Source organism: Vicugna pacos, chromosome 25, assembly GCF_048564905.1.
Source record: "Vicugna pacos chromosome 25, VicPac4, whole genome shotgun sequence".
In the NCBI taxonomy this organism is placed as follows: domain Eukaryota; kingdom Metazoa; phylum Chordata; class Mammalia; order Artiodactyla; family Camelidae; genus Vicugna; species Vicugna pacos.
This window is the reverse complement of record NC_133011.1, coordinates 38,850,143-38,968,020: the sequence shown is the minus strand read 5'-3', so window position 1 is coordinate 38,968,020 and position 117,878 is coordinate 38,850,143. Positions and strand designations below refer to the sequence as shown.

The following is a 117,878-nucleotide window of genomic DNA, read 5'->3' as shown; positions in this document are numbered from 1 at the left end:
CCCACTGTGCGTCTGCCCAGTTCCCCTGTTAGCAGAGGCTCCTCAGTGTTCAAGGCGCACCGCGGCTACGAATGAAGATGGTTTTGACTGTGCTTTCCCAGCGTTTCTGTTGCTTATTTAACTGCAGCTTCCGTTGTGTCAGCCAGGACTTGCAAAGCATCGTTGAATGGTGATAGCGATCCAGGGCCTCTGTGTCGGTGGAAGGTCTTTCCTGTCGCACCTGGAACTGATGTTTGCTCTTGGATTTGGAAATCAGTCTTTATTCAGCCTTGCTTCTTTGTTTATTCATATTTCAGTTAGATTTTTTTCACTAGGAATTGCTGATAAACTTAAGGGAGAGCCCCTTTCACGGCCTGTTGATGTAACCACGTGGTCCCTCATTTAATTAGCTAATACAGGGAGTTCTCTTGCTCCGTGTCTTGATGGTGTTTGGGACACAACCAGACTGCAGTGGATCAGGGGTGCTACGCTTTTAAACCCCGGCCAGATTCAAGTCTCCCAGATTTGGGTAGGACATTTATGTCATGCAACGGTTGCATCAGATTCCTGATTGAGGTTTGTCTCTAGCTTGCTTTTGGGTGTCTTTGTTGGAGGTGAGCTCAGATTTTGGCAGCTTCGCAGAACAGATGGGCGATTTCCCACCACCCACGCTCTGGAGCAGTCTGCTCCCGGGGTCCGTGGAGTTCACCTTCTCCAGTGCCCCCTCGGGGTGGGGCGGGGGCTGCAGGATGGGCCGCGCTCTGTGCCCTCTCCCTCCCTCCCTGCCCTGTGGGCGCTGTGCCTGCCCTTCTCAGAGCGTCTGTCTGTCTCGTCTCCGCTTGCACCTGGGAGTGGCTCAATTCTACATCCTGTTATGTCCACTTGACACCTAAGAAACAGACTTAGAGGAGGTAAGACACTGATATACCAGACTCTTCACTGGGTCTGCAGAAAATGCCCGCATTCAAGTGTCTCTTCTGCCACTTGCTTGCTGGGTGATTTTGGCTAAGTTCTGTTTCCCCTCTGAGCCAGATTTCTGTATCTGTGAGGTGGGGACACACCCAGCTTACAGGGCTGAGCTAGAATCCAGGCCTCTGACCCCTTCTGTCTGGCTGGCAGAATGACCGTGGTGGACGTGTGGGGGTCTGAGAAGATGAACGCCCCTCAGCTCCCTCCGCGGGGTGTGAGGCTTCCCTGACCCCTCCCCTGTTCCATCCAAGCCCCTTTCGCACTTCAGGGCTCTTAGGCTAGGCCCTCCTGGCCTGTGCTCCCAGCCCCCGGAGGACGCCTTTGCCCTGTCTGATCCGGGCTGGATCTCTCTCCCACCTCTCCAGACCTCCACCCTAAGGTGGGGTGCAGGAAGCCACCCTCCTCCCTGTGAGCTCCCAGGGCCGTCGTTCAGGGCACCAGTTCTCTAACCACCGCAGAATTCCTTCAGGTGAGGTTTCCGATGCAGAGGTCTGGGCCCTGTACCCAGAAATCCCAATTTAAAGTGCCTGGTGTTGCTCCAGGAATGTGCTCTGTCCACACCCCACAGTCAGCAGAGGAGGGAGGACGAGTTAAGGGTTTTATGTGTTACTTATTCATGGCACTACCTTTCGGGAGCCGAGGGCTAGGCTCTAGTCCCCGGGGGTAGAGAAGATAGAGCAGGAGGCGGGACAGGTGACGTGACCTGTCCTGTCCCCATGGAGGACGCTGGGGGTGACCAAATCCCCTTCTAAGGGGAGGGGGTGGTGAGGGGGCACCTGAGAGTGAGGCCCGGGGCTTCCTCAAAGCTAATGGAACAGGGGAGAAGTGCGCCCCCACCCCCAGCCCTCCTGGGCGTCCCTTCGAGGTGTTTTTATGCAGATACAGGGTCTTGTTCTCCCTTCATTTTCACACACAACGTTCACCTCTGATGTGTGGCCCTGAAGAGCTGTGCAGGTGTCCCCACGACCCCCGGGAGGGACCCAGCTCTCAGCTCTGGTCCTCCGCCTCTGCTCACGCACACATGGAGGCTGCCTCTCATGTGCTCCTGTCCCAGCGCTGTGATGTGTCACCAGCAAGCACGTCTGGGGAACAAATCCCTGGACCTGGCCTTCTTGGGCCTTTGTCACTGCCACCGTCTTACCTGCCCGACGGTGGGGCCAGGCCCACTCCCACCAGCAACGCGCCAGCCGCCGGAGGGTCTCTCCAACAGCTGGACCCCGCAATCGAGGGCAGTATTCATACTTCCGGAGAGCCTTCACTCATCCATCCTCCCTGCTGGTGGTTTACGCAAGTGTCCCTGAGACGTGCAAAGAGGAACAGTTACAATAAAGTGACCTGAGTGAGGAGAGGGAGGGGCCGTGCCTGGCAGAGCCGGACAGGAATCTTCCTCAATCCACCACTGGCCAAGACGCCTTTGAGAGCCCCCGCAGACTGGGCTGGGCCGAGCTGGCCACACCCTTCCCCACTGGCTCTTACAGAGTGACAACAAGCCTCTCGCCCTGGACTGGGGAGGGCTTGTTGAGCGGGCCTTCCTGCTGGCTTGCTAGGGGGCAGGATGGGCGATGAGTGACCAAGTTCAAGCCCGAGGAGGCTGGATTTCTGAGCCCCAGCCTGTGGGCAGTGGAGAGGTGACCGTGTATCCGTCTTGGGTCCTCAGAAGGGCCGCTGGTTGTGACGTGGAGGCGGCATGTGGACTGGAGGGTCAGGACCTGGGGCGTGCACCAGGCATGGTGGCACCGTCTAGGGCAGCGGGGTGTGGAGACACCGGGAGGGGACACTGGGCAGCTGGGCTGGAGGGAGTGGGGGCTGATCGAGGGCCTGGAGGTGCTCGGATGCCTGGGCCGGGCCTGGGGGACGGTCACACAGGAGGGGGACACGGGAGGAGCAGGGGCAGGCGGACCCGATGACAAGCTCGAGGGAGATGGAGGTTGGGGCTGAGAGCCGGCGAGTGGGGGCCGCATCATATTGCTTGCTCTTCCTCTCTGCCGGGGGCTCTGCTGGGTGAAGCTCCGAATCCCTAGAATAAAGCCAAGCCTCCTCAGCCCTGCCCCAGCTGTGCCCAAGTGCCCCTGATTTCACAGCAGCTCTTTCCCTTGGCACCAGTTGGGCTGACCAGGAGCCGCCAGAGGGCACTGCGTCTGGGGAGAGCGAGGGATTTGGGAACCCTCCCTTGAGCACCCAGCCAGGCGGCCCTGGCGATGGCGCGGGAGGGTTTGGAGCCCGAGCAGCGGGAGCGGGCTTGGGGCTTAGTCTCGACACCGCCCGTGCCAGGAAGCACTTAGCCTTTTGGTCTGGCTTGTGTGCACTGGAGGCCAGGCTGGTACCCCACCTACCTGCCCTCCACCCCGATCAGGTGGGCTGCACTCTGGGAGCAGGGACCCCAGCCTCTTCCTTGGACAGAGACTTCTGGAACTCAGGCCTCCCAAGCCAATGCCTGGACCAGCAGTCAGTAATTTTGCTGAATGAATGAATGAGTAAAATAGGAAATGAGTGATAGAGGGATGAAGAGTGACAGTTGGATAACTCAGGAATTGATGAGAAGAGGCCTTCCTGGAAGCGCTGGGGAGTGGCTGTGGGTGGTGGAGTGAGCCCCGCCCGAGGGCTGCAGCCTCAGGGTCAGCATCCCCCCTCCCCCCGCTTCTCCCGTCTCCCTGGGCTGAGGGGGAAACCTGGGGCTCCCGGCTCCACCCCTGCAGAGCATGGGGCCCTTGTCCTCTAACTTGGGACCCAGGGCAGCAGGTGGCCCCAGCCAGGCAATGAGATGGACAGACTTCAAGATGGACAGAAAGATGCCTTCCTGTGGTGACCTGGGGTCTTGATCCAGGGAGGCCTTGAAGGGGAGGGCTGTTCCCTCTGAGGGAGCACAGCTGGGAGGAAGGCTTAAAGATTAGCTAATCAACAATCAAGCGATTTTTTGGTAAATGTCCCCCAGTGTTAACTGCAGTGATCACCATGGTTACCGGGCTTCCAAATCCCCGGAGTCTCCAGGCAGAGCCCTCCCGCTCAAGCCAGCCATTCCATTTCTACCCTGTGGAGGTTTGATGAGGCCAAGGAAAGTCCTCAGTGACGGTCACAGACGTGCACAGGCCCCAGGGGCGAAGGCCCAGCGTCCGGGTCAGCGGGGACGTGCCGACCACGGGCACGGACGCAGGGCTGTGGCCCCTGGGCGCCCGGGCGGCGGTCTGACAAGCCGTGTGAGGAAGACTACGCGCACCCCAGGTTGGAGACGCTCGGGCACGGCCGCCTGGGAGAACAGCGTGGCTGGTCTCTGGGGCTGGATGTCTTGCTCCCTGTGATCAAGTGATCTCCTTCTGGCATTTCACCCAGTGCCATGTCTCCAGCGTGTCCACAAGGAGAATGCGTACGGTCACACTGTTCACAAGAGCAGACATCCTGAAGCAGGCCGAATGCCCACCAACGGGAGGACGTGTTGGTGAGGCGCGATGTGGCCACGATGGGTATTTATACAGCTGCAAGGAGTGAACGAGCATCGCAGATCAACATGGATGCATGTTGGCAACGCGAAGTTGAGGAGCTAAGTCCCAGCAGGTTACACAAAGCTGATACTCATACATGCATTACTTTATACTGTCGTTCACGTAAATGTGACAGAAAAAATCGCTTTATAGACAATAAAACTGTGTCAGCTATCAACTATCCTCATTACCATCCTCATCATCATCTACCTGCCTGCCTGCCTGTCTGTCTTCATCTTCATCTTCATCATCATCTATCAGTTGTGCATCTGGAGAAAGCAAGAACAGTCAACTCGAGAGTCCAGAACCTGCGGCTGCTGCCCCAGGACGGGGAGGTACGGCTTGCAGCGGGCCACGGGGGACTGAGAAGGGTCCCGCAGGGAGCAGCAGGTTGTCAGCAACACTAGTCTTCCTGTTGGTTGGTGAGTTCGCGGAGGGTTGTTATATTATTAAGAAGAAGAAAGAATCGAGGGACCAGTGATGAGTGGGTATCACAGACCAAAGGTTCTGAGTAAGATTTGATTTTATGCACCTGAAGTATCAGAAACGCTCTCACACGGGTATTTCTGACTCGTTTTACCTCTTCCGTTGTCACAGATTCTCAGGCTGTTTCAGTCCCCCTTTTTACATTTTCTGCACGAGACCTAGAATCAGCCATTTCTCTGAAAAGCTCTGGCTTCTTTCAGTTTGAAGTGGCATTTCGGGACCGCAGTCTGAGTTCCAGAGACGTAAAACCTTACGCTTTTATACGGGTTCCTCCAGCCCAGATTTGGGACCCTGGGGTTTTCTTTTCTTTTTTTCGTATTTCATCTTCCACACTGAGCATTCTGGAACACAGAGGAAAATAAAATTGTTAGAAATTTTTAGAATTAGCATATTTTGTAATTACTCATTCATTTTATCCCCTATCCCCACACAATAGTCTCAGAATAACAGTACTAAAACCATCACCAGTGATCTTTACTGAGAACATTTGAAATCGATTTTTGCGTCCCCTTCACGTTTTCTTCGGTCCTGCTGCAGGCGCGTAGTCACTACCTGCCACGCCGGCTGCCTCTGACGCTCACGTGGCTGTGGGTCTCCCTGTGCTTTGTCTTCAGTCAGCCACCCAGTCTTCACCTCACTGTGTCTGCGCTCCATCCGATTGTCCGGAGCTCTTCCTCTGGGAGATTCCTCAGGAATTGCTCATGAAAACAAAATTCCCTGTTTTTCGAGGTTGCTGGATTCAAGCCCTTGAACCACATTTCTTCCCCTGGAGTTTTCCAAGTACGTCCCTCCCCTTTCTTGTGGCTCAGGGCACCACCCTTCTAACAGTGTGCTGTTGTTAGCGGGGATGAGGTGGGTGGGTGTCTTGGACGGACTCCAAACCCCCTCACCGGCTGGCCCCCCACCATTCCAGAATCTTTCCATTGGCTTGAGAAAATGCTGCCTCACAAGCTGGTTGACCCCTCTGATCTGCTGACAGTTCCTATAAGCAACAACTTGAGAGAGCTGGGACATCAAAAGGATGGGAAAAGAGGGGCCAAATTGGGAGCCCCAAGGCGCTGATGAAGCAGGGAGCAGACATGGCTCCAAAGTGAGGGTGTGGGGAGCCCCTCTGAGCTCGCCAGATGCTGTATGTGGGTATGGGTGTGGGTGTGGGTGATGGGGCTGCTGTGGCCTCAGTGCACCCTGCACCCTATGCCCGAGCGTCCACAGCTGGGATCCGTCTGCTCTAGAACCAGCTTCTTCTCCCACCTTCTCTGAACCAGCCCTGGTCACAGCCTCACCCCTTGTCTGTCTGGAAAGTGTACTCCAGCCCCTACCCTTCAAACCGGGATCAGTCTTGAGAGTTGGGGGCCACTAGGTGCACTAGGAAGAGGGGGCTCGTCTCAGACCACCTGCATCAGATGCGGGACACGCCACGCCCTGGATGCAAGAGCGATAAACGCCACCCCCCCCCCGCACATACGACATCCCCATGTGAGCAGCAACGCCTGGGGGCTCAGCCCTCGACCGGCTGTGTCCTGTCCACCCTGCCCAGTGGACACACCTGGCTCCATGCACCTGGGACAGCCTCAGGGTCAGAACACCATCCTTCTCATGGGAGTGGGGGGCACAAGCACCTAGCCCTCCTGCCTCTCCCTCCCTGGACCCCTGTTTTCCTCCACTTCAGTCCCCTTTCCCACTCACCCATTAGGGGTTTTGACCCCCACCTCCAGCCCCATCCAACGGCCTCCCTCCTGGACCACCCCATTCAGGATCCGGCACTGAGGGTGCGGTGGAGGAGTAAGCACAGTGGAAAGGAGCCCCTGGGAGCCAGTGCAGGTGTCCAGGTGACAGCAGGTGCGGACTGGGGGTTGGTGGCAGGGGTGACCTGGGGGAGGGCGTGAGAAGTGCTTTGGAGCTGGACATGAAAATAAAGGGTTGGCATCTTGATTCAGAAGTCTCAGCTGGGGGCAGCTGGTGTGACTGAGTGCTCTGACTGGACCAGAAGGAAGAATTAGAGATTAAATGAGCAAAAATTAAGATTTATTCTTGGTACTTGTTCCTAATCTTTTCCTGGATTTGGCTGATAATTCCAGACATCAATTACCTTAGCTGCTTCGGCGCACGGTGGTTGGTTTTCTTGGCAAGCACTTCGGGTCCCAAGGGACCACCGTTTATGCCCGTTGAGATTTGTTCACAGTTGATTCTCACTTATTCAGATTCCGTATTTGTGAGTTTGCCTACTTTCTAAAATTTATTTGTAACCCCAAACCAACATCTGTGGCACGTTCATGGCTGTTCACGGACGTGTCCCGAGCAGCAAAGGTCAGAGCCATCAACGTGCGTTCCCAGCTGAGGCTGAACAGGGGAAACTTTATCTTCTTGTTTCCTGATCTGTTTGGTGCCGTGTCATTTTATTTTGCATTTTTGTGCTTTTTGTTGGTGATTATGCTGTTTAAAATGGCCCCTGGTGGTGGAGCTGAGGTGCTTGTCTAGTGTCCTGAGCAGAAGGAAGCGGGGCTGTGCCTTAGAGAGAAAACGCGCATGTCAGAAGGGCTTCGTTCAGATGTGGGTTCCAGTGCTGCTGGTCGTGAGTTCATCGTTAATGAATCAATGGCATATGTTAAATAAACACGCAAAACAAAGTTATGTTTTTCCCAGTTTAACTGAGCTACAACTGACATATGGCATTACTACGTTGAAGGTGCGTGGCATCGTGACTGGATGTGTGTATACATTGCGGGGATCTGATACATGTGCACCTCAGTGAATGTGCTTAGCATCCATAACCTCAGTTACAGGTTGTGTTTTTCTAAGGATGAGAAATTTTGAGATCTACTCTTATGGCAACTTTCAAGCATGCAGCACAGTGTTGCTAACTCTAGTCGCTGTGCTGGGCGCTACATCCCAGGACTTGTTTATCTGATAACTGGAACTTGGCACCTTTTGACCAGCTTCACCCGTGTCCTCCACCCTCCACCACTTGCCTGTGGCAACCACCAATCTGTTCTCTGTGTCTATGAGTGTTTATTTTTTTGTTTCACATGTAAATGAGATCATGCAGTCTTTGTCTTTCTCTGTCTAACTTACTTCACTTTGCATGAAGCCATCAAGCCCCATCCATGTTTCCCAAGTGTCAGGACGCCCTTCTTTCTTATGGCTGGGTGACTTTCCACTGTGTGCGTCTCACACCTTCATCTGTTCATCCATCCTCAGATGCTTATGTCGCTTCCTTGTCTTGAGTATTGTAAATAACGCTGCCGCAAACACCGGGGTGCAGGTGTCTCTTCAACATAGTGGTCTTGTTTCCTTCGGATAAACACCCAGAAGTCACATTGTCGGATCGTAAGGCAGCTCTATTTTTAAACTCTTGAGGAACCTCCACACTGTTTTCCACAGTGGCTGCACCAATCTACATTCCCACCAACAGTGTGTGAGGGGTCCCTTTCCTCCACAGCCTTGTCAACACTTGTCATTTGCTGTCTTTTTGACAACAGCCAGTCTGACGGTGTGCAGTGATGTCTCAGTGTGGTTTTGACTTGTCTTTCCCCGATGGTTACTGATGCTGAGCGTCTCCTTGCTAGCTATCTGCATGTCTCCTTGGGAGACAAATCTGTTCAGGCCTCTGCCCATTTTTAAGTAGGATTATTTGGTTTTTGTTTTTGAGTTGTATGCGTTCTCTCTACATTTTGGATATTAACCCTTACTCAGATGTGTGATTGGCAGACATTTATGTGTTGATCGGCTGTTGGAAAAGAGGCCACAGGTTCCCAGGAACCTAGCCCTGTGTTTCCCTGGGAGCAGTGACTCCGTACCCCGCAATTCTGTGTTCTTGCTGACTTCATAGAACAGAACCTCTATAAATAATGAAAATCGACTGTTTGCAGCCCAGGAGAGTCCTTTGAAAAATCTGTTACAGGACACTTAAAACGACAGCCTCATTTCCTTCCTTTGCAGCAGAAATGACCTTCCCGTATGATACCCATGGTCCCAGTAGCTGGGCGCCAATGGGAGGCTGTTCGGCATGTTCTGTGCTCCGCCTGGTTTGTAGACGTAACCGTTTCCCAGGTGGTAGCACAGATATTTGCAGATTCAGGCTCCAGGTGTCCTAGGCAATGCTGGACATTGACACCTGCCTTCCCTCGGATATAACTGCTCATCCCGGCTGGTTCAAGGACAGCAGAGTTGAATTTCCTTTATACGGCAGTTCTCAGGCCATCAGAGAACAAGGAGAGAGGCCACACTGACCAGTGATGTCCAGTAAGTGCCCCCTCAATACCACCTGGTCCCTGACCTTTAAAGGCACCAGATGCCACAGTGAGGAGAAAGCGCAGAGCCCTCCCAAGCGGGTGGAGGCCGGCCCTCCCCCAGGGTTGGTGGTGGTGTGACCTCCTGACTAGTGCATTGCCCTTTGTTGGTCTCCCAAGCTCACTTCCTGCCAAGGCCAGTCTCCTGGAAGGGACCTCCCTCTGGTGTCCCTACTTGGGACAGCAAGTCATTCTCATTGTGATCCTGGGTGGAGGAACCCAGGGTGGACTGTAGGCACCCAGGTTGAGGATGGGACTCCGCCTTCCAGTTTCCTTGGGAACCATGGATGCTCTGGCTCACGCAGTTCCCAGGAACGTGCGTTCGGGCGGGCTGCGTCTGCCAGTCTCCACATGTCACCTCAACTCCTCAACTCCAACAATGACAATTTGCCAGGAAATCCAAACATACTTGTGGCAGAACAATAACTGTGCATGGACTTCCTTCCGCCAGGATGTACCTGGTGCCTGGCTGCATGTCTGCCACTAGCGAGGAGCGGGTTTCTCCAGCCTCCGCAGGCAGACCCGCTGGCTGGCCTGCTGCACCCCGAGCCGTGCTGTGTGCGCCCCGGCTCTGGTCTAGAAGACTTCTGTTCTCTGGCTGCTGTTAGTAGGTAAAAGCTAGACCTTTAGAGGAGCTCGGATAATGAGAAAGAAGTCTTACTGGTTTTCGATCAACGAAAAGTCTTTTCTCTTGTGACTAATTAAACAGATGCCACACTCATGTGAAAAGTAACTCGGTTAAGAACACCGATTGTTCGGAAACCCATGCTGCGGTTGATGGCCGTGCCAGGTGACCATGGCACCCCACAGGCGCTCCGTGAACTGGCAGGACGCTTCGGGGAGAAGTAATAGCAGAAGTGTGACGGCTCCTACTGGCATGACTCATTTTTGGCGCTTAAACTAACAATGGGAGGGGGCAGGTACGTGGCTAATTCTAGACACCACTGACAGGAGGTGATCATTTGGGTTGACAATCAGTCCTGACGGGGCTACAAACTTTTCTGTGCAACATTTCCAGGTGGTTTAACAACTACGGTGCTGCACTGGGTGAAGGGCAGGGGTGGGGGTGGGATGACCCTGAGAGAATCAGCTGCCTCACCCCCTCACCCACCCGTGAAGACCCGCTTTCTGATGAGCAGGGAGAAAGCTATGTAGTGCCACTGAGGGGACAGAGAGGTGCTGTGATAAAGGGGGTTTCTCCGTCTCAGGAACTGACATAACATTACTCTCAGGGCCACTCTTTGGTGGCAATAATAACTGGGTCAAAGTGGTGATGGCTGTTGAGAAACAGGATGAAGAATGAGGGCACTGACCGCCACCAAGGGGACAGGCGCCAAGGCTAGCAGCCCAGGAGCCACTGCCCCTCAGATGCCCCCCGATCCACTCTGGAGGAATCAAATCTAGCCGTGAGGACTGGGGAGACGGTGCTGCGGCCCCAGAGCGTTGCCCCGAACGGGTGAGTTTACATGGGAATGGGGCACTTTGCCCTTCGCCTCCCTCTGCGGCCCGGACTCGGTTTTGGGGGGTGACGGTGCAGCTGTTGGACCCACCCCCGCGGCTGCAGGAGCGTTAACAGTGCGGCACCCACGAGGCAGCACGCGGCCACTCCGACCAGAGAGGGCCTGAGGCGGGTTTGTGCCCACTGCCGGCCACAGGCAGAGGAAATGGTCTGTAGGGGGCAGCACACTCGTGGGACCACTTCCCCATGGGTGTTGCCCCAGACGTCGCCCTTCAAGCTCCAGCAGTCACAGGGGAGATGCTGACCCTCTCGGGCCCTGCGCCCCACAGGGCCGGGCCGGCTCCTGACAACCCAGGCCGGCTGCGTCAGGACACCGCTTTGCCCACGAGCCAGCGCCCCAGGAGCGCTGAGCAGCAGGTTCGCAGCGGGATTTGCCCAGTGGTGCCCCTTTCCTTTCTTCTGACTCTTTTCCTTCTCGATGACATCGTCCCCAGGGGAGGAAAGAAGGCTTGCTACCAGTTGTTAACCCTTCCTTTTCTTGTATGTGTGAGTGTGTATATATGTGTGTTTCTGTGAGTGTGTATATGCGTGTATATGTGTGGTTGTGTGTGTATGTGTGTATACATGTGTATATGTGTGTATACGTATGGTCTGTCTGTGTGTGTATGTATGTGTATACGTGTGTATGTGTGTGGGTGTGTATCTGTGTGTATATACATCATGTGTGTATGTGTGTGTATATGTGTGTGTGGGGTGTGTGTACATGTATACGTGTGTATACATCATGTGTGTGTATTAAAGTGCCGTGTGTGTATGAATGTGCTGTGTGTGTGTATGAGTGTGCATGTGTACACTCACATGCTGCGTTTCTTGTTACGGGTTATGGTCAGAAAAATTCAGTGGCCACTGGCTTAAAGGACTGAGCTCAGCCTTTTTCCTGAGTCACCTATAGTCTGAACCAGACCCCGAGGACACATGCCACCATGACCCACTGTTGCAAAGTGCCAGCCCACAGCGTAGCCATGCACAAAACCATTGGCTCTGCTTCCCTGAGTTGACTACAGTGTGGTGTCGAGTCCTGTCCTGTGTGGAGTCACAGGGGAGCCCCTGATTCCTATCACAGTCCCCTCTGAGGGGACACTGGGTTGGAATTTTGGCATCTAAGCCACTTGCTCTCTCAGTGTGTCATGGGGGTGAGGAAGCAGGAGGTGCCCAGGGCCTTCTGTGACCAAGAGGGAGGGAGGGGTGGAGGTCCGGTCGCAACCGGGTTGGGGAGGGAGGGTCTCGGCATTTTGGGGAGCTAGGATTGGGGGGCCACCCCCTTCCTCCACACTCCTCTGAACCCAAAGTTCACATAGGACCCAGGAGACTCCAGGGAGGACAACTTGGACCAGAGGCAGCCCTGGGGTCCAGGCAGACACCAGCACTCCCGGTAGACCCCGGGCCCCTGCGCCGGGGGGATGGGGCCTCCTGCTGTGAGGCAGCCCAGGCCTCCAGGGGCCTGGGAGCAGCTGTGGCATGAGGAGCTGTCGCTGTGCCCAGAACCCTCTGCTGGCCCAAGAGGTGAGCTTGAGAGTGACTGGAGGAAGTGGGGTGGGTGGCTCCACGGTCTTCAGCCTGAAAGGTTATGACCTGACCAAGAATCAGAAACACTGGACCTTACACATCACGCTGACATGTACATACACGAGTGGACAGCCTCCTCACAGAGCTGACGGGCCATTCACACCACAGCGCCACCCATCCAGTGCCTGGTGTCCTCTGACCTGTCCTATCCTGCTCTTGGACTGAACAAAAAACTGGTGACTCCAGGACCCGCCATAGGCCACCTGCAAACTCTGGTCCTATCCCACAGGCTCCTGGTGGGCCATGGGGACAGCCCGCGGGGGACAGCACCAGGACATCTGGCCGGTCACTCTGCACCAGGCTGGCACAGCAGTGAATGTGGGGCCCCCTTCACGATCTGGAAGAAAAGCTGGAGCATGTCACCCACGAGGAGCAATTCTGCTACATTTGTTAGCTGAACCAAACCATTATTTTCTGGCCATATTTGTCCACTTGGATCAGCTGTCTATGGGACTCGGCCCCCGTGAGGGGGTGGGTGCGTGCCTGCCTCCTGCCGTGTGGCTGGAGACCCGGGTTCCAGCAGTGCCTCGCGGTGGCCACATCGGCTCAAGTCTCTTCGTTGGGAGAGGACCCAGTTCCCGGGATCAGCCAGGACAGTGACCTGAATGTCCTTCTGAGATCAGGGAGACCTGGAGTGAGGAGTGGTTGGGGGCTGTGGGGAGGGAGGGAGGGGCTGGACACAGAGGGCTCCAGCTTAAATGAGAGACGCCCCCATTACTGTGGTCACATCCTCACCGAGGGGCATTCCCACAGCTTTGTCACTCACTCCCTGTTCCTTCGCCATCCAAGGCTCTCTCCTTGTTAACTTACGATCCTACCTGAGCCCATCTCTACCCGACACCCAGTGCTCGCTCGGCCTTGTTTGCTTTTCTTTATTGATCTGTGATCCCATTGCCTGTCAGGCACCCTTGCGAGGCTTCTCCAGGGGATGTGAACTTCAGGGTCCATGTGGGGGACAAGTGTCACCACCCATCTCATTGGCATAGAAGGGATGGAGTTGACACTTTGTTGGGCAAGACCCTCTTAAGGTGGACAGCACGAGTGAGCTGGACCAGAAGGAACCTGCCACCCCCTGAAACTGGGACTAGGAGGACGGAGGGGCCGGACCATGCTCATACATGCCAGGCAAGAGGGGCAGTGAGTCTGCCTCTCCCACCCAGGGGACCCTCATCTTGGAGGGTCGGCCCTGTCACCCAGTCCACAGAGAGGGAGGGGCTGGGGTGGGGGCAGGAAGGGAGGGTCCTCGCACCAGGGCCTGGTGGAAGCCAAGCCCCAGGCTGAGCAGGAGCCTGACTTGCAGGGCCGAGGAGCTACCCTTGACCTCTTGGTTATACCTGCCGGATGGGCAGCACAGGAACTTGGCGTGACTGATATTTTCCGCGGGGATCATGCTCAAGTCGGGGGGTTGCTGGTGAAGCAGGAAGACGTGCAGCCCTTGCTGATGAGCATCTTTTTTCTGAACCTGGGAGGGAGGACAGCAAGTGCTCCCAGCCAAGCCTCTGGGCGCTGGGCATCCCTAACCACACGTGGGTTCAGCTGTCAGCCAGGCAGCCCTCTGGAGCTGCAGGTCCCCCGGCGTGCACCTTCCAGGCAGCCCCTGCAGCTCCTGTTCCTGTGGGGAATTTAGGGGAATGGAGGATTTCCCAGCTTCTGCAGGTGTCTGGCCCCGGGCTGGGCCCAGTCCTCAATCATACAAGTCGGAGAAGTGTAGACACATCTCTGCCTGGGCCTGTCTGCAGGGGTCCCCTTAGACAAGCCACAAAGGGAAAGAAAAGCACCAAACAGCCCCTATGAAAGGGTCTCCTGGGTGGGGCAGGAGGGGCCCAGCCTCAGAAGGAGGTCCTCCTGATGGAGCACAACTTAGAACTCCTGCACGTGGGGCAGGAAGTCAGAGCCCCAAGGCATGCAGCTCCCCACTGCCTGTCCATTCGCCTGGGCTCACCCTCAGGGGTCTTTGCCGCCCCTAAACCTCCCCCCTGGGAGAGCTGAGATGGAGGGGCAGGAGGGAGATGAGGGGAGGACCAGGAACAAGGACCAGTCCTGCCAAATGCAGGTGGTACCCAGGGACACTTCCTCCAGAACCGGGCGGGAAGCCGTAGAGAGGAGGGAGAAGCTGGGGGGGGGGCCGCAGTGACGGCACCCCAAGCCCGGTAAGAAGGGAAAGGGCTCTGTGGGGCTCCAAAGGCCTTCTGGCCTGGCGCCCCCTCCAGAGCACTTCACTCCCTCTCCATCCTGGCATGTTCCTGTGAGCTTTGCAAGGAGGGGAGCAGAGAGACCAAACGTGGGGTCCATGGAGGGGGAGACCACCGCCCGGCTCTGTGTGGAGCCCCTGGGAGGGAAGCACCCAGGGTCCAGGCGGCCGGGCAGCCAAGCCTGGACCGCGGACTCACGGATTTGGAAGACCAGCTTGTAGGAGGAACAGAACAAGTGCTCCACAGGGGTGCAGGCGGCTGGTATGCAGAAGGAGGTGGAGTTGACCTGCAAGAAGTAGAGGCAATGCAGGCTGGGGTCTGCGGGCCAAGCAGGGGCAGGGCAGGGTCAGGCTCGGGGCACACCCAGGGGCTGCCCTGCCACCTCCTGGGGAAGACCTTGCTGGCCATGGGCTCCCAGAGCCCCAAGCAACCCCTGACTCTGAGCCCACGGGCTTCCGAGGACCTGGGTCTGACGTTTGCACCTGCAGGCGGATGTCAGATCGCCCACCTCCTACGGGGTGCCTATTGCACGCAGCACGCAGGCGCGGGCTGTCCTCAAGGAAGGGCGCCCGCACACACGTGAGCAAACACCCAAGGCCCCGCCCAGCCCTCACTCCACCAGGAAAAGACCCACTGGGCCTTCCCTTCCACCTCAGCCACTGTTTGCCTCAGCCCTGTCAGCACACACCAGGGCAGACCAAGGGACCAGGAAGACCCCTCTCATGGCTGGTCAGCCAGGCCTGAGTAGGGGGCAGGCAGAGAAAGAGCTGTATCCAGAGCCCCCCAGACCCCTGGCCTTGGGCGCCCCATCCCTTCTCTCCTCTGCCCCCTGCATGCCACAGCCTGGACACACCCTCGATTCTCATTTGCATGTGTTTCTCTAGCTTCCCTGGTCCTCTGTCCCCATGTGGGTCCTTGTCCCAGTGACCCTCACCTGACCCTCGTTCCGACACCTTTCCTCAGAACTGAGTTCAGCCCTGATGGAAGTCAGAGTTGACCCTGTCCTTGGGAAGGCTTCCTGGCTTCCTAAGTCAGCAGCCTCTCAGGCGCAGAGAGGAGGAGGGAGCTGAGTCACAGGGGGCGGGGGTGAAGTGGGCAGGGATCTGCTCTCCCCCTCTGTGGGTCCACCCACCTGGGCCAGCCTCAGACTCAGCCTCAGACTCTGGTGCATTCTTTTTTTTGGTGTAACAGACCTCATGGAGCAGGGACTGAGTTCCATACTGGGGAGGATCTGGGGGCAAGATCTGTGAGAGTCCACAGGTGGCTGAGGGAGAGACCCAGAAACCCCTGAGTGCATGAGAGGGAGAGGGCCAAGAGATGAGGTGAGAGAGGACAGTTCATCGCATTAAGTCCATGTTCCATGAGGCAGGTGGCCCCAGGGGCTCCCCCAGGCGCCCCCTCTGTGGCAGCAATGAAACATCCAGCCCCTGGCACTCAGGCGTTGGAACTGAAATTGAACAAGACCTTCCAGTGCTTTGGGTTTGTCCAAAGTGTACAGATCTTATCACTCGTCAAAAATCTTCATCTCGTGTCTCAGGACTATGTTCACTGATGCAATAACAAAAAAGATACACGTGAAAAAGTCCACACGTAGAAATGGAAAAGAAACACATTTCAAGTGGGCACTGTTTTCAAGAAGACCTCTTAGATTATTTTTTAGATACCCAGAATGGGTGAGCGAGGAGAACATCCCTCCCCAGAACGTTCGGGATGTAGTGAAGGGTGGCAGTTTGGGAAACATTTATATCCTTCTGTACTTATATGAAAGGAGAATAAAAATTAATATTTTGTTAAGAGGCTTACAGCTTAAAGGTTTCACTTGGAAACAATTTCCGATTTATAAAAAAAGTTGCAAACACATACATAATTTTTCTATATAACCCTTTCCACAGATTTCCCACACTTTAACATCGTGCATCACCACATGACAAGGATAAAACGACACGGGTGAGACTGGCACACAGTGTGCCTGGCCTTCAGGTCTTATTGGACGCTGCCAGGTGTGGCCGCCCCCCACCCCCCGCCGCCGACCGAACCTCGCGTCCCACCTGCCCGTCTTGCCTTCTTCAGTCCCTCTGATCTGCAGCAGGACTCAGTTCCTGATTCTTTCATGACCTCACCACTTCTGAAGAGTGATGACCACCTATTTCGTAGAAAGTCTGTACGCTGGGGCTTGTTATTTGTGATTAAATCCAGTTGAAGCATTTTGACAGAACCATCACAGAAGCATGGTTGTGTTCTTCTCACTGCATCGTATGAGGAGGGACGTGGTGCCCACTCCCTGGCAGCATCGGCTTTTGTCCCTCGGCTGAGGTGTTAGTCGCGAGGTGTTTGTAAAGTTACACGCACTCGCCCTGGCACAGTCACTCGGAATTCTTCTCACACACACACAGAGCCTCCTCTGATGCCCCGTCCCCCCAGGACCCCCGCAGTCATGCCCAGGCCTTTAGGGGAGGACTCCCAGCAGGCCCCACCTCAGGGCCGCGTGCCCCGTGGAGTCCTGCCCCCGCGGCAGGAGCTCAGCGCTCAGAGCTCAGGGGGGCGTCAGCAGCCGCAGCCCCACCCCCGGCCAGGCCTCCCGGCCGGACTCCCGCAGGCAGCTCCCCCGTTCCAGGCTGAGGACCCCTACAAACAACGCTGGCTGCGGATTTTTGCCGAATGGTGATCGTGTTTTTCCATCATCCTTTCCACATTGATTTAGTCAGAGTTCTCCTGCAATTTATGTTCCTTCTCCTCTCCACACTCTGGGACTACCTATTTACTACGAAGGCTCAGATTCCACTGAGAAGCGAGTGTTACCTTATAGTGTTTAAAAACCAAGATCTGGGCCAAGGTATGCTTACTCCTACCGGGATGTTTCACTCGCAGGATACGTGTTCGTGCTAACACCGCTCCAGCCACCACCGTATTTCCTGTTTCCTTCCTCCTCCATACGTTTTCATCTCGTTTCTCCCACAGTGAAACCTCTGACTTGTGTGACGTAAATGTCTTACGCAGTTCATTATGGTATGTCCGAGTATGTTTTTCTTTGGATTTTTCCTAGTTGGAATTCACTGGGCTTCTTGAATCTATAGTTTTATGTCTTTTTCCAGAACTAGAAAATTAGCAGTCATTATTTCTTCAAGTATTTTTCCTGTACTCCACTCTTCCTTCTCTCCTTCTAGGACACGAATTATACAGATACTGGATTTTTTGGTATTTTACCTAGGCTCTGTTGCTTTAAACCATCTTTATTTATGTTGTTCAGATTCTATGATCTATCCTCAAGCGGAGTCTTTATTTTCTCATCCCCATTCTGCTATTGAGCCCAGAGGAGACTAGTTTGTTTTGGTTATTGTATTTTTCAGTTCTACGATTTCCATTTTGTTATTCATTATATGTTTTATTTCCTTGCTGAGACTTATCTTTCCATTTATGTCAAGAGTGTTTGCCTTTCCACACAAAAACTACTAGAGCTGATCGAAGAATTCAGCAAGTTAGCAGGTTACAAGATTAACGTTCAAAAATCAGTTGCATTTCTTTACACTAATGATGAATCAACAGAAAAAGAAAGTAAAGAAACAACCCCTTTAAAATAGCACCCAAAGTAATAAAATACCTAGAAATAAATCTAACCAAGGAGGTGAAAGGATTATACATAGAAACTATAAACCACTGATGAAGGAAATTAAAGAAGACTTTAAAAAATGGAAAGAAAGCCCATGGCTCCTGGATTGGCAGAATCAATACTGTTAAAATGGTCACACTGCCCAAGGCAATCTACAGCTTTAATGCGATGCCTATCAAATTACCCAGGACATACTTCACAGAACTAGAACAAATCATAATAAAATTTATATGGAACCACAAAAGACCTAGAATTGCCAAAGCATTACTGAAGAAAAAGAAAGAGGCTGGAGGAATAACTCTCCCAGACTTCAGACAATACTACAGAGCTACAGTCATCAAGACAGCATGGTATTGGTACAAAAACAGACATATGGACCAATGGAACAGAACAGAGAGCCCAGAAATGAGCCCACAAACCTTTGGTCAACTAATCTTCGACAAAGGAGGCAAGAATATACAATGGAAAAAAGACAGTCTCCTCAGCAAACGGTGTTGGGAAAACTGGACAGCAGCATGTAAATCAGTGAAGCTGGAACACTCCCTTACACCATACACAAAAATAAACTCAAAGTGGATCAAAGACTTAAACATAAGACAAGATACAATAAGCCTCCTAGAAGAAAATATAGGCAAAACATTATCTCATATACATCTCAAAAATGTTCTCCTAGGGCAGTCTACCCAAGCAATAGAAATAAAAGCAAGAATAAACAAATGGGACCTAATTAAACTTAGAAGCTTCTGCACAGCAAAGGAAACCATAAGTAAAACAAAATGACAACCTGTAGAATGGGAAAAAATTTTTGCAAATGAAACCAACAAAGGCTTGATCTCCAGAATATATAAACAGCTCATATGACTATAAGAAAAAAAACAAATAACCCAATCCATAATTGGGCAGAAAACCTAAACAAGCAATTCTCCAAGGAAGAAATACAGATGATCAATAGGCACATGAAAAAATGCTCAATATCACTAATTATCAGAGAAATGGAAATCAAAACTACAATGAGGTATCACCTCACACCAGTCAGAATGGCCATCATTCAAAAGTCCACAAATGACAAATGCTGGAGAGGCTGTGGAGAAAAGGCAACCCTCTTACTCTGCTGGTGGGAATGCAGTTTGGTGCAGCCACTGTGGAAAACAGTATGGAGATTCCTCAAAAGACTAGGAATAGACTTACCATATGACCCAGGAATCCCACTCCTGGGTATATATCCAGAAGGAACCCTACTTCAAAAAGACAACTGCACCCCAATGTTCATAGCAGCACTATTTACAATAGCCAAGACGTGGAAACAGCCTAAATGTCCATCAACAGATGACTGGATAGAGAAGATGTGGTATATTTATACAATGGAATACTACTCAGCCACAAAAACCGACAACATAACGCCATTGCAGCAACATGGATGTTCCTGAGATTGTCATTCTATGTGAAGTAAGCCAGAAAGAGAAAGAAGACCATGAGATCGCTCATATGTGGAATCTAAAAAAAAGAAAAAAAACATAAATGCAAAACAGAAACAGACTCACAGACATAGAATACAAACTTGTGGTTGCCAAGGGGGTGGGGGGTGGGAAGGGACAGACTGGGATTTCAAAATGCAGAATAGATAAACCAGATTATACCGTATAGCACAGGGAAATATATACAAGATCTTGTGGTAGCTCAAAGCGAAAAAAAACGTGACAATGAATGTATGTATGTTCATGTATAACTGAAAAATTGTGCTCTACACTGGAATTTGACACAACATTGTAAAATGACTCTTACTCAATAAAAAAAGTTAAAAAAAAAGTGTTTGCCCTTAGTTCTTGTGTTGTGCTCCAATGTCAGGCCAGTTTTCGAAGCCGTTGCAGTGTTTGGGTAGCCAGTGGCCAGTCTGACAGCTTGGCGGAGGTCGGCCCCATAGATCCGCTTACACTGTTTGTGTTGTTTGGGGCCAGATCCGTGTCTGCACAGCTCAGGAGTGAGCTGGCTTTTCATAAACACCTTTATGGGATTTCTTTCAGGCTCCTCACTCCCTGCAGTCTCTCTGGCACTTTCTAGTTACCTGGGGTTCTTCCTTTCGGGCATCTAGTCAGAAAGCTGGAGCTTAGTTATTCCCCAGCTCTGTTTATGTCCCAGCCCTGTAACCACATCTGGGGGCGTGAGGTGGGAAGAGGTAGAGAGAAAAAGGTCAGTGGGCTTTACCCTGCGCTCTTGGGATCACAGTCCTCTGATTGGAGGCGCCGGTTCCTTCTCTCAGAAGCTCTGGTCCCCGCAGGCTCCGGGCGGGGCTGCTGTCGCTGCGGCCTCTCCCGCTCAGCAGGGGAGGTCTGGAGGGGCCCTCTGACCTCTCTTCCGTGCTCTGGCATTCACGTCGGGCTCTGGGGTGTCTTGAGGCAAACCCAGAGAATAAAGAGGAAATGAAAAGGGGGAGACTTACCACGCATTTGCGGCTCTTCAGATTCTCATCTTATTCCCCAAGCTTTCTGCTGCTGTTTTCTGTTCGGAATCCTGACAGCGCTCTTGCAGGTATTTCCTTCCAGTTTTACAGCTGCGTTCAGTGGGGGAGAGGGCGGGGCCGGGGGCCCGTGTCCGCAGTCCTGAGCCACCCCTGGCCCTGACCCGCCCTCTACTACCCTGCTCGTCGCCTTCTGCAGCAGCTGCTGCACCATCTTCCCTGTTGTTTTTTAATTTCTTATTTTTCTAAGTTTTTATTTTGGTGGGGGGAGGGGGTAATTGGGGTCATTTATTTATTTAGTTTTGGAGCAGGTACCGAGGACCCAGCACCCTGTGCATGCCAAGCTCGTGCCCCGCCACTTGGCCGCACCTCCCCCCCACCATCTTCCCTGCTTAATCTGAGTTTCTTTCACAAGTCAAGGCAAACACATTTTCTACTTAAGTGGTATTTTACAGCATTTTTGTTTTTTTTTTTCATATTTTGCTCGTATTTGTTTTAGGCCTCTTCTCCCCCACCCTCAGCTTTTAAGGAGTTATTTTCAGCCCCCAGGGTGTGTGTGCCTGTGCACATATGTGTCATGGAAAATATTCGTATTTGTATACGATCAAATTAGTCCATCTTTTCTTGGGTTTGGGTTTTGAATTATACATAGGAAGCTTTCTCCACACCCAGGTTATAAAGATATTCACGTATCATTTCTTTGGGTATTTGTATAGTTCTGCTTGTTTAATATTCAGTTTATTCTCATATATGACATAAGGACACGTGTGTATAGATCCGATTTTGACTCTTTCCAAACATTCATTTGTTCACATACCACTTACTTTTAAAGGCCATCTTCACTCCAGTGATTTGAGATTCCTCCTTTGCCATACACTAAATTTCCCTGTGTTGACAGGTGTATTTCTGCCTTTCTATTCTACTTCTCCAGATTGTCTGTTGACACGACGATAATGCGCTGTTGAAATTTCTGGGGTTTTTTTAGTTGTGTTTTAACCTCTGGTAGTACTAATCCCCCCGTAACTTAATTTTTTTGCTAACTGATCTTGAGTGTTTTTGTTTACATGTCTTTCAATTTGTCCAGTTCAAGGAAAAAAACCTGCTATTATTTTTATGGTACTCACATTAAAATTTTTATTAACTAGAGAGAATTGACATTTTAATGATATTTAGAGTCATCATAGCCAAGAACAAGGAGCATCTTTACAATTGCTCGAGGCAACTGTTGCCTCTTGCTGTGTCTATCAGGAGTTCACTGAAGTTTCCTCCTGTAGACTTTGCATATTTTTGGCCAGATTTATTTTAAAGGATTAGCTCTCTAGTCCCTACTAGTAAGTAAAAACTCTCCCATTAGATCTCCTGGTTGGCTATTGCTTGTGTATAGAAAGGCTATTGATTTTCATTAATTCATATTCTGCTACTTTATTGAATACTTCCTATTCTTTTGCCAGTTTTAGCACTGGTCTTTTAGGGCTTTTGAAACACACTATTAAGTTAGCTGCAAACAGAGCTTGTATCCCCCCAGCTCTCCTGCCTCTGCTTGGTTTCTCTCGTTTGCTTTCATCTCCCTGTGTCCCAAGTACGCAGTCGGAATGCACCGGTGACGGGGTCAGGCCTCCACGGGACTGCGCCCAGCGCCTCCTTACACAGCTGCGCTTCTGACTTCAGGGCTCACACACACACAGACACAGACACACACACTCAGTCATGTTATTGTATGATGTGCTGTTGAATTTGGTTTGTTAATATTTTATCTTATTTAGGATTGTTGCACTGATGCCCCCAAATGCTAAAATTTCCTTTTCAGTATCATCGTCAGGTTTAGCTACCAGTGTTATGCTTGCTTTGTAAAAGGAACTTGGAAATTTTGCTTCTTGGGTCAAATTTGGTAAACTATGTTCTCACTAGTAATACTCCATTGCACCTAAAGCTTCAGACCCACCCCACAGAGGTGTGCGGTGACTCTCTTGTGCTAGTTCAGGCAGCTCTTCTGAAGCACGCCTTACACATTTAATAAAAAGCACCTTCGTAAGTGGACAGTTTGATGAGTTCGGAAATGTATACACTTACGGGACCACAGGACACTCAGCACACAGAGCGCTTGCCTCAGCCCACGGACGGCCTGCTACGGCCCCGCATGGCCCCCAGGACTCTGCTTGCGCTGTTCACATGCCATTTTGCTAGAATTTTGTGTGAAAGGAGGATAAGCACCGCGTGGCCCCTTCACCCACTCTGGTGGTTTATTCGTATTTCCTCTTTATTCTGATTTTCAGTCTCACCAATGTCACATTTAGCCCGTTGGCTTTGTGGATCTTGTCTATTTTATTTTGGTTTCCTGTTTCACTGAATCACACTTTTGGTCTATTTTTGGTTTCTTTTTTTTTTTTAACATTTTTTATTGATTTATAATCATTTTACAATGTTGTGTCAAATTCCAGTGTTCAGCACAATTTTTCAGTCATTCATGGACATATACACACTCATTGTCACATTTTTTCTATGTGATTTATCATAACATTTGTGTATATTTCCCTGTGCTATACAGTGTAATCTTGTTTATCTATGCTACAATTTTGAAATCCCAGTCTATCCCTTCCCACCCTCTACCCCCCTGGTAACCACAAGTCTGTATTCTCTGTCCATGAGTCTTTAGATTCCACATATGAGCGATCTCATATGGTATTTTTCTTTCTCTTTCTGGCTTACTTCACTTAGAATGACATTCTCCAGGAGCATCCAAGTTGCTGCAAATGGCGTTATGTTGTCGGTTTTTGTGGCTGAGTAGTATTCCATTGTATAAATATACCACATCTTCTTTATCCAGTCACCTGTTATTTTTGGTTTCTTTTGGCTTAATTTGTTGTTCTTTCTCCAGGTTCTAGATTTAAACACATGGTTTATTGAGGCTTCAGCCCCTTTGCTTTGGTAATGTGAAGTTGTAATGCATCCATTTTCCTGACAGTGCCTTTTTTTTTTAAACAAAAGTTTGCCCTGATTTTTATCACTGTTCAGTTCAAGGAATTAAAAAAAAAAATCCCTACTATAATTCCTTCTTCAACAGATGAGCAAATCGAAGCATAACAATCGAATTTCCAAATATTTGGGATTTTAAAGTTTATCTTCTTTGTTATAAATGTGTAATTTAAGTGGGTATGGTCAGAGGACATGGCCCGTAGGGTAATTTATTTGTTAAATGATAAAAATCTGGACATTTGGAACAAAATGAGCCTACTAGATTGCTGCGTTCAAGGCTGAGCAGAATGCTGGGGGTGCGGGTCCTCCCAGCGGGTGGAAGAGGCTGGAGGAACAGAACCTGGGGGAAAACACAGGTTGTTTGGACTCTGCTGCATGTGAAGTTAACATGTGACCTGCCTCACGACTCTACTATGGACGTGGCCAACTTGGAACGTGGCGTGTTTGGGTATCTTTTTAGGGTGAGGGGAACGGACGCAGCATCGGGACACCCCAGCTGCCGGCCTCCCCCAGGCCCTCACAGTCCACACACACTGCCATCCGGCTGCTCTCCAAAGCCGCCTGAGAGCCCCGTCCTCATGCGGGCCCTCTCGGGAGACACAGACACCCAGGCTCCATCAGTGGAAACAGGACAAGAAGAGGACAGGGGGAACCCTGCACACAGGACTAGAACAGAGGCCAACAGACAGAGAATTGATGAATGTTGACTCACCAAATCCGTGTCATAGTTAAAGAGTTAAGGCAGTAGAAGTCTGCTGCGAGCTGGCCAGGGGGCTGTAGTCTGGGCTCAGCGGGTGGAGATAATGAAGAAGCAAGAAGGGGTGCAGTCAGACAATGACTTTATTGTCTCCGGAAGGAGTGAAGGTCACAGTCCCACCGCAAGACTCTGCCTGGGCCACGGACAGAGGTAGCCAGGACGGTGGTGCTGGAGGGGCCACGATCACAGAACTGGGCGAGCCAGAGTCAGGGCTGAGCTTCCTCTATCCTGGCTGGGCTCTTTTTACCCCTCACGGGGCCCTGGACAGAACATTCAGGGCAGTGGCTGTTACTCCAAACTGGGAAACACCCATTCTTCCCCACTTGGAGTGGGGCTCCGTTTCCAGGCTGTGTGAGCAAAGGGCCCTGGGGACAGGAGAGGCGGCCGGGTCCAGGGGGAGGTGATAGCCCCTGTGACTGCCTCAGAGCAGGGAGTGTCCCACCCAGGGTCTTGAGAGGGATGGCAGCAGGACAGAGGCTGGAGGTGGGAGGACAGGTGGGGCTGCAGGGCTGAGGGGCCAGGGCTCACAGCAGGGCCCGGAGGAGGCCAAGGCCCACTTGGAGCAGGAGCCCCCTCGGAAGGGCCCAGTGACTCTCCTGAGGGGTGGGTGCCCCGTTGCAGAGGGACCCCAAGCAGCACTGCCTGATGATTTGGCCCAATAGCCCGGGGCCTGACAACCATTCAAACTTCATGTTGGTGTTGGGACACCTGGGAGCACAGCGCTTGCTGAGCAAAATCTTCACCCTTAATCCTGCAGAAAAGAGGAGACAAGCGTCCATGAAGGAGAACGAGGCATGGGTCCAGGGTAGGGGTGGGGTGGTGGCTGGGGTGTGCTCTCCACGTGGGCAGGGAAGGCCAGAACCAAACCTGAGTCAGAGAACTTCTGGTCCTGGAAGGTCTACCAGATACCTTCTCCTGATCCTTCCCAGGCTAGGCCCTGCACAGCAGTGGGAGCACAGCTGCTCAAGGCCACCTTCAATGTCACAGCTAAGATGGGGTGACCAAGGTCGGGACTCTTCCCTGAAGCCACACATGGCCTGAACCCTTGGGCAGCCCAGGGGCCTGGGATGGGGTGAAGCAGAGCAGAGAGGACATGGCTGGTGAGCACAGGGGACCCGCTGCACCAGGCCTGGGCTCCCCGACTCCGTTTGTGTAGAGGTGTCCGGGGGGCCTCTCAAGGGACCATCGCCGCAGGAGAAGGGGCGGTCTTGGGGGGAGCCCAGCTTCCCCGTGCTGCGCTGCTTGTTTTTGTGTCGCTCTGTCTGTTGTCTGTAGCATATGTGGCGCTGCCAGGGACTCACTCAGGGTGAAGACCACCGCGTTGGAGACGCAGACCCGGTCCGTGGAGGCGCATGCGGTGGGTGTGCAAAACGCCCGGCTGGGGACTTTGAAGCACTGGTAGCAGCTCAGGTTCTCACCTATGGGGCAGCACCAGGCCACGCTGGAGCCGGCTGCGCGCAAAGGGCCCCCGCGGGAGATACGCCCCTGCCCCGGAGCCCAGCGGCCATCCTTACCTGGCCCTGTGGGGCTGCCAGCACACTCTGCAGACATCAGCAGAGCCCACAGGACTAGAACGAGTGCCCCCATAACGCTAGACGTCTCAGCCTGAGTGGGGAGAGGTGGAGCAGAGGAGGCTTTGCCCAGAGCACCCCGAGCTCCCCCATCCCCACCCTCTCCTCCTAGCCCGACCCCTCCTCCTGCACCCTCCCTCCCACGGCTGTGCAGCAGGGAGCCAAGGGAGGGCACCTATCAGCCCCTGCTCAGCAGCTCCTGCTCTGGGGAGGGTCTCCTGGGTTCCACACTGGAGCAGAAGTGGGGGAGGTTGGGAGGGCCTCTCCCCTGTGGGTTCTTCCCCCTGGGCCAGCTTCAGCCCCAGCACTGGCTCTGATGCCTCCTTCTCTTCCTGTGACAAATCCCAGAACAAGGCCTGGCTCACACCTTGGGGACCTCAGAGCACACTGGGTCCCGGTCTCACAGGCTGACGGAGGACTGAGACTTCCACTGGACGTGGCGGGAAGTGGTGCGGTGTTGAAGAGGGAGAGAGGAAGGCTTCCGGGGGAGGAGGGATCACTGGTGCTGAAGAACAGTGGCAGCTGAGCGATCAGTGATGCACCGCAGAGCTGTCCAGAGGGAAAGCGGCAGGAGCCAGGCACAGAGCAGGAACCGGGAAATTGTCAAGGGGTAAACAGGGGAGGGAGGGGAGAAGGAGGAAGGGGAGGAGGGGGTAGGGATAGGAGAAAGAAGGGGAGTAGGAGAAAGGAGAGGAAGAGGGATGGGGAGGCAGGAGAAGAGGGAGGGGAAGGAGGGGAGGAGGAGGGGAAGCCCGAGGGTACAAACACCCGCAGCTGGACCCCACAGCTCGGAAAGGTCTGGGGTCCCCATGCAGCAGACCCGAACGGAAAGCAGACTGTCTGCCCCTTCTCTCCAGTTTCTGACGATACTGCCAAGTGGCAGCGAGTGGACAGTGAGCTTAGGATCACACCGGTGGCAGAGGGGCCCCAGGTCCTGCAAGTTCCTCCCAGGACCCTTTGGACGTCGTCCACACCGGTGGGGAGGGTGGCTGGTGTGCCCAACAAAGCTGTTTACAGCGGGCCTCCCAGGAAGTCCCTCTGTTACCAAGGATGGGACAGGACCCTGGGTGGGCAGGCCAGGCACTGGGGAGTAGGAAGGCGGCGCTGGGAGCCCTGTTGTCTTGGCTGTCTGTTCTGTGGATGTTTTGACGTTCTGACAAACCCTGTGTTTCCAGCGGTACCTGGGTGCCCCGACCCGGACGCTGCTCCGGCCCTGGAGCGCTTCAGGTCAGCTTCGAGATGCCGGCCAGCTGTGCTGCACCTGAGTTGCTGCCAGTCGCCACGTCAAGACTCAGACGGAACTTGAGCAGGAAGCTTCGCAGTTCTCTGTGCTCTGGGGCCTCTCTTCCCGGCTTGGAAACGGCTGAAAATCCCTGCTACACCCACCCTCCAGTGCTGAGTGACGCTGACGGTGGCCTTGGTCCACCGCTGTCTCAGATCCCTTACCTGGTTCCTGCCCCAGCACCTCAGAGTCCCCTCAAACTTCCCCCCTCCCTCAGGTTCTGAAAAATCAAGGGGTGGAGTTGAGTTGTGGGCTCCTGGTTAAAGACTAGGCTCTCCGCCGACCTCCTGGGGAAAGGAAGTGCTTCCCACAGCCGCCAGGATTCACACCCTCTGACTGTGCTTTTAGCACACCTGCTGGCGTGGCCCAGGCGCCCTCTTGCCTCCTGACGAGCGGGAGGAGGAGCCGAGCGGAGGGCGGAGCGGGGGGAGGAGCCGGGTGGAGGGTGGGGAGGAGCCGAGCGGGGGGTGGGGAGGAGCCGAGCGGGGGGTGGGGAGGAGCCGAGGAGGGCGGAGCCCAGCGGGGGATGGGGAGGAGCCGAGCGGAGGGAGGAGCCGAGCGGGGGGGTGGAGCGGGGGGAGGAGCCGAGCGGGGGGTGGGGAGGAGCCGAGCGGAGGGCGGAGCGGGGGAGGAGCCGAGCGGAGGGCGGAGCGGGGGGAGGAGCCGAGCGGAGGGCGGAGCGGGGGGAGGAGCCGAGCGGGGGGTGGGGAGGAGCCGAGCGGGGGGTGGGGAGGAGCCGAGCGGAGGGCGGAGCGGGAGGAGGAGCCGAGCGGAGGGCGGAGCGGGGGAGGAGCCGAGCGGAGGGCGGAGCGGGGGAGGAGCCGAGCGGGGGGTGGGGAGGAGCCGAGCGGGGGGTGGGGAGGAGCCGAGCGGAGGGAGGAGCCGGGTGGAGGGTGGGGAGGAGCCGAGCGGGGGGTGGGGAGGAGCCGAGCGGGGGGTGGGGAGGAGCCGAGGAGGGCGGAGCCCAGCGGGGGATGGGGAGGAGCCGAGCGGAGGGAGGAGCCGAGCGGGGGGGTGGAGCGGGGGGAGGAGCCGAGCGGGGGGTGGGGAGGAGCCGAGCGGAGGGCGGAGCGGGGGAGGAGCCGAGCGGAGGGCGGAGCGGGGGGAGGAGCCGAGCGGAGGGCGGAGCGGGGGGAGGAGCCGAGCGGGGGGTGGGGAGGAGCCGAGCGGGGGGTGGGGAGGAGCCGAGCGGAGGGCGGAGCGGGAGGAGGAGCCGAGCGGAGGGCGGAGCGGGGGAGGAGCCGAGCGGAGGGCGGAGCGGGGGAGGAGCCGAGCGGGGGGTGGGGAGGAGCCGAGCGGGGGGTGGGGAGGAGCCGAGCGGAGGGAGGAGCCGGGTGGAGGGCGGAGCCGAGCGGGGGGGGGGTGGGGTGGAGCCGAGCGGGGGGTGGGGAGGAGCCGAGGAGGGCGGAGCCCAGCGGGGGATGGGGAGGAGCCGAGCGGAGGGAGGAGCCGAGCGGGGGGGTGGAGCGGGGGGAGGAGCCGAGCGGGGGGTGGGGAGGAGCCGAGCGGAGGGCGGAGCGGGGGAGGAGCCGAGCGGAGGGCGGAGCGGGGGGAGGAGCCGAGCGGAGGGCGGAGCGGGGGGAGGAGCCGAGCGGGGGGTGGGGAGGAGCCGAGCGGGGGGTGGGGAGGAGCCGAGCGGAGGGCGGAGCGGGAGGAGGAGCCGAGCGGAGGGCGGAGCGGGGGAGGAGCCGAGCGGAGGGCGGAGCGGGGGGAGGAGCCGAGCGGGGGGTGGGGAGGAGCCGAGCGGAGGGAGGAGCCGGGTGGAGGGCGGAGCCGAGCGGGGGGGGTGGGGTGGAGCCGAGCGGGAGGTGGGGAGGAGCCGAGCGGGGGGTGGGGAGGAGCCGAGCGGGAGGAGGAGCCGAGCGGAGGGCGGAGCGGGGGGAGGAGCCGAGCGGGGGGTGGGGAGGAGCCGAGCGGAGGGCGGGGCCCAGCGTGGGGTGGGGAGGAGCCGAGCGGGAGGAGGAGCCGAGCGGAGGGCGGAGCGGGGGGAGGAGCCGAGCGGGGGGTGGGGAGGAGCCGAGCGGGGGGAGGAGCCGAGCGGGGGTAGAAGCTGGGAAGACCCTTCCCCTGACTTCGCACTTTTCCACACCCGACTCCTGGGTCCGAAAAATGCAGGAGGAGCCTCATCAGTGAGCAGACCCCCACGACCCTCAGGCACACGGACCCACAGAGATGCAACAGGGGAGTGGGGGAAGTCGCGTCTCCTCCGGCTTTGGCTCCCGCTTCTGCTGCCACACTGGTGCCTCCACGTGGCTCTTGCTTTAATCCGCTCCTCGGACCCCACAGCTCAGCGTAGCGCTAACGCAGGTGTAGGGGTCGGATGGATGCGGCTTCACGCCTCTGCGCACAAAGGTCGGCTCCCATCCGGCATCCCACAGCTTTTGAAATGTCCTGGCATCCCCGTGCCTCAGTGTAGTGTCCGGAGTTAAAGCCGTGGGCACTTCCGAGGAAGTGCGAGGTCACCACCTGTAAGCTTGTGTTATAGCGAGGTCCTTTCTCCTCGGGCCCAGGGTTCCAGTCTGAAAACTGGCTGAGGTCCCAAAACTGGGCAAGGGATTGTGACTTTTTATTGGGGAGATGGCACTCAGCCTCCCATTTTCCATCCTGATGCAAACTGGATGGGTCTCTGGCTGCTGCCCATTGGTTTTGCCCTCAGGGACACCGGGCTCTACCTGGTCTCCACAGCCCTTCTGCAGGCTCCTGGAACTTGCTCCCTGGTACTGCAGGCTGACGTGATAATTACGATGTAATAGCCCAGGTTGTGGAGCCAAGCCATCTGGGAGCCAGTTCTGCACAGTGGGCTCCAAGTGAAGCAGTCACGGGAGGGGTGCTGGGGGCTCCACACTAGCCCGGGAGCATAGACCTCCCCTGCAAGGCTGACTGCTGGTGCTGAACATCCCACCAGCCTGGATCCACCCCTCCTGGGGCCAGCCAGCTACTTGGTGAGGCTGATAATTTTGTGCCATTTCCACCCTGCAGGGTGCAGCTGTCCCTCCTGCTGGGATGGTTACCTAGCCGAAGCACAAGTTTGCTCAAGTTTTTCCCCCAGTGCCTCAATCTGCACCACTACCTGAGAACCCAGAGAGCGGTTTCCTCCCCGAGACCTTGTATGACATCACCTCAGACAGAAGGGTGCTTTACACCAACAGAGGTTTACGGTTCCAAGGCTGCTGAAGTGACGTTCCCAAATGTAGATGATTTAAAACAGAGGAAATTTCTGGTCTCCCAGTTCTGGAGGCTGGCAGAGCTGTGCTCACTCCGAGGGCTTAGGGGAAGAGCCTCGCTTGTCTCTTCCAGCTCCAGGTGGTGGCCAGCAATCCTTGGCCTTCCTTGGTTTGTGGCCATGTAACCGCAGTCCCTGCCTTCCTCTTTGCTCTGTGTGTGTCTGTGTGGCCCAGTTCCCCTCTTCCTATAACGACACCAGTCACGGTGGGCGTGGGGCTCACCCGAATCCAGCACGACCTCATAATTACTTGATTAAATCAACAAGACCCTATTTCCACATAAAGTCCCATTCACAGGTTCTGGGGGTTAGGACTTGAGCATATCTTTTGGGGGGGGGCAGTTCCACCCAGTGCAAGAAGAATGGTTGGGGCCCAGGCTTTCCACTGTGTACCACATGGTTCAGAAGCTGTGGCTTGAGGAACACTAACATGGGCCCAGGAAGTATCGTGAGCCATTTGGTTTTAACCAAAGAATGGAAAATTGATTTAACTTTAGAAAACCAGTCAATGAAACTCACCAGATTCAAAGACAAAAAAGGGGAAAAGATGTATTCATCTCAATAGAGACAGAAGAGCTGTTGGAAAGAATTTGACTCAATGGCGAATTAGTATTAGAAAGGAAATCCCCCACCCTGATAAAGGTAAGCCATGAAAACCCCACAGCTAAGAGCACATTTAAAGGCGAAGGGCCACCGGCTCTCATTGTTTCTGTTCCCTTTACTGGGAGATTCGGCCAGGCAAATAGGCAAGAAAAGAGATCAAAGGCGTTCAGGCTGGAAAGCAAGAAGTAAAACCGTATTTGCAAAGGCATGACTGTCTACGCAGAAAACTGTAAGGAATATTCCTACAAGGGACGAAGACACACAGAAGACAAGATTAATACAAGAAAGCTGATTGTATGTCTGGTCCAGAAGCAAATAATTCAGAACCGAAATCTGAAGTTCAGTGAGACTTGCCACTGAGAGTGTGGTCTGCCAGAGGGAAAGGGAGCAAGTCGGGCTTCGTTAAAACGAGACCCTTTTGCTCTGAGAACACCCACGTGAAGGGGGTGAAAGATGCCCTACAGACTGGAAGGAAATGTTCGCAAACATTTGTTGCAAAAAAAATGTTCCAAACACATGCCTGACAAGGGCTTAGTACCAAGAATACGCAAGGAACTCTCAAAACGCGACAGTACAATCTCATTAAAAAACAGGAAAAGGGTGTTTTACTGAGACGATACACGACGGCAAATACACACGTGAGACACGTTCAGCACTGCCGCCAGGGGGATGTGACCCCAAACCACAACGAACTGTCACTACAACCTGTCAGAACAGCTAAAATCAAAATTAAGGAGAAGAGCAAATGCCAGTAAGGACGCGGGGACACTGGGCCACTTGAGGGGGCGTAAAATGGTACAGCCACCCTGGAAAATAATTTGGAAGTTTTCTTGTAAAACTAAACATGCAGCTGCCACCTGATCCAGCCATTGTACTGTTGGATGTTTATCCCAGAGCAGTTGATAATGTTCGTACAACACCTGTGCACGAATGCTTATAGCAGCTTTATTGGTACCACCCAAGAACTGGGACAGCCCAGACATCCTTCAACAGCTGAATGGTTAAGCAAACGGTAGCCCATCCACAGCATGGAACACTCCTCAGTGTCAAAAGGACCAAACTATTGATGCACACAACCTGGATGGGTGTCCAGTAGGGACTGAGCCTAGTAAAAGAAACCACCAAAAGGAAACAGACTGTATGGTTCTACTTTCATAACATTTTTGAAACGGCAACATTTTAGAAATAGAGAGCAGATTAGTGGTTGCCAGACGTTCGGGATGGAGTGGAGTGAGAGGAAGGGAGGTTATAAAACGTCAGCAGGAGGGACCCTGGGGATGAGGGAGGTGTTTAGCATGTGGACCACCTGGAGGATGCAGGAACCCACACGGCTGATGAAACCATGTAGGTCTGAACACTCTCAGAAGGGTATGCAGCGGGAGAATCTGAGTGTGACTGCTGAATCGTATCAACAGTATAATATATTGCTATTACACTATAGTTTTGTGATATTATACTATAGTTTTGCAAATGTTACCATTAGTAGACACTGGGTAAGGTGTACACAGATCTATTATTAAAGCTCCATGTGAAACCACCATTATCTCAATAAAATTTTTTAAAATTAAGTTACAAAAAATTTAATGGCATGTAGAGTATCTTCAAAAACATGGCATACTTAGAAATAAATTTGACAAAATATGTGCCAAAGGAGTTGAAAAAATTTACATATATTAAAATAGTACACACACTTTCACAAAAAGAAAACAAACAACCTCATAATAAATGGGCCAAAGGTTTGAGAAGACTCTTCACCAAAGAGAAACTCACATGGCAATGAGCACATGGAAGGATGTTCAGCATGTTTAGGAAGATGTAAATCAGAATCTTGCTGAGATACCGCTGCACACGGAGGAGAATGGCTGGAATCAGACAGTACTAGTGAGGGTGGGGGGCCCTGCAGTCTCCTCCATCGCCGGCACAGATGCAGCTACTTGGCAAAAGTGTTTGGCAGTTTCTAATTAAGTTAAACATACTCTTACCTCATGACCGGGCAAGCCCAGTCCTAGGTTTTTTTCCAAAGACATGAAGACGTTCAGACTGTGCACATTTTCAGAGCTCTTCATTTCCAAGTCTGAGTGTCCACGGAGAGCTCGTGCCTCAGCCGAGTGGAGGTTAGCCACAGGCACACAGGCGGCAGCACGGGGGAGCCCCAGAGGCATCAGCTGAATCGGGAGGGGTACAGAAAAAGGCACACGTGCTTGGCCCCACGGGGCCGGGCTGACGGCGGGAACTGGCTGCGGGAGGGTGCCAGGGACTTCTCTGGGGTGACGAACTGTTCCATATGCTGATTGTGGTGGTGGGTACAAGTGCATGACTGCCTGTAATTGTCAGAACTCATGAAACTATACTTAGAAATTGGTAAATTTTATTTTTACAAATCATACCTCAAACAGCTGACTTTAAAGAAACTTTCCACAAAGGAAAACTCCAGATTTAGATGCTCTCACTGCTTAACTCCTCCAAACACACAGGGGAAAGACAGTATCAGTCCTCCAGAAACTCCTTTAGAGGAAAGAAAGGGGTGACACTTCCTAGTTAATTTTGAGAGGCTAGCATAATTTTGATTTTTTTTAAATAAAAATGGATAAGGATTTAACAAAAAAAATGCTAGAGCAATAGCCCATGAAAATTGATGAAAACATATCCTAAATGTAATACATAAAATCATCAGTGGCCTATAAAAAAGAAAACATACTGTATAATCTAGTAGGTACAGAAAATCATTTGATAAATTCAACACGCTTTATGATAACTCAGCAAACGAGGAATAGAAGGTATCTTTCTGACCTGATAAAGGTCACTACAAACCCAGCTCTCACGTACATCGTATTTGTGGTGAACTACTGAGCACTTTCCTCCTGTCACCACCACCTCTCGTCACTCTGTCCTGGATAAAAGGAACAGGAACAGCAGCAACAAGGGGACTATCATTGACGATGAGGAAACGACTTTGCATCATTTGGACATCGCATGATTTTGAATTTAGAATGTAATGTACAGAGCAAATATTGGAATTAGTACAGGAGTTTAGAAGGGTCACTGGCTATAAGAGCTATACATAAACACCAACTGGATTTCTATTTAGAGTCTTAAAGTTTAAAAAACCCACTGAATTCTCGACTGCCCTAGGATAACTTCAGCTCCTGTATCCAACTCTCTTTACTGTTTCTAGAAGAAAAGGCATTCAGATCAAGAGAGAGAGGGAACAGAACCTCACCTTCCCCATGCCCTCAGCATGCACAGGAGATGGAGAGACCACAGGTGTCATTTACCTTCATGTAGAAAGACAAATGCAAACTTCTGGCAGAGGTATCTTTGGACCTAGGGCACCTGCTGGGCAGAGCTGGTGTCGCTGGAGGGAAACGGGAGGAAATGGGAGAAAGGAACCTAGGGCCCGAGTGCGGTGGGCTCGGACAAAAGCCACCCTCAGAAACAGAAGGTTCGGCTCCCCGTGCGGGGATGCTGGGGGCCAGACTGGGAGCTGCTGATCAGCCGCCTGGCTCTCGGCGACGTACCTGAGAGGACGTGGGGAGGCAGGGTTAGTGCGAGATGATTCCCTTCTCCGGTGGCCAACCAGGAGGAGGGCCGACACCCCGGGAGGCTTGGTGACAAATGAAAAGAAGGAAGGACGAAGGGGAAACTAAGTACTGTAGCAACGAAGGAGCCTCCTAATGTTGCAGGGTACCCACGCTTCCCACCGCCGCCGCCGGCACCGCCGGCGGACCTCGGCCGCCAGGAGCAGCCGCCCTTCACCGCGCAGCCGGAAGAGGGCGGCCGCGGCCCGGCGTCCGGGAGGCGGCGCTGCGGGCCCACCCGCGGGAAGACACCGCGGGAGAAGTAAAAGGGGAGGAAAACCTTTTTCCTGACAAATGTCCCGGAAAACCAGCCAGGAAGCAGAAGAATCCGTCATACCCGAATTAAAACGTTTGAAAATATGAGCGAACACCTTGCTCCAGAAATTCAGAACCTCAAAACAAAAATAGGCGATCAAAGTGAAGACATGAAATGAGAAATTTCCTCATGAGGGTGAGGACGGAGATGGAGGAAAACTTAAGGACCCGCTTGGAAGTAAAGACTGACTTACGAAGTTCCAAGGGAGCAGGCTGTGAAATTGCAGGTCGGAAACTGTGGCAGAGGCATGGGATGGGAAGGCAGGCAAGCAAGAGGACAAAATGACCCAAATCTGCACTAAAAGGACTCACCCATTCCTGGGAAAATGACCGAGAATGGTGACCTCTAAGACTACGCCTGTACAAATTCTGAAAGGTACAGAAACCACCCTTATTGCCTACAATCCACAAAGCCTGTGTCAGGAAAACAGCAGCAGACTGATGTCAGACTTCTCAAAGTGCCCTTTAAGCAAGACGCAGTAAAGCAGAAATGACTTTAAAGAGACGAACTCAAGAAAATAACGTTCCGTATAGTCAAGACTATAATCAAGCATCAGTGCTTTAGAAAACAATTTCAAACCCCTAACCTTTGGTTTCAGTAAAAAGGGGAAAAAAAGTGACAATATGATACTGGAAAAACATGGGCCATGTGGGGCGAGGAGACAGCCGTGTCCCAGGTCTTGGTTGAGCCCCTAACGTGTCCCGCTAAACGTGGGTCCCTGGCTTCACGCAGGAAAGAACTGAAGAGTGAGCCACAGCTGAGTACAGGTAGGTTTATTTAGAGAGACACATACTCCACAGACAGAGTGCAGGCTGTTTCAGAAGGGCAGAGAAAGGCCATGAGGTGAAGGGGTTGGGTGCTCAGTTTAAAGCAGAAGCAGAGGGGGGAGGGTATAGCTCAGTGGTAGAGCGCACGCCTAGCATGCACGTGGACCGAGTGCGGCCCTTCTCACTCAAGCCAGAGCGGCCAAGATGCGCGGTGTTGCTAGTTTTTATGCGCCTGGTAACTTCATATGCTAACAAGTAGGAGGGTTATTCTAGCTACTTTGGGGAAGGGACAGAGATTCTCAGGAATTGGACCATCACCCACCCTCTTTTATGGTCGGCCTTAAAACTGCCTTGGCACCCGTGGGAGGGCCATTCAGCAGCCATTGTATTTCAGTGAGCGTATATTGAAGCTCAAGGCCTCCTGGGAGTTGAATCTTCCCCCATCTTGGTGCTAATTGTTGTGTCATTCTTTTAATGGTCATGCCCTGCCCCCTTCCCTCCTGTCTCAAATACTTGAATCAAACCCCTAAACCAAAGAAACTGGAGGAAAAAACACAAAGTGAACAGAAGGAAGCTCAGGGAAGAAAATCAGAGAAAGCCCCGCCCTGCTCTGTCCCCAGATGTTAAATTAAAGGGAAGAGGGCAGACGGGGCGGCGGGCAGCCTCAGGGCTCCCATCAGCCTGGGGCTGCATGTGGGCGCCCAGGCAAGAGCACCTTGCTGGCTAACTCAGAGTCCCCAGGTCCTGTCCCAGCAGCCCTACCCCTAGAGCACCCCTTATCCCCTACTCTTCACCCAGACCTTAAATGCAGTCCCTCCCAGGACTCCATTGTGTCACTCAGATTTCTCCAGGGGGCTGTCCTCCCAGAATGCACCCTCTGAAGTTATGACCCCTCTGCCCAAGGAGTCCCAGAAAGCATCCTTGTGTAGGGCTCAGAGAGGGGAGGTCCAGCTGGGCTGTGGCTCTGCCACCAGCTCTGGGAATGGTCTCATACCCCCTCCCCCCCAAATCCAGGGGAGCCAGGCAGGGGAAGCAGAGGAAATCTGGAAGCTGAGGCAGGACAAACCCAGGCCAGGCCACGGCTACCTGGCATCCATGGTCATGGGATAGATAGCCTTTGAGTGAGGGGCGGAGGTCAGCAGGCCGGGGCCCTGCGAATCACAGGACGGCAGGAGCAGGGCAATGCAGGCAATGCTAAGGACTGGGGAGGAGGGGGTGGAGAGACCCCCCTGGGCTGGGCTGTGGGCACCACAGAAGTGCCCTGGGAGGAGCGTAGACACTGGGCAAGACCTTCTTCCTCCCGGAGCAGCCTGGGAGGGGCAGTCGAGGGGGCTGGGGCCAGACACTACAGAGCTGAATTTGGCTACAGAGAAGTGGCAGGCATCAGTCGGGTCCCTGTGCACTGAGACCAGTGCACAGGCTGGACAGCACCACTGCAGCCTGGCCAGATGCCAGAGGGAGGGAGAGCCTAGGGCAGGGCCCTAGAAATGCTTTCCTTTCCCCTCCTCCTCCCCTTCCTCCTCTTCTTTCTTGACCCCTCCCTCCCTACCTGCCCTCCTCCTGGTGGTAGGAAATGGAAACTCAGAGCCCTGGGCTCCTCCTCCAACCCCTCCCCCGCCCAGCCCAACCTAGCCTCCTCCCACCCCAGGGAGGGGCAACAGGAACTAAGAGGACCACCAGCCACCCCCAGGAGGTCTGGCTGCCTTGTAATCAGCCCTCCAGGGATTTTGTCCTCCTACCCGGGGCAGAGGAAACGCTGGGCCCCGAGGGCCACAGACCCAGTGGGCAAGTGGCGTCAACCCTCTAAGCTCTGGTTTCCACTTCTCAAAACTAGAGGTACTCACGCCCCCTCTCAGTGTAGTTGTTGGAAGAGTAATAACAGATTAATGTCTCCCTAAGCAGTAGGTGCCCAGAGATGGACTCCAAGGTTGGGATCAGCAGAAGAGATCACCCACACAGACGTCCCGCCACCACCTCCTGCCCTGTGGCTCCCAGCGTCCCCAGAGCCAGATGCTAACTCCTGACCACGATGGCCAAGTCTCCCGCTACATCTTCCTCTGCACACCTGGGTCCAGCTCTGCCCAGCCTGGCTGGTCTCAGTCCTTCTAGCAAAGTTGCTTCGATTTATTTTGAGTGAACACAGTGAATGCAGTCTATGTGGGAACTGTCGATAAAAAGCCAAATATGAAACCAAACCAACAAACAAACATTGCGCAATGGGAACTATGAGTTTGCTTTTTCCGGGGACCTTACTGGACCATAGCCTAGCAGACGGCCTCTCCGTAACGCTGAAGAACTGCTCCAAAGAGGTAGCGGAGGAGCCAGGATATATATGGCGTTTTTGGCTGGGAAACGCAGGTAGTCAGCATGTATCTTGGTAAAAGATGACTGCTAGTCACAAAAACCACATCTCATGATTTGAGTGCTTCCAGTTTATGGGAAGATGCAAGAATGGGGCAGTGTCAATGAAATTTTCCTTAGATGTGCTTCTTAAACTTCTAGAGGCCTACATCCAACACAGAGTGCTTCATCCAACTCTGCTCTGGACTTGCCTTCAGGGCGCACTGCAGGTGGGCGGCACCTTAATCCTTGTGGAGCTGAACTGTGAGAAACGTTCCTTTTACAGGACTCAGAACTCCATGGAGAACCAGCATTCCTGAAGGCTAGTCTGATCTCCCTCCCACTGAATTTTTTCTTGCTTGGGTTTTTAATGTTGGTCTGACTCAATGAACCATGACACTTTCACTACCCCACGAGTCTCCACCAGACTGCTCTGACGTGCTTCTGCATCCTTCCACAAGATGTTGGCTGGGCCTGATGCTCAGCCTCACCCCTCCCTCTGTAGGGTCCTGACTTCCTCCCAGAAGCAGGCTGACCTCTCTCCTGGTTCCCCTGTCCAGTCCTGTTCTGAGGATGAACTTCCCCAGTGACCCCACCCAGCCGAGGGCAGTTGGCTGTGGACTTTCCCCCACTGCCTTCAAGTGGGCCTCAATGTGGGCCCCTATCACAAGGACCCCAGACCCCTCTCCCCCCAGGCTCTGGGTCTCTGCTGCTGCCTTCCCCACATTAGGATCCTGCTGGGAGGGGCAGTCCCAGGCAGGTGGGCCACAGGCAGTCACACCCAAAGCAAGAAGGGGTGGGAAGATCTGTGTTTATTTGAGGCACCAAAGCAGCAGGGGGTTCCAGTGGGGTGGGAGCTGCAGCTGGATTTGGGGGTAGGAGCAGATTCCTGGGTCAGCAGCCTAGACGTGGGATCAGTGGAAGCCCTGTGCCCTCAAAGGCTGCCCTCGAAGTGATGAAATAAAGGGTGTAGAGATGCTAGGGGAAAGGGGCTTGGGGACCCCGATGCTTACTCCCACACCCCTCTCCCAAACCCAGGGCCCACAGGCCCCCCGCCATGCCTGGCAGGGTGCACTGACCACACACCCATCCACACAGCACATCTTCTGTACCTGGGGGTGGAACAGGGCCTGGACAGGGCAGGCCTGGGGCTTAGGTGCCCCTCCCAGTGTGTCCCCAGGACTTGGTTCTGACTCCGGAACCCCCAGGCTCCGTTCCCAGGTTCCCCCAGGAAGGCTGACCCGGAAGGGTGGGCAGCTGGCAGGTGTAGGTACAGGGGCAGGCCTGCCTGTGGGGACCCAGAGCCAGGGGGAGGGGGTGACAGGCAAGGTGACAAGTCAGAGGAGGCGGCTTCAAGATCCCCAGTGGTCCAGGAGGGGCTGCGCTTTCCTTCCTTCCTGAGCTTCGGGGGTCTGGGCTGGGCACAGGGTCCTGGCAATCAGGGGCCAAGCCGCAGCAGGGCGGACAGCAGGCTGAGCAGGAGCCCGAGGCCCAGCACGTGGGTGCTGGCCCGCAGCCCGCCGTCGGCTGCGCTGATGTTGCACAGGAAGCTCTGGCAGCAGTGGGTGCCCACGGACGCCACTCCAAGATTGACGCTCGGGCCGGGGCAGATCGGGGAGCAGCCCTTGTTCAGGGTGTAGCCAAAGTCCACCACGTTCCCTGCACAAGAAGACCAGGTTGTGAGTGGAGGGGCAGAGGGGACAGAGCCGGGGCCGGGGGGCCTGGCTGCCCATGCTCACCGATGCCAGCGGATGCAGATATGGTCACGCAGTAGTTGTCGGCGTCGGAGCAGACGGTGGGCTTCAGGCAGTACCAGTTGCTGTTCTTATTTGTGCAGGAGAAGCACACCAGGGAGCGGGCTGTGCGAGGAGGGCGCCCGTCTCACGCAGGGGAGTCTTCCCGCAGCCCTCCCAGCCCTGGCCCAGAGGCTTGTGGGCGCCCGGCCTTCGCAGGCGTTCACTGAGCAGCCGCGGTACACCAGGCCCGGGGGGGCCAGGAAGCACAGTGACTCCAGTGGGAGCGGGGGTGGGGTGGAGGGACCGCTGCTCTGGGGGAGAGCACAGGGCAGGTGACACAAGCACCCAACGGAAGGGCCCCTGGGCACTGCACGGAGGAGAAGAGGGACAGGGAGTCCAGGAGGAGGGCACAGCCCGCCCAGAGGCCGGGGGCCCCAGGGCATCTCACCTCGCTCCACACCCAGGAGGGCAGCCAGCAGCACCGGCAGGAAGACCTTCATTTTGGTGCGGGCAGGCGTCTGGGGCCTCACGAAGCCAAAGAAGTCAGCCCTGCTCTGAAAAGACCGCTGGTTGGTGGGTGAGGCTTGCCACCCTCCCTGTGCTGAGCCCTGGGGCTGGGGCAGCGCCTCACTCTTCCAAATGGGCCAGAGCCACTGGCCTTGGCGTTCCGTTGGTAGATGGGGCAGCAGCTGCGGGGCCAGAGTACAGAGGGTCTTTCTGCTCCGTTCTCCATTCCTAGCCTACTCCTCGCTCAGTGCAGACTCCTTCTGGCTGAGACCCTTCCCCAGGCTTGTGGCAAAAGTGGCTGGCGGAGGCGACACTAGGGGCCAGATGGGGGCACTCGTAACATTCTCGGAATCACACAGGAAGGGAGGCCAAGGGAGTGGCACCTGCCCGCAGTCCTGGCAGGGGTGGGATGGGGGCAGGTTATGAGACAGGCTGGGACCTGGGATCCTCTACCGCGGTGCTTGCAGCCGGACAAATGTCTCCTTGAGCAACAAGGAAGAAGGAAACAAGTTTTAAGTGACTAAAAGTAACTGCGCCTAGGCGTAGCTGGGACAATAGGGTGCAAAACGCCACAAACTGTATTTCTGAGGTACTGGGAGCAAAAGCAGGTGCTGTGCACGCACGACTCCTGCGCAGGGGGCTGGACGGACGAGCTAAGTGCCTGACCCACGGAGCCATCCCCACGGCACCCCATTTAAGGCCCCTCAGCTACTCCGGGAGCAGGCAAGGGCGCCTGTTTCTTGCTTTTGCTCCCTTGTGCTGCAGCGCGGGCCCTCGTGAAACCTTGCCTGGAAGTCTCGTGTGGCTTCTGATTAAAGAGTCCAAGGGCCTGGGCTGGTAACAGGCAGACGGCAACCAGTAATGACATTAGCTGACCTGCATCCAGAACTTTCCGTGGGCCAGCTCTGTGCCTGACGTGGGGACCGAGCGGGGCTGGGGACATGAGGCATGTCTAGCCGAGCACCCTCACGGGCAGCTTCTGTGCTGGGGGGTGGGGGTGACAGTTCTCCCACTCAGTGTTATTTTGCACTGAAGGCAATGACTCCATTCCTATCTGCTAGGCCCCCCGCTGTGTGGCTGGGGGGAGGCTCCAGGAGACCCAGCAGTGTGCTACCATCACACCAGAGGCAACAGGCACATGCTGGGCTGGGTGGGTGTGAGTCCGTGGGGGCTACCGCACACCAGGACCCTCCCTTGGGAAGAGGCCCTGGGCAGGGGGTGGAGAAAGCACTTTGAATGTGACCAGCTGAGGTTCTGGTTCTGTTTTGCAGGAGGCATGGTGTGGGAGGAGCATCTGGTGCTTTCTGCTGGGGATAGCCGTGGGCGAGGGAAGGGCATTTAGGGCCTGGGGATGCTGGTCCGGAAGGAGAAGCCAGGGAGAGGACAGATTTTGGGAGGGGCTGGCGGAGGTCCTGAGAATGGGCCCCTGGTCTCCTGCCCAGCCCTGGACCCGGGCTGATGTCTTGGGGTTGGGAGCAGGAGCTGAAGATGTTCAAGAACAGTGCCAAGCTGGGCCTGTTCCCCGGGAACAGGTGATTCAGGGAGGAAGGGAACTCGGTTTCCTCCTCCGTAAAGTGAGGTTTGGGTAGGAGGAGCTCTGAGCTGTCCTGAAGGAAGCTCTGGAATGTGCAGGCATGGTCACGGCCAGCATCCCCACAGGCTGCTGCCAGGTACCCCACCAAGTGGGCCCCACTGGGCTGAGTCCAGACACTGGCCCCAGTGGATCCACATCAGCAGGGTCAGGCAGAGGGGGCCCTGGGGGAGCCAGCGGGGGCATCTGGGATGCAAACGGAGCACTCCACCCCAGGCTCACAGGGCTGATTGCTGGGAAAGCCGGGCATTCAGTGACTGGGCCAGCAGGAGAGGGAGGAGCCTGTCCTGGATCCCCGGGATGGCAAGGGACCAGATGGCCCAGCACGGGGGCCTGGGCTCCTAGGCACCTCAAACTTGCATAATCTATGCTAAACAAGGCGCTCTCACCTGTTCCCGGGCGGCCTCCTGTCCCCATCGTAATCTACCAGGGCGCTTAATTCTTTCCTTCCTGCCGGCCCATCAAGATCCCAGCCCCCTCCTCAAGTCAGGAAGGCTGCCCCTTCCCAGTCCCGACGTGAGAGGTCAGGGAAACCTAGAGTTGGGCGATGGGCCCCCAGCAGCGGCGCAGCTCTGGGCTACCCAGCCAGGGAAGGCGCCTGGCTGCAGTCTCCGCCCGCTCCGGCCCCAGATCTTTGGAAATACTGGGGAGGGCTGGGAAGCTGGGGGACCGGGAGTGGAGGCCAGGCGCCCTGGGGCCGGGCCTGCTCGCAACTCTGACCCCTCCCCCAGCCTCCCGCAGGCCTCTCCTGCCTCCCTGGCGCCCCCTTGCTCGCTCCCCCTCCTGCCTGGGGCCTCGTCCCCGTGTCCGCGTCTGCCCGGCCCGCGCCCCAACTCACCGCCGGCGGACGCAGGTGTCCGGCCTGGCCGCGCTGCTCAGCCTGTACCCGAGCTCGATCCCGCGGAAGCCCGCATCCAGGCCGGCGAGGCGGCGCGCGAGAGCGGGGGGCGCGCGGGGGCGGGGCTTGAAGCCCAGGCCCCGCCCCCCGGCCCTGCATCCTCGCGCAGAGCCCACAGCTGCTGGCCCGCGGTCCGCCCCGGCAGCCGGTTCGTCCGGTCCCCCGCGGCGCAGACGTCGCGGGACAGCCCGTCGAGGCTGAGCAGGGGTGCGGGAAGCGCTCCTCGGGGCCCGGAGGCCCACAGGTGGCCAGACACGTTAGGGGCAGAGCATAGGGGCGAGGATGCGTCCGTGGGGGCCGAGGGGGCAGTACCAGGAACCCCATCAGCAGAGTGCGGTATGGCAGCGAGGAGGCGGAGAAGGTGCCCTGCCCCGGCCACGCCTAGGGTCGGGCTGCTAGCCTTCCCACGGGTGGGGGAGGGCTGGTGACGGGACGAGTGTCCGGAGGTTGGAGGAGGGGGCTTCTGGGCGGTGGAACACAGTACCGTCTTGCAGCAGATCTGGGCCGCAGGAGCGGCGGCCTTGGCAGGCTCGGGACCCTGCCTCCTCTGGGAGCAGGGAGGCCTTCAGTGTGGCTCCCCCGACCTGGGCCAAGATCCTCTGCCCAGGAGGACTCAAGAGCTTCCTGGGTGATCCCCGGCCCTCCAGCCCAGTCTGCAGGCAGCGAGGTGGTCTCACAAAACCAGCCTGGCCTGACCGTTCCAGTGCGGGACCTAGAGGCTTCTGTTAGAGTGAAGCTGGCCATCCTTATGCAGTGAGTTTCCTGTGCTCTGTCTCCAGGTGCCCATTAGTTGCCTTTCCTTCAGCCAGTGTTCACAGAGCACCCACTGTGCAGCCCTGGTCCTGCATCCCCCACCCAGGCTGTGAGCCAGACTCCAGCCGGTCAGGGTGGCCTGCAGCACCCGAGGCCCTGCTCCTGCTTCTGGCGTGGAGGATGGGAGACCCGCGCAGCCTGCGGGAGCTGGAGGTGCTAAGGCCTGCGGGGGGGCGCGGGCTGCCAGGCAGAGGGCTCTCCCTGTCCCTGTCACCGTCTGCTGGTTTCCTCCTCTTCCTGCAGAGCCTTCTCAGCCCCTGATTGCTCTCTGGAGAGTCACACTTTTTTTCACAAATACTTTCATGACACATTTCCTGTTGAAACTGTTTGTTGCACCTGATCTTTTCCTGAAGCCTTTCTGGGTGACATTTGCGGTGGCAGTGGGGGAGGGCCCCTGAAGTGGTTTCTTAACCATACACAGGGGGAGGGGCGGCGACAGGGAGGGGCTGAGGCAGGATGGCAGGGTGGGAAGAGGGACCCCTATAAGGGGGTAGGGGTACACTAGGCACCCTGTGAGTGTGGGTGATTGTGTGATTGTCTGGTGAGTGCGTGTGTGGGTTCAGAGCTCTAGGGTCAGGGTCAGCTTCTCATATGGTCCTCTGTGACATCTAGATGACAGGAGAGAGGAATTGATCAACTTGGGGAGGCTTCGCGGGCTTTTTCCTTGGAGGGTGAAGGTGGGGCTCTGTGTCATGAGATGTCCCAGCTCAGGTATGATGACATCCTCAGTGATTTCGTGGCTCTGGAGTGATGGCTGTCCCTCCACTGTCCCCAGGGACATGCAGTAGACTGTGGCCTTTCTGGGTGTCACCTCTAGGGGTCAGGGACTGCGGCTGGTAGGGCTGCCTCACCTCCACACCTCCCCCTAAAACATAATATGCAAACCATGCTGGGAGGCTGGCTGACTCCCTTGAGCTGGAAGCCTGCTCTCAACGTTCAGTCCAGCTGGACTTGTCTGAGAGGTGGGGCTTGTGGCCAGGTTAGCCTGCTGCACTCAGAAGGCCACACCCTTGAACCCACGGCAGTCCCGGGAGGTGTGACGTCAGGGTCTATATCCAGGCGCCCTATCCAGGGGCTTGGCATAGCTGGGGTTACCAGCCAGAGGCGTTCCTGGGGACCAAAGTGATGCCACGGGGCTTCCCTAATAGGCCCACCCACCCGTGGCAGGCCCACTCAGACTCCCTCCTTCAACTGCGGGCTCTGGGAACTGGCTTCTCGCCCACTGGACGCCCACTCAAATGGCTAGGTGTGTGTCTGTCTGCTCTCAGGCCTAGTCATTCTGCGGATACCTCTGCTCCAGGCAGTAGAAAGAGATTCCTGTAACTAAGCCTCCCTAAGCTGGAAAGGCAGATCTGAACTCACCAGGTGTCATCTCGGGCCACCTGGGGCTTGCACACAATCTTTCCAGGGCAAACATGACGTAGGAATGCCAATAGGGGAAATCCGGTTACCTGGATCTCCCTGGCTGGATGCCATGTGTGACAGTAGCCATTCTGAGTGTGCCTGGGGCAGGAGCCAGTCATCACCACCCAGAGTTCTGTGGCCACTGTGAGCTGTCTTCTCTGTGAGGCATCTCAGACACCAGACAGTGGGTATAGGGGTTTCTGGGTGAAGTTGGCTCAGAACTGGAACTTTCCATCTCCTCTGAGCACAGAACCGCCTACCTCACAGGATCTCAGGGGACTGGGAAGGCAATGACCTGGAGCACAGGTGCTCTGGCTTCATCCCAGGGGGGAACGGGAGGACCCACTGGATGCTCTGGCCAAGTTGGGCGTCCCAGCCAACCACCCTGCTCCCTGTTCTTTTACTGATCTTCCCTGCCTTGAGGTTGGGTTTGGTTTGGCATGGCCCCTCAGTGTCCAGTGCTTTTAGTCTTTTCTCATCGGGGCAGGTCCTGTCTTGAGCAAATGCCCTCTAAGGACTTCTTGTCCCCTAGAATGATCTTTCCCAGGCAGAATGCCATCTCCCTAGGCCATCCAGAAGGCGGCCAGCCCCTGGTGATCTGTCTGGACTTCTGGGTTCTGACATATCAGGGTTCTGATGAGGAGGAATTTTACATAAATCTGCTCGCATCCATGCACCTGGCTTTCTGGTGTGGTCACACCAGCACTGACCAGGCCCCTGCCCAAGCGCACCCCTGGCGGGGCTGGGCAGGTTGGGAAGGCCACAGGCTCCATCCCCACTGTCAGAGGGCCCAGCTGGAGTGAGGCCCCTGCGGCAGGGGCACGTGGAGGCTCATGGGGAGCCCCTCCAAGTTCTGGTGCCTCTCCCAGCATTTCCCTGGTCTTTGGGGGTCCGTCTGTGCACCCCCCCCATGTTGCCTTCCACCCTCTACATTAGCCGCTTGAAAAGCTCTAGGCCTCCCAAGTTTTTGGGGCTTTGCAAACTAACTGATTTCCAGGGCTGCTGCTTTCCCCTTGCCCCACCCTGTCCCTGCACAGAATGCTTTTTGCTTTTCAGCTCCAGTTGGCCTTGGGCAGCCCCTGTCCTGAGGATGGCCCAGTGGGTAGAGGTGGGTGCAGCGTGGCCCCTCACTGGTCTGCTTGCTCCCGGGTCCCCACGCTATCCTGGCTGGTCCAGGAAACCCTGGAATGGTCCCGCTGTGGCCCCTGAATCCCTGTCCTCCCTTTAGAAGTCAGGAGCCTCCCTCCTGCTTGCCCCTCCCCTCTCCTGGCTGCCCGGAAGGAGGTCAAGGCACCCACTGGGCCTGTAGCGCCCTCTGGTGCCAGATGCTGGTGCCCACAACCCTGCAAGGATGACTTAGTGAGCCGGGGAGTGAAGTGGTGGCCGAGGACAGAGGACAGAGACCCAGATCCTCCAGCATGGAGATCGAGTGGCGTCTGTGCTGGTGACCCAGCCCTCCCACCCTCAGTCACATACTTACTCCTCAAGGGTTTGTTCTGGCAGCCCCTCTCTGGACCCAGAATGATGGAAGACCTGTACAGGCATCAGGTGAAGGAAGTTTTTCATCTTCACAGGTGCCATGAGGGTGGGAAAGCCCGGTGGGAGAGTAGGGGGAGGGAAGCTCCCTGGGCAGAGGTGGAGGGTGGCAGGTCCCCTCGCCTCCCCCAGGGTGTGTGTAAATCTCTATCCCAGCTGAACCCCTACTCATGCTTCCTGGGGAACTTTCTCCTGGCAGAGACTTCTGAGGTTTGGGTGACGCGCACTTTGAATTCTGGCCATTCACGCTGGCTGCTGGATGGCCCCTGCTGCTGTCCCAGGTCTGGACAAGGAGCCGGCGTGGCCCGGCCCGGGCGAGGCGGCAGGGCTCGAGCTCGGAGGCTGGAGCCGCCGCCCTCTCATCTGCAGAGCGTCGGGGCTGAACGGCACCGAGTGGGAATGGCAGCTGGGGGTACAGATGGGGTGGGGGGGCACTCGCTCTCTGGCAGCCTGGTTTCAGCCTACGAGGGAGGGGCATCCATCCGCGCCGGGTGTCAGCGTTATCTGCCCGTGCACAGTGCTTAGGCTCGGCCGGCGATTGCGGCCCGGCCCGCGGCGGCGCCTCGGGAGGCGGAACGCGCCCCTGTCCCCGGTGCTCGCTGGGGCCGGGCTGGCACTTGGCCGAGCGCACAGGTCTGGGCGCCACCCACCGCCCCCGCCGCCTTCACCGGTCCGGCTCCTCCAGCTTCCGTCCCCGCCCCTCCGCCTCCTCGCTCGCCTTCCCGTGGCCGGAGTCTGGAGTGCATCCTGCGCTGGCTTGGAGGCCGCGGTGAGTCCACCCGCACTCCGTTCTCTTTTCTCCTGGACATTCGGTGGATCCACTCCCGTGGTCCCAGGGATAGGCCGGCTTCATCCTTTCCCTGCCACTGCTTTTATCGCAGAGGCCTCCAGGCCACCCCTGCCCTGCGCCCTGGTCAGGCCCCCTGTGGGTCCCCCCAGCTTGAGTCTTGCGGCTCCACTCTCACAAGCATATCTACTTTAAGCTCCATGAGGGGCCCTGGCAGCGGGAAGAGCCCCCCGCCCACCACGGGGAAGCACTGCTGTCCTGCTGAGGAGCGGCCCCAAATGTCCAGGGTGGGGCTGGCGCCAGGACCTGGGGGCTTTCCCTGCAACTCTGCTGGAGGCACCGTGGGCCGGGCTCTGAGCTCCTCCAGTAGAGCAGCCGACCTGGCCCTGTGCCACCCGAGGGGCAGCAGTCAGCCACCTGTGGCCACTGGAGGCTGGATGTGCTTCCCACACAGACGACTGCTTCACCAGCCTGGCTCCAGACCCATCAGCACAGTTCCCAAAAGTCTCAACCTGGCCAGTGGGTCGCTCATCAGAGGAGGCTCCCTTTGGGCTGAGGTGGCCCTGCTCAAGCCCCTGTCGGCGCCCTGTCGCTGTCCCAGCTGGCTCTTTAGGGGAGATCCAAACATGAGCCTCTGCGGCTGCCACACTGAGCCAGCGAGGGGGACGGGCAGCGGGATTCAGAGACTCTTCTCTTGTCTCTTGCTGCCATGCCGAGACCTTTTGCAGGCCAGCTTATTGTAAAACTTCTACTGGAAAATGCAGAAATGCCACCCCTCAGCATCCCGCCTGGGAAAGGAGAAAGTCTCCTCCTCACTCCAGCTGCCCCTCTGCAACAGTGGCCAGGGAGGCGGCGGAGGTTGGAGGGCTCTGCCCCAGATCCTCTTGTTCTGGGTGGGCAGGGGGTTCTCCTCCCCTACCAGTTCCCCGGCCCCCTGACCTGCTTCACTGGGGCCAAAGGAGCAACCATCTTGGTGTCCTCACCTTTCCTCTGCTGTCCTGGCTAGGCCAAGGCCAAGGTGGGGCTGCACTGTGGGGAGAGGGAAACCGGAGGGCCCCCCAACCGTGCTCTGGAGGGATGCCCAACCATGCAACTCCCCTGAGCACACAGCCTCACACGTGCCACCACCAGCACTGTGCACATGACAGCAATAGCAAACAGAACGCACGTGCACACACACCACCACGCCACATACACACAAGCGCATGCCCACAGGACATGCGCACACATCGCATCAGGTGCCCCGCACACACGCACGTGCACAGACAGGTGGGCAGAGCCAAGTGAGCGGCGCCTGCTGAGAACGGGGCTAGTTACGATGAACTGGGGTCTTAGAAGGAGGTGGAGTGAAAGCCTAGAAGGCATGTCATGAGTAGCCAGGGCCTCTGGAGGGGGGTGTGCCAGGGTGAGGAGACAAGGGGACAGGATGGAGGTGCAGTGTCGTCCGGTGCTGAACTGGGCTCTGGACTCAAGACAGGACCGTGTGTGGATCCCCGAGGGCCTGGCGCTGGGTCCGGGCTCCTAGTTTTGGCTGCAGGGCTACGGTTATGTAAGAAGTCAACACTTGGGGAAACTGAAGGACGGATCTCTAGAAAACTCTGGATTATTTTTGAAACTTCTTTGTAAGTGTGAACTGATTTCCAAATCAAAAGCTAAAAATGTTTTGAGAGCAGCAGGGAGTGGGCTTGGCTGGAGCTGTGTGACTTGGGGATTTTCCTTGGAGGCCCGGCGGGGGAGCCAAGGCCTGCCGGTCGGAGGAGGAAGGATGAAGGCTGTCGGGATGGGGCTGGGGCATCCCGGAGAGAACATTTCAGCGGGGTCAGAACTCAGGCCGAGAATGGAAAGCTTAGAGGTTTTAAGAAGACATGGAAGAATGTCTCTTCATGTGTTAACAGAAAACGTTTTTGAGTAATGTATTTAAGAAAATGAACGGTGAAAAAGATTTGCCTGATACCATGCTGCGACAGCCAAAAGGAAAAGACAGGCTGAAAGAAGATACTTTCAAATAATCAGTATCCACTCGTCCGTATGGATTACAGAGTGCAGACTCACAAGGTAAAGAAACTTCTTTTACAACTTATTATTAAGAGCAGACCAATGGTCCAAAAAAGTAATTTTCTCAACAGAGAGAAAACTAAACTCTAGTTTGGCATTAGTGTACTATTGCCACTAAAGTTCATTTTTAAGATGTTATAAATAAACTCATCCAGCCTTAGCTACTTTTGACCATGTAGCAGAAGATCCCTTTTGTTCTATACAGAAAATTTTGTCTAGTATTGTCTCATAACAGTCTGTTCAAATTCACTTCTAGTTAAAAGAAACCTTAAATCTCTTTCTGATTCCTTTCCTACAAACCTCCAGTGTCCGACCCTCACCCAGGTTTTGTCCCGCACTTCCCTCCTCAGTCTGCAGCCACCAGGCGTTTCACTGCAGGACGGGTCATTTGCCTTCTCTCACTTTCCTGTGCACTTTTCCTTAGCACAGTGCATCCTGCTGGCTGTGTGCATGTTGTACGCAGAATTGTTTCCTTTATCTTTATTGTTTCTGGTCATTTCATTTATATATACTGATCATAATTTTTAACCTAGTAATTTTTATTTTACAGAAAAAGCCAGGGAGTAGACAGCTGTGAGTGGTCTGTCTTCACTGCCATTCTGTAGCAGGCTCACACATTTTATGGATATACCATCTCACAGTTTTTATCAGTCTATGCTTCCTCATAGCACAATTTTTCAGTGAAGCAAAAAAATGCTTATTAACAGAATAAAATATATTTAGATCTCCTGTAATATTTAAAAATAAGGAGCCAAAGTATAGAAAGTAAACTTATGCTTAGTCATTAATGTTTGAGTAGTTTCTTACCTAGAAATGATCTGGATATTTAATGATTATCTATCACTTAATTTAGCATAAATCTTAAATTACAAAGTGCCAAAAAGATTTTGGAAACTTTTAAAGACGTTCTATCAAACATAATTGTTGAAAAGTCCGTTCATAAAACTTTTATTTCATTTACATCAACTTAATACAAATATGATTGGATTAGTCAAGAAAATTTCATAAGATGTTGAACTAAGCTAGCTGTCATCTCAAGTTATCTTTCTGTTAGCTGTTTTTATAGCATGTTAAGGCAAGTACAAAAAAATCACAAAAGCAGAAAAAATTTAATGTAAAATGCATGGATTTTTTGTTTGTTTTTCATGCAGTCCAATTTTAGTGCATTGTCACCTGTACATTTGTCCTTAGGCTAAATTTATATTTTTATAATCTTAAACATCTAGTAGCTATAACATTAGCTTATTTCACTAGTAAATCCAAATAGAATAAAAATGTATGCTCATGTTATACTTAATGCTGATAATTCAGAAAACAGAGCTGTTGTTATTAAACCAACAATATTAAACTGGTTGTTATTTACCAAAGATTTACCCATATCACATGAACTTGAACAGTTTTTGGGTTAGTTTCTGTATTTGTGAGAGATTTAGGAATATTTCATGTAAGTACTTATTTATGTCTAAGTCCATTAGAATAGAATGAGCTTTATGGGACTGATAAATTAGTTTGATAATATCTCCTCGAGGTGGGAAAATATCGAGTGTAGATCGCATAGTACATACACATACATAAGCGTGTAGGAAGACACAAGTGGAGAGCGAAAGAGCTTTCATTCTGAAGTCCTAGCCGTGAGTCAGGCATAAACAGCGATGCAGACTGCACTCGCTTATAAAAAGACTTGGTTCTTGACTTTGCCCCACTTTCTATTTTTATCTGAATTGTGCTTCTGGTGGGTGAGGCAATTTGAGGCCACCTGCTCCATGTGAAGGTTAGAGCTTCCCCTCATTGCCGGGGAAGGGACTTTCACGATTTCCTTTTGCTGTGATGTGCAGTTCCTGTGGGGGCTGTGGACTAAATTTTGATTGAGGTGCTGAGGGGATGCCATCTGTGTGTCCCCAAAGCGCATCTGAGGGAGAAAGCACTCAGTCTGTTTCCTTTTAGCCTCCTCAACCTCAAGGGACTGCTTTTAGGGTCCCTGGTCCCTGGAGAGCCCCCAGTGGAGGCAGGCAGCCTAAAATCTGAGTGAATATAGGGAGCTGAGGGCCAGAGTGGGAAGGAAAGGAGCCAACAGATGACCAGAGAGATGGAGGAAGTGGGGGCTTGAAGAGTCAAGGAGCCTGGAGGGAAGATTGGAAGTGGTAAAAAGGAAGGCAGAATGGAGGTGATGGCCAGAGCAAAGGCTTAGATCAGCCAGTTTGGGAGATCTCAAGTTTCCCAAAGAAGCCATTGAAGTTCCAAACTATCCTTAGTGAAATCAGAGATTAAAAAAAAAAAAAAAGAAAGAAAGAAAAAGAAAGAAAAGAAAAATGAGGGGAAGGGTGTAGCTCAATGGTAGAGCATGTGATTAGCAAGCATAAGGTTCTGGGTTTGATCCCCAGTACCTCCATTAAAAAAAAAAGAGAAAGAAGGAAGGAAGGAAGGAAGAGAGAGGGAGGGAGGGAGGGAGGAAGGAAGGAAGGAAGGAAGGGAGGGAGGAAAGAAAGAAAGAAAGAAAGAAAAAGAAAGAAAGAAAGGAAGAAAGAAAGAAAGAAAGAAAGAAAGAAAGAAAGAAAGAAAGAAAGAAAGAAAGAAAGAAAGAAAGAAAGAAAGAAAGAAAGAAAGAAAGAAAGAAAGAAAGAAATTAAGGGATTTTTATGAATGAAGGATTTGCCAACCAGGAGGGAAGTGGGCAGAACTGGCACCACAGTGGCTAAGCACATAGCCTGTGGAAGTCCTCAGAGGAAGCTGAGAATTTCCCATGAGAAGAGATGTGTGAAAGTCACAGCAGCAAGGAGGAGGGCACCCCGACAGGGGGTCTGCGGAAGAAGTGTGCCCTAAACAGCAAAAAGTTGAATCCCGCCCCAGTTAGACCCGGTGAGGGCTCCCCACGTTCTGGACCCGTGGTGCCTGCTATGGACTAAATTGTGTCCCTGATTCATATGTTGAAATTCTCACCTTCAATACCTCATACAGTGACTTTTTGGAGAGAGGATATTTAAAGATGTAACTAAGGTAAATGAGGCCACATGGATGGGTCCTAGTCTAATGGGACTGATGCTTTCCTAAGAAGAGGGAATTAGGACTGAAAGAGAGACTCTGGGGTGCTTGTGCCCAGAGGGAGGGCTGTGTGAAGGGGTAACAGGACTGTGGCCGACCAGTCAAGAAGAGGAGCCTCAGGGGAAAATGGCCCTGCCAACACTTTGATCCTGGACTTCCAGCCTCCAGGACTGTGGGAAAAATAAGTTTTTGTTATTTAAGCCACTCAGCCTGCGTGTGGTGTTTTGTCACAGTGACTCTAGAAAACTAATAGAGGACCTTTCCAAAAAACTTGGGGCTCTAAGCCCGCTTCGAGGGAAAACGCGGAGGCCCCAGAACGCGTCCCCACGTGCTTCCGCAGGGCGCCGTCCGGGGGCCGGCTGTCCGCACGTGTGGGCGCACTGCTGGGGCCGCCGCCAGCCACGCCAGGAGCGAGGTGCACGCGGGGGTCAGGCTCCAACGATGAGTCAGAGCCTTTCGCGTCACGGCGCCAGACCGGTAAAACAGCAGCATCTGACAGTTGTTTCGCTGGTAGGGAGGACTTCATTCAAGACTATGGCAACAGGGACCAAGACGACTGCCAGAGTGGGGAGAGACCGATCTCGGCTCCTGACACAGGGCAGACAGCAGGACGTTTATATCCAACAAGCAGAGCGAGGGCTTAGTGGGTGGACGATTACGGAGCAGAGACATCGAGGCTGGGGGTTTTTGGTGATGGCAGGCCAAAGGCTTGGGCATAGAGGGTTGGGGGAGGGGAACTCGATCAGCTACCAAGGGTGGGCAGTCTCACTAGACTGCCATGCCAGGGTTCTCTGCTAAAATGAGGTGATGCAAGCCAACGGCAGCAGTGAGGCCAACGTGACCCAGCTGAGAAGGGAGCTCAGAGGAGTCTGCTTGGGTTTGGTCGAAGGGGACACCTTTCTCAGGTGTAACCTGAAAATACGCGGACAGATGCTGGCATATTACCAGAGTCCGGCTCAGCGACCAACAGTCAGTCCAGCCCGTCACGATACTGTGTGAAAACGCCTCCCGTGGTTCGGTCGCCCGGGTTCACAGGTTCCCGTTCGACCTGGCCAGGCTTCTAGGGCACAGGTGGTCTGAGCAACTGCTCGGGCATCTGGGCCCCTGGAGCTGACAGAAGGCATCACAGGGCAGCCCCCTCTCAGGCATGAGTGTCACACTGTATTTCCTTCACTGCATTAATTCCTTTCCCCTCGGCTGTTATTTCTCCATTTACACCCAAAGTTTTCCAGCTTTGGAAGGGACAACAGGTTTGGCCCTTGTGCTGGTCTAACCTGCAGGCAGCCGTTCCAGTCCGTGAGCCCGCCCCTCTGTCCACTGTGCTCCACGTCGGGCAGGGGGTCGCGGGTGCAGGGCGAGTGGGCTGCCACTGCCGCTGGGCAGCTCAGCTGCGCTCACCGTGTGTCCCAGTTCTGCCAGGTGCAGGGCAGGCATAGCCTGCCCCATCGTGCCCATAGGAACTCTGACAGCAAGGGTTAAAAATGGAGTTCGTTTCTTGCTTAGGAATCATCACTGCTTCGGGAAAAGACAGGTGAGGTGATGTGGGGAAAGAAGCTGAGTTGTCACACCAGCCTCCCCTCTCCTTGGCCAGACTGAGGCTCAAAATGCACAAAGGAAGGTCAAGGAAACCTGGTCATGGTGCCAGGAAACTCGGACTTGAGACCAACCCCTTGCCCCCAAAATTTGGGGCCCCTCAAGACAGAGAAGCGGGTCCCTGTTCAAGCTGGGTCATTTTCCTGATTACTGTGGGATTCAAAGTCGCAGCTTCACAAACCAGGCAAGAACGACTGAGTCACTGGGGTCCCTCCCTCCCAGCACTCTCTGGCTGACTGCCCAGGCCAATGGAAAATTGAGAAACCCTATAATGAGAGGGCCACTCAGGACTCTGAAACTGCAGGAATTAGGCTGAGGTGCTGGCTGGCAGTGAGGGGAACATGGAAAGAGAAGAGGGACTCTGGTTATCAACCATGTCCTGGATCAGCTACAGAGATGGGGCTGGGGAAGCCCCCCCCCGCCAAGTTCACGTTGCTTCTTTTCCTTCTATTTTGTGTGCAGCACTAGCGTGGCAGGGTCTCAGTGGCAGATGATGAGACCTGGGTCCCCAGTGCCTACTGGTGCTCCAGACTCACGATCTCCCCCCTCCATGCTGCTGCCAGCCCCGGAGTTGGCATCTGGACACCTTGATAAGCATTCTTGTCTTCTGGCCTCCCTCTGGGCTCAGCTCAAGGGAAACAGCTGACAGCAGGTTGGAGCGGGGAGGTTCTCACTGCTACCCCACTGCTGCACTTTTGCTGAGCCAGTGCCCCTCCTGAAGGTTATGGCTCGACCTGGTTGGGGATCTCCCTGTATTTGACCCTTAGTGCTCGAGGCTCTGGTGCATGTTGGCTGCTGGAGCTTCAGCGACCTGTGTAAGTTTCTTTTAAGCCTCCTGCATCGGCTCAGGGTGCCCAACTGTTTCCAGCTGAAGCCACTTCCTCTACGAGCCTGGAAAGATGCCCCTTCTGCATTCTCACAAACCCCTCAGAGCTCTTGCAATACCTGACATTCAGCTACAAGCTCATTCACTTATAAATAATTTCCAAAATATACAAACAGCTCATACACCTTAACGTCAAAAAAACAAACAACCCAATAAAAAGATGGGCAAAAGACCTAAACAGACATCTCTCCAAAGAAGACAGACAGATGGCCAACAAACACCTGAAAAAATGCTCAACATCCATAATTGTTAGAGAAATGCAAATCAAAACCACAATGAGATCTCACCTCACACCAGTCAGAAAGGCCATCATTAAAAAGTCTACAAACTATAAATGCTGGGGAGGGTGTGGAGAAAACAGAACCCTCCTACACTGCTGGTGGGAATGTAAACTGGTGCAGCCACTATGGAGAACGCTATGAAGTTTCCTTAAAAAACTAAAAATAGACTTACCGTATGATCCAGCAAGCCCACTCCTGGGCATACACCCAGAGAAAAATATAATTTAAAAAGATACATGCACCCCAATGTTCTTAGCAGCACTATATACAACAGCCAAGACATGGAAACAACCCAAATGTCCATCAACAGATGGCTGGATAAAGAAGATGTGGTATATTTATACAATGGAATACCACTCAGCCATAAAAAGAATGAAATAATGCCATTTGCAGCAACAAGGGTGGACCTGGAGATCATCATTCTGAGTGAAGTAAGCCAGAAGGAGAAAGAGAAACGCCATATGATATCACTTATATGTAGAACCTGAAAAAAGGACACAAATGAACTCATCTGCAAAACAGAAACAGACTCACAGACATAGACAACAAACTCACAGTTAATGGGGGTCAAGGGTGTGGGATAAACTGGGAACTCAAAAGCTGCACCTCTAAGGGAGTGATGGAAATGTCAGCTGTCCTGATTGTGGTGGTGGTCTCACTGGTGCGTACGTCTATCAAAATTCATCAAATTGTACATTTAAAATATGTGCAGTTTACTGTACACGAACCATACCACAATAAAGATGTTTCTAAAAAGAGTACAAAGCAGAAAACATTAATTGCAATGAAGAACCTTACTTCAAAGTCATAAAATTATAATGACTAGCTGTAGGAAGACATAAAATTCTAAATTTGTATGCATCTGTTAAATGAACAGACAATAAATAAAGCAGAGGTCGAGACTAAAAAGGACAGCATGCCTGCTCTCCCTGTGAATAATCAGTAGAACCGGCAGGTGGGAAATCAGACAGGGTGGCGGCTGGGACATGATTAACAAAACAGAGTCTATGGCATTTTGTCACAGCAGCCTGAACCAACTGAGACAGTGTCACTAGAGGTTTAAAACTTAGTAAGAGGGTTTTACTAACAACTTTAATGCAAAAAAATCTGAAAAATTAAATGAATGAGATAAATTACTCATCAAAAGCTAATAAAAACTATTAGAAGAAAAAACACAAATAACTCTGACTTTAAAAAAAAAAGTGTTTTACTTTGGAATAATTTCAGAATCACAGGAAGTTGCAAAGACAATGCAGAGAGGCCCCAGTCACCCTCGCCACCCTGCCCCCAGTGGTTACGTCTCCCACAACTATAGTCAGCGTCAGAGCCGGACGTGGGCATCGGCAGGACCTGTACCTAGTCCTGCACCACACACTGGGGTTCCCGTTACCAGCACCCCAGTCAACACACAGATCGATCTGTCGCCACGAAGGTCTCCCTCCCTCAGGCTGCCCCTCAACATCCCCCGCACTCTCCTCCACCACACCGTCACCAAATCCTACAGCTACTAAACCGCTCGGCATTTCCACAACTGTGTTGTTTTGAGAACGTTTTTTCTGAGTGCTTTCTTGTCTCCTCACCCCCGGTTTTATTGAGCTAGACTTGATATACATCACTATGTATGTTTAAGATGTACAGCATGACCTGACTTACACAGTGACATGATCGCCACCTTAAGTTTAGTCAACATCCATCGTCTCATACAGATTTTTTAAAAAAGAAACACTGTCTTTTCTTGAAATGAGAACTCTTAGGACTTACTCTCTTAGTAACTTTCAAATACCCATCCCATTTGACCTTGGCCCAAGGGGCGGCTGATCCTAGCCCCTCCCCACCTGACTGCAGACTTTGGTGAAGGTGCTACTCTACTCCCTGGGTTGAAGTGCCGCCGTGTTCGCCAGGCCTGAGCGCTACCATCCCCAGCGCTGGCTGGACCACCAGGACTCTGGCGTCAGGTTCCCGCGCCTGGCCTTTGGCTCTGGCGTATGCCAGTGCCTGGGGTGGCGCCTGGCAGAGGTGGAGATGCTGCTCCTGATGCACCACATGAGTGGGCCTCCGTGGGCCCTGGGCAGGCAGCCCGCTTGCAAATCCCAGGCTTCTGCTCCTAGGACGCCCAGCCCCAGGGCCCTGGACAGAACCCTGCCTCTGTCCTAATGCTGGAAAACTTCCTGGTGGAGTCACTAGTGCAAGAGGACATCAAGATGGTCTACCGCTTCATACTGATTTATAAGTACTATGTCTAATGCAGTCGTCCAGCAATATCTTAAGATACAAGTACATGATCCAAAATCAATTGTATTTCTCTTCATTTGTAATGCCAAGTCTGAAAATTAAGAAATCCATTCCATTTGCAAGAGCATCAAAAAGAGTGTAACACCTAGGAATTAAAAGATGTTCAAAATTTATACTCAGAAAACCACAAAGCACCGTGGAAAGAAATTAAAGAAGAGCTACAGAGTTGGAAAGCATCCTGCACTCACGAATCAGAAGATGCTGTCTTGCTCCCGTGGCGACACTCCTCATACAGGTCTCCAGACTCGATGCAACCCCTATGAAGACTCCAGCGGACTTCTTCGTAGAAAGTGCCAGGCTGATTCTAAAATTCACAGGGAATGCAAGGAAACTAGAAAAGTGGTCCTGGAGCAGTCTTCCCGTGGGCATGTAGACTATGCCCTGGGACTGTTTTGTTTTTGACTAGAATACTCAATCTCTGTTCCCTCAAGTGGCAATATAATTTGTCCATGTGTGAGTGGTGCCTAACAAGGAAAACAATGGATCAGAGCTAACACCACAAAGAAATCCGAGTACACAGTAACCAAACCATCATGCTCTTTATTTCTCCCTCCAAACAAGCCCTAAATGGGTGACTTGCCAACTGGGGACCCCGTGGGTCACTGTCTCTGCCTCACAAAAGAGCAAAGGACAGCCAACCGGCTCTGGGGAATGGGGAGATGGTAAGACCCTCCAAAGGCAGCTTCTCATGTCAGTGTATTGCTGACCACAATGGAGGCAAAGCTCAGGAAAAAGGTTGACTGCCCTAATCGCACAGTTCCTTCCAATTCCTCCTCAATTGTCATTTCGGGAAGGATGTCCCTCTCAAGATTAGTAATACCCCCCTCATTGCAGGTCATACCATTACAGCAACGAACAAAATAGAAAGAGTTAGAATGAAAGTATTTTCTCCTGGGGGCTTCAGGAGGCTGCTGAGAGGGGTGCACAAATGTGCAGTTGTTTGTGCAGTTCTTGTAAACGAATAATTCACGTTCATCGTAACCTAAAAAAGTAAAGATGACAATCATTGATTTCTCGTTTTCTGCTTGCAAATATCAAAGCACGTTTATCCTAACTAGCTCCATCCCTCACACGTTGTTACACTGCCTGAAATTCTTGATTGAGAAGATGATCCCAGTCCACTTAGGGTTCGATGACTCCATGACACCTTCTCCTGGAGATGTTGTCTCTCTACACTGCCCCCTCATCTCTGTATCTGGCCTCCCTATGAAGTTTCCTGGTGCCCGGTCACGGAGCTGTACAAACGCATCGTCCTGTTCACTATTTGCTCTAAGAATTCTAGGGATCCGGAAGCAGAACGGAGCCCAGGAAACATGTTTTGCTGATGTCCCAAGGTCACACAGACCCTCCAAGCAGAGGGCCCTTGTCATCTGGCCTCCAGCTGACTTTCTGCAGTTGGCATCACCCTGCTAGAATGGGCTCCCGCCACACCCCTCTGCCTGCCATTCCCCGCCCCTGGCCCAGCACAGAGGCTGACGCACATTCACACCCACCTGCTCCCCAATGCAGACCTGGTGCACCGTCCCAAGTACAGTCCCACTGGGACACCTGCGAGCACCTTTGCTGGAGGACTAGCCAGTGACCTCGACCAGCCAAAGCCCTGTTCAGGCTCCACCTGAGGCCTGGCTCGAGAGTCCCCGAGTTAAGCCGCCGCGGCCTCACTCACCAGTTCTGTTCCCCTAGCCTCACACAGACACCTCCTCCCGGAGCTCACCGGGGGCACCGACCCACTCGGGCGTCTGCGCCTGCCTCAGAAAGTGCTGAGGGCTGCGCCCCACGCGCCTGCTTTCCTTGATTTTCCGTTTGTGCCAAAGAGCTTGCTGAACACCCACATTCTACAGAAAAGCGCACAATCGCAGGGCGACAGCTTCACGGAGCCTCCCGAAGCGCGCGTAACCGCAGAGCAGCATCCTGCTGCAGAAGCAGCCCTGGGTGGAAAGCCCCGCGTTCCTCCCTCGGTTCCTCGACTCAGGCACGAGACGCGCCACGGCCGGAGGCGAGGAGGAAGCGCCGGCTTTCCGAGCCTCCGCGGGACTCGGCCTGCTTTTGAATCAAGGGAAAGGAAATCCACGTGCGCTGCTCGTTTTTGCGTCTGCCGCCCCTTCTCTGCGGGGCTCTGTGCGGTCCGGCCCTGCCCCTGGCGAGGCCGCGCGGCGCTCCCTCTCGCGGTTGCGTACTTCCCACCGACGGACACACCTCACTTCACTGCGGATGGACACGGGGCTGCTTCCGGGTTTTGTCGACCCCAAGCGGTGCTGCAGCGACTGCTCTCGTCCTTGTCTAGGGCGGGCGGGGGGACGTGCGAGTGTCATGAGGTGTGTGCCAGGGCTGGCGACGCTGGGCAAGTGTTGCTCAGACCGTCTGTAGCAGGGGCTGGCAGACAAGAGCCTGTGGGACCGACCCAGGCCACCAACGTGTCGGTGACGGAAGCTTTGCTGGATCATAGGGACGATCGTACGGTTACTCATCCTGTGTGTCTGGTTCCAGCCCCACAAAGAGAACGTTTTGTAGGGGTGACAGAGACTGGACAGCCTCTGAAGCTGAAGACATTTACTGTCTGGTCTTTTCAGAGGAACGATGGTGACCGTAGTCCAGGGCTGCGATAAATTCTGTCTCCTTGCTTCAGGGTCCAGAATCCATGGAGACAGATGAGTTTATGACAACTATGCAACTGCTTTTGTTTTGCCTACAGTACCTAGAACCTAAGTTCTACCAAGGTATTTTCATCCTGTGCTATCAGGTACGTGTGGATTTGGATTGTGATGACTGTGGTATCTATTTTATTCCTTCACCTCTACAAAATGTGGTTCTTCACATAAGTAACGCTCTGTGTTAATGTTCACTTAGCCTCAGTGTGTGTATAAGAGAGTCCCTTGGGCAGCATTCAAATTGTAGACCCTTTTCTATATATTTTTTTCAATCTTGTCATGTCCTTATTCTAAAGCACGCCTCTAGTAAAGAGAACATATTATCTTTTGCTTATCCCAAAAGTCTTGGGTTCCTAACTGTAGCCATTTAAATAGTAATGCAAGTAATGATCTGGTTGTTTAAAAATTTCCTTTCCATTAAACGTTTTACTTTGAGATGCTTGTATATTCAAATATATGGGCACAAAACACAGAAAGATCCTGTGTGTGCTTTCCTCAGTCATTCCCACTGACACTATCTTGCAAAACTATAGTATCACAACTAACTAGGTTAGTGCCACTCCCCAAGCGAGGGGAGAGAATGGTGTTGGCCCCACAATCATCCCTCCTAAGGACGCATCAATCTCTTTCCCGCCCAGATCCCCAGACAGTGCAACCCTGCGATATGGATGTCGTGTCCGTTTCTGCAACTTCGTCATCCCTATAATGGTATACAAAACGAACAGCGTGTTACGTAACCTTGGTAGAGTCTCATTTGTCATTAAGAATGAGTCCCTAGGTATTCAGTCAACTCGGGACGTCCAGCAATAGTTTTGCTTTTCCTGCTGAGCAGCTCACCCCCGTGAGCGAGTGCTGTGGCTTGCACACTACTGTAGGACACCTGGGTTTTTTTCCCGAGCGTTTCAGATAAAGCTGCCGTAAACATCCATGGATGTGTTCTGTGTGGACACAGTTTCAGTGTCTCTGGGGAAATCACCCAGAAGTGAATTTGGGAATCTTACGGTAATTGCATATTCAGTTTTTAAAGGAATTGCACTCTGTTCTACACATCTGCTGCGCCATTTTTTTCATGTAACCAGCAATGCGTGAACAACCTGGTTTCTTTGTATCCCGTCCAGCATTTGGCGTGGTCACTCTGAAGTCCTCGCCACTGCCCCAGTCCTGCCCAGGCTTTCTGGAACCTCCCCCAGAGGTTGTCTCTGGAGCTCCCCTTCTCCCCATGTCCTGCCCAGACCTTCTGGGACTGTCTTCCCCCTCCCCCACCCCTGTCCCGCCCAGACCTCTGGACTCTTCCCCCACCCCCTCTGTCCCCTCCCCCCGCCCCCCCCCCCCCCGTTTCCCGCCCAGACCTTCTGGAACCTCCCCTGCAGCAGGGCCCTTCAGGGAAGCGCCTCTGGAGAACGGGGCCGCCCCGAGACCAGGCCGAACCTTCCGGAAGCCGCGCGAAGCCTGTCGGGAGACGCCCGTCCGACCCGCGGCTGAGAGAACGGGGCCTGGAGCCCGCCCGGCCTCCCCTCGCCCACCTGCGGCTCCCCGCGCCACACCGGCTGTGCGGGCCCTTGAGGTCGTGTCCGCGGAAGGTCACAAAGCTCGGGGCGGGGGACCGGGTCGGGCAGGGGGACGGAGGAAGGTCCCAGAAAGCCTGGACGGGAAACGGGGGGGGGGGGGGCGGGGATGGTGGGAGGGGACAGACGGGGTGGGGGAAGGTTCCGGAAAGCCTGGGCGGGACTCGGGCGTGCGGGGGTGGGGGCCGGTGGGGGATGGGGACCGTGGGGAGTGGGGGGCGGGGACGGAGGGGTGCAGGGGAAGCGTCCAGAGGATTGGGCAGGATAGGGGTTGGGGGACGGGGAAGGTTCCAGAAAGCCTGGACGGGACTCGGGCGTGCGGGGGTGGCGGCCGGTGGGGGATGGGGACCGTGGGGAGTGGGGGGCGGGGACGGAGGGGTGCAGGGGAAGCGTCCAGAGGATTGGGCAGGATAGGGGTTGGGGGACGGGGAAGGTTCCAGAAAGTCTGGGCGAGAAACGGGTTGGGGGGGGTGGGGCCGGTGGGGGTGGGGACCGTGGGGAGTGGGGGGCGGGGACGGAGGGGAGCAGGGGAAGCGTCCAGAGGATTGGGCAGGATAGGGGTTGGGGGACGGGGAAGGTTCCAGAAAGTCTGGGCGAGAAACGGGTTGGGGGGGTGGGGCCGGTGGGGGTGGGGACTGTGGGGCAGTGGGGCCGGGGGCGGGGGAAGCGTCCAGAGGTCTGGGCGGGGCGCAGGCGGGGTGGGGGGAGTGCTGCAGGCTCCTGCTAGTCCTCAGGTCAGTGCTTTTGGGCCTGGGGTTCGGCCCTGATGCCCTGGATTACGGATCCGGGATCCAACTGGCGCCAGACATCCAAAGCCCAAATGCCTCCACCTGCGGTACCACTCCGGGGTCCCAAGCCCCCACCTGCCACGCGGCAGACTCCCCACCTTCCAGCTTCTGCTTTGTGTTCTCCGGGGCCCCTGTGTTTTGGTTGAGTTTGGTGTCGCTTTCCTGGTTTTTGACGTGAGAAGGGCGATTCTTAAGTCTTCAGTCTTGGTGCGTTTCTAATTACGCTTGTCAGTCCTCCTTCTCCTGCCAGGGCTTGAGGCTGTTTCGCTCTGGTTTTGACTTGTAATATGTTTATTATCATGCTGCCCAAACTATTTTGTGTTTTCTACCGGGAATAATCGGGAGGGTGCGTGGGGGTGTTGATTATTTGAAATTGTGTTCTTAATTTCCGAACAGGTGAAGTGACTGATTCTCTTGCATAAGATGGCTGTAGTAGAAACAGTGCCCTGACTTGTGTTTCCAAAAATGCCTGATGGACACGAATTCTCCACGCCCCTTTATCTCTTGAGAGACTCTTTATGTTGAAGTCTTCTCTGGCTGAGACTAACGGAGCTGTTTCCACATCTCAGTCCCATTACCTCGGCTTTGGGCTCTGGATGTCATATGTCTTATTTCTAAACGTGTTGCACAGTCAGTGTTTCTCGTAGTGAGATCTGCTGGTAAGGAGGCTTCCGAACCTTTTTTGCATCAAACCATATTCATTTTGTCTTCATTTTTAAGTATATTTTCCGTTAAGTAGAATAGAAGTCTTGGTGGTAGGTGTCTTCTTTCTACAGCGTTTAGGCGTGATTGTCCTTGAGGTTTTCTGTTTCTCGTGGTTTGTGTTGAAAGACCAGCAGTCGGTGGGACTGTTGCTGCCTCAAGTTGCTGCCTGGCTTTCCTCTGGGAGATGTTCCAGTTTTCACTGATTAAACATCGTTTTCCACGGTTCAGCTGCGGTGCGTCTGAGCTTGGTCTTCCTTACGTCTCTTCTGCTTGGGCCCTGCTGTGCTGAACTTTGTGGGCTGTGGGCTGATGCCCTGCGTTCATCCTGGAAGCTGGCTGTGTCCTCCAGCGTCTCTTCAGAGATGTGCGTCTGTTTCTCCGTCCTCTCCTCCTAGGACTCCGGCTCGGTGGATGGCGGCTGTCGGACTCTCATTTGTGAGTCTCGTTTCCCCAGTGCTGTTCACTCCCATGTTTCTCTCTCTCTGGGAGTCAGTTTGGGTGTTTCCTGTGGGCCTGTCTTCACGTTTTCCACTGTTGTAGTTCACTGCGTCTGCTTGGCTGTGCATCCCTTCCAGTGAGTTTTTTGCTGTTAGATATTCTTTCTGTTTCAGAATGTCTGTTTGATTCTCATGATGATGTAGGGGAGGAAAGCTTTTCCTATACCTCTCTAGGTTCCTTTGGCTGGTCTAATCAAATTGATATGAGACAGATTAACAGGAGGAAACATTTAATTTTGAAGATAAGGAGGCCCCATAGGTATAGGACCTAAAAAAGGGACTGAGTGAGACAGTTTATATACATTTTAGACAGAGAATCAATGATGTGTGAAGATTTATAAAAACAAATGAATTTTTGCTGGGGGTAGCAAATTAATGAAGAAGTGACCAGGTTCCTTTTTGCACCTTGGTCAGCACGAAATCCCCGTCTTTGATGATAACGATGCCCTCCAACCCTTCCCACGTAGGGAGAATGCATTCCCTGGGGGACGTTCTTTCCTGCTTGCAGGGGAAGCAGGGAGGCTCAGAGCGTTCCTCCTGTACTGGGTGTTTCTCAAGCAACTTTAATTCCAAGTAATCAATATACCATCTTGGCAAATTTGGGGGCTGCCTGCCCTGAGCCCCATCAATGCTGTTTCACTGTTGGAGATTTTCATGTTTTTAAAATTGTTTTTGTTACCACTTTCTCCTTACATTTTCATTATAATGAATTACAAGCACTTAGATGCTGACATCAGCCTCTGGGTGAAGTGGGGTTGCCTTCTACCGCTGCTTTCTTGCATAGCAGTTCTCCAGTCCTGCCTCTTCTGCGTCTTGTGGTTTTTCACAGAGACTCTGGACTTGCATAGACCTTGGCCAGCACGTTGGTGGCTTTGTTACCACAGAGGATGCCTGCTCTCTCCTCTGGCAGGGGGGCTGTGGGAGGGCCCGGCCACTCCGTCGGCTCAGGACCCAAGCCGGGTTGGGTGTGGGTGGGGTGGGTGGCAGCGCTGAGCGGCCCCTGGCGACGTCTGGGCTGACTCTGCTGCGTTTTGGCTGAGAGCCTCTCACATCTGTAGCTCTTGCTCCTGTTGCCTGTGCACGTGGGAACTTCTGTCTTCAGCCTGAGCTCCACGCAGCTCTCAGATCGGCAGGTTTCTGGGAGGTTGCATGGTTTGTGCTGAGGGCACGGGATTCTGTCTCTGGGCGATGGGAAGCCAGGAAGAGTTGACTCTGCCCAAGCCGATCTTAGGCAGTGTGGTTCATTTTGCTCTGTGACACTTTCACTCTTGGATGAATCCTGTTCTGTGTGAGGATTTCAGTTCCCACTCTCCACTTTTCAGGGGCCCTGGCTTTATTTCCAGGACCTGTTCAGCTGTCAGACCCTGAACCTCTGAGCACTGGCCGTTCACAGATGGTGCCGGCAGTCGTGGTGCTTCTGGACACTTTCCAGTCTGATTTCTGCCGCGTCCCTCATCTGAGCCCTTAGATATTTGCCGCCTGTCTAAAGACCTCAGTGGGGCGTCGGTGAAGACATCTGACGAGTCGTGGTCAGCATCTTCTCTGGGTATTTGCAGCACAGAAATGTCTGGAGTGTCTGGTGTGGCGAGTGGGAGAAGAGGGCCTCACTACATTGGCTCTGGGTCGCTAGCTGCTCACGAGACCGGCCCGGGAGCAAGAGTGGCTGAGGGAAGGGACAGATGCAGGGAAGGCAGGCAGCACCGAGTGGGAAGGGGCTACAGGGGAGGAGGATCTTTGCCTGGAGAGGTTGGGGGTCCACACTGGGGGCGGGCTGGCTGGGCAAAGGAGCAGCCCCTCCAGGGCCCTGGCGCTGACCCGCCTTCACCCCGATCCTCCGTACTCGGGAGCTTCTACCTGGGTTCCATCCCAAGTGGGAAGGCCTGGGCTGCAGCTGGGCTGAGAGCTGCACTTGGGGAAGCAGGGGGCCGGGGGCGGGACCTCTGGGCGCCCGCCTCAGGGGCATGGCTGCCTGCTGCACAGTCAGACCCCGTCGGGGGCCCCTCAGCTGGATCCGTGGGGGCTGCACACCACGGGCTGCCACCACCCGGGTGGGTCTCCTCGGGTTGACAGGCGGCAGCAGGCGAGGAGCTCCCCTCAGAGAGGAGCCGCACAGAGCGCCCGCCGAGAGCATGTCACGCTCCCGGCAAGGGAGAAGGGGCGCCCCAGGGAGTGAGGCTGCCTGGGGCTGGGGGAGGCAGGTTCCCCAGAGGCCATAGGCGTTGGCGGCGGTGAGGGTGCAGGGGGTCCCCGCAAGTGATGTTTCAGGTGCAGGCACTGCCTGGTGCCTGGGGGCTGCCCCTCCAGCAAGTGCTAGTGTCCCGGCTCAGGCGTGAAGAGCCCCAGGCCGCCCTGCCCACGGCAGTAATTCAGGGCTGTGTGATGCCCAGGCCCAGGGAGACAGGACTGCACGGGGCCCACACTTCCTAGCCACAGGGCAAGTTAGGCTTCTGGCATCCTCATTACTAGTTCCCCTCCTCTGGTCCCAGCCCTACGTGTTTCCTGGTCCTTGTACAGGCAGGAAATACCTCAGAGGACAATGTTCCAGCACTTTCCCCAGGTTGCTCTTGAGGTGGGGCGTCAACGAGTAGACAAGGAGAAACATTTGGGGGTGTGCGGCCCTGGGGTGTAGTCCGCGTGGAAACAGCCACAGGACCTCGCTGCCGTGGCTGTGCTCTGCCAGATGGAGAGCAGGAAGGATGTCTTGGTCTGAGATGAAGGCTTGAGCTTGGCAAAGCCTTTGTGTGTGGCAAAGGCCTGCTGGCCAGGCCCTGCCCGGAGGAGCGCCCAGCCCAGAGCGGGAGGTGAGGGTAGGTAGGAAGAGTGTCCGGGACCCATGTGCTGGTTGGAGCTGGGAGCCCAGAAGCCCCTACAAGGAGCCCTGCCCTCACTGACTTGCACCCTGGATCTCCTCCCTCCAGGTTCAAGCTCCCACAGGGATGAAGCTCCTCTTTGCCTTCCTCCTCTTCATGGGGTGGCCGCACGGTGACATTGATCCTGAAGCCTGTGAGTATCAGTCTTCTCTGCCTTAGAGGGGAGGAGGCGTCACTGAATTGGGGTCATGGTAAAGGTCTGAATGGAGTTTTCATCATCTTAGCCAGCTGAGATCTGCACTGCCAGTGCAGCTGGTGACCACAGGGTGGGCTAGAGAGTGTCCGTGAGCAAGGGGAGGGTCAGGATGGAGGAAGGCTTTCTCCGAGGACCTGTGGACCCAGGGACCAGAGAGGGTGGTGTCTCTAGCTGGGGCCTTTCCCCATCTGGAACAGGCAGGGGTGGCTGAGTGCAGGGAATTCGGGGCGGGTGGCCTCTTAGATTCTCAGGCCTTCCTTGAAAAATTGGGTCCAGTCAATAGAGTGGAGGGTTCACACACCTGGCCACCTGCAGGCGTTCCTGAGAACCTGTGTCTGAGAACGAGAAAATGTCCTGGGTGTACCAGGCTTCTGTGCAGGGAGCTAGCCCTGCCCTGACACAGAGCCCAGTGAGGGCTGAGCAGGGCAGGCCTCAGGATGTCCTCTGATGCTGAGGGAAGGGGCCAGCTGCTGGAGGGGTGCAGTGGGTGGAAAGGTGGAGGAAAAAGGCACGTTGGGCAGGAGCCTGACTGACACCGCTGTCTTTTTCTCTAGGGACCTATAATTTGAAATGCTATGATTGTTGGGTCACGAACACCTTCTATTGTTCAAATATTAGAGTCTGTCCTTATGAAATTAGGCGCTGTTTGACCATCTCATCTCGTAAGTACCAATTTGTCTTTCCTCCACCTGGTGAACTAGTCACTCCACCTGAGTAGTTTCAGGGGCAGGGCCAGTGTGTTCTTTCTCTGCACCCAGCCCATGGCCTTGGCCTGTTGTGTCTCCATCCCGAGACCATGTTCCCAGGAGTTGGCTCAGAAATGAACAAGAGGTAAATCCACAAAGCCAGAGTTGGTTTTTTGGAAAGATTCATGTTATTTGTAAAACAGAGTAAGAAATGAACAAAAATTAAATAAAATGAAATTTGCATAGCCAATGTCAGAAATGGGAGGGGAGGCGTCAGTTGGTGCCCTGACAGACCTTATAAAGAAAACGTGGCTGTTACGAATATACTCCCTGTGGTAAATGCGAGATTCCTGATGAAACGAACAAAAACTTGAAAAACACTGTTAACCACCTCTTTCTGGCAATGAGAATGTAAGACTGAAGTGCCCTGAGTCCTTTCTGAAAACTCTGTGAGCCAGAGATTGCTTCCCTGGCAATACCTCACTAGTATCGTGGGAGGAGTCACCCCAAGCTTACACAACCCCTTCCGCAGAAGCAGGGAGGAGCCTCTCACCAGCATGCTCACGGTCACAGCATACACCTGACAAACACCCAGCAAAGACACCAGGAGACTGGGGAGTCGCTGGCGGTCGTCTCTTGTGCCTAGAGACGCAGAGACACCTGCCAGACAGTAGAACCCGGGTCTGCATGAGCTGCAGGAGCTCTGACGCGCGCCTTTCGGGGATGGGATCCTGAGTCAGGACAGGAACAATAGGGAAGATGAGCAGCCTCTGAATGAAGCGTGGACTTGAGCTGAGAAGAATTTGTCAGTATTCATTCATCATCTGGGATGAAGGCGCCCTCGCCATGTAAGCCATGGCACACAGGAGGGGAGCAATCACAGAGCTGCGTGGTGCCTTACAGTTTGAAACCCACTAGTTCAGTTCATCGCGTGAACAAAGGGAAAATGAAACATCGTGGCGTGATGACCAACAGGCTGAAACCTTTGTGATAAAACCCCACAGCCTTTCCCAGTTAGGAAGAAACCTGTGAGGAAATGGAAGCAGAAGGGAAAATTTCTCTCATAGAACAGTGGTAGTTCAACGAGAATGTGAAAAGTTCTTTTCCTGAGTCACAGAGGGGTACGATGCCTGCTGTCACTGCCTCTGCTCCCCACGGAACCAAGTTCATGGTTGGTTCACGTAGGCCAGAGCAAGAAACAGCATACATGGTGATTGGAAAGACAGGAATTACACTGCTACTAGTCACTGAAAACCACAAGCTTTGGAAAAAACAAGTGAATTTACAAAGGGCCCTGGGTAGAAGGTCAATATTCAAGAATCAATTTAAAAAGTCAGTTTTGTTTTTACAGGCCCCGACTGACAAATTGAAAATGAAATTTACTAAAAAGCATAGCTTGTTTACAAGCACCAAGGTATCACTCACTACCTGGGAAGAAGTCCAACTAGATTTGTGCAGAATTTCCACACTGAAACTGCAGAATCACTATTGAAGTTAAACCCTTAAACCGACAGAAGGACAAACCGAGCTTGTGGATCAAGAGCCCCTACAGAGCCGAGATTAATCTACAAATTCGATAAAGTTGTAACCAGAATCTCAGCAGGGTGTGCGCGCGCGCGTGCTGAAAGCTGATTCCAGATGTTCAAACATCTGTGGAAGTGGAGAGGGTTAGGAATGACCATAGCAGCCTAGTGGGAGAAGAAAGGCGCTGGGGACCTGGCACTGTCAAGTACCGACAGCACTTACGCCACTCCGTTCACTAGGACGGAGTGGTGCTGGGCTCGGGATCGAAGACAGACCAGTAGAGGAGGAGGGCAAACGCAGGAAGCAGAGTGTCCACGGAGAGGCTTTGTGACGAAGCTGACCCTGCCCTGGAGTGGGGAGGAGGCTTGTTGGCCTGCAGGGGACACCTAGAGGCACAGTGCGAGGTCTGCAGGAGACAGAACGAGCGCTGGGCTGGGGCTCTGTATTTAGGGAGTCAAGTTTAGGGTTTCCTGGGCTCACACTTTATTAGTGATTTTACAACGGTAGAGTGGAAACGAAATATAGACTGTGTTTAATGCAGAAAGAACCTCTTCTGTCCAATCAGTAACTAAAATAGCTGATCACCCAGTAGAAATTTGAGCAAAAGGCATGAAGGCAGTTTGCCAGAAAATGAGTTCTGAACTGGTAACAAATAAAACAGACATCTTTGGACGTGATTCTTTTTGGTGAAAATGCAACATAAAAGCGTGATACGATGACTCCAGAAGGAATGACTGACCATTCAAAGTCCAGGACGTGGCGAGACGCTGACGTGTGCGCGCTCCTTTGGAGCCTGAACAGGCACAAGCAGTCGGAAGGCTCGTGAACAGTGTCCGCCAAGACAAGGACGAGAGCAGTCGCTGCAGCACCGCTTGGGGTCGACAAAACCCGGAAGCAGCCCCGTGTCCATCCGCAGTGAAGTGAGGTGTGTCCGTCGGTGGGAAGTACGCAACCGCGAGAGGGAGCGCCGCGCGGCCTCGCCAGGGGCAGGGCCGGACCGCACAGAGCCCCGCAGAGAAGGGGCGGCAGACGCAAAAACGAGCAGCGCACGTGGATTTCCTTTCCCTTGATTCAAAAGCAGGCCGAGTCCCGTGGAGGCTCGGAAAGCCGGCGCTTCCTCCTCGCCTCCGGCCGTGGCGCGTCTCGTGCCTGAGTCGAGGAACCGAGGGAGGAACGCGGGGCTTTCCACCCAGGGCTGCTTCTGCAGCAGGATGCTGCTCTGCGGTTACGCGCGCTTCGGGAGGCTCCGTGAAGCTGTCGCCCTGCGATTGTGCGCTTTTCTGTAGAATGTGGGTGTTCAGCAAGCTCTTTGGCACAAACGGAAAATCAAGGAAAGCAGGCGCGTGGGGCGCAGCCCTCAGCACTTTCTGAGGCAGGCGCAGACGCCCGAGTGGGTCGGTGCCCCCGGTGAGCTCCGGGAGGAGGTGTCTGTGTGAGGCTAGGGGAACAGAACTGGTGAGTGAGGCCGCGGCGGCTTAACTCGGGGACTCTCGAGCCAGGCCTCAGGTGGAGCCTGAACAGGGCTTTGGCTGGTCGAGGTCACTGGCTAGTCCTCCAGCAAAGGTGCTCGCAGGTGTCCCAGTGGGACTGTACTTGGGACGGTGCACCAGGTCTGCATTGGGGAGCAGGTGGGTGTGAATGTGCGTCAGCCTCTGTGCTGGGCCAGGGGCGGGGAATGGCAGGCAGAGGGGTGCGGCGGGAGCCCATTCTAGCAGGGTGATGCCAACTGCAGAAAGTCAGCTGGAGGCCAGATGACAAGGGCCCTCTGCTTGGAGGGTCTGTGTGACCTTGGGACATCAGCAAAACATGTTTCCTGGGCTCCGTTCTGCTTCCGGATCCCTAGAATTCTTAGAGCAAATAGTGAACAGGACGATGCGTTTGTACAGCTCCGTGACCGGGCACCAGGAAACTTCATAGGGAGGCCAGATACAGAGATGAGGGGGCAGTGTAGAGAGACAACATCTCCAGGAGAAGGTGTCATGGAGTCATCGAACCCTAAGTGGACTGGGATCATCTTCTCAATCAAGAATTTCAGGCAGTGTAACAACGTGTGAGGGATGGAGCTAGTTAGGATAAACGTGCTTTGATATTTGCAAGCAGAAAACGAGAAATCAATGATTGTCATCTTTACTTTTTTAGGTTACGATGAACGTGAATTATTCGTTTACAAGAACTGCACAAACAACTGCACATTTGTGCACCCCTCTCAGCAGCCTCCTGAAGCCCCCAGGAGAAAATACTTTCATTCTAACTCTTTCTATTTTGTTCGTTGCTGTAATGGTATGACCTGCAATGAGGGGGGTATTACTAATCTTGAGAGGGACATCCTTCCCGAAATGACAATCGAGGAGGAATTGGAAGGAACTGTGCGATTAGGGCAGTCAACCTTTTTCCTGAGCTTTGCCTCCATTGTGGTCAGCAATACACTGACATGAGAAGCTGCCTTTGGAGGGTCTTACCATCTCCCCATTCCCCAGAGCCGGTTGGCTGTCCTTTGCTCTTTTGTGAGGCAGAGACAGTGACCCACGGGGTCCCCAGTTGGCAAGTCACCCATTTAGGGCTTGTTTGGAGGGAGAAATAAAGAGCATGATGGTTTGGTTACTGTGTACTCGGATTTCTTTGTGGTGTTAGCTCTGATCCATTGTTTTCCTTGTTAGGCACCACTCACACATGGACAAATTATATTGCCACTTGAGGGAACAGAGATTGAGTATTCTAGTCAAAAACAAAACAGTCCCAGGGCATAGTCTACATGCCCGCGGGAAGACTGGTCCCAGCTCGACTTGGACCACAGGTACCTGAGACCACCTGAGCCTCCATCTTTCCAGTTTCCAGGTTGGAACAACAGAAGCAGAGAGGGTGCCCAGCTACGTGGTGGTACATGGGTGGTTAGGGCCAGCCGTGGAGACTGTGTCCAGTGCCCTGCGTGAGTCGGTCAGGCAGGTTCTACGGGACTGAAGCTGTCTCTCTAGGTGGCCACTGGCTTCCTACATGGGACAGAATGTGTCCCCAGATGCTGACATCCTAGAAGGGCGGGGGCCCTGAAGCTAGCTGGGGACATCCTTGACGTGGCAGGGATATGTCGATGCAGGCTGCTGTCGTCACTCTCGGCGTACATGTGGCCGGTGTCAGAAGAAGGTGTGGACGGCACAGGAGTCAGACTGTCTTCACTCTCCTTTAAATCAACACCCGAGTTGAAGTGACTGAGCTGAAATTCACATTCCATCGTGCTCAGTGTTCCACAAGGGTGGAATTCAGCGTCTTCTAGTACATTCACAGTGCTGTGCAGCCATCACCACTGTCTGAGTCCAGAATATCTTCTGCCCCAAAGGAAGCCCTGCATCGAACATGCAGTCACTCCCCATTCACCCTCCACAGTCCTTGGCAACCACTAAGCTGCTTTTGGTCTCTGTGGATTTGCCTGTGCTGGGTATCTCTGGCAGAGAAACAGAACCAATGGGATACATGAGTATCTATTGTGAGAGAGGGAGGGGTGGAGGGAAGAGGGGAGAGAGAAAGAGAAGACAGTGGAAGGAGGCAATTGTTTTTAGGAACCGGTCCACCCGCTTGCAGGTGCTGGCAGGCCTCAAATCTGTGGGGCGGGGTGGCAGGTTAGAAATTCTGCTGAGGCTTGTGTGGCAGCCTCGAAGCTGAATTCCACAGGGCTGTAGGCTGGAAACCCAGGCAGGGTGTCTGTGTTGTCAGCCTCCAGGGAGATTGTCTTCTACTTTGGGGATCCTCGATCTTTGCTCCTAAGGCCTTCATCTGACTGGGTGAGGCCCACCCACGTTATGGTGGATATTCTGCTTTACTCAAAGTCCTCTGATTAAGAACTTAATTGCATTGAAAAATACCTTTGGAGCAACATCTAGATTGGTGTCTGACCAATGAGCTGAACACCAGAGCTTAGCTGCGCTGGCACATGGAATCACCCATCCCTCGATGTTCCACACAGAAGGAACTGTGAGATCCTTGGCCTTTTGTGTCTGGCTTCTCTCACTTGGCACACTTATTTCAGGGTTCACCCACAGGGCAACTGTGTCATCACTTTGTTCCTTTGTTTAAATAACTTTATTGAGATAGTTTACATACTGTGCCATTTGCTTATTTAATGTATGCAATTCAGTAATTTTTAGTTTATTCACAGATATGTCAACCATCACCATAGTCAATTTTAGAATATTTATATCACCTCGAAAAGAAACTTCATACCCGTTTAGCGATTATCCCTTTGTACTGCCCAGGCTCACCTCTCCCTGCACACTCTCCCATCACTAGGCAACCAGTAATGTACTTCCTGTCCCTGTAAGTTTCCCTGTCCTGGACATTTCCTGTGAATAGAATCAGATAATGCGGAGTCTTCTGTGACTGGCTTCTTTAACTTACCACAACGCTTTCACAGTTCATCCATGTTGTGGTGTGTTTCAGCACTTCCTTTTCCTGGCTAAATAATACTCCACTGTGCGGTTTCACTTCATTTGGTTTATCTCTCCTTCAGTTGATAGGCATTTGGGTTGTTCCTACCTGTGGTCATTATGGATAATGCTGTTGTCAACATGTGTGTAAAGATGTTTATGTGGACATAGGTCTTTAATTCTCTTGGGTGTATGCCTAGTGGTGGAGTGGTTGGGTCCTGTGTTCACTCGGCAAGCATTTGAAGAGCTGTCAGGCTGTTCCCAAAGTGGCTGCACCATTTTACATCCCCACCAGCGATGGGTGAGGTTCTGCTCTCTCCACTCCTCACCAGCACTTGATGTTTCCTGGTTTCTTGATTCTGGCCCTCTGAGTGGGTGTGTGGGGCACCTCACCGTCATTTGACTTGCACTTCCTTGATGGCTCGTGAGTCTGAGCATCTTTTCACGTGTGTGTTGGTCATCTGTTAGGGCAGCTTCCTTGGAGAAATGTCCCTTCAAATAATTTTCCCAGTTAACAGTTGGGTTGTCTGTTGACTACTGAGTTGTAATCGCATTGTGTATACTCAGAACACAAGGATCTTATCAGTCATATGATATGCAAATACTTCCCCCTCTTCTGCGGCTTGTCTTTTCACTCTCTTGGGAGTGTCCTTTCGAGAACAAACGTTTTTAACTTTGATGAAGTCCAGAGTCTCTGGTTCTTCATTTGGTCTCATGCCCTGCCTGTCATATGTAAGAATCCTTTGCAAGATCCAGGATCCTGAAGAGTTACCTTTATGATTCCTTCTAAGGTTTTACAGTGTTAGCTCTTATGATTAGGACGTTGGTCCACTGGAGTTAGTTTTCGTATCTGGTCTGAGGTAAAGTCCAGTTTTGCTTTCTCCACATGGCTGTAAAGTTGTCCCCACATCATTCCTTGAAAATAGATTCTTCCCACTGGTTGCTCCTGGCGCCCTGGTGAGAGCTCAGTTGACCACAGAGGGGCCGTGTCATCCCTGGGCTCTCAGTCCTCCTCCACTGGTCTGTCCGTCTGTCCTGGTGCCAGGACCACACTGTCTTGATTAATGTGGCTTTGTAGTAAGTTTTGAAATCGGGAGGTGTGAGTCCTCCTACTTTGTCCTTTTTTAAGAGTATGTTGCTATTCTGGGTTCCTTGCGTTCCCTGTGAATTTTAGAATCAGCCTGGCACTTTCTACGAAGAAGTCCGCTGGAGTCTTCATAGGGGTTGCATCGAGTCTGGAGACCTGTATGAGGAGTGTCGCCACGGGAGCAAGACAGCATCTTCTGATTCGTGGGTGCAGGATGCTTTCCAACTCTGTAGCTCTTCTTTAATTTCTTTCCATGGTGCTTTGTGGTTTTCTGAGTATAAATCTTGAACATCTTTTAATTCCTAGGGGTTACACTCTTTTGATGCTCTTGCAAAGTGGAATGGGTTTCTTAATTGTATTTTTGGATTTGGCATTACAAATGAAGAGAAATACGACTGATTTTGGATCATGTACTTGTATCTTGAGATATTGCTGGACGACTCCATTAGACGTAGTACTTTTAAAATGATCTCCTTAGGACATTTTCTAGACAAGATCGTATGATCTGTGAATAGAGAGAGCTTTCCTCCTTCTGTTCCAACTCGGATGACTTCCGCTCATTCTGAGAGCCTAGCTGCTCTGGCTGGAACCTCCAGGACTACGTGAATGGGAGCGGTCGGAGCAGACACGCTTGTTCCTGGTCTTAGGCGGACAGCAGCCAGTCTTCCCTCTTCAGGATGGTGTTAGCTGTGGGCTTTCAGTGGATGTCCTGTATCTGTGAAGAAAGTCCCTTCTGCTCCTGGTTTGTGGAGTATTTCTCCTCCATGGCAGCAGCGCTGACTTCTGTTAAATGCTCTTTCTGCGTCTGCGCAGGCGGGGGTGTGATTTTCGTCTGCATGCTACGGACGGGGTTATCGTCCGATGGCAAGTCCTTGACTTGGGGGTGCGAAGCCAGCCTTTACTCCTGGGATGAATTCCACTGGTCCTTTTGCATGCTGCCGAATGTGGCTGCCGGTCATTTGATGAGGATTCCTGGAGGAAACCGGGGAGGGGGTGGCCCGAGTTGGCCTGGAGCGCGCAGGGGCCATGCCAAGTGCCTGCTGAGCGGCTCTCGTGTCAGCCGGCTGGGGGGACGTCCTTGCGGTGGTGCTCCCCTGCGAGGGCGGCATTTGCGTTCACCTTCTGCACCCTGTTCTCCACTCCGTGTCTGCCCTCTCCTCACCTTGCCTGGCACCCCCTCACCCCTTCCACTTTGCTGGCCCAGTCCCGCCTTGGCCTGACCTCAGCCCCTCCACGTGGCCTCCCAGGCCTCTAGAAGAGAGTGTTGGCCACCCTCGCTGAAACCTGCGCTGATGTGGACAGAGTGGTGGCCACAGGGCTGAAGTCCCTAGAGGGTGTTGTGTGGCCTCTGCTGCCACACCCTGACCATTGCCTTAGTGCGGACACACCCTTCCTGCCTCTCTGGGTGCCGGCCCATCCCTGTGGGACTGTGAGGATGCCCTGTTCTCCTCCCGGACCAAGGCCAGGGCCTGGGCTGGGCTCCACTGCGGCCCCTGGGCCCCCTGTGCGCTCCTGGCTTCCCGTTACTGGGGCTCAGTGCTCCCCAGGCGGATGGCTGCTGACTCCTGAGTGCCTTTCCTTCCTGCCGCAAGGGTTAGCCTTGCTCCTTTTGGACTTTTCTGTGGTGACCAGGCAAGCCCCGGGAGCGTCACCTCCCCCGCCCCGGCAGAAACCAGGTCAGTGGCTTGCCATGTCTACTTTGCCAGACCACGTGCGCCCATACATACAACTGGTGCACCTCTGTGACCTGCCTTTTTAGTGGCTACGTGGTGAACATCGTTCTGTACGGACACTTAGCGAGGTGCCTCATTTATTTCTCTTTCAGATGCTTAAGTGTTCTACTGAATGGGCACACTTCAGGTGAACAGTCCCTTTGTTGAAAGAAAATTATATTGTGCCCACTCTTGCCGTTACCAAGATTTTTGCAATAAATCCCCACTCCTATAGTTTAGACTTCACGGGGCGCACTCCCTCTGAGGGCGAGGTCTTGTCTCGCTCACTGCCGCACAGCGCGAGGCCGGACATGTAGGCAGTCCCGGTAAACAGCACTGAGTGACGAAGGAAAGCAGGGTGCTTAGCCGCTTCCAACTTTGGCAGGCAATCCTCCTATGGTCCAGCATTCTCCCAAGTGCATTAGGCCACCAACCAGTAATTCTGGGAACTCTCTTGCACAGTAGGCAACCATTTCTGCAAGAGAGCTGACAACCACTTTGTGGAGACTTGACTCGACAACAAGAGGATGTTCGGTCCGCCCCTAGGGCAGCCACAGACAGAGCATCCAGACACTGACTCTCTGCTTCAAGGCGCCAGTGAATGTCTGCAGGTTCTAGCAAAGTCATGGGCTGATTCTCTGAAAATCCTTCCACTCTAGCAACTAACTATACATAATCAAAACCATGCGAGAAACGCATTTCTGGGCTGGCAGAAAGGGCAGGACCTCTTCAGGGTCCTGAGACAAGGAGGGACCTGGACCAGGCAAGAAGGAGCACAGGAGCCAGGACAGCGGCCGCCAGGGGAGGGGCTCAAGTAGCCTAATGACCCGGTCGCTCCAGTTCCCTGGGGGGAAGGATGCGCTGCTCAGGACGTGAGGTTAGAAACTGCAGTTGGAACCCCACAGGGACGCGAGGCTTTCGGAACACTACAGCAACGCTGGAAATGGAGCACATGCGCCTCCTGTCCCACAGCGCTGGGAGAGGACGAGGGGCTTAGCTTCCTACCACTGGGATGGAGGAGGGCACACATTTCCTCCCGAGAACCAAGGTGCCCTGACACTGATCTAGGTCTGGTGCTCATGACGAAGAGGAGCTCCCAGGCTGAGCAAGTAAGACAAAAGTGGCTGTGGGAAAATGATGACCCTTGGGCCAACAGCCTCAAACCAGGCCCCAGCTGCACATGGATCAGAGAAGATGTTCCAGTTCTTGGCATCAGGTATCTTAAAGGCAATACTACTTCCACACTGGAAGAAGTGCAGAGCTGTAAGAATTATGGCCGTTAAACAGTAGGCTATCGAGATCACCTAGAGGGTTTTTGGAAAGAGCCAGATGGACACTCTCACTGGAAAGGCACAGGAAATTCCAAGCAGCATAAACAAATAGGACCCTGTGTAGACTTGATACAGTAAAACTGAAGACACACAGAACACCAGGAGACAATCTTGAAAGCATCCAGAGATGCTTTACATTGGAGGCTGTTTCCCAGGTGTGTGCAAGGCCACTCCCAGTCCCAGGCCTTTTCAGGGGGAGGGGATTGGCATCCTGGGTTCAGGCGGCACCCCTGCCCTGGATGGGCTGCGAGACTTTGGCAGGTAAACAAATTCTCTAAGCCTCGGTTTCCTTATCCGCAAATCCGGGCTGATCACAGTGTTTGCCTTTTAGGGCTGCTGTGGAGACCAAGGGAAGGTGTGTGCCAAGCCTGGCAGAGTGACACACCTTCACTGCAGGCTAACTATGTTTTCATTCCCTTCCTGCCATCACGTCCCCCACCCACCATGGAGCAGGGCCACAAGTAGAGAGCAACGTTTTAGTGGTGGGAGAAGAAATCCCCATTTATTGAGTGCCGGCTGAGCCAGAAATCTGGGCATTTGCCAAATACAGTCCTGTCAGTTGTGTCCTCACTGGACCCGGCGAGGCGGTAACTCTAAGGAATCCCCACGTGAAGAGGGCGAGTCTCAGCGGGATTGAGGGCTGAGCCCACGTGCTAAGGCAGGGCTCCATCTTGAGCTTGGAACTTCCCTCCTCTCTGCTCCGGGATTCTCCAAGTCCCCTTCAGCAGTGCCGGATGGGGTTAAGAGTAGTGCACGGTCCTGGCAGCAGGCCTGTTGTGAGCTGTTGATGGAGTGGAGTGATGAGGAGAGTGCAGACTCTGGTCATCCCCTCCAGGGGTCTTGGGACCAAACTGATGCCACTGGGGTGGCTTGGAGTTGGCAGGGTTGGTGCAGCCAGAAAGGTGACCCCTTCTCCCTTGCTCCCTTGCTGTGACCGAGGACCTGGTTCTCAGCAGGTGAGATGGGGGTGACACGGGACGGAGGGAGAGACTCCCTCACCTCTCATCTTGCCTCTGGGCCCCCTTTGTACATGGGGGTGGCGTCACCGTGCCCCCGGTGACACGAGACAGACTGCTCGCTCCTGCCAGCTAGGGGACCCTGGCTGGCTTGTTGAACACAAGCCTCTCCCACCCACATGGCCAAGGTGGCCTCTCACCTGTGGGTCACTGTCAGAGGCCAGACAGGCACTTCAGACGGAGGGCTTTACTAAAGGGAGCATGAGATGGCTACACACCCTCCTTGTAGAGGCTTCTCTGTGGTCGCCCTGCCTCCTGCCAGAGGGGTTCACCACCCCTCCTGCTTTCACATGTTCAAGTCAGCTTTTTGGTAGCTACTCTTCTGGTAAACACTACTTTCAACCTGCCTCTCCAGGCCCTTGGCTGGGTTCTTCAGCCCAATGCCAGAGGATGTGCAGGGAGAGGTGTCTGCCAGCCCAGTCCAAGATCTGGGAAGGAGGCACTGTCAGGAGGAGCCCAAGTGGGCTGAGCAGAAGAGGTAGGTGGACAGATAACAACCCAGCCTGAAGGGCAGTGGCATGCCAGAGCACTGTGAACAAAAGGCATGATGCTTGAAATGGCAACGAGCAGGACAGGGGACACCCAAGTCGTCAGCTCTTGCATGGGGGCAGAGTTGAGCACAGAGGACGTAAGAGACTGGAAGGGGAGCAGAAGGTGGGATCTGAGGTCTCTCGCTCGGATGGACACCCGCGGGGCCTGGAGCTTGTGCTGGGGCATCAGGGCTGCACAGGCCCCCAGATGGTGCTCCTTGCTGGAGAAGGCCCTGGTGAGACTGGGTGCATGGCCAGGACCTGCAACCAAGATTCATCCCCAGCTCTGCTCTGGCCCTACTGCTCATGATGGCAAGCCCTGATCCTCAGAGGGCCTGGCTGTTCCATCTGTGCAAAGTGCTGGCTGGATAGTGGTGTGGCTTAGATAGCAGGGCCCCCAGGATAGAACCGAGGGGGCCTGGAGTCAGGCGTAGGGGGGCTTGTGGCCTACCCAGCCCGACAGTGCAGCGACATGACTAGTTGATGGCCCGGAAGGTAAGGAGTGGGAGGGTGGAGGGCATCAGTATGAAGCGGTAGACCATCTTGATGTCCTCTTGCACCAGTGACTCCACCAGGAAGTTTTTCAGCACCTAGGACAGAGGCAGGGTTCTGCCTGGCCCAGCCTCTCCCGCCTTTCAGGACCCTGTGGCTGGGCGTCCCGGGAGCAGAAGCCTGGGGTCTGCAAGCGGGCTGCCTGCCCAGGGCCTGCCCAGGCCCCAGCCCGGCCCGCAGGCCCCAGCCCGGTCCACTCACGTGGTGCATCAGGAGCAGCATCTCCACCTCTGCCAGGCGCCGCCCCAGGCACTGGCGCACACCAAAGCCAAAGGCCAGGTGCGGGAACCTGACGCCAGAGTCCTGGTGGTCCAGCCAGCGCTGGGGATGGTAGCGCTCGGGCCTGGCGAACACGGCGGCATTTCGACCCAGGGAGTAGAGTAGCACCTTCACCAAAGTCTGCAGTCAGGTGGGGAGGGGCTAGGGTCAGCTGCCCCGTGGGCCAAGGTCAAACGGGCTGAGTATCAGCCAGAAGGGTGCTGGGGCCTCACTCACCCCAGCCGGGATGTGGTAGTTCTGCAGCACCAAGTCTGAGCTCACCCGTCGCTCCACGGTGATACCCACGGGGTACAGCCTGTGCATAGGGATGTCCAACAAGGTCCTCCGCTGTGAAAGGGCCCCTCACTTCCCTTCTGCAGCCTTCCCGGCCCAGCACTCATGGGCCAAGGGCAGCTGGCCACCGCCCTCACAGGTCCCTTCTGGCGCTGGGAAGCCCCGCTCCTGAGCAGCTGCTTCCTGGCAGCTCTGCAGCTCAGCCAGAGCTCCCCCAGCCGAGCAGCCCTGGGCCAGTGGGGACGGGATGGAGGACGGCCCAGGACATTGAGGTGGCATCCCAGAGGAAGAAGCACCCCATTTTTTCAGGGGAGGAAGGGAAGGCGCAGGGGGATGTGTCCTCGGGCAAAGCTGCTTGTCAGCCCCAGGATCTGTCCTCAAGCCCTAGGGAGTGGGCTCTCCAGGCACTGGGGCCAGGGCATCTGGGGCAGCCAAGGTCTACCACGCCTACCTCAGGGTCTCCCTGAGGGCGGCCCTTAGCAGTGGCAGTTCCGTGGTTGCCCTCTGGGGATTTTCAGAGATCCTGGCCTCAGCCACCAGGCTCTCCTGGCGAACGGCCTGCTGCACATCCGGGTTTCGAGCCAGCTCAAAGAGAGTCATCAACAAGGGAAAGGCTGTCTGCAGGAGCCAGGGGAGCAGGGCTCGGACCTTGGCACAGGTGCCCCCAGGGCACCCTCCCCAGAAAGATGGCCACCCCTGGGGACAGGGGACCTGCGTGCCCAGAGACCTGAGACCTCAAGAGCCTAAAACCACCCACCTCGTCGACTTCCCCTGAATCCCTCGGGGAAGGTGTCCCCAGTCTCAAATGAAGACGCAGGCCTCCTCCAGCCACTTCAGGGCCTGGTTCTCACCTTCCTCTATGTCCACGAGGGGCTCACTCTTGCCAGCTACTCAGGGGGGAGGGTTCTGGAGCCCGAGGTCTAACTGCTCCCAGTGGGGCTTCTCCCCTGGGCATCCAAAGGCAGGTCCCAGACCCCACCCCTTTCCTCCTCCTGGATCACTTCCCTGTGCAGGGAGAGGTGTCTGCCAGCCCCAGCCAAAATCTGGGAGGGAAGCTAAGTCTTTCCTGAACGCCGTCCCCAAGGCGACATGCACGCCCCTGGCATCTTCTGACGGGCAGATACAGCCTCTCGGCTGCACCCCGTGCTCTGCCCTGTGGCCCGTGAGGGAGCAGAAATCTGACCGAGGCACTCCCTTCACTGGCTTCCTCCAGCCTTGGATTCAGGCCTGGTGCCCAAGGCCCCTCCTGCCAGGGGTCCTGACCCTGTCTGCCCCTATCTGCTCACTAGCCCTGTCCGCTCCACTCAGCCTCGCGGCCTTTCTTCACTGTCTGCTGTTGCTGGCCCCGGGCTGCTGCACTCCCAGCCCCCTCTTCGTGGCCCATCCGACTTGTGTGTGGTTCTTCCGCATTCCACGGAAAGCCCTCCTTCTCCAGGAAGTCCTCCTCTCAGAGCTGCCCCCTGAAGGCACATGCCCTCCCCTGGGTTCTTTCAGCTGGTGGCTGCGTCACAGACCCCCTGCTCAGGGAGTTTCTCCACAATGGGTCTGTGCCTCTGCTCTGAATCCTGGGTGCGTGGCCCAGAGCAGGCCCTCAGAGACGCTGGCAGATGAAGGCTCCGTCTAGAGGCAGGAAGGTTCGTCGGCCCTGCGCCCTGGAGCCCGCCCCGCCCGCCGCACTGTACCGCCGCCTGCTCCACCGCCCCAGCGAGAGCCCTGTGCTGCCCTGCCCGTCAGTCTGTCCCCTCCAAAGGATCTTTGGTGAGAGCTAAGTGTCATCTGTCACTGGGGGGTCTCCCCGTGCAGCTCTCTGCTGCACCTTGGCCCTTCCCCGTTGGCTCAGGACCCAGATTATCCACACAGGGTCTGTGGAGCTGCATGCCCCTGGGCCTCATCCACTCTGCACTCTGCCTGAAGCACGGTTTCCCACGGGAGAGCTGCAAACTCCTTCCCTCTGAGGCTTGGCGCCCATGTTCCCCCCCTCAGTTCAGAAGCTGAGGCCTAAGTCTAGCCATCTTGGAGGCACAGACTGGGGAGGGGGCATGGACGAGCCATCTGGCGTGGGAAGGGGAGGGCTCCTGGTTCTACAGGAAGGGCTGGCTGCTGGCCTGACCGTGTCCACGCTCCCGGCAGTGAGGTCGATGGAGTTGGCCTTGATGGCATCCAGGGTCATGTCTGCATGCATGAGCAGCTCTGCCACAACGCCACTGTAGCGCCACGGGCGGCCAAGGGTCAGCTCCTGATAGAGTCTCTGGATGGCTTTGTTGGCTGTGGGGCCCAGAAAGACAGAGGCCCTGGGCCCGGGGCTGGGGGCACTTCTCTTTGTCACCCTCTGGCCCTTTAGCCCTCAGAAGCTCCAGGTCTCCGTGTGCCACCCCCAGTTCTCAGGGTCAGCCTAGTCCAGCCTCCCTGTCCACTCTCTCAGGGACCAGAAAGAAGCCACCAGCCCTGGCACGTGGCCTCAGCGCTCCCGGACTGTGGTGAGTGGAGGGGGCCCTGGGGTCCCTGGTCCCAGTGCTGCTGGATCCTCGGCCCTCACCATACTGGAAGATACAGTCCCAGGCCTCGAAGTGCTCCTTCCATATGCTGGTGCTTGTCCAGCGTGACAGGCTCCTGGGCAGGAACATGAGCTGCACTGTGGACTTGAACATGGCCTCCAGCGCGCTGATGAAGTTCAGGCTGTCAGCATTTGGGTTGTGGCCGAGGAGGCCCAGCCGCTCTCCATAAAGGACTAAGTTGCTGGCTGCAGGGAGGAGGCAGTTCCTGAGCCTGAGGCAGCCCAGGGCCTCCTGGCCTCCTCCTCTAGCCCTCCCTGCCCCAGCCCCGGCCCGCTCCGAGCCTCTGAGCTGCACCCCCGCTACACGCCCACACCTTCGATGGTGTAGCAGAAGATGCTGGGCTTGATGTCCAGGGTCAGGCTCCCCCGGGCGTTCTGTACCACCCTCGCCTTCAGGGTTTGGGAGAAATCCCTGGCCACCCCGTCCACCAGGGGTGCGAACTTCTGCACGGCCTGCAGTGACAGCACGTCCGGATTCAGCTGCAGCCGGTCGGAGCGCCACTTGGGCCCGTTTCTGTAGAGCAGAGCGCGGAGTGTCAGGGCATCCAGAGCCAGCAGCTGGCCCCAGCCCTGTACCCCACCCCGACGGGAGACGGGCAGGGCGGCAAGCCGCCTGCTGGTTCTCGGGGGGCCGGCTGCCTGCGAGTGGGCCTCGGCAGCACCTCTTTCCTCAGGGGGGCCTCGTGCACTTCGCCCAGGCTGAGACGGGAGCCCCGGCCCGAGCTGCTGCCCGGCCCCACTGTTTGTGCAAACTGGCAGGCCCCGCCCCTGGCACCCACGTCTCCCTCTCTAGGGGTGGAGGCTTTTCCGACGCTCACCCACAGCCCAGAGTGGGAGCGGCCCCTGGAGACCTTCATCCCCAGCTCGGGCGCACTGCCCCGTGCCCGTTCCACCTGCTGCTCTCCCTACAGAGCCTCCGCTCCTCCGGGGTGAGAATCAGAGCAGGGCTCTCCTAGCAGGCTCCGGACAGAGCCCGGAGCCCACAGGGGGTTCCCTGCAGGCCTGTGGGGGGTCTGACCTGCAGAAGGCGAGAAGTCCCACCTGTGCACGAGCCCCTCGGGGCCTGTGGAGGCTGGAGAGGGCTCCCGAATGGCAGTCCTAGCCTTCTTCCTCTCCCTGGAGGACAGGGCCCGGCTCGAGTCCCCACCAGGCCCCTGCTCCCCTCTCCGGCCCGGGGCACCCCTGAGCCCCTCAGGACAGGCACTCATCGGGAGCTGGTGGTCACCCTCTCTCCACCTGCCTAGAGAGGCCCCAGGCGGGTGTGCGCTGGAGCCTCTCCTGTCTCACCTCCTCTCTGCATCCACACTTCCCACCGCCCACCCCCTGCACCCCAACCCGCCCTCACAGCAAGAACACTCCACGTTTGAGGCCGCGGTGCTGTCGGTAGGCCAGCCAGGGCTCCACGAGCATCCGCTGAGGGTGAAAGCTCTCCGCCTGCTGCAGCCTCGCCACGTCTTCGGGCAGCATCACGAATACCATGCGCCTCCCTCCCACGTCATACCTGCGGGACAAAGCTCGAGGCTCTGCTCTGGGGATGTGGCCTCCCTTGGGCCCCACTCTGCAGAGACGGCCTGCAGCTGGCTCAGACCAGGCAGTCCCTCCTGCAGTCTCACTGAAGCCTCTCCTCCTCCGGTGTCTGCGTTCTGTCCTCCCAGCAGCAAGCTGCACAGTGCTCTGTCTCCACGGGGAGCCACGGTCTCCAGGGTTGAAGGCGCAGACCAGCCCTGCGGAGCCCCCTACCTGCCCCTTCCCCCATTCCCCAGACGCCCCGCCAGGACTGGATGTGGCAGAACCCTGAGCCCAGCCAGGACTCCGTGGCCAGCGGGACCACCAGTCAGGGTGTTCTCACTGAGGTGGTCAGGGAGAGCTTTACCTGAAAATGGGTCCCAGCTCCTGGAAGGTCTGATGCATGTCCAGGTGCATGTTCTCAGAGCCGTGCTCCCTCCAGATCTGCAGCGCCCGCATCCACTTGTTGCCAGGACACTGGGGTATGGCTTCGAAGGGCAGCACCTTCTTGGGGGCCTGAGCAGCTCTGGTACCCAGTGTGCATGCCCTGTGCAGGGACAGCCAAGGCCCTGCCCTCCACACTGCGGTCTTTGCCCAGAACGCCATGCTGGTGCGCCCTCACCCCTTTCGGCCCGGTCCTTTTATCTCGCCTAGTTTGCTGGACCGGCCGCCTTGATCACGTCAGAGGAGAAGCTGTCCCCGGGCCAGACCAGGAAACCCAGGGCAGTGGTCAGGGCTGGAGGCGTCTAGCGGGAGGATGAAAGAGATGGCCGGCTGCCTCGTCTGGCAGTGACGCAGCCCGCCGGTGGGCGGCTGCTGAGAGCAGGGGCGGGTCGGGGTGGGGGAAGGAGGCCTCCCTCCTCTCTCCCGTGACGGAAAGCAGCAAGATGGAGAGGTGCCTTATCTTATCAAGGGATGAATGGGGACCTTGGATATTTTCATCTTTTCTACAAGGACCAGAGGAGGAAGCAGTGGGGAGGGCTTTGCCCCAGTTTCCTGACGCCCCGTGTGTCTTGTCTGCTCTTCCCAGGCCTTGTGCTGGGTGCAGGGCGGGGAGGTCAGGAGCTAGCAAGGACCCCTCCTGGTGGGGGGTTTCGGTGCCTTGGGGCCAGTCAGGGGAATCCAGACACCACTTGGGTGGCACTGGGGCAGCCAGGGCACCGATGTGGCTGAGGCCCTGTGTATCTGGCCTTGCTGGTCCAGCTAAGGGGCAGTGAACACCCAGGAGATGGGGTCATTGGTGGGGTGGCCTGTGAGCTGCTCCTCAGGTAGACAATGACAGGTCTCTGCCTGCCCGACTTGGGGCCTCTGTTCAGGGCCCCGTCTTCCTCTCTCCCCAGAACTTGTCCTCCCAGAGGAACCCATCAAGGCTGTGATGGGGGTGGGCGTGGGCTCCCCATTCTCCCAGGGACCCTTTCCAGCAGGCATATAGCTGGAGCCAGCCCTCAGGCGGGGGGATCCCCAGAGCGTTTTTTTTTTTTTCTGATTTTTTTAAGAATTGAAGTTTAGTTGACTTACAACATGTTAATTTCTGGTGTACAGCATAATGATTCACTTACACATATATGTATTTCTTCCCATATTCTTTTCCTTACAGGTTACAAGCCACTGAATATAGTTCCCTGTGCTGCACAGGAGAACCTTGTTTATCTATTCTGTACATAGTAGTTAGTATCTGCCAATCCCAAACTCCCAATTTATCACTTCCTCCCTCCATTCATCCCTGGTGATCACAAGTTTGTTTTTTATGTGTGTGCATCTCTTTCTGTTTTGTAAATAAGTTCACTTCTGTCACTTTTTTAGATTCCTCCTGTAAGTGATATCATATGACATTTTATTTTTTCTGACTTACTTCACTTAGTATGGTCACCTGTAGATCCATGTTGCTAAAAATGGCATTATTTCATTCCTTTTCATGGCTGAGTATATATTCCATTGTATATAAATACACCACAACTTCTTTAACCAGTCATCTGTCAGTGGACATTCAGGTGGCTTCCATGACTTGGCTATTGTGAAGAATATGGCTGTCATTTCTAATATTACTTTGATTTAACTCATTCCCTGCTCCTCACCCTCCTCATTCAGTTGGGCCAGTGAGTCAGAACTGCCAAGGCCCCTCGTCAGGCTGAGATGCACAGTGGGCCTCAGCCCCAAGTGGTGTAAGAGCTGCCCTTGGACCAGGATGCAGCCGGGAGTCACAGCCTGCCCTTGGTGTGCTGGTGCGTCAGTGCGGGCCACGCTGCCCAGGTCTCAGCGAACACACAAAAACTGCAGAAACTTTACAGCCATTTTAATTAACATTCTTGTTTCTTACACTCCATTCGTAGATTTGAATTTTGTTGTTTTCATTCACTCACACGTGTATGTTTCCTGGGCTCACTATTCTTTTCTACATTGAAAACTCTCCTAGAGATAAATGCCACTTTTTCTAGTGGTCATTACTTAAACTTTCGGTGAAGAAGTTTCTGTGGGAAGAGACGTTGTCAGATCAGTGGTCTCAATGTATTTACTTTAACCTCTGACTTCAAAGGTCATGGTCTGGAGTGGGTTTTTTTTCGCTAAAAGACAGTACTTCTAGTCTTTTGAAGATGCTAAATATGGCAGACAAGTTTGGCTGTGTATCAACTCATGCCATGCACTTCTAGACCCACAGTCAGACTGCAATGTGCGGGCTCCTGCAGCCCAGTTTATCCAGCAGAACCAGGCAGAGGCCACGTGTGTCTTTGCTGGTCCTGACCCTCTATGTTCCTTCCCCTTTGCTACTTGGCCTGGAGACCGTGGACATGACATCTCCAACCACTGGAGGGGGAAGAGCTACTGGCTCATCAGAAATTCCCATTTGAGACTTTATGTGAGAAATTTGCTACTTTCATGCAGGAGTCATGTTGGGGAACCTGAGGCCTCACAGCCTCACACAGACACCTCCTTCCGGAGCTCACCGGGGGCACCGACCCACTCGGGCGTCTGCGCCTGCCTCAGAAAGTGCTGAGGGCTGCGCCCCACGCGCCTGCTTTCCTTGATTTTCCGTTTGCGCCAAAGAGCTTGCTGAACACCCACATTCTACAGAAAAGCGCACAATCGCAGGGCGACAGCTTCACGGAGCCTCCCGAAGCGCGCGTAACCGCAGAGCAGCATCCTGCTGCAGAAGCAGCCCTGGGTGGAAAGCCCCGCGTTCCTCCCTCGGTTCCTCGACTCAGGCACGAGACGCGCCACGGCCGGAGGCGAGGAGGAAGCGCCGGCTTTCCGAGCCTCCGCGGGACTCGGCCTGCTTTTGAATCAAGGGAAAGGAAATCCACGTGCGCTGCTCGTTTTTGCGTCTGCCGCCCCTTCTCTGCGGGGCTCTGTGCGGTCCGGCCCTGCCCCTGGCGAGGCCGCGCGGCGCTCCCTCTCGCGGTTGCGTACTTCCCACCGACGGACACACCTCACTTCACTGCGGATGGACACGGGGCTGCTTCCGGGTTTTGTCGACCCCAAGCGGTGCTGCAGCGACTGCTCTCGTCCTTGTCTAGGGCGGGCGGGGGGACGTGCGAGTGTCATGAGGTGTGTGCCAGGGCTGGCGACGCTGGGCAAGTGTTGCTCAGACCGTCTGTAGCAGGGGCTGGCAGACAAGAGCCTGTGGGACCGACCCAGGCCACCAACGTGTCGGTGACGGAAGCTTTGCTGGATCATAGGGACGATCGTACGGTTACTCATCCTGTGTGTCTGGTTCCAGCCCCACAAAGAGAACGTTTTGTAGGGGTGACAGAGACTGGACAGCCTCTGAAGCTGAAGACATTTACTGTCTGGTCTTTTCAGAGGAACGATGGTGACCGTAGTCCAGGGCTGCGATAAATTCTGTCTCCTTGCTTCAGGGTCCAGAATCCATGGAGACAGATGAGTTTATGACAACTATGCAACTGCTTTTGTTTTGCCTACAGTACCTAGAACCTAAGTTCTACCAAGGTATTTTCATCCTGTGCTATCAGGTACGTGTGGATTTGGATTGTGATGACTGTGGTATCTATTTTATTCCTTCACCTCTACAAAATGTGGTTCTTCACATAAGTAACGCTCTGTGTTAATGTTCACTTAGCCTCAGTGTGTGTATAAGAGAGTCCCTTGGGCAGCATTCAAATTGTAGACCCTTTTCTATATATTTTTTTCAATCTTGTCATGTCCTTATTCTAAAGCACGCCTCTAGTAAAGAGAACATATTATCTTTTGCTTATCCCAAAAGTCTTGGGTTCCTAACTGTAGCCATTTAAATAGTAATGCAAGTAATGATCTGGTTGTTTAAAAATTTCCTTTCCATTAAACGTTTTACTTTGAGATGCTTGTATATTCAAATATATGGGCACAAAACACAGAAAGATCCTGTGTGTGCTTTCCTCAGTCATTCCCACTGACACTATCTTGCAAAACTATAGTATCACAACTAACTAGGTTAGTGCCACTCCCCAAGCGAGGGGAGAGAATGGTGTTGGCCCCACAATCATCCCTCCTAAGGACGCATCAATCTCTTTCCCGCCCAGATCCCCAGACAGTGCAACCCTGCGATATGGATGTCGTGTCCGTTTCTGCAACTTCGTCATCCCTATAATGGTATACAAAACGAACAGCGTGTTACGTAACCTTGGTAGAGTCTCATTTGTCATTAAGAATGAGTCCCTAGGTATTCAGTCAACTCGGGACGTCCAGCAATAGTTTTGCTTTTCCTGCTGAGCAGCTCACCCCCGTGAGCGAGTGCTGTGGCTTGCACACTACTGTAGGACACCTGGGTTTTTTTCCCGAGCGTTTCAGATAAAGCTGCCGTAAACATCCATGGATGTGTTCTGTGTGGACACAGTTTCAGTGTCTCTGGGGAAATCACCCAGAAGTGAATTTGGGAATCTTACGGTAATTGCATATTCAGTTTTTAAAGGAATTGCACTCTGTTCTACACATCTGCTGCGCCATTTTTTTCATGTAACCAGCAATGCGTGAACAACCTGGTTTCTTTGTATCCCGTCCAGCATTTGGCGTGGTCACTCTGAAGTCCTCGCCACTGCCCCAGTCCTGCCCAGGCTTTCTGGAACCTCCCCCAGAGGTTGTCTCTGGAGCTCCCCTTCTCCCCATGTCCTGCCCAGACCTTCTGGGACTGTCTTCCCCCTCCCCCACCCCTGTCCCGCCCAGACCTCTGGACTCTTCCCCCACCCCCTCTGTCCCCTCCCCCCGCCCCCCCCCCCCGTTTCCCGCCCAGACCTTCTGGAACCTCCCCTGCAGCAGGGCCCTTCAGGGAAGCGCCTCTGGAGAACGGGGCCGCCCCGAGACCAGGCCGAACCTTCCGGAAGCCGCGCGAAGCCTGTCGGGAGACGCCCGTCCGACCCGCGGCTGAGAGAACGGGGCCTGGAGCCCGCCCGGCCTCCCGTCGCCCACCTGCGGCTCCCCGCGCCACACCGGCTGTGCGGGCCCTTGAGGTCGTGTCCGCGGAAGGTCACAAAGCTCGGGGCGGGGGACCGGGTCGGGCAGGGGGACGGAGGAAGGTCCCAGAAAGCCTGGACGGGAAACGGGGCGGGGGGGATGGTGGGAGGGGACAGACGGGGTGGGGGAAGGTTCCGGAAAGCCTGGGCGGGACTCGGGCGTGCGGGGGTGGGGGCCGGTGGGGGATGGGGACCGTGGGGAGTGGGGGGCGGGGACGGAGGGGAGCAGGGGAAGCGTCCAGAGGATTGGGCAGGATAGGGGTTGGGGGACGGGGAAGGTTCCAGAAGGTCTGGGCAAGACTCAGGGCGGTGAGGGCAGCGCTGAAGGCTCAGACTGGGCCTCAGGTCAGTGTGTGTGGGTTCGGGGCTCGGCCCTGCTCCCCTGTAGGAGGGGTCACAGATCCCGGTAGCACCGCCCGTCTGTTCCGTCCCACATAATAGCATCCCTGCCCTGGGGTCCCAAGGCCTCCTCTGCCCACCTATCAATCCCTCCTGCGGGCGTCCCCGTCAACCCCCTGCCCGGTGCTGTATAGCGCCACCTTCCCCTGGGACGGATGGTCCCCTGCACCCACCTGGCATCTTCAGCACGGAGATTCCTGCCCCACCTGGACCCCACCTAGCATCCCCTCCCCTGAGTCTTCAGGCTCCCCAACTTCCAGCTCATACACTGATGCCTTGTAAATTCTACGTTTATTTAAATTAAGCCCCTAGGAGTATCGGGCATTTCAGGCTACAACAATTCGCAGACCTGACATTCCCTTATCTTTCAGTTAGTCAGCACCATCAGCGTGTGAGTCAGGAGGGCAGCGCGGAGATCTGACCAGGCCGTCGCTTTCCTGCCCTCAGCAGAGAGGGAGAGCAGGCTACCGGCGGCCGCGGAACTTGGCCCTCTACACCCTTTCCTGACCTCCGCGCTGGAATGGGGTAGGGGTGGGGTGGGTCAGAGTAATACGGGATCCAAAATAATCCCCAGGATCTTTTTTCCAGAGATCTCCTCACGTGGTTTCTTTCTAGTTCACACCAAATGAGGCTCCTTATCGCACCTGTTTGGAGCGGACTCACCCACGCGGTATTACTAGTGCAGCTACTCCCTAATTCACGATGGTTATTGATCAGAGACCCAACGCACTGGATTGTCACGTATGCTGGCAAGTTCAAACACTTCTGTGGAAAAACTATAAATGTAAGATGAGTTTCATTTGCAAAGAATACACATTTTGCCTGAATTGGGAGTGAGAAGAAGGCGTCAGCGAAGTTGGTCCCGATGGCCCAGTTCTCCCAGTTCTCCCGTCCTCTGGTTTCCTTCCCGCGCTGTCTTTGCTCTATCGGGGCAGCCGAAGCAGTGGGAAGGGCCACCTGTTTTAATGCTCATTGACTTAACCGTGTTCTTATGCCTTTATCCGCACAGAAGTCTCTGTACCTCGTAATACTGTGCCTAGCAATCCAAAAATAGTCTAAATCCCATCCCCAGCCCGTTCCACCTGTGCCCTGCAGAAGCCTTAGATTCCCCCACCCAGGGCTATGCAGTCAGATTCAGGACCTTCAGTCTCTAACTCTAGAATTCAGCCTCTTGTTCAAATATTTTCTGCTCTGTGCATGATTCTCATAATGGGTTGAATCTGGGCTAGAATGTGTACCGCACGTTTTTCATCCCTGGCATTTTATTTAAAATACTTGAAACAGTAAAGCTGAAAGAACTCACAGTGCATTCAAGGACACCTACCACTGGAGTCTACGCCCAGGGCCTCGTGCATGCTGAGCGTGCACGCTACACTGAGCTGTCTCCCGCTCCTTCTGCAGCCGTTCTTTAACTCAGACCATCTTTTGAGTCATTTTAAGCTGAGCTACGGATGTCAGCATTCTTTCCCCTACAAACTGCAGCAGTTTGCCTCGTATGATTCCTGCTTTGTGTCCTATCTAAAAATTCTTTGGAGAACTCAAGACTGCAAAAATTGTTCCTATTTCCTTCTAGAAGCTTTCTGGTTTTGTATTTAGATAAGTCTTTTTTCTTTTTTTGGAGGGGGAGGTAATTCGGTTTATCAATTAATTTATTATTGTTATTTATTTATTTGATGGGGGCTCTAGGGATTGAACCCAGGACCTCCTGCATGCTAAGTATGCGCTCTACCACTGAGCTATACTCTCCCCTCTAGATAAGTTTTATAGCTAATGGTTAGATCTGTAATCTCCTTCAAATGGATCTTTCTAAATGATGTGAGGTAAGGGGAAAGTCACGTTTATGTTTCTCTTTTTTTTCCTGACTTGTTTTTTGCATATGGTCGCGCAGCTCCACTTATTGCAGAAGCGGTCCTTTCTTCATTGTATTATCTTGGCGCCACTGTCTAAAGGCCATTGATCGCGCATGCAGGTCTGTTTCTCAGCTCTTTGTTTTGCTCTCTTCCGCGATGGCGCGTCTGAGCTTCTTGCAGCGTCACCCTGCTTGGTCACTGAGGCTTTCTAGTAAGTCTCACAGTCAAGTAGCTTCAGCCTTCCAGCTTTGCTCCTCTTTTTCCAAATTATTTTGGCTGTTCTACGGCCTTCACTTTTCCACCTAAATTTTAGAATCAGTTGTTAATTTCTATGTTAAAAAAATACACCTCCAGGGATTCTGACTGAGATCATGATGAATCTACAGACCCATTTAGGGAGAATTGACATCTTAGCACTAGAAAGTCTTACGGTCCAGGAACATGGTGTCTCTCTCCACTTTTTAGTGCTCACTGCTCTTTAAAATTCTGTTCATCTGGTGATGCTGCGACCTCAGCTTCCTGGTGGGCTGATAAATTAGACATTTGTGGTTTATCTGGTTTTCTCTTCTTGCAGTTGTATTTGTGGTTGTTCAAGGGGGAGACAGGTTCTCTTGCGGCTTTCTACTTCCTAACCAGGCAGACCGAAAAAGACTCAAGCAACAATAAATCCTGAAAGGCATGATGAGGGCCACCCACACCTTCCAGGGTGCTCCGAGGGCCCAGTCACCGACACGCTGCCACGCAGACGTGTGGACACACAAAGCAACTGGAAGGATACAACCCACAAAGAGAACCAGGTGGAATTAAGACAGTGTGAGGAGCATATCAGGTCAATAGTGGACGGAATGGCCATTCTAAATGATGGAGTCAAGCTAACTGGGCCGCCATCTGAAAAAACACAACGTGGAAGGAGGAGTTCCAAATGGATCAAGGATTTAAACAGTAAAAGGAAAAGGAAAAGAAGACTTCTGGTAAAGCTATCAGAAGAAAATATGGAAGAATTCATTTATCACCTGTTTGGAGGAAGGTTGTTTTTTTTTTTTTAACTACCTCTCAGAATCCAAAAGCGTAAAATAAAAGGCGGTGACAAAGATCCTCTCCTGACCAAACTCCAGCCAGGCTTCTCTGAGCAGTTTCTCAGCTAGGCTTCAAGCTTGGCTGTAAAGACTTGAGCAGTTGCTGAGGTCACTTCTGACAGCCCCAGGCCACATCCCTGGGGTGATCCTCCCCAACCCTGTCCCTGCCGCTTGCCTCAGAGTACAGCCTGAGAAAACTCACAGCTGCCCGAGCTGCGTGCCAGCTGGCACCTGAAGATGGCCCCCCCTTCCCAGCCCCCTTGGGAGGGGGCAGGGGCTTACCGTCAGTAAGTGCCAGTTAGCCGGCCCAGGTAGCAAACACAGGGACCAACCTTGTGTTCCTGCTGTGGGAATTTTCACTTCCCTGACTCTGCTGAGCCCCCCTCACCACCTCTCTGCTCCCTCACTCTCGCTTTGAAATGCCCAGTCACGCCTGTGTCAATCCAAGTGGAGGTCGCTTCACACCGGCTCTCTTCCCCACCGAAGAAGTATGTTCATGGTTAAAATCCATCCTCACTACTTTTAACTAGTGTCTGGCTTTGTTTATCTTCGACCATGAAGAAGCAAGCACTTCTGCTCTGCAAAAATGCCAAGACCTGTATTGAATAGGAAAAAAGTTTTTCTGCCTTTTTATCATAGAGAACTGACTACTGTTATGGTCCATAAAGAAATCGACAGAAAAGTATTTGGGCAACAGACTAGAACAGAGAACACAGAAAAAGGAATAGAAGTACCCACCTGAAATACAAAAGCTTGCTCACCGTCACTCATAATTAAAGAAATGCAAATTCGTACTACAGGGCACAGTTTTTGCCCACTGGATCGGTGAAAATCCAAAGGGAGGAGGACACGCTCTTTTTGACGGTGCTGCGGGAACAGGCACTCACACTTCTCAAAGGTGGGAGGACGAGACGGAGGTGGCTATTGGGCAAACGCATCCGGTCTACAAAAAAGAGGAGCCGGCGGCAGGCAGCCTCGTCGCCGGGAGCCTTCTTCCCGCGGACCCGCACGCGTGAGGCGTGACGTGCGGCTTTCTGTCTGGTGCGACGCGCTGGCCACACCACAAGGCCCATCGGAGCAGGCTGTGCGAACACACTGTGCTACATCCAGGCCGCAGCATGCTCTGCCGCCCACCCTCACAACCAGAACCCAAACCAGGAGCGCTCCCCTGTGGAGGCAGAGGCGCCGGCCAGGCCAGCAGAGGAGGGCCTGCCGGGAGGGCTGCGGGAGGAGAGCAGCTCGCCGTGCGCTCCTCTGGGGCCATGACCTGGGAGAAACCAGCATGCAGGCCCGCGGGGCCCAGGAGGGGACAGGCCGCGAGCACCTGTGGGCTCCCGGTGCCCTCTCCCCGTGTGCATCCCACCCAGAGGGGGCCGACCCCTCTCCCCTTTGACCCCCACCTGCCAGATAGCAGGGGGAACTTGGGGAACATTCCTGAAGAAGGGGTAGCGGGGCAGCCTGGAAGGGGGCGGAGTGGGCATGCCTGGGGGCATGAGTTCGGGGGGCCTTGCGAGAGGAGGGCCGGCGTCAGCATCAGGGGCAGGTGCGCGGGCGGTGGGGCTGCAGCCGGCCTGAGGTAGGCCAGGCACTGCAGGGGTACCCAAGCCTTCCTGTGCCCCGGGGTCAGGCTGCACCGGTGGTGACCTGGCCACAGATGGAGAGGGAGATGGCGCTGGGTGGGCAGGGACCCCATGGGGACTCTTGAGAGAGCAGGAGTTCACAGCAGCGGGCTGGGGACAGGAGGAGGGAAACCTGGTACAGCCTTCAGGGAACAGCAGCAGAACACCCACTGAGCAGGTCTGCTGGGACATGGGTGAGGAAGGGCCCAGAGTTCCAGGGGATGGGGGCTCCCTGGGGACAGAGGGGACTTGGTGGTAGTAACACGCCCAACACCCAGAGGCCACACCCGGCCCCGGGCCCAAGTGTGAGGAAAGGGTCTGCCCCAGTGTCCAGCAGGGAAGGGCTTTAAGTGGTGGTGGACACACAGGAGCTGGGTCTAACCCTGGAGCCACAGGGCTGACCAAGTGGCCCTGCTCACTCCTCACGTCCAGGACCAGGCATCACTGGAAATGACGGTCCTCCTTGCTTTGCTCCTGGTCATGGGCATGCCGTGGGTGGAGACCAACATTACCGTGTCTGGAAGACAAAGTAAGTGCGCGGCCTTCGGCCTCCTGGGCTGGGAGGAGGAGGTGGGCTGGAATGCAGACACAGGGGTGGCCTCCATATCTGGATGCTGCCATGGCCCCACGTGGGTCTGGGCAGTTGCAGAGCAGAGGACTCAGTGGGCATTAGGTGGGTGGCTGGCTGACATGGACACCCAGTGTGGGGGGCCTCTGGATGTGGGCCCCCCAAGGGCAGGCAGGGATGGCTGGTTTATTCCCCAGCACCCAGCTTGCCCCACAATGGCCCTGCCTTCTTGGCAGAGGCCAAGCCTGCCCCCACCCACGTGGGCCTCCTGGGGCTGTCTCTAAGAACAGGAAAGCTGCTGGAGTGTCACCTGCTTCTCCCCCGGGGAGTGAGTCCTGCCCCAGCGTAGACCCACCAGCAGGCTGCCGCTCTGGGGTCAGGGTGGACGCAAGGCCTCGGGGATGAGGAGTGGGGTGGGCCAGGAAGCGGGTGGAAAGGGCACCTTTGGGAGCAGACTGCACAGCCCTGGCGTCCCTTTTTCTAGAGTACCTGGAGGGGAGATATGTCAGTGTTGTGTGTGGACGTGGGGCGCAGTGTTCCTGTGCCAGGCTGTGAGTGTGTGTGTCTGGTGTGAGAGTGCAAGAACGTGTTGGTGCAGGGTGTCTGGGCGTGGGGGTGTGGCCGAGACATAGCCTGTGGGTGGATTGGGGGAGGCCAGGAGAGGAGAGGAGCAGAGGAACTCAGGGGATGGGGCAGGCTGTGGGGAGCGGGGAGCTGGAGGGACCCACTGGCGGTGCTCGCTTGGAGGAAAAGAGGGCTGTTGTCTGTCTGAACGGACTAGAGGGCTGCAGGGTCCACTCTCCTTATGCCTCGATGCCTTGTTTCAGGACGGCTGAGGTGTCACGTGTGTGAGATAGAGAACAGTTTCAACTGCCAACACCCAATGGACTGTGACCGGGGCGTTGAGTACTGCTCCACTGCTGCCGTGAGTGAGTATGAGCCCCGCCCCTGACGGGGCTCCCCAGGCAGCTCAGCAGAGCACTCAGGGCTTGGGGTCTGTCTGTGTCCTCAACAGAGAACAGCTGATATAAAAGTGAGCCTCTGTTTACTCTGGAAGAGCAGGGTCCTGTGAAGCCAGGCGTGCAGGCAGGGGCTGGAGGTGGCCCCACTGACGCGAGTGCCAGCAGAGCCCATGTCCGGCCACAGCCCCGACCCCTGGCCAGCGTGCAGCAGCGACAGGCAGGGAGAAGTTGGTGGAGATTCATTTTCATTCACTTCTGAGTGAAAAATTAAGCTTTACTGACCTCAGGTGGCTGGAGAATAGCTTTACGAGAGATGTATATAATAAGGGGCGTGGGTTGCACATGTTCTGAAAAGAGTGGGCGTGCTTTAAAATGTCTGGAGACTGCCACTCTGTCATCTGTCATTCACCTGAGGATTCTGGCCTCATGAAGAACTCTCTCCCAAGGGGGTGTCTGAAGGCTCCGCCTGACCCAGCCGCGGCCTTGCTGGGGCCCGAGAAGCGTGTCCCGGGAAGCGTGCGGGGTGCTGGGCTGGCTGAGGCGCCAGTCTCCCTGCAGCCTCATGTCACGTAACTCAGTATGGAGCCGCGACGGCCTGGAGACTCGTGCAACAGGGTGAAGTCCTGGGCCTGGCCTGGCTCCCAGCGCTGGGCCGTGGCCAGGATGGCCAGGAGTCCCTTGCTCCTGTGCAACTGTCTGTGGTCCCAAAGGCCTGAGCCACCCTCACTTGAGAACTTGAGGCTTAAAGAGCCAGAGACCCTCAGGCCCAGGTTCCCGAGCCCGGAGACTGGCCAGGGCTGGGGGCATCTGGTGCCACACTGCACGCCAGCCACCCCCCACAGCCCCCCAGAAGCAACTCTGAACGCAAAGGCTTGACTCTCCTCCCGACTCCTGGCCAGGTGCCCTCTTTGAGTAGGGCCTGAGAGTGCTCCCGGCAGGGGCAGGGCTGGACAGATTTCAGACGGAAACTGCTCATGTTGCCGCCTCCAACTCATGTGCTTCCTCTGTCTCTATTTCCCATCAGGAGTTTTTCCACGGTTCTTCTATGTTTCAAAGCAATGCATGAAGTACTGTGCGTTAAGCTTTCCGGGGATGCGGACAGCCAAGTCGTTTGTGCTCGTAAAGCCCACGCCCTTCCTGTTCATCTCGTGCTGCAGGGAGAACCTGTGCAACGTCGAGAAACCAGTCATCGAGGAAAACTCGGAAGATAAATACCGAGAGGTGGGAGGGGCCCCAGGCGGGCGGGGCAGCAGCCCCAGGCTGGTGACTCTCGTGGCACTGGTGTCGGCGCTCCTGGGCCTCAGGCTGCCGTGATGAAGCCGACTTGCAGATGGTTGGCACCTGTTGCATTAAACTTGTTTTCCATGGATTAGCTCACTGGTGGTCTGACTTTCCAGGGACTTGGAAATGGGGTGAGCGGGTGGGGGGCTCTAGCCAGCAGCTGGAATTAGAGCAAGTCCAAACCTTCCCCACAGTGATTCTGTTTACAAGTTTCTCTTTGAAACCCAGCCTTGTGACTGCTCATTGCTGACAGTCATTCTTGACTCTGCACGTTGGGGGGCCTCAGTATTGATGGAGGGGAGGGCCTGAGACCCTGCCCCCACTGCTGTGAAGAGCAGTGCTGACATTTCTACCCCTTGCCAGGAGTCAGAATAATATGGGCCTAAGACATCCCTGGACTGAGATCCTCCTCGGTCTAGGGGATGGGACAGGACCTCGGGACGGCCCTCTGCGGCCAGCCACGGGACCTATGGCTGCTCCCCCTTCAGCTCATGCCGCCAGATTCCAGGAGACAGAAAATGAGGAATTCTGCTGAATAAGCTTGGACTTCACCTGTCAACTGGCAGAGGTGCATGGACTCACAAACCCTCCTATGGACATTTGTCCCACATCTGAGCCTGGTAGGCAGGTAGGCAGCAGCAGGCTCAGCCTTTACGCAGTCTCCTGGTGAGATGCAGCCCCCCAGACAGTGGAAAAGTCAGGCTGGAGGTTCTGCACAAGGCAGATGCTTTCTCCCTGCAGTGTGCGGCCCAGCCCCATCTGCTGCTCACCTTCCCCTCCAGCTTCTGCCCGCGTGCTCTGGCCAGCCCTGACCTGGTCTGACTCAGAGACTGCTGCTGCCACCTGAGAGCTTTGCAGACCGGGTCTCAGTGGCCCCAGGAGGAGGCACAGTGGGGCGGGCAGAGGGTGGTTTCTTTCTGTGCCATCCCTGAGGCAGGGAGGAGGGCCATCTTGGTCACATCCAGACCCTCTAAACCAGAAGCCTAGGTCTGTCCAGGGGGACAGCGGGTGGGAAGGGCCCCTGAGGGCTGACTGGCAGCTCCAGGCCTGGAGAAGTTTTCCAGCACCTGCTAGGTTCCTACCGTGGGCCCACCCCTGTTCCAGGCACACGCTCTGTGCTCACACCCTGCTGCTCCTGCCTGTGCCCAGAACAGCACCTGGGTCTGTCCTGACTCACATCCTGGGACTGGAGTTTGGGGAGCAGCCCTTCTGTGAGGGCAGGCCAGAGGAGCAAAAGGTCAGCTACCTGAGTTCCCACAGCAACCTGACACTGCAGTCTCTTCACAAGGAGGGTGGCTGTGTGGGGCGTGAAATAACTGGGAGGCTGAGACGTGTGAGTGTGGAGAATTCCTAACTTTGGATCTGGGGGGTCTCTGGTGATCTGGTGAGGAGCCCTTTCAGTGACTAGACAATGGGAAACATCAAATTATGGCAGGATGAGGAGTCCAAGTGAACTGGGGCACATGTTGTCACCAGTGTGACAGATACTCTTTCTAGAAAACTCACTGTGGAATGGAGGAGACGGTAAGAGAGCGGTATTTAGAAAAAACAGATCAAGGGTCAACGTCGGTGCCGCGCTCTGAATGTCAAGACTTGGGAGCCTTTATCTGCTAAGAGTGGGAAGCACGAGTGAAGGATGGAAGCAGGAGGTGATGGCCCAGTGGGTGCAGTGAGGGCCCCGTGCAGGCAGGACAGCATAGGACCAGGGCAGCGGCCGCAACCCCGACAGGGAGGATAGACACTTCCTCCCGTGACCCAGCACAGCTGTGGCCAGAAGCACACGCAAAGTTCGTGTGTGGGAAGGAGCCAGGAAGCTGAAGGAAAAGACATGAATACTCCGGTCACGGAATCACCACAGACCTGGACTGAGACACCTGGAGTAAAACGTCCAGATTTCAAGCCAGGAGAAAATCCCAAAAGCTGCCAGAGAGAAAAGACATGTCTTCAAGGGAACAGCAGTTACACCCTGTGCAGACGTCGGTTCGACAGGAGGCAGAGGACCAGACAGTGACAGCTCTGCAGCGTTAAAAGACACTAACTAGAAATTAGCCTGGATTTGAACACTTAAATAAAGGCTTTTTCCATGTCCCCCCAAATTCGTATGTTGCAGTCCTATTCCCCAGTGTGGATGTATGGGGAGTGAGGAAGTAATTAAGGTTAAATGAGGTCAGTATGGTGGGGCCTTGATCCAAAAGAATGGCCTTTGAAGACCAGACTCCAGACGGCTCTCTCTGCTGCGGGAGGACACGGCAAGAGGCCCTCGCCAGAAAGTGGATCAGCCGGCACCTGGCCTTGGACTTGCAGCCTCTCACAGCAACCTCACAGAGCTGTGAGAGGTGAGTGTCTGCCATTTACGTCACCTGGTCTACGATGATGCTTTGTTGTAGCGGCCTGGGCTGACTGAGACACGTGGGCAAATCAAAACGAACACCGACTAGACAGCACAACAATAATAAACTCTTATTTGGGAGGTTAAAGAAAGTAAGAATACTGGATACAAACGGCATGAAAAGGTGGGAGGGACGTGACTAACCACGAAGTGTTCTCCGGTTTCTCAGTGGCTCAGGTTAGAGACAGCAGGGGCATAAAGGGTCAATGCCAAGTGTCACAGAAATGGAGTTTTTACTGCCAGAGGTTCTGAAAAGAGGAAGTGGATAGAAGAAAGTAAAAGCACTAAATAACTGATGACAGCAATACCTTAGCATGCCTTGGTGCCCACAATAAATAAAACCAGCGGCTCAAAGACGGTATCAGATTATTAGTGGATTATACTATTAATTTAAGGCAAAAATCACTAACTGTGAAAGGCGTGAAAGACAAAATGTTTGACTCACCAGAAAAAAAATTTAACAACTTACGTGTATCTAACGAAGTGCTTCAAAGTATATAAAGCAAAAAGTGTTAGAACTACAAGGAGAAACGGACAAAACCAGCAACCTAGTGGAATATTTCAACACACCTCTCCCAAAAGCTGACAGACCTGAAGGCAGAAGTTTAGTAAAAATACTGAACAACACAACTAACAGACCTTGTACCCTGCACCCAACAGTGACAACATGGGCATTCTGCGCAAAAGCAAGACACCATAATGGAAATGTTCAAATACTTTCAACTGAACAGTTAACAAAGTCTACACAGAAAACCAAACAGTATACAACAAAACATTGATACAAAGATGGAGCAGCCGCCAGGGGAAGACGGGGGAAAAAGCATTTTAACACTTAGGTTCTGAAAAGAGAAGAACGTGAGACAATTAAGGAATTAAACATGCCATTTCAAGACATAGGAGCTAATATTTTTCCAAAGCTAATTAAGGGTATCACCCCACAGGTTTAAGAAACTCTAAAGAAACTAAAGCAGGATCAAGGAAACTCACATCTACGCACATCACAGTAAAACTGCAGAAACGCAGGAGAAAGAAAATCTTCAGAGCAGCCAGAGAAAATAGCCCAACACTTCAGGTGCAACGTGGAGACATAACCAGGTTCGAAGAGAGACAATAAGCAATGAAAAGCCGGAGACAGTGGAAGGGCATCGTCAAACCTCTGGCAGACAGTTAACTATTAAGCTAGAACTTTATACAAAGCAAAAATAGCCTTCAAAATGCAAAGCTAACAACAAACTTAAAATCTCGAAGAACGTATCACCAGCGGACCACACCAAGAGAAATACAAGGGGCAGAAGAAAAATGATCTCAAACGTGAGCAAAGAAATGCAGAGGAAAAATAGGAAAGGAAAAAAAGAGCAAAGGCGAGTCAATAAACACAAGTATCACTGTGTGAAACGGCATCCGCGAGGCCCGGGCTCGGCCACGGAAAGCTCCGAGAAGCACAGGTAACGCAAGGGCACGGACAGCGAGGAGTCGCCGGCGGCAGCCGTGGCGCGGCCGCAGCGAGAACGGAGCCTGCGCCCCGGGAGGCGGGAACACGGCGGGGGACGAGCAGCGCTAGTTCCGGAAAACCTTTACTTACGGACGAGGAAACCTGCATTTCGTGTAGCTGCCACAAAAGACGCCCGCCGCGCGCCACGAGACTGCAGAAGGCTGCTCTCGGCTCCCGGGCGCCAGGACAGGCGCCGCGCGGGCCTCGGGCTGCCCGCCGGGGAGCGCAGACCCCCCCGCGGAGGGGCGCCTGTCGGGGGCGCGCGACGAAGCAGGCGTCCCCGCCGGAAGCCCGCAGCCTGCTTCGCCGACCGCGGAGAGAAGTTCGCGCGTCCGGCGGCGGAACTGCGGAACGGCAGGCGGGCCGGAAGCGGGAAGTGCAAAGCGGAAGCACCGTGGAAGGAGTTGGTCCTGCTTCCGCGCGGCCCCGCTGCTCCCTCCGGCGCCCCTAGCGGCCCAGCCTCTAATGGCGGCACCAGCGAGGTCCCGCGGGCGCCCCGGAGCTGAGTCTGGGGCGGGAGGTGGGGCCCGGCCGTCCTGGGCGGGCTGAGGTGCTGAGTCAAAAACTAGTCATTGGCACACCATGGAAACAGTAAACAAAGTCTGGTGAGCGTTTAATATCAGACAAAGAGGTCCCAACACAAGAAGCATTACCATAATGGAGAACTTTTCAAAATTGCAAAACGGTAAATCCAAGAGGCTGACATAATTCTAAATGGGTATGTATCAATTAACATAGCCACAAAACATAAAGCAAACACTGACAAAAATAAAAGGCGAATTGGTAGATTCCAGTATATTTTTCTCTGTGGATGACAGAACAAGCCAGCACATTAATCAAGAAATAGAATATTTCCGTATCATGACCATCAATCTTGGCCTCGTAACTTTAATAATATAATAGCCAGGTATTTTACCAGCAAAAGTGAGTTTATTCAGGAATAGCCAGAAAAAGTCAGAAGCAAACTAGGACTGACCACAGGCAAATGCAGAGAGCAAGGAGGGGGAACTTGCTTTTACAGGGAAGAGGGGGCTTTTGGTGACAAGGATAGAATCCACCGGAGGAGCGGGGTGTCCCGGAGCGCGGCGGCGTCACACTGGTTGGGCTGCTGCAGTCTCTGACCGCTGAGCTGTGGGCTGCGGAGAGTTCTCCTCTTTAGCCCAAGAGTAAGTAGAGGTTCCTTCCTTTGGAGATACAGGCCCCGTCTCTATTCCCCTTGGGGCAACTGACCATTTATATACGGAGAATGCCCCACCTCCAGGCCTGTCCCAGTTCTAACTTTAGCCGAGGTTTCCTTAATTAATTCCGCTTAACACATAGACTATTGCATCCAAAAACTGAAAAAATCAATCTTTTCAAGTGAACACAGAGTATTCACCAAATTTTTGTCCAATGCTGGATTATAAAGCAATTCTCAGCAGTCAGTGGACTGAAATCATCCAGAGTGTGTTTTTGACCATAGCGACATTAAATAAGAAACTAATAACAAAAGTTAAAATATTCCCAAATATTTGGAAATTAAGCAATAAATTTCTGAATAGCCTGAGTCAAAAATCACAGTGGAAATTAGACAATATTTCTATTAAGTGACAGTGTGTTTATGACATATTATTACCTGTGGTACGGTGCTAAAGCCGTGCTTATAAAGAGAAGTCTGTGATCTGAAATCAAGTATTAGTGGGGAAAAGTCCGAAAGCCAGAGATCTGAGTATCTGTTTCAAAAAATAAGAAAAAGAATAACAAACCCAAAGGAAGCAGAAAGAAACAAAAATTAGTGAAACAGAAATGCACAGAAGAATCAACAAAATCAAGAGGTATGTTTTTGGAAAAAAACGAACACAACTGATAAATCCCCGGATGGAATGACAGTGACTAAGAGAAGGCACACGCTCTCAGCATCAGGAACGAGAAGGGTGCCTGGTCTACAGGTCCCAGCAACATGGAAAAATAAGGGCAAAGGGGGTGGAGGGGTGGGGTGTAGCTCAAGTGGCAGAGCGTGTGCTTAGCACGCACGAGGTCCGGGGTTCAATCCCCAGCACCTCCATTAGAATAAACACACATAAATAGAAACTTTAATTACCTCCCCTCCAAAAGTAAAAATAAATAAACTTTAAATAAATATGGAAAAAGACACCATCTCAGGCTAAGCAAAGAGTTCTTAGAGTTGATACCAAAAGCAAAATCTATAATAGGAACAGCTGATAAATTGGGCTTCATCAAAACTGAAACCTTATGCTCTGCTTAAGACTCTGTTCGGAGGTTGAAAAGACAAGCTACAGACAGGAAGGAGATACGTGCAAGCCGCGTACCCAACAAGGAAGTACCATCTAAAATTCCAAGGAACTCTCAAAACTCAACAGTTAAAAAAAGAAAATCTGTGTAGAAAAGGGGCCCCAACACATGAACAGACTTTACACCAACAAGAAGATGGAGGGGTAAATAAGCCCATGAAAAGATGTCCAGCATCACTATCCTTCATGAAAATGCAAATGAAAGTCACAATGAGCCATCACTATACACCTACCAAAGTGACTGAAATAAAAAATAGTGACCACAGCAAAATGCTGACGAGGTCACCGGGGAACAGTCACCACACGCCACTAGTGAGAGTATAAGATGGCTTCACCACGATGGAAAACAGTTTTTTATAAAACTCCACACAACTACCCTAGGACCTAGCGGTTGCACTCTTGAGTGCTTTTCCCAGAGAAATGAAGACATATGTTCATACAAAAACCCTGTGGATAAATGTTTATAGCAGCTTCGTTCAGAACAGCCAAAACCTGGAAACAACCCAGATGTTCTTCAGTGGGCAAGTGGTCAAGCCAGCCGTGGTCCATCCACCTCATGGAATACTTCTCAGCGACAAAGGGGAACAGGCTTGTTATGGGGCACAACCTGGGTGCATCTGAAGGGGGCTGTATTGAGTGAAAAAAGCAGCCACCCCCCCCACATACTATAGGAATCTATTTGCATATTAGTCCCCAAATGATACAGGCGTTCTCACACCATCCAGAAAGCCAGGACTCGGTGTGGGGAGGCCTGGCAGTAGAGACCCCCGCGGATGAGGAGGCAGCCCAGTCTGGGCGGCGGGCGACGAGGGAGGAGCAGCGCGTGAGGAGCTGGCAGCCTAGGCCGGGCGCTCCCGGCCCGCCCTCCCCCAGGGAGAAGGGCGCGCACACCGTCTGCGCCCAGCAGGTGAGGAAATGAAGGTGCCACTGAGCGCCTACTTCGAGCTTGCCATGAGGTCACGTGAAGCCCCCAGGCAAGCCAAGTCAGAGCCTGTCCTCCACTGCGGGACACTTGACAGAAAAGAGAGACGGCCAGATCAGCGCCTCCGTGGGCTCGGGCGGCTGCCCCCGGGAAGCGCCTTACCTGTCAGGTCTTCGGGAGGCGTGCTCAGGGCTTCAGAGGAAGCTCGTGGGCCGGCCCGGCAAGCTCCCACTCCCCCACCCTCGGCGCCTCAGGCCAGCTCTCCGTTTCCTTGTGGCAAATGGAGGAAGATGGACTTCAGGCCACCCCCTCAGGGTCACTGGGACAAGTGGAACTGCAAGCAAAAGAGCTGTTCTCCCAACAACAGCACTGGCGGAGCTGGGGGCGTGGGAAGCGGGAGGGAGGGAAGCTCTTGCGATCGGGGCGGCAAGTTCCCCGAACGCTCAGCGCCGCCCTGGGCCCGGGCTGGTTCCACGCCAGCCACCGCCTGCCGCTGTGACAGAGGAACTGAATTTATGATATTTAACTTGAATTAATTTGAATTTAAAGTAGTCCTGCTCAACCCCGGGTGATGTTAGAACACGGCTGCAGCAGACCTTAAATGTCCTTGTCTTGCTCTTCCTTGTATTTTTAAAATTCAATCAAGAAATTGCATTCCTCGTGTCCCCCTGGTTGAAACAGCTGAGTTAACTGCACAGTGCTCCCTGCCTGGTGTGTGCACGGTCTCAGCAGCCTCAGTGTGATCTAGGGGGCACACTTGGCCCAGCGTCCCCTCGGGCAGGTCCCTGCAGACTCAGCAGCCCCCGGCCCATCCAGCCATGATCTCCTGGGTCCCAAGCCACAGGCAGACAGCCGTCTGGCCCACTGTCTGGGTGTCTGCAGTCCCCTGGAGCCCTCGTGACTCATGGGGTAATGATTCTCCTCACTGATGTGGCTGCTGGCTGTTGGCCAGCTCTTTGCTGGGCGCTGAAGGCGCTGAGTCCGAGTCCCCCAAGAAGTGGATGGAGATGAGGGCTGGGGAGCAGACGGTTTATGAGGAGGTGAAGGCACATCTCCAGGGGAGGTGCAGAAGGGAGGGCACCCGCGTCCGTGGGAATCTCTGAAGCCCACGTAGAACCCGCACCTCAGGCTCATCCCACCTGGGTGAGGGAGTTGGGGGAGGGATGCCCCAACCCCAGTTGTCAGCATGGGGCCCAGGGTCTGACGGGGCACTAGCTTCCCGCTTTGCTGCGGGGGGTGGGATCCAGGCCCGGGGTGCGGCACCAGTGCCGGGAACTGGGCACAGGCACAGGCACCGTGGGCAGGGTACAGGTGTTGGCAGTGTCTTGTTAGGTCTGTGTAAGTTCCTTCCGAGGCCGGCCATGCAGGGGCCCCGTGGCAAGGACGAGAGGGAAGCAGGCGGCTTGCCCAAGGCCTCACTGCTGGGAGTCCGCAGCCGAGGTCAGAGCCCAGGCCCCTGTCCCTGAGCCCAAGGACTTCCCAGAAAGGTCTTTGCTCCCTGGGTCTGTGGGAAGCGTCTTCAGAGGCTGTTCCCTGCACTTTTCTCACCCACGGGGCTCCCTTCCTGTGAAGCCATCGGCTGTTCCAACCCAGGCAAGGCCAGTGTGGGCCAGGGCCAGGCACAGTGCCCAGTGTGTAGGAGGTACATAAGTATTTGTGCAGTGAGTGAATAAATGAATGACTTCAGTGCATGGGGCCCTCACTGTCTCCTGTTCAAGCAGCCCTCCCTTACCTGTCTCTCGTTTGCAGACTGAGCACATCTGCCAGGGTCCTGGTGGCAAAGGTGCCAAGGCCCAGCTGGCCCACTGGCCAGGCCTCTGCAGCAGAATCAGCAAGGTGGTTCTGCCCTTGGGCAAGCCCAGCTGGCTTCTCCAGGCCTGGGGCACAGTCCTACAGGAGCCACCTGCCCCCCAGCGACACAGGCCCTCCAGGTGGCAGGCTCCAAGCTTGGCACTGCTGGCACAGGAGGCACAGGGGACCTGGTGGTGATGTAAACAGGACAGCATCGGGGGAGGTGAGGTGGGGAGCTGGCCCCCTGAGGCCTGGACCTGGCAGAGAAGCACCGCCTCTGCAAGCAAGCATGGCCTTAGTGGTCCCCTGCTTCCCCGTTCAGGTCGGGAGTGTGGCCCTGGAGCCACCCTGCTCCAGCCCCTACAGGTGGACCTCACTCTCTGGAGCCCTAGAAGGGTAACAAGAGGGAACAGGTGTGGCCAAGCCTGTCCACAGTGCAGGCAGGCAGGTGAGAGGATGTGCTCAGCCAGGCCCACGCTGCCTGTAGAGGAGTCTTCCAGTGCTTGGCTGGAGCATCCCCAAGTTTGCAGGAGCCCTGAGGGGTGCATGGTCTTGGCCACAGGAGGGGGCTGCTAACCTGAAACAACAGAACAGCCAGTTATTTTACCAGAAAAATGGGTTTATTCAGGAACAGCAAAGGATTGCAATTTGGGATACGCGGAGAATGCAACTATGGTAAACGACAAGCAAGTCTGGTAAAGCAAAGAAGAGGAAACCCTTTTGTAGAGGAGAAGGGGGAGTTGGGAGGGGCTGTTCTAAACGAACAGTCCATTGGAGGAAACTGGAGTTGGGAATCCCACGCATAGTGGCTTTTCACTGGCTGAGCTGTGACTGCCTCTCATTGGCTTGGCTGTTGCTGGGCTGGGGGAAAATCTTCCTTCCTCCCCTGGTAGCAGTGTCAATTCCTGCCGGAGATGCAGGGTAGGTCTCTTCCTGCTGGGCTCCGTATTGACTGGAGGGGTATGTGCACGAGGGCTCCCCCTTCCGGCCTCCTGACTCCATCTTAGGAAGTCTCCCTTTAGTAACTTTCTCAGGGTGCGTGGTGCCGCTATGGGCGCAGGTGCACACCCACCAGCTGTGCCCGGCTTCTGGCGGCAGCTCTACCCCCACACACCCGCCTTGCCAGCAGCAGGCGCTGGAGAGAGCTGGAGTCTGGAGGGCAGAGCCGTGTAGGCTCTGCATTAAACAGGATAACGGAGAGGGAAATTCCACAGCCAGCTCTGCCCAGGGTGCACCGAAATTACCATGGCGTGTTGCTGGAACGGAACCCAAGGCACCATCGCAGGGGGAGCCGCTCCCACACAGACGTTCCCTGACGTGCTGTCCCTGTTCGCCTTGGCCCTTGCTCTGGCTGGTGAGCTCTCATTCACCCTTCCTGGCCCACCTCCAGTGCCCCTCACTGGGGAGCTAGCAGTGCTTGCCACCCACTCCATGCCTCAGCCCCAACCTGTGGGGAGGGCAGGCCGGGCTGTCCCAGGTGTGCTCTGCAGGATGTGGCAGCTGGAACACCCTTGTTTATCCGGTTCCTCGCCTTCTCTCTCCTGGATTCCACCAGCTGCCCGCGCTCAGGAGCACAGGCTTCCTGCATCCTGGCTCCTTGCGGCCCAAACCGGCTGGAACCGGAGTAGCCACCCCTCTCAGGGACCCAGGGTGAATTATCCCCAACCTCCACCTCCTCTTGGGGAACCCCAGCCTGAGACTTGGACCCTTCAACATGATGACAGAAAGCTGGTGTTCTCCCCGCTGCAGGGAAGCGGAAGGCTGCTGTGCTGAGGCAGGTGCCGGGCTCTGAGTGCGAAGGAAGGGAGGGAAGAGGTGAGACTGGCCAAGGGCAGCGGCCAGAGCAACTCGGGACACCAAGCTTTCTACTCGGGACACTGCAAGTCCCCCAGCCCCATCTCTCCAGCTGCCATTGAAGCCCTTCTGGAGGCTCTCTGCCCCCGAATGGGCCGGCCTCTCTTTGCTTCTCCAACACTAGCCGTGGGCCCGGGACTAAAGCTCAGCATGTGACCAAAGCCCAGGCTCAGGGTGACCAGGGTCAGAGGTCAGGGTGTGACCAGGGTCGGGGCTCAGCCTGTGATCAGGTCCGGACACAGGAGTCCTCCTTGGTGTGATAGGCACAGGAACACCCCTTTCCCAGCCCCACCAGACAGTGAGGGGCCTGAGTTCAGTTCTGGGTCCTCACCAGCCCTTCCCCAGCCCAGGGCTGGAGGAAGGGTAAGAAGCAGGGAGCGGAGGGAGGAAGGGGGAGGCGGGAGCAGGACTCAGCCTCCTGTTCAGGTGGGGGCCTTGAGGTTCATAGCTGTGGTCAAGGTCTTTTCCTGGAGGCTGGGATCAGGGTCCCCCAGGCTGGCAGGGTCCAGGTCGAGCATCCAGTCCAGGGCCTCACTGCTGCCTGGGTTTCCTCACTTGCCCTGCCCACCTGCGGACAGGGAGCTCCGTGTCTCCCTCTCAGCCATGCTGGCGAGTGGAGGCCAAAGCCAGGCAGAGGAGGCCATGCGTTAATTGTGGCCTGGGGTGGGAGTCCGGGCCTTAATTGGAGAACACCCAGCTTGTAAAAGAGGGAGTTTCAGGTGCCTGGTTAGGTTAAGGAGGGCGGTGCCACCCTTGCGCCCAGCTCCTGGGCGGCTGGTGCCCCACAGGACTGCACAGTGCGTCACCACGCTCAGTCCTTCCCGTATCACCCTGTTGGGGGAGGAAGCGCTCACAGATCCCCAAGAAGATAGACCTCAGTTGAGCAGTTGTGCCCACTGGGTGAAATCCACTCGTCTTTGTCTGTCAGAGTTCCCGGAATTCACCCGCTTGCCTCTTGTTCTGCACTGGCTCCTCCTCTTCATTCAGGGCTCTCCCTCCTCATCCCTACTTCAAAACGCAGCCCACCTGGTGCCTTCTGCAGGCAGGGGCTGCTGGGGCTGGTAGATCAGTGCTGTGCACAGGGCCCCCAAGTGTGTCACCAGACTGACCTCTGTTAACGCAGGACCCCTGTTCTCCTCAGCCCCCAGTCTCTCGTCCCTGCACCCCTGGCACCCACTGCCCAAGCCTGGCACTGAGTGGGAATCAGCAACTCCTGGACAAACGACCATTGGTTGCCTGGGCCAGGGGGTACCCAGAGCCCCAGCCTCTCTCTCTCTCCCACAGCCTCTCTACTGCACTCACACAAGACCAAGGCTGGGTCTGGCCTCCCCTACTGGCCTCTGAGCTGGGCCTAGGGCCAGCCCATTGCCTGGAGCTCCACACACAGCACACGTCTCAGGGTCCCAGTATGGGCTCCTTCTTGCCCTTCCCAGTCACGTCCCCTCGAAGCGAGATCAAGGAGCTTTCTCAGGTCTGGCTGAGGGCTGAGGTGGATTTGGGAAAGGCACGCCGGCCTCAGAGTCCAGTTTCTATCTGAGGACAGCTCCAGGCAAGGCTGGGCTTCAGGCCAGGGAAGCTGGTGGCTGCTGGGCAAGGCCGGGTCACAGCCATGACCTGTGGCGGCAGGAGGTCATCGAGCTGGGAGGGATGATGGAGTGGGAGGGGTAGAATGGAGTGAATAGTGTGGATGGAGCTGAAGGGTGTTGACTGAAGTAGAGTGGATGGAGTGGGTGGCATGGATGGAGGAGAGCATATGGAGTGGACGGGGTGGGTGGCGGGGATGGAGGAGAGCACAGCGCAGGGCACGGAGTGGACAGCAGGATTGTTCAGGCAGCATCCATCCCATCTCAGTTCACAGAGGCGCACTAATCTGAGAAGAAGTGATCAGAGCTCTGGTTTCTTCCCCACCCTTAGCTTTGAGGGGCTGGGGCAAATGGGAGCCCACATACCATATGGCCAAAAATACGAAAATTCTAAAAGAAGCTTTAAAAAAGTTAAAATAAAATATCATTGACAAATATACCATCTGAATAAACTGGACAGTCCGTTGTGACTTGAAGTCCCAGGCTCCTTGGCTGCACAGAGAGACCCTGGCCCCAGCCCAGGACCTGACCCCCCCGGCACGGCAAGGCCCCAGTGAGCATGCAGGGGCTCCCAGCCTGTGCACCAGCTCCACCTCCGCCCCCTCCCAGCAGCCACCCTGTGCCACCTGTGCCCCCAGCGCCTGAGCCCATCCTCTGTGGGCGGGTGCAGAGAGACCCCACAGGGGCCCTGGAAAAGAACGCAGCCCCCAGCAGGTACCTCTAGGGCACAGGCCAGGCCCAGACGGGGAGGGCTCGAGGCATGAGAGTCCGCCCTGGAGGCCGACGGGGAGGCCAACTTACTCAGAGAGTGGGCGCGGCGGGACTTTCAGCAGACTGTGGCCCAGTCAGAGTTGCACCCAGAGGGTGGCTGTGGTCCTTGGGAAGGGGACTGTAGCCGCCAGGAGAGAGAGCCGCTGTGGCCCTGGGAGGGGATGAGTGGAGACACCAGGAGATAGGAGCGCCCACCCCTCGGCCTCTAGAATCCCAGCCAGACCCTGATACACAAACTGGGAGCAGCCCACTGAGCCGGCTGTTTCCTGCATCTGCCCCCACCCCCCAGGGCGCCCTTGTCACCCATGGTCCTCTAAGGCCTGAAGGCCTGGTGGACAGCAATTCAGCTCCGACTGGGACGGTGGGGTGTGCCTCTGGCTCTGTCCGGCCCCATCGGTTGGCCCCACAGCCCAGCAGAACCAGCACCCCAGGAGCTCACTCGGAATGCAGAGTCTCAGGTCTCACCTGGGTCTCCAAGTCAGAAGCAGCATTCTACTGGTGATGTATGTGCACACCATAGGTTGAGACACACTGGTCCAAAGCCAGTTTTCAGCCTGTGCCTCAGTTTGGGGCCTCCCTGTCTGCCTGGCCCAAGGGAGAGGCACAGGGGAGGTGGCTGCTGAAAGCGCTCAGGAGGACTGTGTCTCCCCAGACCCCAGGGCAGAGCCGTGACCCCCGGACCAGACCCCAGGGCAAGGCTGTGTCACCTTCTGAGAGCCCCTGGGGCCTCTGGGGGTGGGACAAAGGGAAGCCCAGGCAGCATGAGTCAGGCTGGCCGTGCTACCCAAGCTCACCCCCGGCTAAACGACCAGGTCTGCCCGCACCGGTGAGCTGGCATATAAAGGCACCTGGGACCGGCTGCCCCCAGCTCCAGCTGGCGGGTGCCCCACGATGAGGCCACTCCTGGTGTTTCTGCTTCTGGCCGCTCTGTGCACTGTCCTGGGTAAGGGACGCTGACCTAGGTGGGAGGGACAAGGACAGACAGTTGCCAGGCAGGACTGGCTCCGGTCTCAGGGTCTGCGGCAGCAGCCTGGGTGGGGGCTGCAGGGTTAGGGTTAGGGAGCCAGGGGGACCCCTTGTGGCTGCTCCCTGACCAGCCAGACACAGAGAGGTTTGGTGTCCCTTTGGGCATAGTTTCTGGCAGATCTACCTCTTACGGGTGAAAGGCCCCGGGGAGAGGTCCAAGGCTGCCACACTCAGGCCGGCAGCGGGACATGGGTTCCCGCCAGGGTGGTCAATTGTCCTGTTTCCTGGGACAAAGGGGATTTCTGGGAGGTGGGACTCTCGGTGTTAAACCAGAAAAAGGAAATGGTCACCCCCACCTCCAGCCCCAGCTCTGCCCCTACCTGATGACCTGGCTTTATGACCTTGAACAAGAGCACCTGCTGCTTTGGGGTCACCGGGGAGTAGGTGAGACAACCTGTGATTATCAGCTGGACGAGCATCACGCAGGGATAATTAGCCCCATCTGCTCCCTCTGGGCGTGGGGTTGGCGTGGGGAAGGGTGGCGCCAGCTCTCCGGGGAAGCCCTCGGGGTGCAAGGTGGAGGGGAAGGGGGCCTGCAGCTGGGAGGAGGCGCCTTGGGGATCAATCTCAGATTGGGGAGGCTGGAAAGACAGATGGAGGGGACGCTCAGGCAAGGGTGCGAGGCCGGCCGTGTGGACTGGGAAGTTGGCAAATTCACTTCTCAAAAGAGAGCTGGGTGCAGAGGTGAGGCCTGGGACTCCTGCTCCAGACTCCCTGTCCACCGGCGTGGGGTGGGGTGCACCAGCAGGCCCCAGGCATGGAGGGCCAGAGCCTTTCCCTCCTGGTAATAAACAGCCCTTAGCACCTACTGTGTGCAGAATACTCAGAGCCTCAGTCCTCCAGCCCAGGCCACAGTCCTGGGCCTGGAGCCCCCGTGAAGGCAGGAGGGGCAGGAGCCCCATGCTTCGTGCGAGCGTGGGATCATCCACCCTCTTCCGGCAAGGCTGAGCAGTCCACTGCCATTAGCCTCATCTTGTAGGTGAGGACACCGTGGCCCAGAGAGGGACAGGGACAGTGAAAACTAGGACCCAGATCGCCTCTGAAGTCGACCCTCCTCTGTCCCCAGGGGGCCACCTCCAGACCCCCAGGCACCACCTACACCCTCCCTCCCGCTGCCAGACCAGCACCTACACACACAGGGCCCGCAGGGAGCATCAGTCACAGCTGCCAAATCCTGAGCCCCTCAGCCTGTCCCAGGGGACCAGGAGCACCTGTAGTGCGAGGGAGGGAGAGGATGCACTCAGCCTAGCCCCTCCCAGGCCCCCAGGCCCCCCAGCCTGATGGCTGCCCCAGCCCCAGCCCAAGCTGACTGCGGCCCTGTGCTTCCTCTCCCCAGTCCGGGCCCTGTGCGGCCACGTGTGCTGTGGCCAGTGCTCCCCGACCGACAGGTTCTGTGTGATCACGCTGGCCACTGAGTACCCACGCCGACCCCGCCGCCGGCCCGGCCTGGCCAGCCAGCAGCCCCCTGCCCCACCCAGGTCCAGACCCTTAAGGACAGCACACCCTCCAGTAGGAACCCAGCAGTGGGGCCCAGCCTGGGCGGTGGGTGGCAGGGACTACCGTTCGTCCTTTTCTGTGCTACTCACGTGTCCATTGTGAGGGTCAGTTAAGAGAAGCTCCTGCAGCCACCCAGCAAAGCTGTCACAGCGGGGCCGACGTGGGCTTCCCAGTTCAAGTTTGAAGGGGTCCACGTGAAATATTTGGGAGGGAGGGAGCAGGTGGTACTCGGATTTAGACGCAGGCAGAGGGATGCCTGAAGGCCTAGCCTGTGTCACAGCCCCGCAAGGCAGCAGGGCAGCCTAGCCAGCGGCGTGCCTCTCCAGGGCTCCAGCCTCACCTCCCGCTGTGCTGGACCTTTTGCCCACCTTTCCCCGCCACACCTGGAACTGCCGTCTCTAGGTTCCCTGGGCTGCCAGCCTCCACCACACCCCCAGAACAGACCCAATCCTTCTTCCAACCTCCCAGGACCCCCTCTTCAGGCCTGAGCCACTGCACTGGGGCCCCAGCTCGTGAGTGAGGGCTGATGGTGACAGTGACAGGCAGGGTCAGGGTGCGGGCGGGGCCCCAGGAGGGCAGGGTCGGGGGTGCGGGGGGTGGTCCTGGAGCAGCCAGTGCAGGGACAAGGGCCCTCTGGCAGGTTCGGGGCTGGGCGATGGCAGGTGCTCGTAGATGATCTTGGCACCACCCAAAGTGCCTCCCCGAGCTGCGGCTTTCTCATCTGGCTGTGGGGATGGTAGTGGGGTGGTGAACTCTGGCTGGCTCCCTTGGGCAACACTGGGGAGACGGGGTGGTCTCTGGGCCTCGGCTTCTGTGGATCCGATGGTGAGGAGGAGTCTGAGACCACGGTCCCTCGGAGGTCCTCACAGCAAACAGCCAGGCCCTGCTGGACACTGGGCCCAGTGTATCAGTCCATCTTCTCATTCAGTCCTCTAACAGCCCCAGCCAAATATCCCAATTCTCATGCCAGGAAGCTGGAGCTTGGAGATCCCAGCAAGGATGTGGCCATGCTGGGCAGTGTCACCAGCGCCTGCTACATCTCCTTAGCAGTAACTCAGAAATGGGTTAGATATGGTTCCCAAACCAAACTCATGTCCACTCACCTGCATGCAGCAAAGCCAATCTACTGACACCGGCTTGTGGTGAAGGAACGCGCAGCATTTATTTGCAGGGCGTCAAGCAGGGAGAATGGACAGCTCGTGCTCAAAAGCCCCGAACTCCCCAATGGCTTTCAGGGAGGATGGGGGCCTCAGGGTGGGTGATGAGCTCGTGGATGGTTCTGATTGGTTGGTGGTGAGGTAACAGGGGGATTTTCTAGAATCGTGACCTTCTGGTTCCAGCCAGTCTGGGGTCGAGTGCTTGGGGTCGGCATACAGTCATCACCCTTCACTGGGTGGGGTTCTTAGTTTCTGCAGAACAAGTTGAAGGTATGTGTCAGACTGTTACCTGTGTCCCTTCAGGAGGAACCAGGAGCCATGTGACTCTTGTCCTAATTGTCCTGCTTGAGTCTGCCCTTTGGAGCTCAGGGAAGCCAGCGAAGAAGCAGGGGCATGGAGAGGCTTGTGCCTGGCAGGGCCCCGCAGGGTCCTGCTTGTTCCACCGGAATCGCCCCTGTTACACTCTACCCACAGCAACACAACTCCTTATGTAGGTTACTGAGCAGAGCAGCAACTAATGACTGTATCGCTGCCGGGTGAGAGGCAGAGACATGGCCCTGTCCGGTGTCCCACCTGGCACTGCCCCAGGGGGTATGTCCCCAGAGGTGGCCTCCCGGGGGGAGACTGCTGCCCACCCTAGAGAGTTAGCCTTTGCTCGAGGCCCTGCAGTTGGTTGCATTGGCCTCTGGTCAAGGCACAGCCTTGATCCACTGGGAGCTGGTGGCTCTGTCTCTCTGCTTGGCCAAGGCCTCAGAGGGCCATGTCCTTCATGGCCCTGGTGGCTCTGATGCCCCGCTCCCTAAACACTGCTCCTAACTATGCTGTCTAAAAGCGGACGTTTATGCAGCCCGCTCTCAGCGCTACTCATGACTGAACCCACTTAGCCCCCAAGCAATTGCAGAAGTTGGTCCTCTTTTTATCCACATTCTCAAGACGAGGAAACTGAAGCACCTGGAGATGACCCTCCAGCCCTCTCTGATTTCTGGACCAGCTGCAAATAGGAGTCCCTTTGTCAGGGTCACAGTTTCAAGCACGTTCTGAGTAGGAAGGGTTAAGGGGAGCAAGGCATGCTGAGCCAGCACTCCTGGGCTCTGAGCCACCTGCACCGTTGTCTCAGGAGCCTGGCTCAGCCGCCCCAGTGTCCACAGAGGAGGCCGTCCTGCCCAAGAGCCCTGCTCACCCTGAGGGGCTGCTGTCAGCCCTGCCTCCCTCTCCCAGCCCCTTCCCTTCCCTTCTGGATGTGAAGCTCAAAAGGCAACTGAGGCCGCCCTGGGCCTTTTAATCCTCTAGCCACCACTTCCTAAGTCTTTTCAGTCCCAGAAAGGGACCGAGGCGAGCAGGGCCTGGCATTTCCTCTGGGCCCTGAAACCCAGAGCGGAGAAGAGCTCCCACACATCTGCCAGAGAGAAGGGGAAGAGGGGCTGGGCGTGGGGCCTCACCATCCCGAGGGCTGGCTGGCTGGGTGGCCACAGAGCACGCCGCCCATGGGCACTCGCCCCTCTCTCTACAGCCAATCCCGGCGGCATCCTGGTCATGAAGTCCTGTGCCCCGACGAGCCCCAACAGCACTGTGTCCTCCGATGGCCGGGCGCTGTCCGTCTACTGCTGTCAGGGCAGCCAGTGCAACCGTAGCGCGGCCATGGGCCTGACGGGCAGCCACGGGGCCCTGTGGATCAGCGCCTCGGCCAGCCTGTTGTGGGCGCTGCTCCAGGCTGCCTGGTGAGCCCACCAGCTACGGACTGGCCCTCGGTCTTGCCTGACCCCTCTCAACCTGGACGCAGCTGCCCAGGGTCCGTCTCCAGGCTGCGCATCCCCCAGCCCCGGCACACCCCCACTTCCCTGCCATTCCTCCCCACCTCCCCCGGGCCGCACCAGCCCCTCAGGAGGGAAGCTCTCCTCCTGCCTCGGGGAACCCACTGATGAGGGAAGAGCTGCAGCCCCTTCCGAGGGTGGGAAGTGCCTCAGTTCACCCCAGCACCCTCCACCCCGCTCCAGGGCCTTGCGCTGGGGGTTCCTCTCCCTCAGACTCTGCCTCATAGGACCCCCTGAGCTCCGGGGCCATAGGGCCCATCTGCTGCCTTCTGTGGCCAGAGCTGCCTGAGCTGGGGCGGCAAGTCCGAGGGCCGGGCTTTCAAACCGCCCACCAGCTACTCCCGTGTTCATGCATATTCGTTCACCCTCCCTTGGCCCACCCGCGCTTCCTGTCCGTGGGTCAGCTGGTGAGTTCATTCATCACGGACCTCCCCCCACAACCCCGAGGCTTCCCTGGAGCCGGGCACCCAGGGGAGAGCCAGCAGGACCCGCCTCCCAGGGCTCTCATTCTGGGGCTCCGTGTGCAGAAGTCCAGGGAGGGGATGGGGTTTCTGGAAGGCCACGGGCAGCCCTGCCAGCTCCTGCCAGGTGAAGACGGGCCTTTTCATTATTCCCCCGGCTGCCCACTGTGGGATGGGCCACAGAAATTGTGGGCGTCCTTCCTCCCCAGGGGCAGCCCCGTCCAGGATGTGCAGAGATAAGACAATAAAGCTGCAGAGCTGCTCCGAGCTCATTCTCGGCGCTGGTGAGCCCGCAGGGCGTTTTCTCGTCCTTGAGCTTGGGAACCTCCTGGGCCTTGGAGGTGGGCGGGGGCCCCTTATGGGTGGGGGGTCCTTGCCCCGCACGCTCAGGCAGGGGAACAGCCCTTCCCTCGCTCTCTAAGAAGCCGCGTCTGTGCCGAACGCCCCGGCCTGCGTGGCCGAGACGCGCTTTCGGCAAATCTCAAGTTGCAGGTTGACGTGGCATTACCTGGGGAGCCCTCCTGAGCCTCAGCGTGCCCCAGCATAGATGGTCAGCTCTGTGTGGCCCTCCCTCCACTGTCCTACACCCCTGGCCCGGGCACACCAGGCTCCCAGGGCTCTGAGTCTCCTCCCAGGGCCAAAAGTCCCCACGGCTCCAGAATTTTGCTCCCCCGCACCTCTGCCCAGGGCCTTTCCTCAGGAAGCCCCCTACCTGCCCTGAAGGGACGAAGGCCCTGCCTGTTTCCCGCAGCCACGTCTCTGGACCCCTGCAGCCGGGGTGGCCAGCCGCGGCTGGTCCCCTGTGCCTGTGACAGGGCTGTCCTGGCCATCCCATGGGGGAGCCCAGGGCTCCGGAGACGTGCAGGGAAGCAGAGGAACCACTGTCCTGGCGGAGCCTGCCCTCTTACGGGGCTTCTGTCTGCTGTTTGCACCTTGGACCATTTGGAGGACAAGACGGGCTGAGAGTGCCCTGCCTGGAGACAGAACGTGGGGGTTCCCTCAGGGCCGCTCTGAGCCTCCAGCGCAGTCTGCCTGCACAGCCGCCGGGGGCCCAGGAAGAGGCTGTCTGGGGATGCACGGGGCGGCCATCCAGCGGCAGAATCGGGGCTCAGGCTGGGACCACCCCACCCAGCCTTAGAAACTTGGGGTTTCTTTTCTTAAGGAAAGTGGAAATTTCCTTTCTTCACTCTCCTGTCTGACGAACCTCCCCTCTGGGGCAGGCCCCACCCCTATAAGCCCCAACGGAAAATCTCCCAGATATCCCATGACGACACAGGGCCACCTCCACCGGGAGCGGCTGCACCCAGAAGTTGGGGCGGGGCAAGGAGGCTGTCTCCAGATACAAGTCTCCTCACTACAGATGAGGAAACTGAGGCACAAAGCGCTTTCCAGGCCCCCAGCGCCCAGTGCCAGAGCGTCTGCACCAGAGCCTGCGTTCTCTTCACAACCCCCTGCCAAGCTACCCCACAGTCACAAATCGAGAGACACTCAGAGAGCCCCTACTTATAGCAGGATCATAGGTGCTGAGACACCACAG

The 117,878-nt window shown here is 55.2% G+C and overlaps 5 protein-coding genes and 1 long non-coding RNA gene across 12 annotated transcripts; 2 read left to right on the top strand and 4 right to left on the bottom strand.

Moving 5' to 3' along the window:
• Positions 1-24,390: 24,390 nt before the first annotated feature.
• On the bottom strand, positions 24,391-27,497 carry LY6L (lymphocyte antigen 6 family member L). The gene is made up of 4 exons (XM_072949404.1): positions 27,021-27,497; positions 25,783-25,873; positions 25,570-25,686; positions 24,391-25,019 (listed from the first exon to the last, which is right to left on the bottom strand). Exons 2-4 carry the CDS (start codon positions 25,853-25,855, stop codon positions 24,793-24,795), a joined length of 417 nt encoding a protein of 138 aa, XP_072805505.1. The 5' UTR covers positions 25,856-25,873; positions 27,021-27,497; the 3' UTR covers positions 24,391-24,792.
• An 11,245-nt stretch (positions 27,498-38,742) lies between these two features.
• Positions 38,743-42,981, bottom strand: LY6E (lymphocyte antigen 6 family member E). 2 transcript variants are annotated; one of them, XM_072949860.1, is made up of 4 exons: positions 42,621-42,981; positions 40,133-40,233; positions 39,688-39,807; positions 38,743-39,607 (listed from the first exon to the last, which is right to left on the bottom strand). In XM_072949860.1, exons 2-4 carry the CDS (start codon positions 40,182-40,184, stop codon positions 39,387-39,389), a joined length of 393 nt encoding a protein of 130 aa, XP_072805961.1. In that variant the 5' UTR covers positions 40,185-40,233; positions 42,621-42,981; the 3' UTR covers positions 38,743-39,386. The 2 variants fall into 2 exon arrangements, with proteins under 2 accessions (XP_072805961.1, XP_072805960.1); XM_072949859.1 differs by having other exon boundaries at positions 40,133-40,238; positions 42,621-42,977.
• A 16,650-nt stretch (positions 42,982-59,631) lies between these two features.
• On the top strand, positions 59,632-97,384 carry LY6K (lymphocyte antigen 6 family member K). 2 transcript variants are annotated; one of them, XM_072949855.1, is made up of 7 exons: positions 59,632-60,106; positions 60,653-60,722; positions 61,385-61,644; positions 89,348-89,554; positions 94,918-95,014; positions 95,881-95,982; positions 97,040-97,384. In XM_072949855.1, the coding sequence occupies exons 1-7, from the start codon at positions 60,005-60,007 to the stop codon at positions 97,327-97,329; spliced, it is 1,128 nt and encodes a 375-aa protein (XP_072805956.1). In that variant the 5' UTR covers positions 59,632-60,004; the 3' UTR covers positions 97,330-97,384. The 2 variants fall into 2 exon arrangements, with proteins under 2 accessions (XP_072805956.1, XP_072805957.1); XM_072949856.1 differs by lacking the exon at positions 89,348-89,554 and having other exon boundaries at positions 59,636-60,106; positions 61,385-61,578.
• GML (glycosylphosphatidylinositol anchored molecule like) lies at positions 64,912-71,446 on the top strand. 2 transcript variants are annotated; one of them, XM_072949857.1, is made up of 4 exons: positions 64,912-65,098; positions 66,488-66,572; positions 67,190-67,297; positions 70,985-71,446. In XM_072949857.1, exons 2-4 carry the CDS (start codon positions 66,506-66,508, stop codon positions 71,278-71,280), a joined length of 471 nt encoding a protein of 156 aa, XP_072805958.1. In that variant the 5' UTR covers positions 64,912-65,098; positions 66,488-66,505; the 3' UTR covers positions 71,281-71,446. The 2 variants fall into 2 exon arrangements, with proteins under 2 accessions (XP_072805958.1, XP_072805959.1); XM_072949858.1 differs by having other exon boundaries at positions 65,094-65,115.
• Positions 77,879-84,923, bottom strand: LOC102532708 (cytochrome P450 11B1, mitochondrial). Of its 4 annotated transcripts, XM_006211173.4 has the most exons (10): positions 84,468-84,923; positions 83,940-84,095; positions 82,909-83,108; positions 82,577-82,780; positions 82,151-82,305; positions 80,492-80,658; positions 79,984-80,062; positions 79,690-79,887; positions 79,388-79,526; positions 77,879-78,171 (listed from the first exon to the last, which is right to left on the bottom strand). In XM_006211173.4, the coding sequence occupies exons 1-9, from the start codon at positions 84,704-84,706 to the stop codon at positions 79,413-79,415; spliced, it is 1,512 nt and encodes a 503-aa protein (XP_006211235.1). In that variant the 5' UTR covers positions 84,707-84,923; the 3' UTR covers positions 77,879-78,171; positions 79,388-79,412. The 4 variants fall into 4 exon arrangements, with proteins under 4 accessions (XP_006211235.1, XP_072805953.1, XP_072805954.1 ...); XM_072949852.1 differs by having other exon boundaries at positions 77,879-79,526; XM_072949853.1 differs by having other exon boundaries at positions 77,879-79,526; positions 79,690-79,875.
• A 9,428-nt stretch (positions 97,385-106,812) lies between the features above and the next one.
• LOC140689335 (uncharacterized) lies at positions 106,813-111,066 on the bottom strand. The gene is made up of 3 exons (XR_012064260.1): positions 110,855-111,066; positions 110,420-110,540; positions 106,813-109,905 (listed from the first exon to the last, which is right to left on the bottom strand). It is a non-coding gene; the product is annotated as an uncharacterized lncRNA (long non-coding RNA).
• Positions 111,067-117,878: the final 6,812 nt, after the last annotated feature.

What these genes read in the sequence shown, in the direction of transcription:
- GML (XM_072949857.1), top strand. Translation starts at nt 66,506, where the DNA reads ATGAAGCTCCTCTTTGCCTTCCTCCTCTTCATGGGGTGGCCGCACGGT. An exon ending in TGACATTGATCCTGAAGCCT is followed by an intron (nt 66,573 to 67,189) that starts GTGAGTATCAGT and finishes CTTTTTCTCTAG; the next exon opens with GGACCTATAATTTGAAATGC. An exon ending in CTGTTTGACCATCTCATCTC is followed by an intron (nt 67,298 to 70,984) that starts GTAAGTACCAAT and finishes TTACTTTTTTAG; the next exon opens with GTTACGATGAACGTGAATTA.
- LY6K (XM_072949855.1), top strand. Translation starts at nt 60,005, where the DNA reads ATGGAGACAGATGAGTTTATGACAACTATGCAACTGCTTTTGTTTTGC. An exon ending in TACCGTGTCTGGAAGACAAA is followed by an intron (nt 95,015 to 95,880) that starts GTAAGTGCGCGG and finishes GCCTTGTTTCAG; the next exon opens with GACGGCTGAGGTGTCACGTG. An exon ending in CTGCTCCACTGCTGCCGTGA is followed by an intron (nt 95,983 to 97,039) that starts GTGAGTATGAGC and finishes ATTTCCCATCAG; the next exon opens with GAGTTTTTCCACGGTTCTTC.
- LOC102532708 (XM_072949852.1), bottom strand. Translation starts at nt 84,706, where the DNA reads ATGGCGTTCTGGGCAAAGACCGCAGTGTGGAGGGCAGGGCCTTGGCTG. An exon ending in CTGCCGGGAGCGTGGACACG is followed by an intron (nt 80,659 to 82,150) that starts GTCAGGCCAGCA and finishes TGGCTCCTGCAG; the next exon opens with ACAGCCTTTCCCTTGTTGAT. An exon ending in TGCTGCTCCTGATGCACCAC is followed by an intron (nt 79,527 to 79,689) that starts GTGAGTGGACCG and finishes CCTCTGTCCTAG; the next exon opens with GTGCTGAAAAACTTCCTGGT.
- LY6E (XM_072949859.1), bottom strand. Translation starts at nt 42,779, where the DNA reads ATGCAGGGCCGGGGGGCGGGGCCTGGGCTTCAAGCCCCGCCCCCGCGC. An exon ending in CCTCCTGGGTGTGGAGCGAG is followed by an intron (nt 39,808 to 40,132) that starts GTGAGATGCCCT and finishes CTCCTCGCACAG; the next exon opens with CCCGCTCCCTGGTGTGCTTC. An exon ending in ATCTGCATCCGCTGGCATCG is followed by an intron (nt 39,608 to 39,687) that starts GTGAGCATGGGC and finishes CTTCTTGTGCAG; the next exon opens with GGAACGTGGTGGACTTTGGC.
- LY6L (XM_072949404.1), bottom strand. Translation starts at nt 25,855, where the DNA reads ATGGGGGCACTCGTTCTAGTCCTGTGGGCTCTGCTGATGTCTGCAGAG. An exon ending in TGGCAGCCCCACAGGGCCAG is followed by an intron (nt 25,687 to 25,782) that starts GTAAGGATGGCC and finishes GCTGCCCCATAG; the next exon opens with GTGAGAACCTGAGCTGCTAC. An exon ending in CGCGGTGGTCTTCACCCTGA is followed by an intron (nt 25,020 to 25,569) that starts GTGAGTCCCTGG and finishes TCTTTTCTGCAG; the next exon opens with GATTAAGGGTGAAGATTTTG.